Genomic DNA, 144,179 nt, shown 5'->3' on the forward strand with positions numbered 1-144,179 from the left:
CAAATTAACAGCTAGAATGCCAAAGGTCTGCAATGCTGTAATTGCTGCAAATGGAGGATTCTTTGACGAAAGAAAAGTTTGATGTAAAAAAAATCTTATTTCAAATACAAATCATTATTTCTAACCTTGTCAATGTCTTGACTCTATTTTCTATTCATTTCACAACATATGGTGGTGAATAAGTGTGACTTTTCATGGAAAACACAAAATTGTTTGGGTGATCCCAAACTTTTGAACGGTAGTGTATATATATATATATATATATATATATATATATATATATATATATATATATATATATATATAATGTAGGCATTGAAATAAGTATCTGGGGAACACGTCCATTTTAATGGATTGTACTCTACCTGTCACGGAGAGGGGTAGGCTGTTCCATCTCTGCAGATCAGTTTTCACCTTTGCTGTTAGAGCCGTAAGAGTTTCCTCACATAGAGAGTGGATGGAAGTTGTAATATTTATTCCTAAGTATTTAAGCCTGGTGCTAGATAATAGAAGGGTGTAGAGCCGAAGGAACGGAGAAGACCGTAGGTTAACACTTTAGCCATGTAGGCAACTTTCTTTAACCAACGGTAAATCAGAGAGACAACAAAACCACAGCTCGACTGAGCGGAGGCGGCAAGAATAACCAGAAAACTAGCTGAACAACCATAACTTAACCCTGCGTTAACCTGCCAGGGCAACCCTGACTTAACCCTTAGTTCCTGGGTGAATTCTATCCCCAATATGTGTCCACCACAAGGGAATATTAGACTGGGGTATTTTCTGGGCCAATTGATTAATAGGAAAGAATTCACTTTTCTGTATATTTAGTTTGTACCCAGGGAAGTTACTAAAGGATTGGAGAGTGGCTAAAATATGCGGAATGGAACTTATTGGATCGTAAACGTAAAGGAGAAGATCATCTGCGTACAATGATATTTTGTGCTCGACGCCACCTCTTTTGGTACCTGAAAACAACTTATTAGTTTTAAGAGGAATTGATAGAGGTTTAATAACGATGGTAAAAAGGAGGGGGGAAATCGGGCATCCTCAACGTGTCCCGCGTGAGAGGGGAAATAAGTTTGATCGCTGATTATTAGTGCATACGCAGACCTATGGGGAAGTATACAGAAAGCGTACCCAGGATGTAAATTTCTCTCCGAACCCAAATTGCTTTAATGTGAAGAACAGATGGCTCCACTCAACTCGATCAAAAGCTTTTTCTGCATTGAGATATATAACCACCTCAGGATTAGACAGAGGAGCTGGGGAGTGAATGATGTTGATTAGACTCTGTATGTTTGTGAAGGAATGACGGTTTTTAGTAAATCCTGTTTGGTCAATGGAATTCATCAGACCCTCTCCTCTGCTCACAACTTCCTGTCCCCTTGAATAGAGACGGAAATAGCGATATAAAAGACTAAGTCACCAGACTGTATTATTTAATAACAAAATAAAAGCATTAACTTGAGACTTAAGTTAATAGTAGTTAGTTTGTAAATTAATTTCTTTTTAACTTCACTTCTATTTTAACCCATATTTTCCAGCTCGGTTATAAAAACACTCAAAATAAATATATCTTGACTCATGTAATGTAGCCTGGCTTTATTGTCTTGTAGTTCCATATCGTCTGGATAAGGTGAACAATGAATTCAACAACAGCAACATAATACAACATAATCAGTTAATGACCATATCAAACCTCCACACGGGTATCAAAACCAAACATCACATTATGCTACGATGCGGCCAACTAAAGCAGGGCACGGTATACTCTGCATAGTTTCTCGGCACAAATAAGACACGGATAGGTCAAATAGCAAAATAGCCTGTAAACACACAAATGTGTGAGCATTAAATCAAAAACAGAGAATGTCAGCCTGCCTACAAGGGATTGAGTCCTCATCAACAACAGTTAAAGTTACTCATAACATACAGATGAGCGCAATAATTTCTCGGTACAATTAAGACATCAAATGCAAGGGTCGCGTATTAACAAACCAGCAACACACACATGCATGAGCATCGTAAATACCAACAGAAATAGGCCAGGCTGCCTACAAGGGATCCAGTCCTCGTCAACACCCATCACATACGATACCTAACAGTGACTAATACAGTTAATTGGGAATAGCCCTTACCTTAAAATAGAAGCGCCCACAGAGGCCTGGGATCAGCTGCCTTTACTGTTCGTCCAGAAGCCCATGATGTGAACGGGCGATGACCTGATTTAATCCAAGATACGACAAACGGTGTTGGGTCGAATCTCTTCAAAGGGGGTCCATTAAGATCCACAAAGGGGGCGATGAGAGGCTGTTTTCACGCAACCTATTGCCGGTCTTGCTATCAGTATATTAACTGCAGAAAAACCGCTCTCACACTCAGATGAGGTGGGAAGGTATGTCGGGCTTGCTGTACAAAGCTTTTCCAGCGTTTTGCCTGGTGCTTTATCCTGTAACTTCCAGTCGCGGAACTCATCAACCGCCTCTCTGGCTGGTTCGCCAAGTGTTTTTGCAATCCCAGTTGACAGCAATCCCAGCAGGTGCGCCATCAGCGCTGGTTGCAGAAGACGTCTCTTGCTCTGGCTGCGCTTCAACTGGCTTAGATTTTTTAGTAAATCCAGAATTTGCGGCTAAGCTCTCTTGTTTTCTTTTTGACATGGCTATCTGTATGCTGACTACAAAACAGAAATGAATAATGGCGATTCGGCGCGCAGACTGAGTGGGACTAAGAGAGGGTTTCTTTTTTTTTCCAGAAAGTTTTTTTTTCTGATTGCGCCGCCACGCTTCGATGGTAATGGCAAGAATTGCATGCATGCCGGTATCTTTCTTAAAAGTGAATCATGCATCAGTAACAGCCTAATTTTACGCATGATCCACGATGATGAAGACACAGAAAAATAGAAATGCATAGCATATTGTCAATATTTTAGAGACTCCCAAAATTTCACAAATAGTGTTTTCAGGGGAGCTCGTGTCTTTTAAGGGGAGCTTGTTCTCGTAGTTCGCACCCTGAAAGCAAGGTGTAGTTAGAAATGAACACACTCTCCACCAGAACTCTGCGACAGTGTGGAAGGTGAGAGGCACCTAAACTGGAAAATATAACAAAGTGTCTCTTTAAGAATTTGACGCTCTCATCTGGAAGTGAGCGAGGCGTTGACTTCTGCAGAGTTCTTGATATTCCTCTCAAAAAAGTACTGCTAAGCACACGGATGCATAATGGCAATGAACAACATGTTCTAACTTAATCAGTAGCACTAAATAAACCATTTGTGTCCAACCGAGTGCGCTACAAGGCAGGTGGGAAGGAAGACGGAGGAACGTAAGAACAAAAGGCGATACAAACTCCCTATGACAGAGACACAGAAACATTCATTAGCGACCTTTCCCTCAGTGACCTGCCTAACCTACATAGCCATATCCAGTTCTGTCATTAAAGTATGACCTTTTCCTCCAATTTAGTCTGTCAAGCTATTTATGCTGTGCTCGCAGTGCTGCCCCAGTTCATCTGTTTTTGGGCATCAGGAGCCGTCGCACCCTTCTGACAGGTGTCAAGGACGGGGGTGTAGTAGCACGTCAGATAGAAAGTCCACGGAAGCCATAGGACATGGTACCTGTCTGATTCTCCATTATACGTATATCCTTTTGGTCAATTTCAGTTTTAATATGAGGGGCGTTGATGCAACTCTCGTGGAAGAAGCACAGGCCAGCTGAGTTCACAGAGATTTCTTTATCATAATGAGTCAATCAAGCCCCCCCCCATCCCCCCCAAAAAAGTCTGGTTTAACTGCATCGATAGAGGCTCATGTCAAACCTGATAGGGGGAATTTAGAGCAACCAGAGATTATTTTCTGGTGCTTTACATGCTAGATGTACCCCCCCCCTCCGGAATTGCTCCTCAATTACCGCAACATGAAACGGACGTCGTTAAGACATCTCTCATTCAAACATTTGCTCCTTGTTATCCGTCAATGTTTTGAGTATGAGAATAAAAGAGGAGGATGGGTTTGCACTATGTAGTGTTAAACAAATGGCTAAGTGGATATAATCTTAGATATCTGAAATGAAAATAGTTTTATATTTCAGGAGCACTTCAATCTCGTTGTCACGAGACAATGTAAATGAAAGTTTTAAGCTGACTTCAGTTGCTAAATCTAAATACCAATGTAGTGAATTCAGGGGCAGCCTTGAAATTTTGGCTGCGACGGATTCCCGGCTGCCCCCTGGATTCGCTACATTGGTGTCAGAAGTGGGATGGTGAGACCGTGAGGCCATCGGAAGCGCGTGCGCCCAGAGGCGCGAGGGAGCTGATACGCTGAAGCGCGGGGACGCGCTTGGGGGGGGGGTAGTGTAACGACCACGGATGACTAGACTCGCTAGCCCTTGGCTAACGGGTCGGACCCTTTAGTGCAGTCGCCAGTGGTCCGGGCTATCCGGTCTCGGTTCCCGGCTGCCCCTGAATTCGCTACATTGTTAGCAGAAGTGGAACGATGTGACAGTGAGTCCATCCTGACTTCGCCACATTGTCCGACCCAGTCAGGACTAGCTTTCCATTTTTCTCAGTTTTTCCTTGAAGTATCTCTTTAGTGTTCTGTTGCAGTGATTTGATTTATACGTTTCAGGAGACGCACTGGTTCTTAACTGCTGCTGGGAAAGACAACGTGCAGAGCCCATGAATTGTGTTAAACCCATTTTGACAGTGTGATCTTTCAATACCTTGGCAGAATGACTTGGTGATATCTGGATCAGCCCTGTCATTTGCTCTGTGTCAACCATTTCCTCCGTCAGAGCCTGTTGGCTCTTTTTTTTCTACTTGGGATGCCTGTAAAAATTAAATTAATCTTTTACAGTAATGTCTTGGTCTGTGGAAAATGCCTTTATGGTGTACGTAGGGAAAGGGTTGGCAAGTGTTATCTCTACACTTCCTACCAGTAAAAATGCATCACTGTGTACCTCATACATGTAATCAAATGACATAAATATAATATTTATAAGCATTTTCGCTTCAGAGAAAGTTTGTCTGAAGTCAGGTTTAGGGCTGACAACGTAATTGGGCAAACTGCAAAATGCCATAAGGATTAAGGGGAAATGGGTTGAGGGCTATGTTTATGTATGAGGTGCTTGGATATGACCAGTCACGTTCTCCGTTGAAAAGCAGGACATTTGCTTGAATATGTTTATCTGCATACCTTTGAGAAAACCATTCAGAACTTCATTCCATCCATCTTGCATTCAGGTGATATTTCCCAACAAGTTTCTTTGAAAATGACATGTGATTTTTTAATTTATACTTTTCTTTGTATTGCAGCCTTCTTTTGAGGACTGCACTCTTTTTATAGAGATCCTTGTATCGAGACACAATGTGAAAAAAAGACAAGGGCCATTACAATAGGTAAGTGGGGAGGTTTAAAAAAAAACACTAAAAAAATTAAACATACAAAGAAGTAAAAACAAAACACAGCAACTAGATCAACCAGGAAAAGTTTTCGAACTCTCCCTCACTTTAAATTATGAAAAAGTAGTATGTCTGACTTAATTGGTTCTTATTTGTTTGCAAGGTTCATATTGTGTCTTTGATTCCAGATAGCGTGTCTTCAGAAATAATACAGATGATGTTTTTAACAGCTACTGACATCATTAGAAAAATAATTTTGGTGCTTTATGTGTGGGATTTTTTAGCTTGTTCTCCATTATTTAAAACCATGCAGTGATTAAGTGTCTTGCTTGCCAGCCCTCATCATTTGAAATGATTTTGTCATCCAACCCCCATTCAGCAAAACTGACACTCTCTCCAGTAATTTATCTTAAATCTTGAAAATGGGCATAGATTTGCTCATTACCTAGACAAAAACAATCAGGAAGGAATGGCAGATGCAAATGACATTGACATGGTCCAGCCACAGTTCACTCTCAGCCTATAATTTTTTTTCTGAAAATTAAAACCTATATGTTATATTTACCGAACATTGTGTCAGGATAGAAGGAGAGAATGTCTTGATGGGAGCCTTGTTATAAGAATCCTGTCAAATGCTGGCTACAAAGCTTCAAGCTAAGAGGATCTCGTCCTCGTCTCCATGTAAGTTTGTGTAAACATTGGGAAGATAATCGCCTCTTTAGGCCATAGACAGCATGGCTCAATGCACAAAGCCTTTTGTATTCAGCCAAACCAACGGCCATGCAGAGCACTATTTAATCTGCTGCTGAGGGTAAAAAGAGGTAAGGCCACAGGCAGGCAGTCACAGGTCAATCCCCATGACAAGGGGCTATAGATTGGGACGGTGCTTTGAGGTCTATTCCATTGCCTACCAACACGGGGATCGCCAGTTTGAATCCCCATGTCACCTCCGGCTTGGTCAGGCATCCCTACAGACACATTTGGCCGTGTCTGCAGGTGGGAAGCTGGATGTGGGCATGTGTCCTGGTCGCTGGACTAGCACCTCCTCTGGTTGGTCAGGGTGCCTGCTCTGGGGAAGGGGGAACTGGGGGGAATAGCGTGATCCTCCCACACGCTATGTCCCCTTTATGAAACTCCTCACTGTCAGGTAAAAAGAAGCGGCTGGCGACTCCACATGTATCGGAGGAGACATATGGTAGTCGGCAGCCCTCCCCGGATCGGCAGAGGGGGTGGAGCAGAGATCGGAATGGCTCGGAAGAGTGGGGTAATTGGCCAAGTACAACTGGGGAGAAAAAGGAGGGGGGGGGTGGAATAAAAAAAAGTTAACTTTGATAGTAAATGTAAGAAGGATGGACACCTTACTGACATAACAGGTAGCCAGAGGTCAGAGATTTAAGCAGCAAATTTTCCCTGAATATCATGGGTGACTTTTTTGAAACATAAATAATATATTGAGTGGTGTTCTGCAAATCCACAACCCATTCTGTCTTTTTTTATTTCTAATTTTCTCCTTTTTTATTTCTCTCTCTCAAAGCAAACAAAAGGAAAAGAGAAAAGCTTGGAAAGTTGTAAGGAGACATTGTGGCCAATAATAAATAATATCTACCTATCATACCATGTTGAATGTCAAGTTTGGCATGTGACCTTGATGAAATTAGAAGCGTATCCTTACATAAGGATATGGCTGATGGAAGACAACTTTTCATTGAGATTTATCAGTGGTCTGGACCAGGCCAAGCCTAGACTGACTGCCACAACTGGAACGTTAAGTTTTGATGGCAATAAATGTATTAAACTACAAGGATGGCGATCAGGGCAGTGCTTATGGCTGTGGTGGATTTAAAACTAATTTATTTGCAACGATTATTGCATTGTGGTAATTAATGTTCACAATTTGTGAACTTACATTCAGATCATCGATAGTTGAACAGACTGATCACATCCAATGGAAGGATGTTCTCTTTAGATTAATGCTCTAGCTTAATGCTAGTTTAAACGCTAGATTAATGATTAATTAAAGGAGTACTTAGTTCATAACAGGTAGGACAACTGTGTGACTCAAATGGGATTATTCATTGGTTCATCCATTCATTCACAGGCCTCAGTCGTAGCCAACAGGGAATGGATGGTATTAATATTTGCCTATATTTGGTATGTGCTGCATTCCCCTGCAGTGTTTGTGTCTGGTGGGTGACAGATGTCTCCCTGGTCCCAGATGTCAGCACTCCTGTTAGGACTCTGCTGCCAGCCAAGAGCAAGGTGAGCAAGCTGCTGCTCCAGCCCACAGCCACCAGCACACCACAGCAGCCGCCATGACCACCTTTCTTCTCTCTCTGTCACTCACTCACCCACAATCACCTACTCGCTCTACCTTAACTCACCTCATTTTCATCTCCCTCAGCCTCATCCCATCCCGGCAAGCTGCTCTAGTTTCTACAAATGAGTAGGAGCACCATTAATGGTGCAAGACGGTAGGGGAGGAAACAGAGAAGATTATACCAATGTCAGAGTTCACTGCAATCACTGTGAGTTCATCTAAGCTAACAGGAATGCCTATATCACAAGTCTGCTACACTCATGGTCAAAAATTTACTGAAATGTAATTTGAACAAAAAGAAAATAGAGAGAGAAATCATGCATAGAAAGGCGGAAATATGAAAAGGTGAACAGGACAGAAAAGGAAGACCCTCCTTGCTGTCAATTTCCCATCTTTCATTTACTCGCTGGAAAGGGAAATCTAATGCATCTTTAATAACCAGACTTCAGTGAGAGAGAAAAAAAGGGAGATAATTGCATAAGGTCAATTTTCATCTTTTCACCCCACCCTCCCAAATAAACTTGAAGAGTGAGAGGTTTATTTGCTTATGGGCTGCGTCTGAAATCACATACTAGCATACTACTTAGTACGCCAAAATAGTATGTGAGTACTTTTAGTATGTCCAAAACCATAGTATGCATCAAATAGTACAGAGTATGTGAACACTGGACACTATGCTGGCACAAATATTCCACAATACATTGCAATATAATGGTGAAGGGCGATGCAAGACCTAACTGGCAGAACAGTGGAACAGTCCAGATGTAAGTATTCACTTTGCTAAATAGAGTGGTTAAAAGCATTGTTTCTTTTTACACGTGGGTCATCACACCAGTAGAAGTTTGTGCGCAGTCTGTCATCAATTAACTTGCAAAAAGCTGAAAGGAAGTGGTGTGATTTCAAATCTTGGCAGACTTGGCATACAACACAGTATGCCAATATGTCTTAGACAGAGTTAATCTGCAAGCAGAGTTCAGGTTCTCCATCTGCAAAGTCAATCTTTAGTGATTGTGAGGAACCGCTTACAATAATTCCATCCTTTGGATGATCTGTGGGTTGACAAGAGCACAGGGTTTTGTTGTACATTTATAGCTGCCACCTGTACTCCTCTTCAGCATGTTTGATCAGCTAAACAACCAATGAGCACCTCTTCTGCAAAATGGGGACAATCAACACAAGTGAAACAAGGAAACTCAGAAATGAAAAATGACAATATCCATCTTATAAGACATAACAGATGCTGAGATGTGTTCAACAAAACATAATTAAATTGATCTTGTCGATATCAGTTTAAGATAGTAGTTATAGTCATAAAGGAGTAGATGGGAAAAAAGGGGGGAAAGCATTGGGCTATACAAATAAAATTTACTTGACTTGGCTCTATGATGAAGTTGTATGTCTGAACAGCAGTTGTACTTTTTACTCACATAGTAATAGTATTCTGGAAGATAGCACACATATGTATATCTAGTAAGTAGTATGTAATTTTGAATGTAACCAGGGTCTGTGGAGCAGAATCCACTTGGGAATATGACTGACTGGAACAGATACAGGCGTAATTTATGGGGGGGTCAGGGGGGACATGTCCCCCTCAATATTTAGAAGAGGTGAATTTGTCCCCCTCAAAAAATATACCTTGAATGATAATGTTAACTCCCTCGCCAAAAAAGGTAAAATAACAACACAGACAGTCGAACTACTTAAAATGTCATTCATACTTGTTTTCCAACAATTTCATACACCCCTATGCTTGGACCATACCATTTTAACCTTGCCACTGGGATTGCCGACCTCGTTGCTGTCTTGCAGTTGCTCCTGACAACCAGGAGACCGGAGCATGAATGATCCTGTAAGCAAGTGTAAGTAACGTAGCTAGCCAGCTTGCTTGTCTAGCCAAGTACACCACCCTTTCTTACCTTTGGGGTTTCTGAGTTAGATTTTCTTACGTATTTCCTTATCTAGTTTATAACTTGTGTTTGGGGTTATCAGTTCAGACCCCCTCACGAACTAGCTAGCTAGCTAGCGCTTGCTAACAGTAGCCCCTAGACGTTTATGTTAGCTTAAATGAACTTGAACTGATCATTTCAGGCACATGAGATAACATAATAGGTACATCTACAAACCAATTTGTGCCAAGGGTATTGTATTAGTTCAAATGCATCTACTACTTTCATTCACAGAGTCAACATGAACAAGAGGAAAGTAACAGAAGATATCCGGTGCTTTTTTGGTGCAAAAAGAGAGTAAGATGAGAGAATTGCCTAGAAATTTGTTTTTCTTTTACATAAATAAGACATTTCCACAATAAATTGATGTAGAAAAAGAGCAAATTGGTGCATACAAATTCACCAGAATGCAGGAAATTAAATGTGTGATGCTCAAAATTTCCAGGGGAAGGACCTCCTGACTCCCTGCTAAATGTGCCCCCCCCCCATGTTCAAGGGAAACTTAGGCCACTGGGAACAGAGGCAATTTAATTAACATTTCACTGTAGAGACCGACTCAGTTGAAAATTTCACAGGTGACTTAAATGTGGCCCTCTCTAGTCTCCTCGATTCAGTTGTACCTCTCATTACCAGCGCTATGCAACTAAAGAGGCCTACACCTTGGTTTAACGATGAGACACGTGCTCCTAAGTGAGCCTGCAGGAGACTGGAACATAAATGGTGAAAATCAAAATTGGAAGACTTTTTTTTTTACCTAACTTGGCATACATGTTTATTGAAATACGGGTGTGCTTTATCTGCTATGAAAGAAGTGTATCTCTCTTGCTTAATCAATATTAATAAAAATAACCCCAGATTTATCTTTGACACTGTATCTACATTTACTAAAAAGTAGCCATCTATTAGTTGCTCACCATTCATGAGTTTCTAGACCTTTTCTGCAACAAGGTTGATAAGATCATAAACAAAATTAGTTCTTCGACTCTGGTTGCTCCTGGAGATCCTGTCTTACCAAATTCATATCTATACAATGAGTCACTGATAGTCCCTGTTATTACAACTTTTGTTACTATCTCTCTTGATACGTTGACTAAGCTCATGTCAGCTTATAAACCAACTACTTGCCTACTTGACCCTTTACAAGCAACATTTTTTAAAGACCTCTGGCCTTTCCTGGGACCTACAATGCCAGACATTGTTTATTTATCACTTACTACTGGCACTGTTCCCAGCAGTTTTATGACAGTTGTGGTCAAACCTCTACTTAAGAAACCGCACCTCGATCCAGGGTCTCTTAATAAATATCAACCGGTCTCTAATCTTCCATTCTTTTCTAAAGTACTAGAGAGAGTTGCGTATCAACAACTTTCGACCCATATAGAACAAAACTATCTATATGAACCTTTTCAATTGGCTTTCAGGGCCTGTCACTCAACTGAAACTGCTCTGATCAGAGTGGTGAACGATCTACTAGCTATGGACTCTGATTCCGCTTCTGTGCTTCTACTGCTGGACCTCAATGCAGACTTTGACACCATTGATCACTATATACTGTTAGACAGTATATAAATTGTAATTTTGGTGTATGTGGCTTAGCTCTCTCAAGTCCTATTTATCTGGAAGAACACATTGTGTCTGCTGTAATAATTTTACATCGAAATTATCTGACATTAAATACAACATACCTCAGAGCTCGGTTCTTAATCCTCTAAATTTCTGTCTTTATATTTCACGTCTTGGCCAAATAATATGCAGTCATGGAATAAATTCCCATTGCTATGCTGATGATACTCAGCTGTATGTGCCTATAAGGGCTGATGATCGTATTCAAATTACTAATTTAGAGGCCTGCTTGGCTGCTGGGAAAAATTGGATGTCACTAAATTTCCTTCTTTTAAATTCAGATAAAAATGAGATGCTGGTCGTTGGCCTTGCTAGACACAGACACCAATTTGATCAAGTAACATTAACACTAACTCTGTGATTTCACAAAGTGTGGTAGCCAAAAACGTTGGTGTTACGTTTGATCCCAACCTTTCCTTTGAAAAGCAGATTAAAGAAATCACCAAGACTGCCTTTTTTTTTCTTCCACTTACAGAACATAGCCAAAATTCGGTTATTCCTGTCCATGGCTGACACAGAGACTCTAATACATGCATATGTTTCATCCAGACTTGATTACTGTAATGTTCTGTTTTCAGGTCTGCCACATTCTACTACTAAAAGTCTTCAGATGATTCAAAATGCTGCAGCTAGAATCCTAACTAAAACTAGGAAATTTTACCATATTACACCAACTCTTGCCTCCCTTCATTGGCTTCCTATCCATGTTAGATCAGAACACAAGGTGCTTCTGTTGACTTACAAAATCCTAAACGGGCTTGCCCCGTCTTACCTGTCTGGTCTCCTTAAAATATACATTCCATCTCGAGCTCTCCGCTCTCAAAATACAGGACTCCTGTGTGTACTCAAAGTTAAAAAGAAGTCAGCTGGTGGCAGGGCCTTTTCCTATCAGGCCCCATTCTTGTGGAATAACGTGCCTGCTGCTGTCAGAAAATGAGAGTCTGTCGAGCCCTTTAAATCCAAACTTAAAACTCATCTTTTTGCCTTAACCTACAATTAGTTGCCTTTAAAGTGCGTACTTCATGACCTGTACTGTATGGGGAGTTGGTTTCTGCCTCAATGAATTTACCAAGCACTAGTCTGCGGACGAGATTATAGTGTAGATTATTGACTATTGCAAACTGTTCTCTTCGCTCACGTCTTTTCTCTCTCTGAATAATGTCTTCTCCTTTCTCTTCTCCTGTGTATGTGAATAGTGTGATGTAAGTCTCCCCTGTGTTCACGTGTAGTCTGTCCTCCCAGGTCTCCATGGTGATGGTGGTTGCTACCCGGGCACTGCTTGGCATCCTCATCACATTTTTTTATTTCTTATAAAACCATATCCTGTTTCAATTTTATGTCCTTCTCTCACTCCGAAGTGTGACTTTTTTTTTGTTGTCTCTTCTCCCATGTATGTGTGGTGTGAGACTCCCCTGGGTGCATGTGTAGTCTGTCCTCCTGTCAGGTCCACATGGTGATCTTCAAAGAAGCTGTGGTCTTCAGTGCATCGTCGGTTTACACACACACACACACACGCACGCACAGAGGTAGCTTGGCATGCACAGACACGCACGGATATGCAGACAACTACACACACACGTCTGCACATTTATTGGGGCACATTTATTGGGGCACACACACACACACACACACACACACACACACACACACACACACACACACAGCACCTTACATACATCACACACTATTATTGTTGCTGTTTTTTTGTTTGTTCTGTTTTGTTGTTGTTCAGTTACTATTGTTGCGGCAGTGTCAAGGAGTCAAAACTCAAGAATTTTACTCTCATACTTTTATTATGAGACGTAACAAATAAAGAATCTTGAATCTTGATGGTGGTTGGGTGGCTCAGGTCCTGGGCTGTTCCTGTGGCATCCGGACACTGCTTGGCATCCTCCTCATCATATTCTTCAGAAATCTTATAATTCCAGTATAGTTCTGTTATCCTCTTTCAATGTTGTATTCTGTAAATTTTGTACACACAACATCCATTGCACGTCTGTCTTGGGAGAGATCCCTCCTCTCTTGCTCTCCCTGAGGTTTCTTCCTATTTTTTCTCCCTGTTAAAGGATTTTTTACGGGAGTTGTTCCTTATCCAATGCGGGGGTAAGGACAGGATGTTGTATTGCTGTAAAGCCCACCAATTGTAATTTGTGATAATGAGCTATACAAATAAACTTGAATTGACTTGACTTGAATGGTCAGACCCTGTGAGTGATGCTAAGCTCTAATTTATATACCTGTGAATAGATCCTGAATGCATACATTCACACAGGCATACTAGACTATGAATAGTAAAATAAATATGGCAGCCATGTACTTGTCGCTTTTTTCTTGAATTCCAGCCCAAACATGCATTTTTTGATTGCTGGTGAACCAAATCTTACTATATAATTTGTATTTTTGCTAGCCTGCCATTATGTAAGCCATTTCTACTTTGGAAAATCTCTATTTGAGCTGTCAGCAGACATTAAACAAGTTAAGAATTATGACCTTTATAACAATAGCTGCCAGTGTATAATGCCAGTGAGCTTGCTGCATCATGCAAGCATTCACATAATCCATCTATTAACTTTTTCTCGTCTCTTCAAATAATGAATGACCAGGTCCCACAGACTGTGGAGAGAAAGTAAATCAAACTCAAGACATGAAAGTCACAAGGGGGCCCTGATGATTCTCTAATAGGATACCCATTTAAAGTGCACTAAGACTCAAGGTTTTGCGATGTGCCCACAGTTTCTTTTACAGGTGCGCCTCATTAGCCACAATGGTTTTGGAAGAACTGGAAGAGATATTTTGTCAACTGTCAGAGTGTCTTAACTGCTTTACGAGTGAAAACGTCCAGCCTCAAAGAGAAACTTTTGTGTATAACGTATTTGCAGTTCTCAAAATTGCCATCGCATAAATGCATGATGATGTAATCGAGGATATCCACAGAAATAAACGTTTAACTCTGATTTAAACTCAACTTGGATTATTACACCAAACAACCAACCTCCCAGATACCCTGACCTTGACCCCACCAAACCCATAATGTAATACGTAAACATGCATCTATAACCTTTACCTAACCATACCAAAGTGGATGACAAGAGCAAATGTCTTTAACATTGTCATCCATTGATATGTTGAAATGCATCCCATGAATGTCAGAGAACGTGATTTTTCATGCTGCCACCTAGTGTCTAGAGCACGAGCTCGAGCCCGAGCCTGAGCCCGATCCCGGCCCTGGCACGTGGTTTTCAAGCCCTAGCCCGCCTGACAAATATATCACCCCCCCCCCTTTCTCCTAAATTGTACCCGCTCATTTACCCCACTCTTCCGAGCTGGCCCGGTCGTTGCTCCACCCCCTCTGCGATCCAGGGAGGGTTACAGACTACCACATGCCTCCCCCCGATACATGTGGAGTCGCCAGCCGCTTCTTTTCACCTGACAGGGAGGAGTTTCGCCAGGGGGACGTAGCGCGTGGGAGGACCACGCTATTCCCCCCAGTTATCCCTTCCCCCGACTGTGTTACTTTCTATGGGGTGGTTGGATTTTAGTTGTATTTAGTCAGAGATTTTTGTTTAGTTTAAGTACAAACTTGTGAAAGTTATTTCGTTTACATGTAGTTAAATTGTAACATTGTTTGAATTGTTAGTTACATAAGTGAATCTGAGTATTGATAATAATAATGAGATTTATTCCAGTTCCGATTGTATGTGATTTCTGTGTGCTTGATAAGGACTTTTATTGCGAAATTCTATTGGCGAGAAATGCGTGCATCCGGGGTCTCAGTTAGGGAGCTGCTGTGATTGGCTGATTTACGTTCTGGGGGTGACGTCAAGAAAGTTAATGCAGCTTCAGAGTGGGGACTCTTTAGTATGACTGGACGACGACGGACTGGTGAGTGATTGCAAGAGTGAGTGAGTTATATTGTGTGTTAGCTTTGAGTTGAGGGTACTTGAATTATGTATGTTTGTATTTTGTGTGTTTTCTTTTTCAAGGTTCGTAACCTGTTGGTTAAAAATAAAGAAATGTTCGACCACTGAGTGACGTCCTGTTCATCCTCGCCTCAGCTGCGGGGCTTGTTTGAGAGTTAGCAGCACACCGACCAGGCGCCCCGGCCGACCAGAGGAGGCGCTAGTACAGCAACCAGGACACATACGGCTTTCTACCTGCAGACCCGGCCAGTTGTGTCTGTAGGGACGCCCGACCAAGCCGGAGGTAATACAGGGATTCGAACTGGCGATCCCCGTGTTGGTAGGCAACAGAATAGACCGCTACGCTACCCGGACGCCCGACACTATATAACTTTAAGCTCTCTCTATCGCCCGCTCTCTCTGTGCAGCGTGGTCAACTGTCACTTGTAATGCAAGCGTACATGCGTATGTATATTGAAAATATAATCAATATAACAATATTTCATACAGTGGCCTATATGTGCTCTGCACATCTATGGGAAGTTAAATGAGACCGAGTCTGACCCGAGCCTGATCTATAAAAAAAAGGGGAAAAAAGGCCCGAACCCGGCCCAAATCGACTCAGCGTGTCAGGACCCGTTGGGCTTGCAGACCTCTAGTAGTGTCACAAAACCAGATGTATTTAAGTATGTACTTGTATTTCAAATAATTTGCATACACATGTGAGACTGAGTTGGAATGTCATGAGTACAGAGATGCCATGTTGCTCTTGTATATTGTTTTGATTGTTCATGTGATTTGTTTATTATTGTATATATTCATTTATTTTTGACATCAAAACTGTATATTTCTATTATTTTCCCCTCACACCCAAGGCACACTGTCACACATGAAGGATTTAGGTATCTGTTATTAGGCCGTCCTCCATCCAGCCAAGTTGAGCTTTAGCAAAAGTTCAGTCAGGAAGACTATCTTTTTTCTTTTTGCATAGCCTTGTGTAGTTATATTTCTTATTTTATACTGCCATTGTCATCTCTCACACACGCTCACTTGCTGTCATTGTCTGGGGCCGTTAATAGAGCTATCATCTTTTCATATCAGCTGTCCTCATCTATCCAATAGCACAGCGACACACCTGCATGGTTAGCCTATCATCTTGCCGCTGTCTTTTTTAACGCGTTTCCCTCTCCGCCTCTGGTGTGTTCGTGCTGCTGTTACGCGCGCCCCTCCAACTCCCCATCACTGCCTATCCTCGCAGATCATAAGTTTCATTTCTTCATCAGCCTAATCAATCTCAGCAATCATCAGTCACCATCACCAGTGTTTGGACTCTATGGGGAGATTTATTATGCTGCTGCTCAGGACTGCTGCCCCTCGATTAAAATCGCTCAGTTGATTCTAAGTGCCAAAGACTTCCTTGACATGTATTAATTTCCACTAAATCATCTGTTATAATAAATAATTAACTTTGCTTCATTCACTCTGTCTCTCCTGATTGAACTTGTATGATTATTCAACTTATTCTCCGAACCGCCATTATCCCTCCCTCCTGTTGGCCCAACTGAAGCACCTATTAGCCTATCGGGCAGCGTTCAAATGAACCCTGCGCTCATGCTGCACTCACACCAGCAGGGACAAAAGACAAAGCGGCCTTAAGCCATTCACTTCCAGTGGTCTCCGGGCTACACGAGCGACATAGTACAGGAAGTCGCCTGGCGACAGACAAACAAACAAACAAAAAGTTGAGCAAAATTCAACTTTATGCAAATGAGCAGTGACAGAGTCGAGCGACGGCCAATCAGGGGGCAGATGTGTTCGTCTTATATTCTTTCGCTTTGAAACGTTTTCTTAAACTTTAGCTCCTACTACCATTTTAGTTTCCATAGGAATTCAGGATGCTTGTTGCGGGTCTGCAGACAACTGGGCACCCACAAGGATCCCCGGCGGCGTTGTCTCCGCGCATCGATTGCGCCTACTTGCGGTCCATGGTGAAACGGTAGTGTTTGAAGCAAGATCAAACTATCCATCCTTCCATCCACTATCCGAGCCGCTTATCCTGCTCTCAGGGTCGAGGGGATGCTGGAGCCTATCCCAGTAGCCACTGGGCGGCAGGCGGGAAAACCCCCTGGACAGGCCGCCAGGCCATCACACAGGGCCGACACCCACACACACATTCATACCTAGGGGCAATTTAGTATGGCCGATCAAACTATTTATAGGAAAATAAATCCCCTTCAAAACATAGTATTTTTAAGCGGGAATGCACCTGGGTTCACGCATATACTGGGCAATATATTCATAGGCATGCCTTTAAGAAAATACAAACATACAACTACATGATGAATATAGCAAAGACGATGTAATTGATATGTAGCCCGTGGAATTAGATACCACACAGGACACAATTACTTCCGGGGTTCTTGTAGCTTTAATTTTATTGTTTGAACCTTCGAATGCAGATCGTTTTACTGAGCGCATACATTCCTGTGTCTTTCGAGCAAACAGCTCATAAATGTTCACAGATGTGGCAAGTTTAACAGAAAAGATTTTAAAAAGGGAAATAATAAATACAAAATACGGTGCAAAATACGGCAGTGGACTATGTACGTTAAACAGGGTTTAACAAAGACATGTGGAACTTCCTGAAGATCGCGCAACTTCTCACTCTGTCAGTTACCTTTAAACAGAATTAAAATGCATATAAAACCTTTACATCCCAAATACAATGGCATGGTGTGGCTTTATTCACGCCAACATTACCTTGTCATGCCTGCAATGGCGAACAGCGGTCGACGGCTCGCGCCCAAAATCACCGAACATCAACTCCAGTAGCGTCTAAATCAAACCATCTTGTCAAATTACCGACATACAATATTGTTTGGAATAATGTTACAGGTATATTTCACAAGATATTTACCCTTACTTACTACGGAGTCAGAGCACTGTCACACCGCAATCTTCAGGCGCTCCACACAAGAAAAAAAAGAAAGAATACCCAAGATGCACTTGGATAACTTGCACGGAGTTACAATAAAAGTCCGCCACTGCCACTTACTGGTCAAAACATGCAATGACAACCAAAACTATAAAAATACACTCACAATCTGCCTCACAATTTAAATACATCAAATGACATTTTACATGGCTTGACAGTGTAACAATTACATATATTAACAGTTAAACTATACTAAATTTAAGTGGAAAATCTTTTAACATATTTAACAGATTTACCACCCGGCTACAGATACATAATATGTACGTATAATATATATTCATAATGTATTTATAATGTGTATTATATTGTACAGCGAGACGGTCCTGGGTTCGGGCCCCAGGGTAGTCCAAGTCCACAGAATAGAATTCGTAGGATCTCTATTCTGTGGTCCAAGTCAAACCTTGGGGGTCGTCCCGGGTCGTCGTTTGCGTCCTGGGTGCGGCGGTTCCCGGCTGCCCCCCCGAATTCACTGCATTTGCAGTACTGTTGGCGTCGTGTATGGCTGCCGCTTCTCCTTCTCGTAGCCCCCCCCCCCCCCAATCCACCCCTGTATGTCTGTGTTATATTTATCTATTGTCTTGGTTCACTGCCGTTTATTGTAAAGCGACTTTGAGTGTTAGAAAAGCGCTAGATAAGTTTGATTTATTATTATTGTTATTATTATGTTGTTCTCCCCGTGTCCCCTCCGGGTGCTCCCGTTTCCTCCCACAGTCCAAAGACATGTCGGTCAGGTGACTCGGCCGTACTACATTGTCCCTAGGTGTGAATATGTGTGTGTGTGCGCGCGTGTGTCGGCCCTGTGATGGACTGGCGGCCTGTACAGGGTGTCTCCCCGCCTACCGCGCAATGACTGCTGGGATAGGCTCCAGGATCCCCGCGACCCTGACAGCAGGATAAGCGGCTTGAATAATGGATGGATATATTTATAGTATTTATTAGTGTGTACACATTTAAAAAAACTTTTTTTTACAAATCTGATGCACCTCCTGTCAATACATTTGTAGCCCACTTCCTAAAAAGCAACACCCACGAGTTGGCTGCAAGCGACAGCGCTGCGATTGTGTCGCTGTATATTGCGAAGTCGGGTTCAAGTCGCTGTCGCCTGGCTGTCGCTTGCAGCTAGCTTGTGGGTTGTTACTCACTGCAACACTCACCAACGCAGCAAAGGTACTGAAAGCATCCAGTCGTGTTGTGTCCTGCCTGGTTTATGTTTTTACCTGATCCCGTCCAAATGAACGACAGTGCCGATTGGAGTGAGGAATATAGTCACACACACACACACACACACACACACACACACACACACACACACACACACACACACAGTTATTAAGGCCACATCTAACGCCATCTCGGCAACTTAAGCTGCCCTGTGGATATCCATTATAATAATAGCTTTTAATTAATTTAATTTTAACATTTTTGATCATTTCAATTTAATAATTATTTGGCGAGAAGTCTGACCAGTCAGACATTTTTTTTCCCTCCCGGTGGAAACTGTCTACATAAAAAACGAAAAACAACCACACACGCATGCATCTGCATGCAATGTTGATTGGTAGCCTATTCTCTGCACTTTGGAATATATTTTACATCAACTCACACCCTGATACATGTATTTCCAATCAAAGTATTTTAGGCGATCCAACTTACGGTTGAAAAGGTTCACGTTCAACATATCGTGACAGGAAAGCCAGCAACAGCTGCCATCAGTTTCTCCTCCATGCTGGCTATGACAACTAAAACGTTAATGTAGGAAATAAAGTTTAAGGGAACGTGTCACAGCGAAAGAATATAAGAGGAACACATCTGCCCTCTGATTCGCTATCGCCCGACTCTGTCGCTGCTCATTTGCATAACACTGAACCTCGCTCAACTTTTTCTTGTCGCTAAGTGGTGGAGATTTTGTCGCCAGGCAACTCGCCGCGTCATGTAGCTCAGTGTTGACAAGAGACCGCTGAAAATGAATGACTTCCGGCCGCTTTGTCTCTTGTTGTCACTGCCGGTGTGAGCGCAGGCTGAGGATGCTTCCGTTTCTTTAAATATGCGCTTTCTACCCTTCCTAGTGTGATCTGTTGGTCGTCCATAAAAAAGCGAGAAAACACGAAAAAAAAGCACACACTTCCCTCAGAAACCACACATACACATTAACGTTCGCCTTCACGCATGCCTAAGAAAAGAGCGACGGTTCATGTCCCGACGTCTAGCTGCAGACAACTGCCTATTGTGCGGCTCCGCACAGCCTTTCTGGACTTGGTGGGAGGGGGGAGAACTTTCCCCATAGACAAAGCTTGGCTCACTCAGCGAGACGATGCCTTTCTCTTGTCCGGTCTCACAAGCCGCTGCTCTTTGGATTTGGTGATTCCTGAGGTTATTCCTGCCAGTTATTTAACAGGACGGAGAGAAACTGAGCCAGAGGATGCTCCCGCAAGTTATTAGGATTCTGTATATATTGTCATTGTTCTTTTTCCAAGGAGGCTTCATCAGGTAAGGCTTTAATTTATACATCAGCTGCACACTGTCACTATGTTTGATTGATAATTGACATCAACTTTTGGTCAGCAATCGTCGCAGTCGGGACCACTGACCTGTCTGTATATTTCAAACTTGTGAATGAGACAGTGATTTAAAAGAGTTTTTAGGCTGGATTACTTTGATATTAGGCACGGCTGTGAAGAAATCTCCCGTTGATTTTATCAAACATAAAAACGAGCTACGCCTCCAGGTCTGTTATGAATAAAGTCAGCGAGAGTAGGGGAAAACATGTACGTATCAAATGTTTTGTTGAAAAATCATCTATAAAGATTGTATGCAGACAAGCAAAGTCTTGTTTCGTTCCCATTCTACTTCTTACGGCGCTCGGCAGGCGCGTGCTACCAGATGTTTGCGTGTCTGCAACTGTAAACTTGTAAATCCAAGTGAATCGTGGAAATAATACCCCTATCAAATAATCTCGACATCAAACCAGGTTAAAAAACGCCCTTATCACAATCTACCTGTGGAATCTCATTTAAATTGCTATGGTGTAATTGCAACTCTCTAAGGGATTTAAGGTACTGCTCGCTGCACGTTAAACACCAGGCACGAATAATTAATCACAAGTTGTTGATTATTATTATTAACAAAAACAAACCTCTAGCAACATGAGAAAAGAATTAAAGCGCGTTGCTTATCGTTTTCTCTCATTGTGTTTTCCAACCTAGCAAAATGCATTGCCTGGTTATGGCTCACATTAATTACTGTAGGAAAACAGGGTGAAGCTCTAACCACTGTTTATTCACTGTGCCTGGGGACAGACGCAAACATAAATATGCCCCCCACCCAACACCACCCCATCACAGTCCTCTCCACCTCCCTGCTTCAAACCAGCTTTCATTTTATCACTCGTTCTCTCTCTCTCAGACGCTTTTCCCTCCCACACTACCTGCCCTCTTTCTTCATTTTCTTCAGTCTCTCTGACTCGCTCCTCTTCATTATTAGCCTATTCCCTTGTTATGTAGTTCTTTCTCCGTCTCTATCTGCCTCTCTCCCTCTCTCTCTCTCTCTGCTCTCTGTAGTGAAAACTTTGCCTATTTCATGCCCTGTCAACCTCAGGTGTGAGGGCGAGGGAATTAAGATCTGCATAATCCTTGTGTGGAGCAGAGCCTCCTTGACTCTGAACTTCATGGGCCGAGAGAGCAGCTCTTGGGTCGAGAGAGCAGCTCTTAGCCCGAGGAGCAATCAGCAGACAGCACTTCCTTTGAGAAATCAGATGTTCTCCACCAGCCACTGAGGAAGGGTGGGAGGAGGATGAGGAAGATGAGCAAGGGAGAAGGAGGGAAAACTGAGGGAGGAAGGGTGAACAGGATGATGGAGAGACAGGTGCATCTGAGCTACAACGGACTGGTGAAGGGGAGGAGATGGGGGTGGGGGGGGAGTTGAAGTAAACTAAGGAAAGAATGAGAGATGGCGCCAGAGGTGGAGAGTAATCCACCGGAGGAACTGAGGGGGTGATTCATTCAGCTGGAGTGGGCCGGGAGATTAGAAGACTGGAAGAGAGGGGCTGGAAGATGGGGAGAGGTGATGGAGTTGGTGCAGATAAATAAAGAAGGGGAGATTAAACGAAGAGTAGGGACATAGCAGAGGGTAAACCGCCCCTAAATTCGGTTTATCCACCACATTATTTGAGAAATAAAGTTTACTCAGTGTTTTATGGTGACATTAATCTTCATCAGTTGAATTCATTTCCATCACACTATTAACCTGATGGAAGTTATTAGGCTGGTGCTTAAAGTTAGAAGAATTGTGATGTCCTTTTTGATTCGCATTTGAAGCAATAGCTGATCCACAAATATCCAACATATAAGCACTTTTCTAGCTGCCCATTGTATTGGTTACTCTCACGAAGGACTTCCCTGGGGGGGGGGAGTGGCACGTGCATATCGTCTGACATCTTCACATAGCAGAGTGAAATCAGAGTGAAATGTGGGAGATGAAGGCAGGCAGCTGTGAGTTGAAAGAGGAAATGAAATCGTTGTGGCTAACGGCCGATATGGCAGACTTGTCATCAGTCATTACAGCTCAGGTCCACCTGTGTTTTTTGTTTGTTTGTTTTTTGTTCAGCCGTGGGGAAGGTATCAACACAACAACACTTGCAACTCATGAGTTTAATTTTGAATGTATTCCTGGGAACCGACCAAACACATGCTGTAGGAAATCTTTGTCACCATAGGTTTAAGTGTGTGAAACCGAAACAATGGTCTTGAGGATTTCATCTATACGTTCGGTCATTATAAATTAGCGCCTTTTTAATTTTTTTTATTTATTTAATTTTGTTTTGTTTTGTTTTGTTTTTGCCTCGTGAGGAACACCTACTGGCTAACCAAGATCATTTATTTTTTTATCGACCACTGCAACACCTGTTGGAGACGGTACGTTGTAGAGACGTTGAAAGGGGGGGGGGTTGTTGGGGATTTGAAGAGAAGATTTAGAGGTAAAGGTATTGTATACGTTGGATCAGTAGTAGGGGTCTGTCTAGTTTTCTACTGAGACAGAGGGATGACAAGAATTTAATGAGTAACTTGGTTGATATTGCCGTCTGAAAGAGTGATGGATGATACAAGCAGGAGATATACTGTGCTCTAAGAGTGCAGAGAGAGACAGAGATTTATATGTTGTATTGGAAGTAAGCAACACTAAAGGTGTGTTTGACTTGAGTTTGGACTCCAAAGGAATCAGAGGATCGATTTTCTTGCTGAAAGCTGGCTCACTAGTATACCTGCCTAACTGACTGGTGAGTTTTCTCAGCGGGGCTCTCCGTCTTTGAACTCCGCAATAGAAATGGTCCGCCAGTACATTGGCATTTTCTCTTACTGTAACGTCATTTCTTGGAGTATCTTCAAATGCTTCTTAACCCCAAAATATGTACAACTTAAGCTAAAAGGTAATGTAAGTCGATAAACCATAATAACTGATAAAAGTATTAAAATTTTGTCGTAGATAGGCAGGCGTCCAGGTGGCGTCTATTCTGCTGCCTACCAACACGGGGATCGCCAGTTCGAATCCCCGTGTTACCTCCAGCTTGGACTGATGTCCCTACAGACACAATTGGCCGTGTCTGCGGGTGGGAAGCCGGATATGGGTGTGTCCTGGTCACTGCACTAGCGCCTCCTCTGGTCGGTCGGGGCACCTGTTCGGGGGGTGGGGGTGGGCGGGGGGGGGGACAGCGTGATCCTCCCACGCGCTACGTCCCCCTGGAGAAACTCCGTACTGTCAGGTGAAAAGAAGCAGCTGGACATGCTTCCTCCGATACATGTTGAGCAGCGATCAGGACGGCTCGGAAGAGCGGGGTAATTGGCCAAATTCAACTGGGGAGAAAAAAAAGGGGCGGAGGGACATTAAAAAAAATGTCCTAAATAGAAAAAAAATACAAATATTGGACCTTTTTTCATGAAATTTCACTATATAAAACATCCAAAACAATCCTGATTAAAGAAAATTGAACAAAATATTTCTTAACACTTCATATGTTTATTTGAACTATGTAAATTTTTTAGCCTCTGAAATAAACTCATTTTTATGAGCAGAGTGCAAAGGCAGTTTGATAGTTTCATCTGTAATAGAAATATTTCATTGGAACTCCGACCAGCAGATTCATGGGCGGCCAGCAGGTGCAGACCTCCAGTGGGTGGCCCCCTGCTTGCCCCCTGCGGGAGGTCTGTTTTCAAAGGGGCTTTTGGGGCAGCCATGTTTATTCTAGATCCAGGTCTCCTATTTTTCTTTGTGAATTCAGTGCTATTAGGATTTTAGAATGACGTTAACCTCTATTCTCACGGCAGAACTATAAATTCAAGCTCCTTGAGAGGTTCTGACTCAATCTGTAAATAACAAGTTGATCCGCCTGCTGTGTGTAGATGCAGTGTTAAACCCAAAACTAAGACACACTCTGATCCCACCAGCAGGCGAGTGGAGGGGGATCACAGTGGAGTGGCCAGCGCAAATTCTGCAAATGTAAATCAACGAGTCTAATGTGTGTCTGTGGCAAAGTGAAAGTGAAGTACAGTAAATTGCATTGAGGTGAAGGGCAAAGAATTGCACCAAGAATCCCTGCTTTCCTCATCTCTGGTCAGAGAGGGATCCAGGGCTTAATCACAGCTGAACAGATCAGAAAACACCATTCATGATAAATGATAATTGGAAATCCTACTGGTAATCTGTGTTTGTCTTTTTGTGCTGCATGTATGAAAGAGAGAGAGAGAGAGAGAGAGAGAGAGAGAGAGAGAGAGAGAGAGAGAGACATATATTGTAGGGAAGCTGATATTTTCCGCTCTCAACTCTGCCCATCACATGCTTCAGTGAGTGAAATGAAGGGATGAGCATTGGCGAGATTAATTAAATATGTACTGTACACTCGAAAATGTGTATGATGACTCAACTTGATCGTCAACTTCAAGTCCAGCACAACTTCCAAAAGTGGGTCAGTGGCTGAATTATGGAAATAAACAAGAAATTTGGATGTAGTTTGTGGACGTGAGCAGGGGCGGAAAATTAATAAACACACGCTATGGCTGAGATGCCGAGTCTTCTTACTGAGAAACTTTCCATTACATTGTAATAGCACGCTCTATTTTTTTTCGGCTCTCCAAATATTATTTGTTCTTTAAATACATGTCATTGTTTTCATGTGGTGTTCAATGACATTTGACTTTTCATGTCAAAAGTCAGAACTGAATACAGTAATTAAAGGGTTGGTGCACTGTCAAATATGTGTAAAGGCCATTTTGTCAAATAGTGGCATCTACTTCCGTTGATTGACGCAAAAACTGTTCGATGACATGCACTACCGGCTCAGAAAAAGCAATTGCTCTGTCCCATTTTGATCATAAAACTGCTGTTTGAGCTTACAGTACCTAGAATTCCTTGTGAAGGCTTGGTTTCTGAAGCAGACTAAAACCTACCATGAGCGGGTGAGCCATCTGCTGCACCACCCTGCTGTACATTTCCACCACAAGACATTCCTCAGGTTCTGCTGTAAGGTATAGCAGGTTGAGTTTTTATTTACAAAGGATTTTAATAAGGAAATAATGATGCCAAATTCTTTTGTGATCCTTAATTACAAAGACATGTTTTACTTCTCTATCCAGCTGAGAATATTGTGGCACTTTAAACAGTTCTTTGTTTTTGAGTTATTCAGAAGATGAGAAAAGGCCACCCAGTAGCCAGAAATTACTTTTCCAAGAGATGCAATGATTGAAAACAGTACAATTAAGCTTCAAACACTTCAAACCTCGAATTTTCACAGATTCAAACATTTACAATGAATAAAATTAGGTCCAAACACCAGTATGATGTGAATATTGGTCTATGAATAATTGAACACCAAAGTAAACGAAGGTCTGAATCTCACAGTTCCTCCATGGCATCATTAACCTTGGTAAATCCTCTTTACATTCATCAAGATACCTTGACATAGCCTAAATGTCCCTGATCACACAGACAAGTAAATCTATATGGCTGCCTTTTGCAAAGTGTCTTGTAGTACCAATTTAAGTAAAAATTTGTAGCGTACCAAGCCAGGCAATGTTGTCTATCAAGTAGAAAGGAAAAACAAATTACAATGTACTTGCAAGGAGGCTGCGGAACACAAATTACAGTGAAATAACAGATTCCCTGGGACTGACAATAAGGTGGAAAGAAATACACTTTCAATGCCAATTTATTTTTAGGTTACATTACATTACTAGCCTAACTGGTTTGCTTACAGTGTTAAATTTGCAAGCAGCAATTTGGAATCCTGAATCAAGTCCCCCAAACCCCTCTATTCAAATGAGGCTCAAAATTTCGAAACAATGGTCAACACCCAGTTCAGGTTAAATGTTTAGAAAATATTTTCCATATCAGTGGCTGCAGTTTAGGGTAAAGGACAGATTCTCCGCATTGCTTGCAATATTAAAATGCAAACTTTCTATCACCTTTGATTCTGTCTGTGATCACACATTTCATTCATTCATCCATCCATCCATTATCCGCACCGCTTATCCTTACCTAGGGTCACAGGGATGTTGGGGCCTATCCCAGCAGTTATTGGGCGGCAGGCGGGGAGACACCCTGGACAGGTCGCCAGGCCATCGCAGGGCCGACATAATTAAGTTTTTGTTGTCAGACAACTGCTTGATTATAAAGTTATTTGATCAAGGGTCACAAAATGCTAATTGGCTAACCAAGGCTAATTTTAATTTCAGGACTGTAAGTATTTTGCAACCCTCGATCATATCACTTTTTTTATAGTCGTGCTCGTGCAGTTCTCTGACAACATAAACAAAGATATGTCAATGACAACACCTGTATTGTGTTATATGCTGTGTGTATAACACAATACAAGTGATCACAGACAGAATTGAAGGCAACAGAAAGTTGTAGTCATTGTGGACAAAAAGGAGTGACAATCTCTACCCTACTAAGAAGAAACTGGATTACATTGGCCATGTTTGTGAAAAGGTCTATTGGAAAAGCGGAATGGGATTGATTTGAGAGTACATTTTGGCTATGCACAAAACACCTTCCCTAAGTTTGTGGTATAGCCAGTACCATCTGGCATTACTGCTAACTACAAAAAAAAATGGAGAAAAGGTTGAAAATTAGCAAAGTATTCCTTTAATAATACGGTAATTAAATACTTGTTAGCTTGGCAGTGGTGTATCCAGTTGACATGTCAATTATTCACTTTATTAAACATATTTTTCATTTCTGATTTCAAGTATTGATGTATTTATTTATTTTGAATAAATGCAGAATCATGGGGCCGACTTAGGGCCCATGTAAATTCCCAATAATTCCTCTAGGTGAGTCCAGCAATGGCTTTGAGAATTTGCTCAAAATCCATTGCTTGGATTGGCTAAGTAGCTTTCTTATCATTGTACAAGGGTTAAACGTTTGTGCTGTGTGCTCTTGATTCACTTATAAATTCACTTTAAGATTACAAAGATATTGTGCACTCCCCTTATTTCCCTTTTATCTATTGTCTGTCATGTTGTTGATGTACAGATGGATGAAGTGCAATATATTTATGAGTTCATCCTCCCATCCATCCATTATCTATATACCTGTTTAATTATTCAGGGTCATGGGGGGGGGGGCTGGAGCCTTTCCTAACAGGCATTGGATAATGGGAGATACCCCTGGGCAGGTCCAGGGTAGTCCAGCGCAGCACCCACACACACACCATTCACATCTGGGTAATTTAGACACTCCAATTCACCTTACATGCACATGTTCGGGCTGTAGGAGGAAACCAGAGTGTCAGGAGAAAACCCTCACCAACCAGCTGAATTGATCCCGAGACCCTCTTGCTATGGCAAAAGACAACAGTGCTAACCACAAAGGCACTGTTCCACCATCCCTGTATCATAAAAGTTGAAATGTAAAATGAGTTAGGGTACCCATAAGGAAACATTGTTGAGAGGCACTGTTCTTAAAACAAACCAAACAACTAAAAACAAACTCCAAAGAGGCCAACATGCTTTAAAAAATGCTTAATTCTACACACATGTTAAATAGGTTAGACTTTTAATTAAAGTTTATGTAAAGAAACACCTGTTTTACTGCAGGAGAAAAAGTTTCCTTCAAAGGAAACACTGTGAAATTAAGTAAACACCAATTAGCTTGGACTTCAAAAGAAATTTACTACTTTAATAAGAGAGGACACAATCTCTCTGTGATAGCTTTTAATTAAATTCTGATGTTAGTTCTGGCTGCTATAGCAGTATCCAGAACAACAAACTAGAGTCTGCAGGCAAATAAACAGTGGCAGCAAGTTGGGACTGCAAGGAGCATACACCTTCACTTTGAGTGAATCACAGCCCAACTGGAGTAGAAAACATGGTGAGGGGCACGGATTACCACACCGATGGGAAAAAAGAAAGTAGCAATTGGGAGTAACGGATACTAAATTTTCTCTGGAATTAGTCCATCACAGCTGCTTCAGGAGCTCTCTAGTCCCTTCTGAAAATCTAGGAAATCCCCACACATTTTGCTGAATAGAGCAATGGGCGGGGGGTGCTGAGAAAAAAAGGAGGCCTGAAAGGAGGACAGATGGCATATTCACGTGAGTTAATGACTAAAAAATGAGGGCCAAGTTGGAGACAAGAGTTGAACAGAAGGTTTGCTTTCCACAGCCAGCGCTGCCTTGAAGATTGAGGATTGGCTCATGTGGGGAATATAAACACAACAGATACAAATGAGTTTTCACCAAAAGACTAAAAACTAGGATTTGTATTTTTGCACTGATGAACTTTAAGTCAATCTGATCAAGAACATGAAAACAGCTGCCATTTTAAAGTCAGACCGAAATTAAAACTAATATTTTCGACCATCACTTATGACTTTCATCATCAAACATTTTGTTCTGTCTCTTTCTACTTAAAAATGTGTTTTTCTATTTTTCTCTTTTTAAAAGAGCTCAATTCAGTTCAGTTTCTCTCAGCCGATCTATTTTTCTGATACATAATGTCATCAGATGCACTCATTTACACACACCCTCCCAGATTAACTCATCAAAATATGATACTCCACCCACCCTCCCAGCTGACCCTTCCGTGTACGTCACTCAAAGGTCAGCTCATGAATATTAATGAATACCAGACCACGCCCTCACATTTATTTTTTTCCCTTCCTCCCTTTTTTTCTCCTGAATTTAAATTTTGCCAATTACCCCACTCTTCCGAGCCATCCCGGTAATTCCACCCCCTCTGCCGATCTGGGAGGGCTGCAGACTATCATATGCCTCCTCTGATACATGTGGAGTCGCCAGCCGCTTCTTTTCACCTGACAGTGAGGAGTTTCCCCAGGTGGACGTAGCATGTGGGAGGATCACGCTATTCCCCCCAGTTCCCCCTCCCCCCTGAACAGGTGTCCTGACCGACCAGAGGGGGCGTTAGTGCAGCGACCAGGACACATACCCACATCCGGCTTCCCACCTGCAGACACGGCCAATTGTGTCTGTAGGGAGGCCCGACCAAGCCGGAGGTAACACGGAGATTCGAACTGGCGATCCCCGTGTTGGTAGGCAACGGAATAGACCGCTACACTACTCAGACGCCTGTCCTCACAGTTCTTGAGATACTACCACCACCTTCGGCTGCTCCCGTTAGAGGTCGCCACAGCAGATCATCCGTTTCCATCTCTTCCTGTCCTCTGCATCTTCCTCTGTCACACCAGCCACCTGCATGTCTTCCCTCACCACATCCATAAACCTCCTCTTTGGCCTTCCTCTTTTCCTCTTCCCTGGCAGCTCCATATTCAGCATCCTTCACCCTATATACCCAGCGTCTCTCCTCCACACATGTCCAAGTTCTCTCAATATTGCCTCTTTTGCTTTGTCTCCAAACCATCCAACCTGAGCTGTCCCTCTAATATACTCGTTCCTAATCCTGTCCTTCTTCGTCACTCCCAACGAAAATCTTAGCATCTTCAACTCTGCCACCTCCAGCTCCGCCTCCTGTCTTTTCGTCAGTGCCACTGTCTCGAAACTATACAACACAGCTGGTCTCCCAACCATCTTGTTAACCTTCCCTTTAACTCTTGCTGGTACCACACAGTTCTTGAGATAATTGAAGTAACAAAAAAAAAATCACAATATTAATCACTTACAATTTTTTTTTAAATGTTGCTGAATATTTTATTATGCTGTCTTCAGGGTTTTTAAATATGCAAAGTTAAATATTATTGCTGATTTTGGCCTGATTTTAATTTGGTTGAAAAGATGTCTCTTGAATGAATTCACCATTTGAAAACTCTCCTATTTATTCTCCTCACTCTCACTGCACAGCACTGAGAATCTGGATCTATTTGCATCAGTTTATCTCTGCATACGCTAAAGCCAGACAATCATCACTGCAAAACACTAATTTTATACAAAACAAATCAACCTTCTCCCCCTTTGACCAACGTTCAATTAACTAACAAGACTGAAGACACAGTCTTGTTAGCCTGAGCAAAAAAAAAAAAAACGGTCTAGAAAGGAGAACCTTACATATATTCACCCAGTGCCTCTGTGGGCATTAGATTTATATTTGGATATACGGCGGGGGTGAAAGCCAATTGACAGTCTCTCTAGCAGCAAGCCAACGTACTCACAACTGGGCTGACACCTCGAGCTGTGGGGAGATGTAACTGGCGATTCCCTGCCCATTTCATCCAACAACACGTATGACCTTCCCTTGTCTCCTTGAGATGAAATCAGTGCTTAATTTGTAAATCATAGGGTCCTGGAACACAAAGACGAAGGTGATCTAGTGGGTCCAATGTAAAGGGAGTTCCTGGAATATATTATTAAATTGGTGCCACAATGACATAAATAACATAACCTTTATTGTAAACCTATACTTTGGCCTTCAAACACCACCAACGTATTCAATTTGTGCAACACAAATGCCCAGATGCTGCAACAGCAATCACCCATTTACCAGAGTGAACTACTCAACCATTTATGAGCAAATTTATAGATATTCAGACACAAATGAGAACGAAAAGGATCAATAGCCTTTTGGCCACCACAATACCTATTTCCTAATAACATTCACTTTGACAGATGTAGTTCAGAGGTGCGTGTGTTAACGTGACTATGCCATGAGTACCCCACTGACTATCTCGCGAGAGGCTGTTTAGACCTGGTATCAACATGCGTCTCGGGTGATCCAATCACAGGTGGACAGCTCTAAGTACATCAGTTCACACGCGGCATTAGAATGCGTCTCTGCATGTGTCCCGAGTGACCACTTGTTATCGGACCTCACTTCCCCGCTCTATATGCAAATAAACACGTACATCACTGAGGTAGGGGGGTGTGGTTTAGTCTCGGCTGCAAGTGGAGAGGGGGAGCTTGGCTTGCGGGAGAGCAGTGCATCAGCACGTGCGAGTGAACGAAAGAAAGACATTATTGAATAAAGCCTGTGTTAATCACCTAAAACCTGTCCGCCTTCTTCTCAAACCCTCCCCTTGGCACGTGGCACAATCATGTAAATAAACACAAACACGTTACAGAAACGGGGGAGAGAGCAATGGAAGTAACAGGCATTTGACAAAATGAGACATCCCTGCACATTCACGCCTCATTTTAATGTGCCGTCAATTATATTTTGTGACATATTTATCATCTGTAAATTATTAGTCACATTATGCTGTCATACAAAATTTGAACTGCTTTCAGAATTCAATAAATCACCCCACATCCCAATTACTCTTCTTTTATAAATGTTATTATTCTGATGATGATGATTTAGATCTGCATGAAAGCCTTCAGATCCCTTACCTGCTATATTGTAGTTAAGAAATAGTTTATTGTGGGTAAATAGTTTCACATGAGTCAAATGGCATGGACTCAGCAAATGCATATCATGGCAGATAGAGACAATCTGATGAGGAATATTAACTGAGGGAATTCGGAGCATCAGGCTCAGATTGTTTTTCTTCTTTCATTTTGTTCTCAAAACACAGCAAAAGTTAAAACTCATTCTTAAAACTCGTTATGTGGGGAAATGTATAAATGTCTGAACACTAGTTTGTAATTCTCAACCCGAACCCTGTCAGGCTCGACCCGATCACGCCGGTTCAGGCTCAGATTATTTAATTATTCCAGCGGGTTTGAGAGGGTCGGGCTCTGCGCTGCGGTGGGTAAATGAACTTGAACCTGCGGTTGAACTTGAATGTGCAGGTCTGATGTGTGTCAGAAATGACAGATGAGGTTAAAAAAAAACAAAATTAAATTAAACCCAGAAGAGGCTTTGGTCTTTAGTCCGGCTAGTCAGCTGACATCCCCTGTAGTTGACTTGGCGGTCCTTCAATGTGCCCTGGTCGCTGCACCAGTGCCTCATCTGGTCGGTCGGGGTGCCTGTTCGAGGGGGGAGGGGAAACTGGGGGGAATAGCGTGATCCTCCCATGCGCTACGTCCCCCCAGGCGAAACTCCTCATTGTCAGGTGAAAAGAAGCGGCTGGGGACTCAACATGTATCGGAGGAGGCATGTGGTAGTCTGCAGCCCTCCCCGGATTGGCAGAGGGGGTGGAGCAGCGATCGGAATGGCTCGGAAGAGTGGGGTAATTGGCCAAAATTCGATTGGGGAGAAAAAGGGGCAAAAAATCCACAAAAAACAACAACAAACAAACAAACAAACTAAACTAAACTCAGAGTAGGATTTAGTCTTTGTCTGTATAGTCAACTGACATCCCCTGCAGTTGATTAGGTGGTCCTTCAATGTGGCCTGGCCAGGACACATACACTTCAAATGCCATGTGGACAAATGCATCCCAGGCCACCCCCAAATGTGGCGTGAGTGATCGGATCTCAACAAGCATTGAGAACACATTGGGTGCATTCTCACCAGTACTAAGAGCTGTCCACTTGTGATCGGATCACCCAAGACGCATGTTAATGCCAGGTATAAACAGCCTCCAAAAAAAATCATCACCTGTCCTCATAGAAAGACAAGTAAATTGTGTTTTTAGGCGAGGGAAATAGAAAAAAAAACCCTCATATATTGGCTTTTAACTGTGACTCAGCTTACAAAATTGAACTTCGCTTACCACAAGAGATGTGAAATCCTTGCAAATGGGTATAGGAACACAGATGGTCCAAACCTGTGAGGTGATGGATCCTGCCAGAACATCTCAACAGCAGCAATGGATGGAAAGTGAATAACAACTCTATTTAATATCCAGATGGTGGTTTTCACTGATATTCTGAAACTTGTATTTGAGTATATTATTTAACAAATATAATACTGCTTCCCTTACAGAATCTTTAAAAAAAACCTCAGTGAATGCCTTTTAAAGCTCTACTTATTGATGTCTTATATAAATATATTTCCCCCATCCAAAAATTGGTCTGTCCCGCTGCCTTTTCTTTGCTTACACTATATCTTGCGTGTATGGTAGGGTGATATGTCTGCTGCTGCCTGCCAAATTAAAACTCATGCCAACTGGTTAATAAGAGCATTATGGAGTGCAAATGTTGATTTATGCTTGGGGTGCTACACTTCAGATATCCATTGCTAAAAAGAAATGGAAGGGATAAGCGACATCTAGTATTTATGCTTTGGCAGAGGGCCCCGTCCTCTCAAAGCAACAAGAAACTATCTGACATAGTAACCACTTTGCCATTCCAAATTGGCTACTCAAATAAATGGCGTGTCAACCTCTGATTATACATGTAATGTAAGAATTAACAGGTGGTGTGCAGCATTGAAGATATCGAGCAATCCCTTTTTTGTGTCATGTCAGTTGGCTGACAAGTGACAATATTCAAAAGTGTTGAGTCGCCAACTGTAAATCAACCCTAACACCATTCACACCTATGGGCAATCTAGAGGCTCCAATTTCCCTTACATGCTTGTGATCGGACTAGGAAGAAACCACAGCTCCGTGTCTGACAATATTCAAAAGTGTTGAGTCCCCAATCGTAAATCAAGCCTAACTGATGCAGATAGAACTAAACCCCCTCCCCCCGTTGTCTCCCCTTCGAACCCAGCCAATTACCCCACTCTTCAAAGCCATCCCAGTCGCTGCTCCACCCCCTCTGCTGATCCGGGAAGGGCTGCAGACTACCACCTACCTCCTCCGATACACGTGGAGTCGCCAGCCGCTTCTTTTCACCTGACAGTGAGGAGTTTCGCCAGGAGGGCATAGCGCATGGGAGGATCACGCTGTTCCCCCCAGTCCCCCCCCCCAAACAGGTGCCTCGACCGTCCAGAGAAGGCGCTAGTGCAGCTACCAGGACACGTACTTACATACGGCTTCCCACCCGCAGACACGGCCAATTGTGTCTGTAGGGACGCCCAACCAAGCCGGAGGTAACACAGGGATTTGAACCGGCGATCCCTGTGTTGGTAGGCAACAGAATAGACTGCTACGCCACCCGAACACCCAGGCTCAAACAAACATTAAAGTTCAAGGTAAACTTTAAATCTCTGCAGATACTCCCAGTTAAGCTAACAACAACCCTATGCACTGATTATGAAAGTAACTGCCGCAGTTTTGCAAGCAGCAAAACAAGCATTGACATAGTGCCACAAGTCATGTCTGTTTTAGGGGACTGCCGACGAATCATTCACTTCATGCACACCAAGTTTTAACAGAGGGGTTACCAGAGGTATAAGAAAGCATTTAGGACATTTTATCACCACATGCACGCAAATGCTGCCCCATGTCTGTGAGCTACTATGCAAATCGACTTAATCCAAGATTAACAGAGTGGGTGAGGTAGGGAGGGAGAGAGAAAGAGAGAGAGGGTGATGTACTTCTTCACTAATTCAGAGTCTCGCTTAATTACACACAGAGTAAGGTAAGTCAAATCCATTTTATTTGTATAGCCCAATATCACAAGAAATGTAATATTAAAAGGAGACTTTCAGATCTTTGCTAAGTCTGACCGCTTTATATAATATCCACTAGGAAGCTGTTAAGTCACGCTATTTTTGGTTTCAAAATTATTCATGCCATGAAAAAAGGACAAATGCACTCTCACACAGGAGAGTTACCAGTCCAATATCAAGTATACAAAATGCATGCAAAGTGGCAAGGTAATGCTAATAAGGTAATGATAATAAAGTGGATCTCTTGTTCTCTGTTTCGCTGGCAGTTTAAAATGCAAGCAGTTAATGACCATTGACTTAAACAGCACTTTGGCATTGAGATTCATTGCTGAAGGTTGCTGTGTTGGTTGCAATTGAAGTGAGAACAATTATAAATCCCCACAGTTGATGCTGATTAAACGTCTCTACAGGAGGAAAGGAAAAGCCTAGCTTCCTGAAAGATGAGCCTCACAATGCACAAGTGAACAAAGCAAACTGTTGACGATGGAGTCAAACTGAAGCTAATGTCCGCATTGATGAAACATACTGCCAACGTATTAATGATTTACGTGAATATTCCCTTACAAGTCAAATCTATCTCACTGATCTGAATTTCATTCACTTTAATAGCTGGTTTGTAACAAGTACATTAAGATGTAAAAAATCAATTTATTGATATCGCTCTAAATCACAATTACAGTTTCAGAGGGTTTTGAATTCCTACAGTGAGAAACATATATACAGTAAACAACTGTAGATGACACCTTCTATCATTATTACTGATTTGACATTTGCAACAGCATGGTTAATAAAACTGTTGAATTGTTTGAAGTATGCATTTGATGACAGCCACTTTAATACAAGTTGGCAGGGGCTGAGCAATTCCAAATCTGACCAGGGTTCAGAAGTTATTGGCAAAGATAAACGACTGGGGGAAAGGGCAATGTTCTGTCTGAAGTCTGGTGTAACCAGCCTGAAGAGTATATAATGCATATTTATTATCCAGTCTGACTATACTATATCATGTAGGGGACTTAGAAAGAGAACAGACAAATGGAAGATATAACTGTGTGTCAGCCTACAGACATCTTAAAGTACTGAATAGTGATAACATCGTGCACAATGGGTAAATCACCAATAGCTTGTTTGCAGTCACGTGACTCTGATGACGCGCGAGATTCAGATGGAGGGCAGGAAGTGAAAAGCAGAATGGATGAGATGGAAGAAAGCCTGAACTGTGCTAGTTTAGACGATATTATGAGAGAAAGGTATAAACAGAAAGTCAGATATGTTGGACATGATCCTTATGTTATGAAGAGTGATTTTTTTTAACTGAATTGAAAGACTTGCCTGCTATCGAGGAAGTAGGTATAAGCAAATACCATGTCCTTCAGATGTCCTTCTACTCAAGACAACAAATGAAAGCATACAAAAAGCATGGAGGCATACAACTTTTGTTAGCAGTTGGGCCCACAACCTCGATACCAAGGGGCTGCACAATGACTGTTGTTTGGTTTTTGCCAGGGTGAGCAGCTTTTCTTTCATTGTCCTGTGGATTAACCTAACAACAAACATTCAATTCAAACTTAGAAACGTCTCAACGTTACTAGGTTAACCACTCTTAAAGGTCTGGTGAAATGCCACTAAAGATGTGGATTATCGTGAAACAAGATGGAGAAGTCATTGCAGCTCATTGCAATTGCATGGCAGGTTAAATTACTTGAGTTTGCCTGTCTTTTCTGTAATTTTTAACCCCGATTTAAGTGGTAGTGGTGTTACTTGTAGCTATTTTAAATCTATCACCAGTGCACACTCCCAGATGAACTGCAAAATACAAGTTTACATTTGTGGTTAATAAAGAAATATCTAGTCCATTCAGATTGTCTGAATCGTCTTTTCTGCCAACGGGAAAGTGCAAGTGGTTGATGCCATCACAAGTAAAAAAAAAAAGTGTTTTATATGTACATATTATTGCTGTTTTTATTACTTGTTCAAATTTAGAAAGCACAATTAGCCACAAGTGATAAGACTCACACAGTTGAAAAACCTGCATTAAAAATAAAAAGTTGGGAGCCCAGTGTAAAACTTTGTCTTCATTCTTCTGGCTTAACTGTGTGTCCAATGCTTTAGTCCTAAAATCACTCAGCTGTGTTGTGGTTTGCTTTAGAACATCCTCCATCTTCTCAATGTCAATCTTACATCTGTGCACATGGCAGTAGGGAGAGGGATTAGTTGTTCAAATGACTCTCCAAATTATTAATCTACTACTACTACTACTTTCGCCTGCTCCCGTTAGGGGTCGCCACAGCTTCTCCCTGTCTTCTGCATCTTCCTCTGTCACACCAGCCACCTGCACGCCCTCCCTCACCACATCCATAAACCTCTTCGGCCTTCCTCTTTTCCTCTTCCCTGACAGCTCCATATTCAGCATCCTTCTCCCAATATACCCAGCATCTCTCCTCCACACATGTCCAAGCCATCTCAATCTTGCCTCTCTTGCTTTGTCTCCAAACCGTCCAACCTGAGCGATCCCTCTAATTGTTCCTAATCCTGTCCTTCTTCGTCACTCCCAGTGAAAATCTTAGCATCTTCAACTCTGCCACCTCCAGCTCTGCCTCCTGTCTTTTCGTCAGTGCCACTGTCTCCAAACCATATAACATGGTTGGTCTCACAACCATCTTGTAAACCTTCCCCTTAACTCTTGCTGGTCCCCTTCTGTCGCAAATCACTCCTGACACTCTTCTCCACCCATTCCACCCAGCCTGCACTCTCTTCTTCACTCCCTGTTACTTTGGACAGCTGACCCCAAGTATTTAAACTCATTTCCAAATTATTAAAGATGATGATAATGTGACATTTGTATAGTGCAACAATGAAGTAAATTTTTGTTGTCTAGTTACCTTCGATGTTAACATTCTTACAAAGGTTCAAGCTATCTGCTCCATTATAGTTGCCGACTCATTTCTTTATACCCTTATAAACTACTAATAAGACACGTTAGCCCCTAGCTAACGGGTCTGACCCTTTAGCCGAGCGGTTAGTGATGTCGCCTTGTGGTGCAATACACCCCGTATCGAATCCCGCGCCGGGCAAGAAAATAACCGGTTACACTCTTATTTAACCAAGTGAGTTAATTGAGAACGAAGTTATCTACATTGTGTAAGCCTAATTCAAAGTTTACATTAACTATCACGCCCGCTTTTTCAAACTATAAGATACTGGCTACACGTCTTAATACAGTTCACTTACCGTGTCGATCATGTAACATCTCTGTCGTGTCCTCTGGCTCCGGGTTCCACGCTGACTCACGGAGCGCCAGCAAGGCCCTCTGCACCTTTTGGACGTCTTTGCTGGTCGTCTCTGGGCTTCATCCGCTCCTCTCGTAGGTGAGACGCCTCTGACATGGGGCTTACCTTTATGATAACCGAGGTTAACTGTAGCCTCAACGTCGGCATTGGGGCAGCCTAAAGACAACAAAAAAAGTAATTAAACGCTTGTAGAAATAAGGTTGCACCCTGCAAAACACTTAAGCTAGCGTTAGTTATCGTCGCGACATATTGTTCAGTTACAGGGGTACAAACTCCAACAAAGCAAAGAACAACAACTATACCGTTATAAAGTAAGTGTAGCCCGTGGAATTAGATACCACACAGGACACAATTACTTCCGGGGTTCTTGTAGCTTTAATTTTATTGTTTGAACCTTCGAATGCAGATCGTTTTACTGAGTGCATACATTCCTGTGTCTTTCGAGCAAACAGCTCATAAATGTTCACAGATGTGGCAAGTTTAACAGAAAAGATTTTAAAAAGGGAAATAATAAATACAAAATACGGTGCAAAATACGGCAGTGGACTATGTACGTTAAACAGGGTTTAACAAAGACATGTGGAACTTCCTGAAGATCGCGCAACTTCTCACTCTGTCAGTTACCTTTAAACAGAATTAAAATGCATATAAAACCTTTACATCCCAAATACAATGGCATGGTGTGGCTTTATTCACGCCAACATTACCTTGTCATGCCTGCAATGGCGAACAGCGGTCGACGGCTCGCGCCCAAAATCACCGAACATCAACTCCAGTAGCGTCTAAATCAAACCATCTTGTCAAATTACCGACATACAATATTGTTTGGAATAATGTTACAGGTATATTTCACAAGATATTTACCCTTACTTACTACGGAGTCAGAGCACCGTCACACCGCAATCTTCAGGCGCTCCACACAAGAAAAAAAGAAAGAATACCCAAGATGCACTTGGATAACTTGCACGGAGTTACAATAAAAGTCCGCCACTGCCACTTACTGGTCAAAACATGCAATGACAACCAAAACTATAAAAATACACTCACAATCTGCCTCACAATTTAAATACATCAAATGACATTTTACATGGCTTGACAGTGTAACAATTACATATATTAACAGTTAAACTATACTAAATTTAAGTGGAAAATCATTTAACATATTTAACAGATTTACCACCCGGCTACATAAGGAAACAGTTAAGCTACATAAACACAGCCACATACAACTGCCTTAGTTTGACGAAGTGGTCACTGAACACACGCGCACTATCCGACTCCGCTCCTCCCGGCCGCAGACGACGGTTCGCAAGACATTTTTTTCCGGCGTTTTCGGTCCATTTCTTGTATTTCCACCCTTACGAACAACAGCTTTTGGTGCTCGATAAACACTCCTCGCAGTTACTCGGTTTAATCGATGTGAGCCAGCGCCCTAGAAAGAGAGAGTTACGTCAACTCCGTAGACGTCAATGGGCCACAGCAGTGGCGGATCATGGGAGCCCCGGATAGTTCCAAACAGTGCGCATAGAATATGTGCCACGTTGGAATATATCTATATCTATATATAAATGTAAAAATCTGAAAATATTGGTTAGTAGCTACCAGAAATCGCGGCTAAGCAGTTCATTTAAATGACCCGCCAAGCTTCGTTTGGACCTATTCGGCGGCTACATGAACCACGTGACCCTCTCGCGTTCTGACCCCTCATTGACGCAACTCTCTCTTTCTAGGGCTCTGATGTGAGCAACGGGCATGTTGAGTTTGTGATGGTGCTTCCTATGTAAAAAATCACTTCCTGCCCTCCACCTACAGTTCGCGCGTCATATGCAAACAAGCTATAGCAATGCAAGTAAGCAGGAATTCACAGTAAAGGGCCAATGCCACAAATCCACGTACGGATTTTAATAAAGGTAAAAATAAACCTAAAAATGTGCTTCGTCGGGGTAGCGTAGTGGTCTATTCCGTTGCCTACCAACACGGGGATCGCCGGTTCGAATCCCCGTGTTACCTCCGGCTTGGTCAGGCGTCCCTACAGACACAATTGGCCATGTCTACGGTGGGAAGCCGGATGTGGGTATGCGTCCTGGTCGCTGCACTAGCGCCTCCTCTGGTCGGTCGGGGCACCTGTTCGGGGAGGAGGAGGGGGAATAGCATGATCCTCCCACGTGCTACGTCCCCCAGGTGAAACTCCTCACTGTCAGGTGAAAAAAAGCGGTTGGCGTCTCCACATGTATTGGAAGAGGCATGTGGTCGTCTGCAGCCCTCCCTGGATCAGCAGAGGGTGGGGCAGTGACTGAGACGGCTTGGAAGAGTGGGGTAATTGGCCAGATACATTTGGGGAGAAAAAGCGGGAAAAAATAAATTAAAAAAAGTTCTTCCTATAAATATTAAAACCAGAAAACTTTCAGTTTGGAAACATACTTTCGTTGGACAAGTCATTCTTGATCCTAGGAAGTTAAATCACCTTTGACCTTTACGCTCGACTGTGGAATGACCAAGACAGGCTCTAACACAATTGGAGTAAAAGGGAGTAAAGGCTCATAGAAATTAGAGATCAGTGACAAAGAAATCAGATCACAATGGGTTTTATAGGAATTAGTTAATCATCACTAATGAGATAATTATAAACCTATCTTTTAGCTCAAACAGATGCAGATAACCCACATGTCACAGGCCTGTCTTGGTTGCAAGAAAAAAGAAGGCGAGAAATAAGAAGTGATTTGCTCACAACAGCAGTGATCTCACCTCAGTTATGCGAGATGGTAGAACAATGTATTTGACTTTATATGGAAATTGTCTTAGCATTAAGCGACATTGTGCCATTGCGCCATTGCGTTGCTCACATGTAATTGATGCTATCAGAGATGGCACACAGTGCGATGCAAAGTTCCCTCACATTATCAACAGTTCGACCTAGTTGGAGTGTAGGTAAGATCTGAAAACAACAAACAACCCCCCCCCCCACTTCTTTTTCTTTTCTGTTTCTTTTCTCGTTTTCCACAGTGTGTTACACAACACCAGCGAAGCGGGATTTCTTTAGAAGGGGGGCAAGGGGGGATCATTGAAGGAGGATTACAACTGTGCTTGTCAGATAACACAATGGCAGTGCGCAGGCCGCTCCCCTTCAGCAGCATGAAATGAGAGTGAGCCATGCTGGGATGCGATGCAGGCGTCTGTGTAATTCCTTCATGCACTGAATAAATTAGTGTCTGGTGTGAGGGCACCCCCTTGACATCCGCCTGCCTTTGGAGAAGGCAAATTAAATCCAAGACCGCTAATCACAGTTTCACCACCACCAAGTTAAAATTTTCAAAAAAAAAGGCCCGCCTCATGCACAGACCTCCAATGGTCACCCGCTGAAATCAGAGGAGTGACTATGCTATTACATGTTTACCTTATTGACATTCTGGTCCCTCCTCACTAACAGCAAGAGAACCAATGGGGTCCGCAATGATCTGTTTCCACAGCAATAGAGCTTTATTGATTGCCTGGGTGTTGGTCTCCATTATCTAAGACTTTTTGTGATAGCAATGGTGTGTTCGCCATTAGTGGCCCACAGGTGATTATCTTTTATATGGGAGCAGATGCTTTTTCAAGGGTAAAAGACCAGAGATCAAATGTTCCCACAAACCTCTGGCTTTGGTTTCATTGGCTGACACTGCACTATACACATTAGTGAGATGACTAGTTGTCCTTGAGGGGAGAAGTGCGGTATTTGACTGTTATTATGATTTGATTGTTCTTAGAAAAGTGCCTGCACAGGCCATGGAATTAAACTTTTTGTAGTTTGAAGGGGAATACTGTTTTTATTTCTCTTAAACCAAAAGACGGTTTCGTATAGTGTACACTGTACACTCCACGACTGCTGTTGCAGTCCCAGGATAAATAGTTGGCATAGTATCAGACCTCAAAACTAATTTATTGTTAAAAACCCATGGACTTTTGCATTAGGTTAAAGAGACACTCCTCACTGAAAGAAGCATTGCAGATATGCAGTCCCTCCAGGTTTGTAGGCTTGTGAGTCCAATGTCTTTAAATAAATTCCAACCATTTCAGCAGTATAGTGGGATTTTTTGGTAGATAGTGGAAGGATGCTTCAGGGTCCGGTTTACATCCAAAAACTGCAAACTCTACCATGTTTGCTGTTAAAACTTTCACTATGCTAATGCAAACTTGGTCTCTGCACTGACAAGTTTCAGGTTTCTTTTCCTGTCCTCATTTGCATATTAGACAGCGATTGGCTTTCGAATTTGTGATGTTTGAAACCTAGCTTGCCCGAAAAATGTTTGAACCTCAGATTTTAGGGAAGTGCACAGACCGCTCTTCCTCCAGTACAGGAATGCGAAAACACCGCTCTAGTGACAAACTTTGCAAAGATACAAGTCAGTATAGTCAAGGCTAGACATTTTAGGGGACACAAACATAAGAAAAACCCATTTTTGAGTGGAGGGGTACTTTAAGGATCAAACAGGATGCTGTTACGGTACCCTGTATATTTCCATGGAATCAGCATTTATTTATTTTTTAGTCAGAACTGGTAGCAGTTATGACACCCATCCATCCATTATCCAAGCCGCTTGTCCTACTTAGGATTGCGGGACGCTGGAGCCTATCCCAGCAGTCATTGGGCGTCAGGTCGGGAGACACCCTGGACAGGCTGCCAGTTCATCACAGGGCCCCCCACACACACACACACACCTAAGGACAATTTAGTTTGGCCGATTCACCTGACCTACATGTCTTTGGACCACCCTGAGGAAACCCACGCAGACATGGGGAGAACATGCAAACTCCACACAGAGGATGACCTGGGATGACACCCCCCAGGTTGGACAACCCCGAGGTTCGAACCCAGGACCCTCTTGCTGTGAGGCAACCGTGCTAACCACTGCACCGCCATGCTGCCAGTTATGACATGTAGAAACATAAAACATAAAACATTTTTGGATGTAATATTTTAGGTATTTATTCTAGTTGTCCATAAAGTTTCATTCTTTTCTTGTCAATTTAACAGTTTTCAGCAGTACAGTGGGACTTTATAGATAAGAGTTTTGCGTCTCTTATCTCTGGCTGTGGAAAATATCCATGTTCCAAGTATCAGCTTTCAGAGATTATGGCAGTATACAGTATATATCAAACGTATGCTGTAATTTAAAACCGAGATTCAACAGAGTATGTAGAACAAAGCACAAACCCAACCCAAACAAGATGCTGTAGATGCAGAATAAGCTGCAGAGCATGGTTTGCTGGAGTGTCCAAGTGACAATCTGGGATAATGAGCATACTGTGTATTCAGAATGTTGTAGGTTCAAATCCAGTTTATAGCCTTTCATAAGCAGCATCTCTTCTGTTTTGTTTTTGTTTATATTTCTTTGTCACTCGCCTTTGTTTAGTTGTGTCTAAGACTACCTGCGCTGCAATCCTGAAGACTGGCTCTGAGGTTTTCAAGGTTGTTGTCTGTTTTATACATCTGGCAATTATTTTCCTCATATTTAGCAGCATCACTGGTGTCAACAAGCAAATTTGGGTCAGTCAGTTGCAAGACACGCATAGATTCTCTTCACATGTGCATCATTAAACTCTATTGTAGTTTAACACATTTTTCAACAAATCAAGTCTATTCAGTGAGTAATATCTGATTATTGAAAGGAAATAAAGGTTCTACAGCGATGTATGTGAAACAAAGGGATAAAGCTTCTTTATGGTGGTGAGACAGCTCATACTCATGTTAAAATAAAGCAGTTCAGGCATCTAGGTAGTGTAGCGGTCTATTCTGTTGCCTACCAACGCAGGGATCGCCAGTTCGAATCCATGTGTTACCTCCGGCTTGGTCGGGCGTCCCTACAGACACAGGGTGGGAAGCCAGATGTGGGTATGTGTCCTGGTCGCTACACTAGTGCCTCCTCTGGTCGGTTGGGGTGCCTGTTCGGGGGGACTGGGGGGAATAGCGTGATCCCCCATGTGCTACGTCCCCCTGGCGAAACTCCTCACTCTCAGGTGAAAAGGAGCGGCTGGCAACTCCACATGTATCGGAGGAGGCATGTGGTAGTCTGCAGCCCTCCCCGGATCAGCAGAGGGGGTGGAGCAGAGTTGGGTAATTGGCCGGACACAATTGGGGAGAAAAAAAGGGGGGGGGGAATAAAGCACTTCACTGTATCGTAATATTTCTTCTACAGTATGTACATATGCAATTTGTTATCAGTTATGTTTGCAAATGGTTTAGATATTAGAATTAACTAACAAATTAAGATGCTTAACATTGCTGCATTCTCCACACAAGCGATTAAGGCAACTGAGTCAACCTGCAAGCCAGATAACCTTGATTACATTGAAATAAACTGCTCATTAAATAATATCATGAGCAGTGTTCACATGTGTGAATGTTAACGCATGACGGGAAAATGTGGCTATTAAAAGTAGTGAGAGGGGACACAATCTTACAGTTTGTCAGCTGAAAAGAGAGGTAAGCTTGAGTCGGCGCTCTCCCTATCCTGGCAGGTTAAACACACAAACACACCAGAGAGTTCCACTACATAAGCAAGTCACGCCACTTGGTGTTTCCATCTCCAGTGTTCATTTTAAGCTGTTAAATCTGGCATGTGTGTGGCCTTTTGCCATGCTGGGTTAAACTGAAAGGGGGAAAAACATCCCAACGTCTTAGAGAATTAAATATTGCTGTTACAAATGTAAGAGTTTCTCCTCGTTTATTCAAAACTGCATTTCTTTCAAAATTTTTAGCATTTGCACTCCCCAGTCATGTGGAACCTTGATACACCTGCTCCCTGGCTGTTTGCAATGAGAGAAATTCAGTCTGCATGCCATCATCACAAGTGCACTGTGGTGGTGGCAAGAGACCGTACAGAACCTGTGCTTTTTACATAAGAAACTAAAGACAGTTTGCAGCAGCAAGTCACCACATTTTTCTACCCAGCTCCCCCGGTGTCTCAGTTGCCATTACTTGTAATGCAAAGAAAAAGCAACTTAATAACTTCCCAGCACAAAATGGACCTTATTTGTACACAGAAACATGCACAGTGTTCAAATAACAGCAACAAACATGAAATAATTTAGGCTTCTTGGAATACATAAAACAGTGAGCCCAAGAGGTAGTAGTGAAGTGGCACTCTGAGATGTGAAAAAGTGTATTCAATTACAAATTACTTTGCAGGCACAACAAATTAGCTTGTTTGGGACTACTGTCTATGTGCAAATCAAATTGTATTCTTGATGTCCTTTAACATATATCATCTGCTGTTATATAAAACTACTTTGATGAAATGAAAGTGGACAACCTGGTTTTGAACATCTCCTTTTAGCATGAAATGAAAAAGAATATTGTATCAAACAAGTCCATACTATCCACATGTTGTAAACAATATGGGGTAAGTTCCACTTTTGAAATGCGATTTAAGTCATACTGAGCAAGTCAGCCCATTGGATCCTGTTTGAACATGTAGATGGTATCAACTATGTTGCCATCTACAAGGGAGCCAGAGTCCTCGAGGCATTAGGCATGCTTGAACATACTGTGCCCTTGTTTACCTAAGCCCACACACTAGGCCCAGAGTGTCCTGTCTGTCTACACCATAGCTGGGGACACATCTATTTATCGGAATGAACAGATACCATTTGGGCTCCTAATGTCTTTTCTTGCCTTTTTTTCTCTCACCTTTCTGCCAGACCACTGAGGCTCCCTCCATTTCTTTTCCAACTGCATTGTTTCCTGGAATCAGGTTTCTGAATCCCATGGCTCTGGTTGGATGAGAAATGTGTCTCTCAGTACACGGGCAGCACACTCAATAAACATATCACAGAAGGATCCTGTCTATGGTACTGGGCTACGCCATTACAATTTCTTAAACGAGAATACCCCCCCCTTTTCTCCCAATTGTACCTAGCCAATTACCTCACTCTTCCGAACTGTCCCAGTCACTGCTCCACCCCCTCTGCCGATCCGGGGAGGGCTGCAGACTACCACACGCCTCCTCCGATACATATGGAGTCGCCAGCTGCTTCTTTTCACCTGACAGGAGTTTCGCCAAGGGAATGTAGCACATGGGAGGATCACGCTATTCCTCCCACTCCCCCCCCCCCAAACAGGCGCCCCGACTGACTAGAGGAGGCGCTAGTGCAGCGACCAGGACACATACCCACACCTGGCTTCCCACCTGCAGACCGGCCAATTGTGTCTGTAGGGATGCCCGACCAAGCCGTAGGTAACACAGGGATTCAAACCAGTGATTCCCATGTTGGTAGACAACAGATTAGACAGCCATGCCACCCGGACACCCCAACTAGAAATTCTTGATGCAGATACTTTATCTGCACAATCAGGGTACTCGTGCTGTGTCTGTAATGTAAGATTTTTACAGTTACATCATTATACTTGTGGCAATTCTGCACCCCAGCCGGGGCTCCCTGGCTCAGAGACACGGGCACAGATGGTCAATGAGGGCACAATGACCAATTCATTAAAACCAAGAATTTAAAAACACCAGAGATAAAACCATTTAAAAAGACTAAAACAAAAATTCATGAAAAGTCCTTCAGAGGGGTGAGAGAACTCTTTGGGTCCATCCCCACAGCCTTCAGCTCTCCCTGAATCTGGTGTGTCTTTGTTTGGGGTGTGGAACCAATTTATCTGTTCTGAGTTAATCAGACTAACTCAGGACCCCACTCTGCCACAATATTGTATACATTTGCCAGTATTCTGCAGGTAAGTGCAGCAAGATAAAGGTTGTAAGTTTGTCCATGTAATTTCCTGGTCCATCTAGAAAAATCTAGAGAAGTCTGACTCCCTGCACTCCCTCACCAACTACTGTTTGAAGTGTCCCTGACTTAAGCATTGACCCCTCTGCTGCGACTCCACATATGCTCAGTGTTCAGCATTTCAAGACTGTAATGGTGCTGGGCTGCTCCCATGTGTGAATGCTTGAAGTTTATGTGCCCTCAAATTGCAATTATTCTAGTGCACAGGTAGATTTAAAAGCAAAAAAAAAAATTGCTTCATTCGATAAAGGTAAAAAAAAAAGGGTAAAATCAGGAAAGTGGTGTCTTATTTATGCAGATGACTAACAAGGTTACAAAACAACCAAATTGGAGGTCACGGATAATGCACAGCCTCGTGCATAAATGAGGATTTGTTCTTAGTTTGCCTCAACTTGTTCTTGTTTGGGAGGCTGGAGCAGCACTGCAGCCGTACGCCTTTGTTCGCTGTACAAACTTGCACGAAACACTGCCATGATGTGTGTCCAGCACATTGAGGGGCTCATTTGTGAACATCACTCCAGTAAAAAAATAATTGTGCTTGCCCTCCAGACACGAAACAAATGTGGAGATCTCGGAGTTGTCTCCCTCACTTGAGACTTGAGCCTCTGAAGATATGTTGAGTAGCCAATGTTTTTCTTGGCTGTGGGTTTCCCACATCCACTGAAAAGTAAACATGAAGACACTTTATTAGACAAGATTTGCATCATCTTCTGTTATAATCTCAGCTTTGCGCTATCATAGATCTGTCCCCTGAAACGTTATCATCAAGAGGAGAAAAACAAACCCTCTAAAACCAGAAGACAAAACAATTTTCCATTTAGACTGGTGTTAACACCTCTCTAGAGTTTTGTTGCAGGAGTTGCATTGGCGGTTATCCCAATTAGAGGGCTGAGTTTGCGAGAAGTGTCTGTGGGTGGTGGGCAATGCTGAGATCCTTGTGTCTACAACTGTCAAGTGGTGAGGGAGATATGCTATCTTCAGAGGCACAGGAAAGGGCTCTCAGAATGGGAGAGACACGGCAGTATTTATCAGGAAAAAAACAGAAAGCATTCATTAAGCCTAAAGCCAAATGTATCATTCTGACTATCCTGTTGCTTGGAATGTATTAATTTCATTCCAAAAACGTTTATATTTTTTGTTCAATATTAGGACAAAAATGTAACTGCTTCATGAATTAAATGCTTAATAACTTAGTAACTTAATTCAATAGTTTGAATTTCATTCCATCATTCACTTTATCAAATTGGGGGCACCATTTTTCAAATGTTACATCATTTAGAAAAATATATGCTCATTTCCAGCTAAAAATTAGTTTTTCTCTTGATTGACAATATCCCGTAGTCAGCATATGTCGATGTATCATTTGCAGTGATTCATCTAATTGGATCCTTGATGAAAGATTTAGAAATTAAAAACTACTATGAATTATCAACTAATGCAACTCAAGCTATTGGTTTCTCCACTTGATTAGGACAACAAAATATTTAATAGTTTAATCAAGCACTTTGTCTCTTATTAAAGCAAGAGCTTAAATAATTAACAGCTTGCATTACTGATGCAAGACAATATTCAGAAAAGCAGCATGGTGCTTTTGCATTGAAAAATAAGTAGCATCCCCTACAGTGAGGAATAACAAACATCTCCTTCCCTGTTGAGTTTTTTTCTTTATGATGACTAAAAATTAGGTGTGTGCATTCATCTTGTATTGCAAAGATTAGAAAATACTCTACTTTTTGAAAGATTACAAACGCAGTACAGTAAAAATCTAAATATTCATTTTGGAAATCAGACATATTTATTCAGTCATATCAATGATGCACCAGGATGACGATGAATGAACACCAAGTCAAGTCAAGTCAATTTTATTTGTATAGCCCAATATCACAAATTGCAAATTTGCCTCAGTGGGCTTAACAGCAACACAACATCCTGTGCTTAGAGCCTCTCATCGGATAAGGAACAACTCCCTTAAAAAAAACACTTTAACAGGGACAAAAAATAATAACCAAGAATACCCCCCCCACACACACACACACACAATTTTCTGAACCTATTCAAACCTTTATTAAAGCCATGAAAAGTTCTTAACAATAATAATGCAAATGATCTTCACCCTGACTTAACCATCCCAACTATGCCAACATAGGTTTTATAATGGGGAAATAAGACCGGCGCCATTCTGTAGCCATAAAGAGATTCTGCATTAGCTGCATGGGGAGAAATGAGAAACAGGCAGTTCACAAGGCTTGGCTTGGCTTGCCTGTTACCTTCAGGACTATGATCCGTGAAATCCTCGTTAGACCCAGCACCATACTGGCCTTTTCATGACTCCATTGGTCCCTGCCAGTGCTGTGATTGAGCAAAACAAACCAGAGGCCATGCCTGCAACTCCTTTTCCTCCTCACTGTCATTTCCAAGTCGTAGGTCATGCTGAGTGCAGCTACTCTGTGCTTGTGTTTTTTTGGGGCACAACTTTCTGAGTGACTGTCTTGCCTTTCATGGGCTGAAAACCCTTTTCTCTAATGATGACCGAAAAGCCTCTCTGATTCTTTAGCCACTGGTTTCAGGCAGAGGTAGATAACAATTGGAGCCAAGCTGAGTAGCTATGGGTCCATCCCATTTCCAAATTGTTAAATCACTCAAACCAGCTGATGGAAATGCACCCGATTTACATTATTTTACTATTTCTTTCAGCAAATACTAGATTTGCTGAAACGGATGATTCAGAATTGTTGAATTCTGTTCTTATTTCTACTCCCCACTAATGTTGTTGTCAGATTTCATCTACTCTGTACTGCATACTGAACATAGAACACTTGCTAGGCAGCTACGTGGCAAAGCAAATCAACAAAGACAATTGGATATATATTTTTTCTTTTTTGGATTTTTCCTCCTTTTTCTCCCCAATTGCACCCGGCCAATTACCCCACTCTTCCGAGCCATCCCAGTCTCTGCTCCACTCCCTCTGCCGATGTGGGGAGGGCTGCAGACTACCACATGTCTCCTCCGATACATGTGGAGTCGCCAGCCGCTTCTTTTCACCTGACAGTGAGGAGTTTCGTCTGGGGGACGTAGCGCGTGGGAGGATCACGCTATTCCCCCCAGTTCCCCCTCCCCCTCCAAACAGGTGCCTTGACTGACCAGAGGAGGCGCTAGAGCAGCGACCAGGACACATACCCACACCCGGCTTCCCACTCGCAAACACAGCCAATTGTGTCTGTAGGGACGTCCGACCAAGCCGGAGGTAACATGGGGATTCGAACCGGCGATCCCATTCAGTTATAAAAAAAAAAAACACTCCCAAGGTTCACCCGTACCCTCCACAATGCCACGGCAGTCTATCATGGTGAATTCGAGTAGTTATTCAAAATTCTAAAGGCTGTTTTATTGCTGAATCTGTTTGCTTGGCTTATGTTCCTCTGTGTGCAGTAGACTGATACTTGCTGGTATTCACTGGTAGCACAAGTTGTAGGATATACAAACATGTAAACAGCAGTTCTAAGTTAACACAACAGCAATTGAAAATGGTGTAAGCATGTCTCTTTCCAGGATGTCTTGAATAAAAAGCTGTCATGGTCATATAATTTTTGCTGATTTCCATTGAGAGATGTAGAGAGGACATAGCTTTGGCATCCACGGAAAGGAAAACAAATGCTGTTTTTTAAAGCATCTATGCTTCATCGCGGCTTGAAGCAGTTGGCAAACAGGCTAAGAGACGCTAACAAAAGGCCACGGTCAGCTTGTGAGTATCAAAATCAGGGCAGTGAGAAAATAAGCACATGCTATCAGAGAGTGATTTATACTTAGACTGATGGTAGATGACGCCTCTATCCATACTCATACTGGCACAGGTAGCAAATGGAGGACATTGATCATCACACTCAAGCAGGCTACGGCTTCTAATGGCACGCTTACAGTAGATACAGTGTAGTTCTACTTCTGTGGGAATCCAGCTGGAGCGAATTCCCAGTAGGCTGTACAGCAAGGAGGAGGGTGGGAGTAAGAGGTTGGAGCCCAAGATGTGGAGGCAAACACAGCTGACAAAACCTTCTTATTACACACTGAAACACACACACACATACACATGCATGATTGCACTCATTTGCATGCACATGCTGACACAAACAAACAAACACACACATACACATGCACACAAGCGCTTCATTAGTATGTGATACAATTACCATCTCAGCTCAGTTGCGTCGAAAATCCAATCTTACTCCTCTGATCACTGCATTTCATTACCTTGACTAGATCAAGAAGATGAGAGAGGCAAATGCCCTGCTTTGATCATGAAGCTTATATCCCCCTACATACCAACGCAACCATTTAGCTCACAAGATAAACCGTCAGATACTTGTTTACAGTGGCACCCCTAATCGTAATGCAGAGTAGGCAAACTGTGAGCCCGGTAGCCCAAGGGAAATTTGATTTTTGCAGCAAACATTTTGAAAATATGCAACACTTACAAATACAGCCAACTTTGCTTGCTTTCAATAAAGACACTGGCATTGGTAATCTGATCTTGGTATGATCAAATCCAATATATTAACTTTTCTATATCCCAAAACACTGGACTACGTAACCGCCAATTTACTTGACACTAGCAGGGATAATACAATGGTGAGGTCTGCTCGCAACATCTATGGCGCTGTTTCATGCAACTGATGTGAATGTTACCACAGTATGATACTGCGCCATTTTCATTTTGGTCTGTACATAATATCAGGATAATTCTCAACATAAACTGTGACTAATATAGCCCATACAGGTATCCCCCCCCTTTTTTTCTCCTCAATTGTATCCAGCCAATTAAACCACTCCTCCGAGCCGTCCCGGTCGCTGCTCCACCCCCTCTGCCGATCGGGGAGGGCTGCAGACTACCACATGCCTCTTCCAATACATTTGGAGTCGCCAACCACTTCTTTTCACCTGACAATGAGGAGTTTCACCCGGGGGACGTAGCACATGGGAGGATCATGCTATTCCCCCCAGTCCCCCTCCTCCCCGAACAGGCGCCCCGACTGACCAGAGGAAGCGCTAGTGCAGCGACAAGGACACATACCCACATACGGCTTCCCACCCGCAGACATGGCCAATTGTGTCTGTAGGGATGCCTGAACAAGCCGGAAGTAACACGGGGATTTGAACCGGCGATCCCCGTGTTGGTAAGCAATGGAATACGCCCCGAGCCCATACAGGCATTTGAGACAGGTAGTAATTGATGTCAGCTATTAGGTAGTTACTAATGTCATGGTAGGCCTATGTACTATTAATTAAAGAACACAGGCTTACTCTAATGACGGCAATAATTTTATTTTGCAGCAAATTGTGTATAATTTCAACATGAATTCGTTTCTGCAGCCAGTTAAGGTCTTGATTAAACAGTAAAATTTGAAGCTTCAGCGTCGTAAGTAGCTCTGCCACTCAGCCTCCCAGCAGAAATGGATTGTAGCTGAAGCTGTTCAGATCAAGTATTGTGTCTTCAAAGATCATTAATTATATACAGTAAATACAGTGTATAATAAGTTTGCTTCTGGGCTTGGTTAAAGTTACAAGCAAATTCATGGTGGGTGATTTGACGTCACGTAACCTCTCTTATCTGTGTACCTTCAAAGAGAAGGCTGGAGGCGCTTCTGCTCATATATATGCATTATGATAGCCTCACCAAAGAAGTGGTGAATACGTGCAAGACTAGTTGAAATGCAGGTAGAGTTGTTTTTTATTTATGATATGTCCAGTTGAGCTTCACCGTGACCAGACAGCATGCAAGCACAGCTTTTTCAGGGTGTATAGTGCAAACTAGCTATGCAACACTGTGCTGAGGCTTGTGGTGATCTATCCAAGATGATGATAATGCTGCAGTCAATTTCAACCCCTTAAACAGACACATCAAAGCAATCTTGTACAGTCAGTACAGTCCCTCTCCCTATCAGAAATTCCACTAGTGGCGTTTCATGGAGGCTGAAATAAGGCAATCCAAGCTCATATCAGATCTGAGATGTGGAGAAAGCGACCTGAATACAGAGAGGCCAACAGACAGGAGACTTCTGGAGAAATAGGTATGCCAGACTGTGTCCCAAGCTAAATTCATCTATCTTCAGGAGAAAAGGTCAAATCCGGTAGTTTATTATTGACATTTCCCTTTTTTTAAATTCAAGCATAAATGGATAATTATAATCAGGAATGTATTTAAGACTACTTCTCATGAATCCCAAGCAAAACAAGTACACACACATACATACATGCACGCACGCTCACACACACACACGCACACACACACACACCAAAAAGATGTCCTTCTTCATATGTTTCTGGTGCAGTTTCACCAATTCTTATCATTTATTCAGAGCAAGTGAAAATGACCTGTGATGTCTCTTAACTCAAGAAAATCGTTACAACAACAGAATTTGGGTTTTGAAACAAGTTCAGTTAACTTATCCCATTTGGTTACATTCAACTGTTACTGGTAGATAGCAGTGTCTTGATGCACGCTCAATAATCCTGGTAAGAAAATCAAAGAAAGTTGAATCAGACGAACTGATTCAACTTTCTTTGATAGATAGATAGCACTGTAACACTCAACACCAGACTGACTTTTGCAGAATGTTTTGCAGCATGGTCAAACCTAAGTCAAGGCAAAGTCCCCGGTGCTTGTGGAAATTTACAAAATATTTTCTATGGTTAAATCATGTGAGGTACGATCGCCTCACAGTAAGAAGTTCCTGAGTTCGAGCCCCAGAGTAGTCCAACCTTGGGGGTCATCCCAGGTCATCCTCTGTGTGGAGTTTGCATGTTCTCCCTGTGTCTGCGTGAGTTTCCTCCGGGTGTTCCAGTTTCCTCCCACAGTCCAAAGACATGTAGGTCAGGTGAATCGGCCATACTAAATTGTCCCTAGATGTGAATGTGTGTGTGTGTGTCTGTGGGCCTGTAAGATGGCCTGGCAGCCAGTCCAGGGTGTCTTCTCACCTGCCACCCAATGACTGCTGGGATAGGCTCCAGCATCCCTGTGACCCTAAGTTGGATAAGCAGTTTGGATAATGAATGGATGGATGATTACATTATATCATTCTATCTTTATTATTTATCAAAACAATGCAGTCACTGGGTGAAAAACATGTCTAAGCTACTTTAAAGCAAATTTGTCAGTTTTGTGCAATGACTAAATAAATAAGCAGAGCATGCAGTTCACAAACCAATATATCTAACCAGACAGAGTAGACAGACAGAAAGAGCAGACAGGTGGACTGACACCCAACTATGGACAAGACCAAGTCAGAGCTAAGCCTAAATAGGTTGGAGACAGAGGCTGTCTGTAAAAACTGCAGCTCTTTTTCCACCATTGATTGACAATTCCCCATTCCTTCAATATAATTTAAAGGGAGGATATATATACTAATTGTAATGACTCTCCTATTGATAACAGTTTGATAATAAGCATGAACATAATGGCTACATGACATTGAGGCATACATATATTACATTGGAACTAGTTTTTCCTAATTAGCTGTCAGATTCCAGTTTCATATGCAAGTAAAAACAACTGGTAGCAGAAGATTTTTTTTAAGTAGTTGCCAAATAAAGTTTGTGGGCTGAGAGTTCAGCCTCTCGTGAAATTTTGACAGCAGATACAGCAATTAGTAGTTGGAGACACCAAAGTAGTCGAAGAGCTCCCTTCAAATCTAATAACGCACCTTTCAGAAACCCAAGAGCTAACAGAATTAAATCGCAGAGAGGAATATCTTACATGAAATATGGCTGTGAAGTCACCAGGCTGTAAGTGCAGCAGAGTGCTGAAGATCAGCGAAAGCTGGGCTGGAAATGCCTCGGGTGGTTGTGGGAGTTCTGTCTACTAGAAAACGGGGCCATCATGAACATAAATCTGCCATCAAAGTGCAGCCCATTGTGCCCCTGTCAGCACTGTGGCACAAGCTCTGATTAATATTTCCTACCGGGTCCTCTAGAGATGTCAAGCCTCACTCCCGCAAGATTAAAGATTGCATTACAAATTAGGACGCATGAGCGACGGCACAGAGTTGGAAGTTGTGTGTTGGCATGGATTAGTCTCATTAAACCTCAGGGTTCACAATGAGACAGCTACACTTTTCTTTTTTTTATAAAGCTAATTCTGCCATTAGCATTGGCTCATGGCTAAATTAATTATTCTTTACCAAAACACAAAAGATTACGGGGATTGTAAATAGTTTCGAATGAAAGAGGAGAGAAATTGAAAGCAAACCCAGTTAACGCCATGGACATTTCTAATGAGAAAGGGTAGAGTTTTACTCAGCCACTGTGACATCCATTTAATCCTCGAAGTATCTTTTTTTTTTCCTTCAGCTTGTTCTCAACTGGAAAATATGTTTCCTGTGCCTCTTCTATCCAAAATCGGAGTAATGCTAAAGCAAAATATTGTGTTCTTTGCAACTCCCTCGCTGAGCCAAAAATAATCCCCGAGCTTCCCATGTTAACTAGACCTGTAAATAGGAAATGATGACATGTTAAAAAATGTCAAGTTTTGAAGTTCAAATCTCTGCTGCATAATGCACCACAGGTGAAGGTCACGTGATAACGGGCATTCGTCTCCGCTAGAGGTACTTTCATATTGACCCATTTTATGTCTCAGCCCCATAGAATATGTATGTACACCCTGAAGCGTCTTCCCCTGGCATTAAAAACTCATTTCATTTCTTGAAATGCTAATGCTGAAAAAAATCTTTCTTAATTAACCTTGGGTCTAGCTAATCATTGCCTCACTGTTAGTTACATACATGGTTTTTCACTAGGCAGAATATACTAGGTTAGCGTATAAGGTGTTGTGTTTTTGTACCAGCGACACCAATACAAATTCATTTTAATATTTGGCAAATTATATGATTCCTTTTTTTTTTTTCCTTTGGATTTTCCCCCGTTTTGCTCCACTCTTCCGAGCTGTCCCGGTCACTGCTCCACCCCCTCTGCCGATCTGGGGAGGGCTGCAGACTACCACATGCCTCCTCCCATACATGTGGAGTCGTCAGCCACTTCTTTTCACCTGGCAGTGAGGCGTTTTGCCAGGGGGACATAGCGTGTGGGAGGATCACACTATTCCCCCCAGTTCCCCCTCCCCCCTGAACAGGCGCCCTGACCGACCAGAGGAGGCGTTAGTGCAGCGACCAGGACACAGACCCACATCTGGCTTCCCACCCGCAGACACAGCCAATTGTGTCTGTAGGGACATCCGATCAAGCCGAAGGTAACACAGGGATTCAAACCGGCGATCCCCGTGTTGGCAGGCAACAGAATAGACCACCACGTCGCCTGGATGCCTCGTGATTCCAAATTTCTAGTGTATCTTTTTTGTCTTTTCCTGTTTTCCTTTTTGTACATTGGGTTTTCCCATCCCAAACAATAGAATAGATTGGTGGCTCATGTCATCATTTCTCACCACACATCCTAGCTATTGTTTACATAGTCCCTCTCTGGTAAGGCTAGACAGACCTGCTGGGTTAGGTCCCTACCTGTAACAGCACTCAATCTCTGTCTATGTCTCCGTAGCCAGAGGTATCAATGTATCAGAGACGCAGTGGTCACATCACCGAAGACAAATGTGTGAGGGTAAAGAGCAATGTGCTCCAAATTCCACTTCCCAATGAGGCTATTGATCATCGCACAGGACAGTGTTAGCCAGAGGCCATCATATAGCATGGCATGATGACAAGGTCTTTACAGATCATTAAAGGCAAAAATGTCATGTCACTGTATTACCACAATACTCAGTGTGTCTATGTACATACAGCATGTTGGCAAAGTCTATCAGTGGCATGTGTCAGTTTAGGTGGTCTGGTAGCCCAGTTACGTATAGAACATTTTGTTGGTTGTCAAAAAGATCAGCATCCACCAGCAACAGCAGGACCGCTCCTGAGAGCAAAATTAAATGTTTAAGTGGATATCGAGGGCAATTTCACAGGTGGGAAATTAGAGCAGAATATTTCAAATGGCAGACAGACCTTTTTTAGTCAGTCTGCCATTATCATAACAGCACAAAAAAACCTGGGATATTCATGCATGGATGTCTGATTGCACCCATTTGCCTTCAGTGCAACCATGTATGCTTATGATGAACAACCACATTCCCAAGGGATACGCTTTTCTGATTGCCAGTTTCATAATGACAAGCAATTAACGGCATGTGTTTGCACCTCATAGGCAAGAGTATATATGCACCATTCTAAGTGGGTGTAATTTAGAAAAGCAAGTTTTGTGTTGACGCCAGAACCATATTGAGCAATATAAAATGTTGAAAGACTTTAAGACAGAACGATTCCCCTGGTGTTCTGTGAGTATTATTCTGCTCGTTTTCTGCCTTGAGACTTGCATGAAGGTAGCTCTGCAGACAAATTTCTAACATTTAGGTCTGTCCACATTGGTTGCATCTTCTGTTGGTTGAATGAGAGAGGAAAAAAAGAGGAAGAAGTGAATTGCGTAGACTCGGTGGAATTGCTGGTGCCTTGCTGACATTGCCTCTCTTCCCCTACTCCACGTGTCACCATATATTTCAGCCAAATGTAAAGCGTATGCAGGAAGACAGATTCTTTGGTCTATTGCTGATATATGTTATGTAGCCAAGCTGTGCACTTCACTGGAAATGGGTACAGTTGCTCTAGGTTTTCTGCCACCCATTCTTCACCTGAGCCCTCTGGTCACTGGAATCTGACATCAAATGTTATTAAAGGGAAAACCTTGTGTGACATTTCACTTTCATAAGGTAGTTTACCAGCACCTGAACTTTGTTGTACTGGCATGGCATGGTCAGCAACATTTTACACCATCATTTTGAAAACCAAGGCTCAATCCCAAACAAACTCTTGAGAGATGTCTTGACGCATGCTCAATTATCCAGGTAAGAAAATCAAAGAAGGTTAAATCAGTTCATCCAGATACGTTTATTGACAAATACGTTTCATCACTCAACTAACTGACATCTTCAGTCTAAACTGACTGCAGGTATCCTCACCCCTTATAAACAATACAGTTGCTTTACGACCCGAAACCAATGACCAGTTTCATATGCAAGGATGAGGATGTGCACATCCTTGATAGGGATTAGGGAGGAATGCCGGTTTGAATGGGGAGTCAAAGAGTCCATCTATGTTAAGAGGGAAAGACCATCCCTGAACCGGGGGGGGGGGGGGCGGGGCACTAAGAGTACCTCTTTCACCATCTTACAATGCTGTGATTGGAAACATTCCCAAATCCTCTGTGAATAGTACACATGGCCATTGAAACTCTAGTTAATGGTGACACCCATATTTGCATATGAAACTCGTTGTTGGTTTCGGTCGTTATGCAACTGTATTGTACTATATTGTTTATAAGGGTGGGGATACCTGCAGTCAGTTTAGACTGAAGATGTCACTTAGATGAGTAATGAAATGTATCTGTCAATAAACATTGTATTCAGATGAACTGATTCAGCCTTCTTTGAAAACTCTAAAGAGACGTGGCAGTTCAATTTACACATTCTTGTTGGGGGGGTGTCTCAAACTGTAGTTTTGAGACTGACTAGTCCACTACACTCTATCCATGCTTCATGCCAAGTGAAGATCCGATGGATTCATTGTAGCTCAGCAACACTTTTCAGAGGGCAAGCTCAAATGGTGTTATTCACAAATGTCAAAATTTTTAAGATGTTGCCAAATCATATCTAGAATGTGGACAGCCTTCAAATCTCAATTTAACCAAAAACACAAAGGGAATTGGTAAGGTTGAACAACTGTTGAATGGTGGAAATTTGGTTTGAGGGGCATATCAGCACAGAGACACTGACAATGATGGTGCTGAAGATGACTCAACAGCCTGTTAATTAAAAAAAACAAACATTACAATCATTAAAACGTGACGTCTGCAGCGTCTTTGGGTGGGAGAGATTGGCCACCGGGTGTATGTCCACAGCTCTCACTCTCTCCCTGCCCCTGATTAATTAAGATGTACTTTTATGCCTCTTTGTGGAGTTGCAGCTGTGATTTTAACCTCTCACAAGCCAATTAGGCTGATTCAAGATAGGTTTGACAGCACATGACTCCGCTACAGATCCTTGTCTAAAAGTTCTACTTCATCACACTTACTTGTACAAACAAAAGTAACTCCAGGCCTAGCTATTTACAACTCTAATCCTTAAGATTATCAAGTATGCTTTTTATGCTTTTTCATACTTTCTACCACTGGCATATTTAAAACCAGTTAATCCACAAATTGGCATCACGGTGGCGAAGTAGTTAGTGTGGTCGCCTCACAGCAAGAAGGTCCTGGGTTTGAACTCCGGGGTAGTCCAACCTTGGGGGTCATCCCAGGTCATCCTCTGTGTGGAGTTTGCATGTTCACTCCATGTCTGCATGGGTTTCCTCCCACAGTCCAAAGACATACAGGTCAGGTAAATCGGCCATACTAAATTGTCCCTAGGTGTATGTGTGTGTGTGTGTGTGTGTCCTGTCCAGGGTGTCTCTTCGCCTGTCGCCCAATGACTGCTGGGATAGGCTCCAGCGACCCTGAGAGCAGGCTAAGCAGTTTGGAAAATGGATGGATCAATGGATTAGCACCTCAGTTTTACCACTTCCACTGTTTTGACCACACCACCTCCTTCTGAAGATTTGCATGTACCTCAAGAGATTCAAAACACACCACTGCACAAAAATACCACTAGCTCTGGTAAAACAGAATATTTCCAATTTTTGATTAACTTAATTGAAAAGAAAGAAGTTTCATAACTAAACAAAATATCTCAAAGTTATGCTGCTGGATCGTCTTCACTGATAATCCAGGTCTGGGCTACAGTAAAACTGCCACAGACCAGGTTTGGCTCAAAGCATAAACTAAACTACTATGATAACATAGCTGCCATTTATCCAGGCTTGCTTTATGTAATGGATTTAGCCCTGAAGTTAACCAGTTTTACTGATATAAGCCTGGTGTTAGGGCTACACTCGGTCTTTAAAATATCCCACTTGTATCAATCTAATTCATTTGGGTTCATATCAAATGTTGCAGTTATAGCATTGGAAGTGCGCGAGGACATGGGTTGGTTGTTGGAGGAGGAATCCCAGCAGTTTGATTTTGAAGACATTTTGCCCTCAGAGATGATAAACCTCTCATTCAATATACATAGTTCTGCTACTGAAAACATTGGTTTTCTTTGACTTTCTGACCAGCCAATTGTGTTTGTACATTATTGAATTTGACTGGGGGGTCTTAAACATGCAACACATCAATTACTTCTTGGTTTTAATTGGCTTTTACCAGGGGCACCGCTGATGATAACGCCACATTAGAGTGTCCCCGCGGCAGTAACCATCGCTGAGCTATATTTACACATGTGCTCAGATTACCACAGCATTGATTTTGCATGGTGCAATGCTGTTACTGCCAAGTTTTCTGAATGTTGGTCATTTTATGTTAATTCATTTTATGTATTCACCATAGCAGCCTAACACAGAACAATAAGGGAGGCAGTGGCAAATTTGAAGAGGAGGCCAAGTAGTTGTGGTGGGTCTACCGTATCAGCACATATGGTAGACCAAGTTCATTCAAAACCTTTACCACAGATGTTACAACAGCAATAGGTAAAACTCAGGTTCAACAATGTTTTTTTCTGTTGGGCAGTGAAGAGGATGCTCATATAACAGCACCCCCCAAATAGACCTCTGGGATTTGGGACAGTCAAACAACAGTACAATTACCAGTATCATCATGTGTCAGTAACTTAAAAAAAAAAAAGACACTCTTCAGGATATAAGCTTTAAGTCCATCCTCCAGACAAAATGTATCTAGGTGTAGTTACCTTTGCCCAAAATTCTCACACAAATACATACACGATATGTTAACCATTAGCATAGATCAAATTTGTAGGAGAGTTGATGTCTTATCGATTCGCATTTTCATGCTTTTGGCTAAAGAGGGGCAAACATGGGCAGCATAGTGGCCCAGTGGTTAGCACTTTCGCCTCACAGCAAGAAGGTCCTGGGTTCGAACCCCAGGGTAGTCCAACCTTGGGGGTCATCCTCTGTGTGGAGTTTGCATGTTCTCCCCATGTCTGCGTGGGTTTCCTCCGGGTGCTTTGGTTTCTTCCCACTATCAAAAAGACATGCATGTTGGGGTTAATACTCCTGTCTGTGCCCCTGACCAAGGCAATGGAAAGAAGAACAGGAGCTGGTCTCCAGGTGCTCCATCTGCCCACTGCTCCGAGCTACAAAGCTACGATGGGTTAAATGCAGAGCTTATTTCCCCACAGGGATCAATAAAGTATCTCAAAAATCAAACATGTATTGTCAACTGAATAGACAGGCCATTGAATCAGCAAACACACACAATGCATTCTGACTATCAGCAACCACTATTTGACATTATCTGGATGCTAACTGATTTGAATGTACTAATTTCAAGCTTTAGAATGTATGCCATGGACAAGACATAAGGCAGCACTGACAAATGACTACATATTACTGTGCAAAGCTGTTCATAAATTAATCTGCAACCATCCTTTCTGAATAATAAATGAAGAACATAGTCTATTGTGGTAAACACTTTTTTTTTTTAAAATGAATGAAAATCTCACAACTGGTTCCTTGAGCCTATGGCAATATGCAAATGGCAAAAGTGAACATGCAAGGGCATCTGGATGGCATAGCGGTCTATTCCATTGTCTACTAACATGAGGATCACAGTTCGAAACCCCGTGTTACCTCCGGCTTGGTCAGGCGTCCCTACAGACAGAATTGGCCGTGTCTGCGGGTGGGAAGCTGGATGTGGGTATGTGTCTTGGTTGCTACACTAGCGCCTCCTCTGGTCAGTCAGGGTGCCTGTTCAGGAGGGAGAGGGAACTGGGGGGAATATCCTCCCACATGCTACGTCCCCCTGGTGAAACTCCTCACTGTCAGGTGAAAAGAAGCAGCTGGCAAATCAACATGTACCGGGGGAAGCATGTAGTAGTCTGCAGCCCTCTCCGGATCGGCAGAGGGGGTGGAGCAGTGACCGGGACGGCTCAGAAGAGTGGGTAATTGGCCAAGTACAATTGGGGTGAAAAAAAGGGGGGAGGGGAAGGAAAAAAAGGGAATATGCATTGCATCATAGGACTCTCTTAGATTGGCCAGAAATGTTTTGTTGCGGGCAAAGTAAATCAAAAAGACAACGGATGGTGAGACAAGGTCAAATGCTGACTAGTTTTTCAGATGGGGTGTATGCTGAGCTCTCACAGTGATGTTGTCAGATACTTTATCTGATGAACGATCACTCCTCAGAGGTGAAACATAAGTTAATGCACTGTTTTCCTCCCATACCTGAGACTGTCAGAAGACTGTGCTGGCTTGGCTTAATATGAACACAAGATGAGCAAGTCAAGTCAAGTCAAGTCAAGTCAATTTAATTTATATAGCCCAATATCACAACTTACAAATTTGCCTCAGTTGGCTTAATAGCAACACAACATCCTGTCCTTAGAGCCTCTCATCAGATAAGGAACAACTCCCTAAAAAAAAATCTTTAACAGGGAGAAAAAATAGGAAGAAACCTCAGGGAGACCAACAGAGGAGGGATCTCTCTCCCAAGACGGACTACGTGCAAGGAATGTTGTGTTTACACAATTTACAGAATACAACATTGAAAAAGGGTAACGGAATTATAATGGAATTATAAAATGTATGAAGAATATGATGCGCTGGATGCCAAGCAGTGTCCAGATGCCACCGGAACAGTCCAGGACCCAAGCCACACAACCAGCATCATCATGTAAAAAAAAAAAAAAAACTGCCTTACAAACCCAGTCCAATCATTGGATATTGATTTATTAGTCCTGTCTAAAATAAGTTCTCTCAGACATGAACTGTAGCCCCTTTCAGTCTTTTCACTTTAGGGCCTCCGTCTTTGCAAGGAATTTCAGAATATTTTACAGGGAATTGAAAACATGTTTCCATACTTGCATGACCAGTTGCTATTTCATATAACACAGAAGGATGGGAGTTTATAACATTACATAAAATGTTGTAAATGTATAGTTAGTTAAAACAAGGAAGTAAAGGCTGGCTAGCATATTGAGTGTAAAGAACCAAATTCAACAAAAATGAATATGCAACAGCTACGGAGTTATGATGCAATTTTTCTTCTTTCATTCTTTGCACTCTGTTTGTTTATTGGGGTTTTGCTGTTGCCCCTTTGTGACATTTACATCTGAATTGGAAATAAATGTCTTCTTTTTTCAAAGTAGAGCAGTTACAAGATTCACCACATGACTGTCTTTGTTCATCACTTCAAGAATATGGTAGCGATTTAGACCCCATTTCAAAATATACACTCTGCTGAAGATGTGTTTTCCTTCAGGCCAAATAGAACTACTGTGTAGTTTGGGTGGTCAGGCTCCACCCAAATGTGCTCTATGATAAAAGAAGGAAAAGAAAAAAAGTTGTTTGATACTATGCAAGTGAAGATGCTGCAATAAAAGGTACAACCAAAAAAAGTTTAGGCTAATTAAAACTTAATGAGCCTAAACTTTATTATGGCTCTCACTGTATTAGCATATTTAACATATTTCATTATTGAAATTAATTGATATTAAAAACGTATCTAGTAAATACATTTAATCCTCATCTAACCCAATAATAGAGACAAAGAAACAAGACTTGGATAGTCAATTACAAATGCAGTTTCAATAGCTATCATTTCACCAGAAAAACTCTGAGACCGTGAGTCATCATGGGTTCAATTTGGGAAGGACCCCAGATTTCTTTTCGCTGAGAGCAAGATAAGCGGTTGGGATAATGGTTGGATGGATGGATGGATGGATGGATGGCTCCTTACTATATCTACAGTAGAAACTACCATCAAGAGTAAAAGCCACAGACACAAAACCTCAAAATCTTCAGAGAGATGTACGGGTGTCAAAAAACGGCAATGTTTCTTTTACATGCTTTTAAGTAAACCTGCTGATTTTGCTTGGGCTGAGTCTCCTTGTTTCATTTTCTTCTTGTTACTATAAGTATTTATGACATAAAATGGCCAACACAAACACAAATGATGCTGGCCAACATATTGACGAGTTGTTGTGCCTCAGCAGGGAATTGGGGTTGGATTCAAAATAGAAAATGACACCAAGCCGCAGACTTGTAAGGAGTAACAAAATGGGTTCTTTTTTGGGGGAAAGAGGATGGGAGTGAGAAAATTGAAATTATTCACCGATAAGGGGTATCTTCTTATTAGGAGTGGACATGAGCCACCTGTAGGTAAGCAGAGAGAGAAGTCAGCCTCGGTGAGTTGACAAATGTTCCTCAGCGTTGCCAAATTTGGCCAGGTCCCGTGACAATAAGAGGGAGGGCACATAACTCGTCACAGCTTAAAATGCCTTGGCTACTTGTTGTCGTGTCCATGTTCGGCTGCAGGTCAAAACACAGAATGTTTGGAGGCTCACAATGTAGTTTCATCCATACTAAAAAACTAAGAAGCATGTGTCCAGTATGAGTTAAAAGGCCTTACTCATTTCCCGAGGCCTTAAAATATCATACATCCCTACTACCTTCATTCCGTCCAGCACTTGACAGTTTCCATCTGTGGTGTTGTCCTTGGTGCTGATTCCCAGCCGCCAAACTGGTTGGGGGAGCTGGCCATGGTGCTGGACTTTCTCACTAGCCTTATGCTCTGCCTACCCCCTCTGGAGAGGGCATATGGTCTCATTAGAAATGTACGAAGGCTGATGGAGAGGTGATGTAGGCCTTTAGGCAGGAAGAACAGACCCTACAGCGCCTACTACAGTTCATCATACATTGTGAAGGGCTTTCAAACTGCAAGGAATCAAACCATTTAATGCTATAGAGAGTACAAATGCATAATTACCACAATAAGTCTCATTTTTAACAAGGAATGTCCAGCTTTACAAGTACACCAGTTAAGTTCTCAAACAGTAGAAACTGCTTAAAGTGATGATGTACAGAATGATCTACCACTCATACTGATCAAAAGTTGCCAAAGAAATCATTCCTATACTTACACCGTTTCAATAATCCCGTTATTGTGATCAGGCAGTCTGCTTAAAGTGATCATATTGGGTCTTTCCGGCATGGGAATTTTTTTTTTAAAACAGAACTATTTTAAAAGCAAGATAATTCAGGAAATCTACTGTCAAAATGTTTTGTTTTGGGGTTTTTTTTGCATACCTGCATGATGTTGAACTGCTGCTCTGAAAATTTGCCTCCAAAATCACCAGAGAGCCTAAAGTGACTTAGACTTACTTTCATTTCTGGGCCTGTTATAAAAATCTACTTTAGGTAATGCTAAGCAATATTAACGCAACCTATAGTCTATTTTTACAATAGCCAACAGTAGGCCAGTTTTTTCAGTCAGTTAAATCCAGTAAAACAGAAGTTGTCAGCTTCATTACATTATATTTATTTACTAAGTATACTCACATCAGTTAGATGATCAAAAAAAAAATCAGCTTCAAAATGATCAACTGCTTATGATGATCATATGGGCCTGAAAACATGCAATCCCTGTGAGTGATTTCCACTGTAGCAGAAGGCTGACATGATGCCACTGCTAAATTGTTGCCAAAAAAATGTAGTTCCTCAACAAAACCCAATAAAGAACCTCCTAATTAACTCTTTACATGATGTTTATTAGCAATAGCAAGCAGAAATTATACCCAGTCAGCTCCACATACCCAGCCTGCTTGCTCTAAAATGTGTGTCTTCTTGACTAATAGCTTTGGCTTCAGAACATTGACTTGTTGATGTATGGGGGAGCGAGCCTCAGCTTAGGGGCTTTGCGTCCTCTGCCTTGGCATGCCTAGAAAGATTAGCCTTTGGACTGTAGTGAACCCTTTCACAGTCCTGACAGGAACGTGAGAAATGGACACCTTCATGAGATTTTGTGTTGTGCTTTCTCACGTAATCATCAGTCATCTGCAAGCCTCATGGTCAGTCAAAAAGCCTCTGACTCAAAAAATCTGACTCAATAGGATATCAGTGAAATATGGGATATTTTGAACGTGTGCTTTGGTCCATTTCAAAATGGTCACAAGCCAGGAATTACAAGAAAAACCAATTTTGGGCTATCCAGTAGTTATGGTATGTATGGGTTTATTTCTCTATATGTGCTTGTGTGAGAGTGGAAGACAGAGAGACAGGGGGGGAGAGAAGGACAGGTATCACGGCAGTACCCCCCCCCCAAGGCTGTTTTCCATAATAAACTTCTCAAACCCAATGACAATACCGCCAATTCTTTCACAGTTAACAAGTGCAACTCTTTCCTTTCATTTTTCCAAACCAAAATTGACACTATCTACAGCAACCTGACCACCTCCTCCACCCTCTCCACCTCCCCACCCATCTCCCTCCCCCCTTACCAATCAGCCCCTGTCAAAGTGGAGCTGTCCAACCTTATGGTAGGAATGAGAAGCTCCACTTGTCTTCTGGATCCCATCCTAACCAATCTTGTTAAGGACTGTCTCCAGCTATCATCATTAACTCCTCCATCAGCTCTGGTTCAGTACCCAATACACTTAAACTGGCTGCTGTTGCCCCATCCTCAAAAAACCTGGACTCAACCCTGATAACACTAGCAACTTCTGGCCCATTTCCAATCTACCCTTTCGGTCAAAAATACTAGAATGTGTTGTCACCTCCCAGCTCACCTCATCTTCAACGACCTGTTCAAACTATTTCAATTGATTTCTGCTCACAGCCCAGCACAAAAACAGCCCTCCTTAAAGTCATGAATGACCCCCCCCCTTTCCTCAGACTATGGCCACCCCAGCATTCTCATCCTCCTCGACCTCACTGCAGCTTTTGACACCATCAACCACACCATTCTTCTCTCCCACATTGAATCCTCCCATCAACATCACTGGTACTACCCTCTCCTGGCTAAAGTCATATTTCACAAACAGACAACAGTTCATCAGCATCAACAACTGCACGTCCTTCACTGCTCCTCTGTCCCAAAGCATCTTCCAGGGTTTGGTGACTGGTCCTCTCCTGTTCATGCTTTACATGCTCCCCCTTGGTAACATCATACATCATCATGGTCTCCACTTCCACTGCTACGCTGATGACATCTTGCTCTACATCTCCACTAAATCCATCACCAGTAAAACCTATTCCATTCGGACCAACTGCCTCACTGAAATTAAATCATGGATGCAAGCCAACTTCCTCAAAGTAAATTGTGATAAATCTGACATGATCATCATTGGTCCCAAATCCCTTACCAAAACCACTCACAACTTCTGCCTCACCATCGATAACTCCACTCTGTCACCCTCCCCACACATATGCAACCTCGGAATCATTCTCGACAGCAACCTCTCCTTTGAACACCACTTCAATCAAATCACCAGAAACACCAAAATAAAATAGCTTGTCTTCACCTATCACTCTCCTTCTCTGCTGCTGAAACTTTGATCCATGCCTTCCTCACATCCAGAATTGACTACTGCAACAGAATTTTATACAGCTCATCATCCAAAGTCCTAAACAAAACAGTACATCCAAAACTCTGCTGCTCACCGACTCTCCCGCTCCCGTGACCACATCAACCCTTTCCTCCAGAACCTTCACTGGTTCCCTGTCCCACAATGGATCCAAATCAAAGTCCTTCCCCTCATTCATAAAGCCCTCCATAACCAGGGCCCCTCCTACCTCACTGACCTGCTCCACTACCGTACTCCTTCCCACAGCCTTAACTCCTCCAATGTCAACCTCCTGTCTCCACCCCACAGGACCAAGCACCAGACCTGGGATGACAGAGCCTTCTGCATAGCTGCCCCCTCCCTCTGGAACTCTCTCCCCAAATGCATCAGAGACTGTACCAATCTGTCCACGTTCAAATCGTTACTCAAAGCTCACCTCTTCAGAATTGTTTTTAATGTATGATTGTTACATGTTTTTAGTGCATTTCTTTTGTTTTTTATTTTATGTAAAGCATATTTGTGTACCTTTAAAAGCACTATAAAAATAAAATGTATTATTTATAATTATTATTATTTTATTATTATCAAAACCATGAAGCAGAGCAGAGGCAGTAGTGATGGAAGTGGAATGGAGTGTGAGCACTGGAGAGAATTGGGTTTTACGATGTAAGAAAGACATGGGCAAAACTCAGCAGGGAAAAATCATCAAAGGCACACTTGCAGGGTTCGGGTGTGAATCTTAAGTTATGTTTGTGTTTTAGCATACATGCATGTGTGTGCAAAAGAGAGAAAGAGGGTGAGAGCTTGTTTGTGAGGGCCCATGTTGGTTGTGTATATGTTTATGTGTATGTCCTATGTGCATGTGTGTCTAAATTTGTGAGTTTCTTTTACTTAGACCTAACCAGAAATGTAAGACTCAATATCTTACATTAATGGCTTAATGTATTTGTTTTCCTTTAATTTGTTATTGCCAAGTGCACTTTGTGCTGTCATCAAGCAAAGCTTGGCAAGCTTTGGAGTGATATAGTCCAGGGGTTCCCAAAACTTTTTCCTGCTGCGACCCACCTTTGGAGATACGTTTTGGCCTTAAAAAAATATTTTGTGCAAAAAAAAAAAAAGATATTTTGTGCAGTAAAACATGCAATAAAATCTCAAGGCAAAATAATTAACAATCATCTCTTTATTTTTCAAAAATGTAATATTCCACTTTTCAGGCTTCAATCATGGCCTACTAATGATCAAACTAAACAGACAAGGTGTGATCAAAGAAAGTTGAATCAGTTCATCTGGACACAACGTTTATTGACAGAAACATTTCTGTCAATAAACGTTGAAGTCTTGAAGGCAGATGGATGCTTTCCATCTGCCTTCAAGACTGCTAAAGTCACCCCCCTTCTTGAGAAACCATCACTTAACCCCTCTGACGTCAAAAACTACAGACCAGTTTCCCTTCTACCCTTTCTATCCAAAACTTTTGAACGTGCTGTCTTTGAACAACTTTCTTTGTACCTCCACCAGAACAACCTCCTGGACCCCAATCAGTCTGGGTTCAGGGTGGGTCACTCGACAGAGACGGCCGTCCTTGCAGTGACAGAATCGCTGCACTCTGCGAGAGCAAACTCTCTCTCCTCTGTCCTGATACTCCTGGACCTGTCAGCTGCGTTTGACACAGTGAACCACCTGATCCTCCTCTCTACCCTCGAGGGGCTGGGTGTCACAGGCTCTGCACTCTCAATGTTTGCAACCTACCTGATGGGTCGCTCCTACCAGGTGACATGGAGGGGATCTGTGTCGGAGCCACGCAGACTGACTACAGGCATTCCACAGGGTTCAGTTCTGGGTTCTCTCCTTTTCTCCCTGTACACGATATCCCTGGCTTCTGTTATTCGCTCGCATGACTTCTCTTACCATTGTTATGCCGATGACACCCAACTGATCTTGTCCTACAAGTAGAGACACGCATTGCTGCGTGCTTGGCTGACATCTCGGAGTGGATGGCGACACACCACCTGAAGCTCAATCTGGACAAGACAGAGCTGATGTTCCTCCCGGGGAAAGGATGCCCACACCGAGACCTGGCCGTCAACATTGACAACACCGTGGTGATGCCAGCTCGGACTGTGAGGAATCTGGGTGTGAGCCTGGATGACCAACTGTCATTTGCTGAAAACGTTGCATTGGTTGCTCGCTCCTGCAGATTTCTCCTCTATGACATCAGGAGGATTCACCCATTCCTCACCGACGAGATGGCACAGGTGCTCATCCAGGCTCTGGTCATCTCCCAGCTGGACTACGGCAACTCCCTCCTTGCTGGCGCCCCGGCGTCGGCCATCAGACCTCTGGAGCTTGTTCAGAAAGCTGCAACTCGTCTGGTGTTCAACCGCCCTAAATTCTCCCACACAACTCCCCTTCTCATGTCCCTACACTGGCTCCTAGTAGCTGCTCGCATCCAGTTTAAGACTCTGGTGCTAGCCTACAGGGCAGTGAAAGGAACAGCTCCTTCCTATCTCCAGGCCATGGTCAAGCCCTACACCCCGCCCGACCACTTCGCTCTGCTGTCTCAGGACGCCTGGTTGCCCCATCGCTCAGAGGCCCTTGCTGCCGATCAACCCGGTCACGGCTCTTTTCTGTCCTGGCCCCACAGTGGTGGAATGAACTCCCCACTGATGTCAGGACAGCGGAGTCGCTGCCCATCTTTTGGCGAAGGTTGAAAACTCACCTCTTCAAGAACTACTACCCTGTTAGTTGTTCTTAGCACTTATTGTATTCACTCTTTAAAAGAAAAAAATGTCATTCTTGCACTTTTACTTTAGCACTGGTTTTGCTCTTAGATGCTTGTTTAGATGCATTTATGACCTCTGATGACTAGTACTTCTCCTGATTTCCTACGTTAAATTCACTTATTGTCAGTCGCTTTGGATAAACGCGTCGGCTAAATGACTGTAATGTAATGTAATGTAATGTTGTGTCCAGGTGAACTGATTCAACTTTCTTTGATGTTCTTACCTGGATTGAGCATGCATAATGACAGACAATGTATGTCAACTTTAAATAAAATTTTAGTGATTAACTTGGTCACGACTCATAGTTTTAAAACTACAAATATAGTCAAAGGATGGAAGTTAAGGGGTGGAACAATGCTTGAATGGTATGATGCAAAAGTGACAGCATTTGGTGCAGTATAAACACAAAATATAGTAGTGTGACAAGATAATTAGTTAACTTTAGCTGCAAACAAATGTGACCCGAAGAACCATCACAAAAGCCCTCATATCTATGCTTTATAAAGAGCAGATATCACAGATGAGCACAACTCCACACTAGAAGACTATAAAAACCTCAGCCATGTCTTGCCAGTGTCTGATGTACTTAGGGCCACAAGGAGCTTCTCCGTGTGACTCTAAACGCAGCCAAGAGGTCCTCAGATCTTTGGATCTGTGACTTCACACTTACAGGAACATAGGGCATCAGTAATTCTGTGCCCTGGGGAAGGGATTGGGCCAACCATCTGTACTTCACAGAGGCCTGGATCATGACAGATCGTGAGCTGTTAACAATTGCATCAAAAGCATGGGGCGCAATCAGCTGTGCTACAGCAGGGGCCTGTCAGAGAAGGGATCCATCATCAAGCAGGGTCCCTAGGCTCCAAGAGACCTTTCTTTTTTCTGCCTTTTCGCTTTCTCTCTCTCTCTCTCTCTCTCTCTCTCTCTCTCTCTCTCTCTCTCTCTCTCTCTCTCTCTCTCTCTCTCTCTCTCTCTCTCTCTCTCTCTCTCTCTCTCTCTCTCTCTCTCTCTCTCTCTCTCTCTCTCTCTCTCTCTCTCTCTCTCTCTCTCTCTCTCTCTCTCTCTCTCTCTCTCTCTCTCTCTCTCTCTCTCTCTCTCTCTCTCTCTCTCTCTCTCTCTGACTCGCTCGCTCCTTCTCCATGGCCTGTTGGTCATGCCTGTCAATGGCTGCTTGAAGTTGGTTTCCACATCTTCCTCTCCCTGGTGTGACATTCATAGCATTTCAATTGAGCCATCAATCTGTCAAGCATTGCTCTTACTAACCCACAAGCTGTGGGAGGGGGACAATTTTGTCTTTTTCTTTCAATTTCATCTTCTCCATGGTGTTGAGGTCTAACAAGCACATTAAGTCTTAGACATGATGTGAAATAGATGAGCTTTTAGTTGCCAGCTGAGATAAGCCATCAAATACTCTTTTTTCTTTACCCTCATTTCCTCATCTACCCCTGGGTATTTTTACTGATGACTGACTGAAGTTTGTCTGTCTTCCTCCCCCCGGCTCACATACACAAACAGCAAACACGCCTCTGCTCTGTTTTATTAAAATCATTCTTCCCTTTGTTTCCTCTTTATATTGGCTCTTTCTCTCCTTTCCCTTTGGTGTGGTGGTGTCAGACTGAGCTCCTGCAAGGAGGAGATAAAGCCCCCCGGCAGGGCAGGACCACAGCTATCACCTTCTGACTTTTTGGACAAGCTCATGGGGAGAACATCTGGATATGATGCCCGCATCAGACCCAACTTCAAAGGTACAATACATGCTGAGAATGGTCATTGTGGTAGCCAGTTGGAAATTTGCAAAGAATGGTCACAGCATAAACACACAAAAAGCAAACATTGCTTTAAAAAAAAAAAAGGGAGCAGTGAGTCTGTCTGGTGAAGGCTTAATAGCTAACAAAGCTTTGTGTATTCATATTTCCACTGTCAAGCTAGTTTAGTGTAGAGCTTTCCAGCTTTCTAATCTATCTCTGCACTTATTTGCCTTTGCTTTTTAATCCTTCGCAACCGCCCTTGGTTTCAATCTTGGACTAGGATTTAAATCTCAAAAGAAAACTTCAAGGAAGCGTCTACAGTGAGGGCCAACCATTGTTGCTGTTCTCATCTTGTGTTACAAGGCAGTGATTTAAGAAGAGGTTCAGGGATACAGTATTTTAACATGCTGCACAAGCGCCAAATTTTCTCAGACAATGTGCAAGGATTGCACAGACACTCATCTTCATTGGGGTATTTCTGTGACCTAGCTAGTGTCAGCCATATTTCATACCTGTTCAGCATCTAGAAATTTAGCAACACTTAACAAGAGTCTTACCTAGCTCCTGTTGTTCCAAACTTTCCCAATGTCATCCAATATTCTTCTGAGATCATTCATACTTAGTATTCAGTCAGGCTATTTAGTCACAGGTTTAGATTTACAAGTTGATTATTGCATGGGTTTCTGTCAGCTCCAACAACAGATATGTGGTGGTCAGGATGACATCACTATGTTGTTTAGATGCAATGTAGCCACAATGTGCATACCGACGATATAAAGAGGTAGAGCGAGCTAGCGGGAAAGCTTGATAAGAACAAGTTTTGAATTGGAAAAATAAATAAATAAAAACAGCCAAACAAGACTTAAAATCTCATTTTTGGTCAAGTGCAAACATCCAGGGATTGCAATCTCATTGAATGAGAGAGTATAAGGTCAAAATAGCAAATGTTACCTTAGCCAGAGTCTTAATTCATTTTTTCTTCTTTCTTTTTTTTTGGCTTTACCCCAGGCCCGCCTGTGAATGTCACCTGTAATATTTTCATCAACAGCTTCGGTTCCATCACAGAAACTACCATGGTAAGAACGCCCTGAAAATGTGAAAACGAGATGGGTTTAAAGAATGTCTATAATTAAAACCCCTTTCAAAAATATACATCTACCATTATGATAACTTTACAAAGAAATGTATTGATGAGGACAAGTTTTTTTTAAGATGTTTTTCATTCTTTTTCATTTTGATTTTTTACTTGAATGGTTCCCCATGAATCAAAAATGGACTCTCTAAACACTCCTATCATCTTCTTCCCCACCCAATTCAAGACTCGGTATCACGGCTATCCCTTTTGTTTCTATGTTTCCTGGAGCATATCAGTGCAACCTTCAGAGACCCATGGGTTACTGGCGGGCAGATAATGAGCTGTCCACTCTGCAATTAAAATGAAAAATTGAGAAATTGAATGAAAAAGGGGAGCTGGGAGGGGGGGGCATGAAGGAGCGAAGGGGAAAGGAAAAAATGGCTGCTCTGAAGTTTGCTTTCACAGGGTTATACAGCTGCTGGGTCAGCATTATGTAGCAGTGAACTGTTAAAGACTGTTAAGGGGAGACCCCTGAGGAGCCAACCTTCAGCCAGGTCAGCCTGGAAAGAGACGATACTCATGGTCACCAATTATGAACCTTAGTCACACGTACTGTTGTGGAGATAAATGCTGTAAAATAGCCGTACATTTGCGATGCCACATGGGACACAGGACGGATATTTGACAACAATACACAACCAAAACAAAGACAAATTTAGCATTAATTGGACGCAGTTTTAGATGGGTTGTTGTCTGTAGCTGCAAACCTCCATCCATCAGCAGTATGTGGTCATGTAACTGAACAAACACTAATCCATCACTAGAAGACATCCAATTGAAATGGCAAAAGCAAGAGTATTTTAAAGAATGTTTAGACTGATGTGCCATCATTTTTATAAAAGTTAACATGACGGGCGTCTGGGTAGCATAGCGGTCTATTCCATTGCTTCCTAACATTGGGATCGTCGGTTTGAATCCCCGTGTTACCTCCAGCTTGGTCGGGCAACCCTACAGACACAATTGGCCATGTCTGTGAGTGAGAACCCGGATGTGGGTATGTGTCTTGGTCGCTGCACTAGCGCCTCCTCTGGTCGGTCGAGGCGCCTGTTTGTGGGGGAGGGGGAACTGGGGGGGGGGTAATATGATCCTCCCATGTGCTACGCCCCCCTGGCAAAACTCCTCACTGTCAGGTGAAAAGAAGTGGCTGGCGACTCCACATGTATTGGAGGAGACATGTGGTAGTCTGCAGCCCTCCCCGGATCGGCAGAGGGGGTGGAGCAGAGACCAGGACGGCTTGGAGAGTGGGGTTATTGGCCAAGTACAATTGGGGAGAAAAAAAAGGGGGGGGCACACAAAAAAAGTTAACACAACATAAAATACTTAACGTATTAAAATACACAACACAAAATACTTTTGTAGTAAACAAAAGTGACTAAGCTGCTATTAAATGTGATTACAATTGAATAAAGTTATCTGTCAGCTATCAGCAAGGAAAGTTTTTGTGGGATCAAAAAAGGCCCCTGTGACTCAGGGAGTGACCATGATGTGGTATAATATACAGACTACAGCTGTCTAATTGGGGCATTTAGGGCATGTTCACAAATCCGTTTAATTACATTTGCAATACACAGAGTGTCGTGGTCACTGTTTACCCGCCTCTCCTCAGGGGTAAATTGGTCTCCTAAACTACCAACACACCACTGATGTCATACTTTCCACTAACTGGCATGAGTCATTCTACAGGACTACAGGCTCAACGTTTTTCTACGGCAAAAATGGAATGACCCACGTCTGGCATACAGCGAATATCCGGATGACTCCCTCGACCTGGACCCCTCCATGTTGGACTCGATCTGGAAGCCGGACCTGTTCTTTGCCAATGAGAAAGGAGCCAACTTCCACGAGGTCACCACAGACAACAAGCTGCTGCGGATCTTCCAAGATGGCAGTGTGCTGTACAGCATCAGGTGAGGTACTGGTATTTCTCCCAGAGGCTGAGGAGGGAAGCCATTAAATGTTTTTGTTATGGCCAGTTGGACAATTGCATTAGGGATTAAAAAGGCTTTCTTCTGTAAAGCGCAATAACAAGTGCAAACTTGTGCACAAAATCTCTGGCCCGTAAATTACGCTTAATTTGTGAAATTACTTTGGAAGTGATTGCTGTCAAGAATCAAATTACTGTTGCCTTTCCGAGTGTTGGTGCAGCGACAATTATTTTGTTTGTGTTTCTGTGTTCCTACAGAAAGTATAACATATGAACCAAACTGATGCCATAGGACATGTTGTAAAACATTTTATAAAACATGTTTCGCAATTAAACACTATTAGCTTTATTATAGTGATTTGTTTTGTTGTGCACCCTGTTTCTGTTGTATGTTGCTACTGCAACAATTTTATGTGTGTACATATGTATGTATCTGTCTAACTATATTTCACTGTTTAATCTCTTGGAGATAACATGAATCTAGAAAGTAGAGTTTAGTTTTTCAACAAAATACTTTGGTTAGGGGCGTCCGGGTAGCGTAGCGGTCTATTCCGTTGCCTACCAACACAAGGCTCACCGGTTCAAATCCCCATGTTACCTCCGGCTTAGTCGGGTGTCCTGACAGACAAAATTGGCCGTGTCTGCGGATGGGAAGCCGGATGTGGGTATGTGTCCTGGTCACTGCACTAGCGCCTCCTCTGGTCAGTCAGGGCACCTGTTTGTGGGGGAGGGGGAACTGGGGGGGAATAGTGTGATCCTCCCACACGCTACGTCCCCCTGGGGAAACTTCTCACTCTCAGGTGAAAGAAGCGGCTGGCGTCTCCACATGTATCGGAGGAGACATGTGGTAGTCTGCAGCCCTCCCCGGATGGGCATAAGGGGTGGAGCAGCAACTGGGAGGGCTCGGAAGAATAGGGTAATTGGCCGGGCACATTTGGGGAGACAAAGGGGGGGGAAATCCCCCCCCAAAAAAGACTTTGGTTAGATATTATTCCACTTGAAGTCCACCACCATAGATTTCTAGTGTCTACAACGGTCTGACCAATGTCTGGAGAAACCACCCAATGATTCAACAAAAAGTTGAATCAGTTCATCTGGACACAACATTTATTGAGAGAAATGTTTCTTCACTCATCTAAGTGACCTTTTCGGTTTCAACTGACTGCAGGTATCCCCACCATTATAAACAATACAGTAGCAAAACGACCTCTCAATAAACGTGTCCAGATGAACTGATTCAACTTTCTGTGATTTCCTTACCTGGATTACTGAGCATGCATAAAGACCCCCTATGACCTTCATGTCCCCTCACTCAGCTGGGCTGCTCTTTAGTATCTTTAAATGCAAAATAAAGCTGTTCATATTAAGAAGGTTGTAATGCATTTTTTTCTTTGAGCATGTTCAAATGAACAGAGAATGGGGGCATCCGGGTAGCAGAGAGGTCTATTCCGTTGCCTACCAACACGGGGATCGACAGTTCGAATCCCCGTCCTACGTCCAGCTTGGTCGCGTGTCCCTACAGACACAATTGGCCATGTCTGCGGGTGAGAAGCCGGATGTGGGTATGTGTCCTGGTCACTCACTGCACTAGCGCCTCCTCTGGTCAGTCGAGGCACCTGTTCAGGGGGAGGGGGAACTGGGGGGAATAGCGTGATCCTCCCATGCACTATGTCCCCCTGGCGAAACTCCTCACTGTCAGGTGAAAAGAAGCGGCTTGTGACTCCACATGTATCAAAGGAGGCATGTGGTAGTCTGCAGCCCTCCCCAGATCAGCATGGGGGGTGGAGCAGTGACCAGAATGGCTCAGAAGAGTGGGGTAATTAGCCAAGTACAATTGGGGAGGGGGAAAAAAGGGGGGATCAATCAATCAATCAATCAATAACAGAATTTCATAGAATGGGCAGACAAGTGACATGTTATTGGTAGCACATGTAGCTAATGCTGCTGCTCTTTGGAATGAATCACTACTGTTAGGTTACAAAACCTCAAAGGTTCTTCTTTCCATCTCTTAGGCCAAAGATACTGTAGATGACAAGAATGATGCAACTGTCAGGGAATCATTCATCAGGGTATTTTGTAGTGGTTTGCTTTTTTGTTTGCTGAAAAAAACAAAAACACTTGTGCCATCATAACACTGCAGAGAATGGCTGCAGTGAATATATAGGGCTGGCGGTTCTTGTCTCGCCCCTCAGCGATGCATTACAGCAGGTAATTACAAAGCTTTCTTCTACCCAAACTCCCTAATAGCTCCCACTGTTCCCCGAGGCTCCTTGAAGGCTTAATGCATTGGCACAGCAATAAATAAAAGGATGGGATGTCTTCACCAATTAGTTTGCTGTTACTGTGGACCAGTGGAACCAAATGCTACACTAACTCACTGTACACTTTCCTGTCTACCCTTTCTGATAAAAGGGGAAAAAAACCCTCAATTTGTGCATTTTTCCCAACTGTATGGCGCACACTAGCAAAATAAGAGCCCCAGTGGCAAATCAGGCAAGCTGAACATGGCAAATGTAATACGCAGCTCTATTAATTTCTTTTGCTTTACTGGTCATCTGACCTGTTTTCCTCTGCTATGATTTCTCCCTGTGTTTTAATTATTTTCCTCAAGCCTGCGTGTGCCTTTTGCTTTCACCTATGTCTGCCCCTCTCTTTCACTCTCTCTCTTGATCTCAGGCTGACTCTTACCCTGTCCTGCCCTATGGACTTGAAGAATTTCCCAATGGACATTCAGACCTGTACCATGCAGCTTGAAAGCTGTGAGTCTTTTGTTCTTCTCTTTCCTTTTGTCTCTTCATCTCCCTCTCTTCCCTGTGTTTTCCTCCCCATCGCATGATTTAGAAAGTGTCTCTGCATGTGATATTCCGAGAGACACACACACTATAATCACCGTGAAGTTATGATGTGATTAAAGTTATATATTCACAGTCGGTGCAGCAATAAGGATCCCTGATGGTTGATGCCATTTCTCCACCTAAAACCTCATTGTTGATGGCCATGAATTGAAATTGGAATGGTATCTCTGGCGTCAAGTCGCACAGTAAATCACATATTCTAGAGACCCAGGAAAATGCAAATCACACAATTGCTTTTATTCCGATATACCATTTCACTGTTATGAAATTCCTCAGCCATGTATCATTGAATGAATCAGTTCTCTGTGGCTCTAAAATTATGGCTCTAAAGGTTTCTGTAACACGTGCTTACTTATAACAGATAAACCATGAGGGAGAAACACATTCTTTAAAAAAAGTGCTTTGTCTCCCTTTGCCTCAAGCACAGATAGCATCTGCCCTCCTGAAACCAATTTCCAGGATATAAATAATAAAACTTTCATTTTGTCTCCCTTTTATTATGTGACCAACCTCCAGTGTCTAGAGGTGACTTAATTTCACCTCACGGAAACCAAAGAATTTAAGTCTAGCAAAAGGGAAACAGCTGGACAGCTCAGACTCTGGAGTCAATACGCCTTAAAGTCGGCATTTCTGACAACTGAATCAGTCAAAGCTGCATGCTGTTATCTCCATTTACTTCCTTATCTGTGGCCTTAAGTGGAAGAGGTATTGTTTGTTTAGAACTAAGGGCTCTGTCTTTGTACAGTAGGCAAGGTGTTTTATTCCTGAAAAATTGAATCTAAAGATGAGATAGTAAAATACTAGAGCTGGATAGCTCAGTAGGCAAGAACACCGGCTTTTCCACCAGAGATCTGGGGCTCAAATCCCAGGTGGGATGAGTCTCCAGTAAGAATGTATGGCTTAAACTCCTAATGCTATACAAGCTAACTACCTCTCAGATGTATGTCGCTTTGGATAAAAGCATCTGCTAAATAAAATTGTAGAGCATTTATTTGCACCATGATAACAAAACACAGTGCATTGCACCGTGGCGACACAGTGGCGCAGTGGTTAGCACTGCTGCCTCACAGTAAGAAGGTCCTATGTTTGAACCCTAGGGTTGTCCAACCTTGGGGGTCATCACAGGTGATCCTCTGTGTGGCGTTTGCATCTTCTCCCCATGTCTGCAGTGGGGTTTCTCCAGGTGCTCCGGTTTCACCCACCATCAAAAAGACATACATGTAGTCCGCGGTGGTGTAGCGGTCTAAGCATCGGCTTTGTGTCAATGCAGTTGCCCACTGGGGACCGGGGTTCGCGCCTCGGTCTCGTCAGATCCGACTATGGCCGGACTTGATGAAGCAGCAATAATTGGCAATGCTGTCGGGAGGGGGGCAGAATCGGCTTGTGTTCGTCACATGAATGCATCTCTGGGTGGGTCGGAAAAAGTAGTGGTTCGGCCTGGATTCGCCTTGTCACGAAAGTGGCGAGACGTCTCCTTCGAGACTGCCGGCCGGAGATGCAGTTGGCAAACGCATGCAGTACGAGGATGGGTGTTTGAATTAAAATAGGGATCGATTGGCCACTAAATTGGGAGAAAAAGGGAAAAATCAGAAATAAATTTAGAAAAAAAAAAGACATACATGTTAGGGTTAATACCCCTGTCTGTGCCCTTGACCGAGGATGACAAGACGAACTGGAGTTGGTCTCCAGGTGCTGCACAAAGGCTGCCCACTGCTCCTAGCTACACAGCAAGGATGGGTTAAATGCAGAGCGTAATTTTCCCGCAGGGATCAATAAAGTATCTCAAAATGTAAAAAAAAAAAGGTTTTTATGCTCTTAGTGAAAGGACACATTTTGGCATAGACATGTGCTTACGGCAGTGGAAAGGCGGTAGGTTTTCCACCTGACACTGCCATTACAGGAGACCTAATAATATCTGATTAATGGCCTAGTGGGCCTACCTGGCTGTGTTTTGACAAGTGTAAGTATAACACTCAAGGGTGTGATCACCTTGGCCATGACTGGATGTTAAAAGGGAAATTATAGGTTTTACTGCCATTAGCTCTGTGCCAACACTATCCACTAAACATGAGGAAGATGGAGTGGGGCAAGTGGTGAATAAATAAAGAAATCTTTGGGATTTCAGAGGGCCAAGCCAATGTTCTTTACTAGTTTTTATAAGCCAGAACAGCCTTAGATAGATTTAAAGTGTATATATAGAGAGCTTTAAAGAGAGTTAACATGAGATTCTGTCTCATTGTGGTACAGCAAAAGCTGCATGTGTATGCAGTTCATCCAGCTTCACACTGATTCTGAGACATCAGTATTCACTTGCCCTGCATCCTCTTTGTAGCATGGGCATAAATAAAGATCAAAACGAAGACAGCAAATCTGAGACATAACAACGGCTGCATTCAGACAGTAACCCTCATCATGTGAACCGCTTTTGAAAACATAAAACGACTTACCAAACCGCTTAAAGCCATTAGCATATCTTGCTGAGATATTCCAGACATTCTGCCTCATGAAGTTCATTTTTATTATGTACCTTGGATACGATGTCAGTTGTGTTTTGACTGCTCTAAACTTTAGTTGGCAGACAGAAAGAAGACCATTTCATTATCTCGGGAAAACATTGATATTCCCCTTGCTCATTAGGGCAGGATGTGTGAATGACAGCGAACTTTCCTCGGGAGCGAGATAAATGTGTTTTAGCGGTGTTTTTGAGGCGGGTGGTTGGGGATAGGGGATAATATCTTGAATAATTGATGTCTTTGTAACTCGGGCCCCAAGAGGGTCCCAGTAGACATCAGTATTATTCAGATGTGGCAAGAATTCTGCATTGTTATTGTATGCTCCATGCATTTTTAATGTACCTGTAATCAGGGGACTGGGAGAAAGATGAGGACCAACAAAAGTAAAGGCAAATCAGCAAGGGAACTGTGTGTGTGTGTGTCGGGAGTGAATGTAGATTTTTTTCGTTTCTTTCCTTTTTCTTTTTTTCCATAGTGAGTGAGCATGACAATTTCTGCCTCTAAGTGCTCATATCTGTCTGCTTGGCCAAGCTGCATGTGTATTCTTGCCTATGAAACCTTGTTAAACTGGCACAGTTTGCACATCTTTAGTGGTGCAAACACATGTATGGTAAAACGCAAGGGTGAGCTTGCCTCCAATAAGCCATCAGCTCAATGTGTGTGCACACATCTCCCGCTGTCATGGGCAGACATGCTACTCACGTGTGCCCTTATCCTGCAACCTTCAAACAACTGAGAAGCGGCTTCTGAAGCTGTGGCGTGTGACCTTTGCTGTGACAAACGGGATGGTAGATGATAGCTGGACAGATGGACATTACATCACCACTCTCTTCCGTGTTTTCATTCCCACATTCGCGAGACTTCATTTTCTAAAGGTTTCTTGCAAACTAGTTCTAAGTGGGCCTAAAACGTGAGGTAGTAAGGTTCCAAGTAAAGTTGACATTTGGGAAAAACTGATGTTGATGCCAAAATCAACAGATTACTTATTTTTCCTCTATTTCTTAGATATATCTAAAGTTTCTTCAAATACCTCTTATATGTGAGAGCAGGTGGTAGGATTTCCATTGGTTTATCACATTCTTTTGAACTTTATAAATGAGATCCCCAATCTCCTCCTGCCACACACACCACTTTATTGCATTGCCTTTACATCTATTATTTTCCTTTAATCTATCCAATTGTGCAGTCTCTTTCGTCTCTTTTTTAAATATCCTCTCTTCTCTCCCCTCCATACCTCCCTACTCCCTCCGTTGTTCTCTCATCACAGTTGGATACACCATGAATGATTTGATCTTTGAGTGGTTGTCCGACAACCCAGTGCAGGTGGCTGATGACCTCACCCTCCCCCAGTTTGTGCTGAAAGAAGAGAAGGATCTGGGCTACTGCACTAAATACTACAACACGGGTATATACTGCACCCCAAGTTTGTGTTTGAATTCCAGCTGAAGTGTAATGAGAGGTGGCTTCGTGTTGAAATCCAAAATCCTATCATTCCCAGGGAAGTTTTGCTTCCCTCAAGAGGAGGCACAATAAAAAAAAAATTCCCTTGCAGGAAAATTCACCTGCATCGAGGTGAAATTCCACCTGGAGCGCCAGATGGGTTACTACTTGATACAGATGTACATCCCTTCCCTCCTCATCGTCATCCTGTCTTGGGTCTCCTTCTGGATCAACATGGATGCTGCCCCTGCCAGAGTGGGCCTTGGAATCACCACAGTGCTTACCATGACTACGCAGAGTTCAGGCTCCAGAGCCTCACTGCCAAAGGTGGGTGTGAAGACTGAAAAACTAAGGTGTTTTTATTTATTTTACTTGCTGTAGTAGAGTATCACTCTGCTAGATCCATGCTGGCACAGTATACCATGTTTTTCCATTATCTGTTTGGTACAAGTTATATGATAAAAGTGCACTGTTTATTGAGCAAAACATATTTGGTATTGACCCACATTCAAAGTTGCAGACAGAGATCTTCTCAGGAAAAACATTGAAAAGGACCTCAGTCAGGGCATCTGGGTGATGTGTTGGTCTATTTCATTGCCTACCAACATGGGGATCACCAATTCGAATCCCCGTGTTACCTCCAGCTTGGTCGGGCGTCCCTACAGACACAATTGGCCGTGTCTTCGGGTTGGAAGCCAGATGTGGGTATGTTTCCTGGTCACTCACTGCACTAGCGCCTCCTCTGGTCGGTCGAGGCACCTGTTCAGGGGGAGGGGGAACTGGGGGGAATAGCGTGATCCTCCCACATGCTACGTCCCCCTGGCAAAACTCCGCACTGTCAGGTGAAAAGAAGCGGCTGGCGATTCCACATGTATAGGAGGAGGCATGTGGTAGTCTGCAGCCCTCCCCGGATGAGCAGAGGGGGTGGAGCAATGACCTGGACAGCTCGGAAGAGTGGGGTCGTTGGCCATGTACGATTGGGCGGGGGGGAAAGGGGGGGGCACAGCTGACCATTTGCAAAAGAATGACTGACAAAGCAATCTACCCATCAGTGCCCAGTAATCAGCTCTCTACTTCCTCCAACACTGAGCTCCACAAATAACAGTGGAGAGGGGCATGGATGCAACTGACAACAGATAATCCTAGATTAGTAAATGACAAAAGGGAACAGGCACTATTCAGAAAACAAAGAGAAAAGGGGAGATTCACAGTACCACAAGTTCCTGGGAGAAAAAGGTATTCTTTATTCATTTCCCAAACCCAAATCCAACCTCCAAAAGTGCCATATATAAATTAAAACTTTGTTTATATGTGTGATACGTGTGCACAGACCAGCCCTTTCCATGTTGAAGTGTGTTCACAACAGGGACAGCTGAATTGAAAAATTACATAGCTAACATCATGACAGGCTAAGAAAATGCCAAATAGATGTTAACGTTGACGTTAATGATGATGATGTGGAAATGCGCAGTTCAGACAGACATCCAAGCGTTTGTACCATCACTGGTGTGTTATTTCCTGGGGTTTATTTTCTCCACTTCCCTGTGTGTAACTGCACCAGTCAGCAAAGTGCAGCTGGGTTGAGTTAAGTTTCCACACAATGCTCAATCAGCAGGCGTTCCTGATGTGTTTTGACATGTCTTTTCTTGAGAACAACCCCAGACGGTGCTCCCCTTGGGCGTTTGCTGTGACCTCTCCTGTGGGTCTGTGTCAACTGCAGACATCCTACTGAATCATTAGGATTCAAGGCAACCCCAACATGTGGGTTGTTAGATGAAGGGGCTTAAAAATAGGCATGTGAACATGCCTATAAGTGTGAACACCCCTCTCATTATTCCCAGCGGCCTCCATGATTGGTTATTGATGACTCGGTGACCTTGTCCTTCCCCAGGTGTCCTATGTAAAGGCCATCGACATATGGATGGCCGTTTGCTTACTGTTTGTGTTTGCTGCCCTGTTGGAGTATGCAGCAGTTAACTTCGTCTCAAGGCAACACAAAGAGTTTATCAGGCTGAGGAAGAAGCAGCGGCGGCAGAGAATAGTAAGTGTGTATCACACCATGCACGCACACACGTGCGCCCACGTGCACACACACACACACATGCACCAGATTCAAACCATGCATATGTGCTCGCAAATGCACGACTATACACACTGACACGTTGTGGCACACAGTGAAGCAGACAATCCAAGATGTGAGCACTAGGAACACACGTACACAACCACACACACAGACACACAAAAACACATGCACACACAAGTCCTTGTCACTCCCTATAACATTGACTTATGCCTCTTGTTATTGTGGGCTGCTGTATATTCAGGAACCAACAACAGCAACACGCTACAGCTGGCTGTCATATTACATGAGGGAGATCAGCTCATTTCAGTTCAGCTTGTTTCCATGGCGAGCTATGACCTGTGCAGAGCCTCCGAGATCCGTTCTCTCTGTCACTCCGTTCTGCACAGAGCTTCAACCTTTCCACCCACCGCACAACAACAGAATAATACAGCGATGGGGAAATGAACACTGAGAACCTCGTTCCAGTTAACTGGAGGGACTCTGGTTAGGGCCCAATCATTTGTGTGTGAAAACTAGACTGGGTCAAGAACTGAAGGGTTACAGCTCCTTTCCAGGAATTCTTTAGAGGAATTCTTCAGAACAAACTTTGAACATCAAAAATCCTTTTTTTTTTGCTTTGTTTTATTTAAAAAAAATACGGCATGCCTCATGAATTGGACCTTTTTCATATTTGTGTCATTCTGAAGTAGCATTTTCCACCTAAACGTGGCCATACAGAACATACAGACGCGTTTATGGAGAGATGTAAGATCTCCTGTGAGAAATTTATCTCAGGAAAGTGACAAAAAGAGACTTGGACATCCAGTAAACAGTTCTCAGACAGACAGCGCAGCTCCCCTAGACTTATGGCAAAGCTCCCACCGTTCAGGCAGACAAATCCAGTAGATTTACTTGACTGCTGTGCCTGAATCAATGAGGGGAGTGAAAATGATAGTCTGTAGGGGAAAGGACTGCCTCTGTCCACATCATTTGCACATTTACTCCCACTGAAGAGTTTGGGTTGCAAACTATCAATCTGGGAGGTATTGACACACAACCTGATGTGTTTGTTGTACTAGAGAGAGATGTTGGGAATCTGATGGAGCGTATACACATGCCAGACTGGCCAGGTTTAATCGATACACTTCCCCAGCCCCTTTGCCTTTGCTTTGAAAGTACTAGAGAAAGATGAGTGTTTACTTCAAACTGCAACAGTATGTATGCAAGCAAAGCTTCCAGAATTAAGGAACCAAGATCCATTGCTCCCATTTTATGGTGTTTGTAGAAATGCCTTTAACTGGCTCCTCGAGGGATATTTTCCTCTTGATTCCAAAGCTTATTCCCTGAGCTATTGCAATGGATGATGCATTATCACACTCACAACTCTTTCCTTGAGCGCCTCTCTAACTTGAAAGCTAAATCGTGCAGCTTGTCTCCATGAGGTTCTTCACCAACATGTTTTATGAATTTCTGGTCCGCATCTTTAATCACTTTATTTTTGGCCTGGCACAGGTAGTATGCTCAGTTCGAATGTAGAGAAGGGAATTCTTGCTCCATGCAAAAAGTGCAAGTCCAAAACCAATTAAATTCAACACCAACAGTAATTTCTCAAAGGGCCTTCATATCAATGCTTCACTTACGCCAGATAACAAAAATAAGATTGCCATTGCCTTTCAACACGGGATCGCCTGTTCAAATCCCCGTGTTACCTCCGGCTTGGTCGGGTGTCCCTACAGACACAATTGGCCGTGTCTGCGGGTGGGAAGCTGGATGTGGGTATGTGTCCTGGTCACTGCACTAGCACCTCCTCTGGTCAGTCAGGGCACCTGTTCAGGGGGGAGGGAGAACTGGGGGGAATAGTGTGATCCTCCCACATGCTACGTCCCGCTGGTGAAACTCCTCACTGTCAGGTGAAAAGAAACGGCTGGTGACACCACGTGTATCAGAGGAGGCATGTGGTAGTCTACAGCCCTCCCCGGATGGGCAGAGGGGGTGGAGTAGTGGCCAGGAAGGCTCGGAAGAGTAGGGTAATTGGCCAAGTACAATTGGGGAGAACAAGGGGGGGGAAAAAAAAAAATATATATATAGCTCTCTGTTCACTGACTAATACGAGGATGACAGTTAATTAATAGGATGCCAAAATCAGCCCAAGCTTGACCAAACAAACAGATTGTCACTGACTTCCTAGAAGCAAACCCATTTTCAGAGCAAGGTTATACACAGCAGTAAACCCCACAGTGTGAAGATCAGAGACGCAGCAACTTAACTCAAATCCCAAAGCACAACATGCACAACTACAGTTAAACCTCACATAGGCTTTGAGCGTGGAGCAGGGATGATGAGTACCTATTATCTTTAGAGGAACACACCATTATACTTTAGCACATGATGTAGTGTTTCGTTTAAGCAGGAATAGAGACGATAATTAAGATGAGCTAGAAGCACTAAATCTCCTTATCCCCTCTCGTTGTATGGTGCAATTTGTCATCGGGGCAACAGATTACATGGCTAGTCCCTGCAAAGTTCATCCAGCCTCCAGAAGAACAAGAAAGACATGGAAGTCATCTAATTATTTAGGATGTACACGTTAATGATGGAGGAGTGCATGAGCACTGTACAAGGGTCCGGGACATTGTAGTAATGAACATCAGGTTGTGGAGACAGTTGTGCAGCACAGAATTAACATACTTTCCCAATTCTTTGCCTGTGTGCCTCTCAAACGTAAAAGCTAGGGAGTGTACCATGCTTCGGTCAAGTGTCACAGTGACATATTTTATGAATTTGCAGTCCAGATAGTGTGAGACAGGTGTATAACAGCAAAGGGCCTTGGACAGAAAATGGTAGTGTTTCATTACCAGGTCAGCCCAGCACTGAGATGGGAAGTGCCAGGGTCAATGAGTGACAGGGAGGGGGAGAGAGAGCAAGAGAGAGAGAGAGAAGGGGGATACAGGGTCAGTGCACTTAGGGCACCTCACATTGACTACTAATCACCCAATTTAGATCCCATGTTTCCTCTTTCCCCTGCCAAAGCGAATCTCTCAAAGTGTCAGAGGACTGTCAGAGTTAAGCTGCATGTCTATTAATATTCTCTTCAGAGGGAGGGAATATGGGCTTTTATTCACAGTGAAAAAGTACCCAGCCATCCATCAAAGCAGGCCTATATGAAGTTTTTACTTAAGACCGTGACTTCTCATTTAATGGGCACTTTGAAAGGTCTATTATTCTATGACCTGAAAAAAGTGTATATGTGTGTGTTCTTAAACTGCAAAAGAGAGGTGGAGGTTATCATTTTTAGGGGGGGGGGGTTTGCCCAGTTTCAACATTCAAATGTTGCTTTCTGCTCTAACGAGTATGTTGGCCATGCTGTTGGGTTTGTGTCAAAGAAACCTCAATGGGGTAAATTGAATGAGTAAAACTTGATGTGAAACTACTTGCTAGGTGAAATGTTCATTTTAGAAATAACTACAACCCCAAAGTTAGGGTTTTGTTTCGGTAGGGGAGGGGTGAGGGGATGTGTTTATTTCTTTTTTGTGTGTGTGCATGTGCATGTGGATGTGGAGCCTTGTTCTCCCACTGTTGCCCTTGTGTATTACTAAACCCCAGACGTATTTGGAAACCATCCACTGAGAGGGAATGTGAAAAGTTGTGCACTAATGCCAGCTGACAGTGAGGGGTCAATCTATTTCTCTTGTGCTTCACTCCACAGGAAGAGGAACTGGTGAGGGAGAGCCGTGGGTTTTACTTCCGGGGCTACGGACTGGGTCACTGCCTCCAGACCAAGGATGGTACAGCTGTGGAAGGGGCCACCGTCTTCAACCCCCCGCCTCCGGTAACCCTGTACGACGGGGAGGTACTCCGCAAGCGTTTTGTGGACCGGGCAAAGCGCATTGACACCATTTCCAGAGCCGTGTTTCCTCTGAGCTTCCTCATATTCAACATCTTCTACTGGGTCACGTACAAAGTGCTGCGACACGAGGACATCCACGCAAACTTGTAATACACTCTCCATCTGTCCCCGCCCTCCGTACTGTCTACTGCTACATTTTAGTTTTTTTATCATTTCTTTTACTTTTTTCTCAGAACCAAAACTGCCTGTCAGATCTACATTACAAGTGAGGGGAAAGCTTGCATCCGGGGCATACCTGCTTCGTAAAGTGATGCGGTAAAACTTTGTGCTCAGGTGCGTCTTCAGGATCTCAGACAAAAACAGCGAGTAAGATGAGAAATGTGGATTCACACCAGCGTAGCTGGGGTTTTGTGATTGCACTCTCATGTCCATCTTGGGTCAACTTGTCTACTGGATTTACAACGGAGACGAAAACACTGGCGGTCTTTGTGGGTGCTGTGACCTTTGTTTGAGACAATGGCTAAGAAAAATAATAATATTAATGAAAAAAAAGCAGAGATCAGAGAAGCTGGTGTTGGCTATGGCTGAATGAGAAATACAATACAGACTTGACTTTTGACACTACGCATCTTTTTGTTTTTGGACCCCCCCCCTTTTTCTCCCCAATTGTACCCGGCCAACTACCCCACTCTTCCGAGCCGTCCCGGTCGCTGTTCCACCCCCTCTGCTGATCCCGGGAGGGCTGCAGACTACCACATGCCTCCCCCGATACATGTGGAGTCGCCAGCCACTTCTTTTCACCTGACAGTGAGGAGTTTCACCAGGGGGACGTAGCACGTGGGAGGATCACGCTATTCCCCCCAGTCCCCCCCCCCCAACACACACACACACACACACACACAGGCACCCCAACCGACCAGAGGAGGTGCTAGGGCAGCAACCAGGACATATACCCACATCCGGCTTCCTACCCGCAGACACGGCCAACTGTGTCTGTAGGGATGCCTGACCAAGCCGGGGGTAACATGGAGATTCGAACCGGCAATCCCCATGTTGGTAGGCAACGGAATAGACTGCTACGTCACCCGGACGCCCTGACACTCCGCATCTTTGAATGAATGTTTTAAAAAAAATCATATAGATGGCTTTTTTACAACTTTAGATTGCCAAACAATGGGACATGGGGGGAGGGCAGGGTCTTTGATATTTGAGTATTTATTGGTTGGTGATACTTAATTTTAACTACTTATAACAGAAAATTATATACAACAGTGTATAAATTGTACATAAAAATGCTGTTCATTGATTGCACAGAGCACAGATGTGTATTTCCTTTTGTCTAAATTTAAATAAATTAATATTCTGCCAGGAAATGTCAGTTTCTTTTTTTTGCTTTAAAAAAAACTTATGGCGAATTTTTTTTTTCCCATTTAAGATAAAGATACAGCGGTCACATCAAAGGGCTGCCTTTGAAATTGCAGTGGAAACTCCCCAACAGATTAGCTGCATCAGACACAATAGCTTTTCTATGGCACTCCTCTATTAGTCCACATCAGCTCCAGCTCCCTTCAGGGAGGTGGGGGAAACGCTAAGCTAAAACTGCATATCAAATTGTATAACGTTGAATCCCGGCCAAAAAAAAAAAAGAAGAAGCGATGAGCTTGCATCAGCTTTGTGGGTCCACGGCTTCCTCTCGAAAACTGCAAATGATCATCGTGGAACCCTATATTGACACAATCCCTTCTTGAGGAATCGTGGGCAAAATACTTGAAAAAAATCACACAAAAGCTGATATTTGTTTTCTCATCCCGAGAGGGGCTGTGAAGGTGTGGAGAACCTGAGAGAGAGAGGGAGACGGAAGGGGTTGGGGGGGGGGGCGTCGCCAGTGAGGGAGGACGAATGGGTTTTTTAATAGGAATTCAGAGGGTTGTTTTATCAACTAATGAGTTTGAAAAGGGCTTGGTGTTCCACTGCTAATGACAATGAATTCAGAGCAGCAGCCCTGGCTTACTGTCCTTTGTCAGAGACTATGTGCATTCCTGATCAGCTGCTCTGTGTTGTACGGTCCCCTAGAGATTCAAGTGTGTGTGTGTGTGTGTGTGTGTGTGTGTGTGTGAGTGTGAGTGTGTGTGTGTGTGTGTGTGTGTCTGCACACGTGTTCGTGCTCATGTGTTTACTGCTGATGTGGGTCTATGTGTGAATGGATGTCTACACGTGTGCGTACATGTGCCAGCAGCTGGTTAAGGGGGTGCGCGTCTCTTTACATCCATGGATGCCCATGTGAATGTGAGCAAGCGTGCGTAGATACATGCATGTGGGCCCTCGTCCCGTTTCCACTTTATCCATCAATCTCCCTGTTGTTACAATGTCGTAGATTTATTACAAATGGAAAAGATTGCGCATGCTTGAAATATAAGGCATCTGTTGTTGTAAAACACCATAAAGTTTGATGACACTGGCATCTTCAGGGCATGAATGCATGCAAACGAGGAAATGGCGTAGTGCTTCCAATAGCTGATGGTTTCCTCAACATGAGTAGGAATGGAGTGGGTTGACATATTCACTGAAGTCCTTCATACGTCCCACTGACAACTTAAGTAGATTTCTGAAAAAGAATCTGAGGGCAATAGGCAAATGTCTGAAAGATTGGCTATTGTGTGTCACAGAGCTGCTCTCCCCAGACATGCCTCTTAGTTAAAAGTCTAATTCCATAATGCAAACATAAACAAATAGAGAGCCTCGCTTTAGAAATAAAAAAATATCAAAATGAAAAGTTTTGATGCTTTATGAGTTGTATGGCTTCGTTAGAGGTTCCTTGATAACAAGACTAGGTCAAAACCTAGTATATGGCTGGACCGTTCATGGTCAGTGTTCGAAATTGTGGCCAATTTGTTACAGGTATAGTCAGTGGTAGTGTCTATAATGTGAATTCCTGGCTATTAAATGTTCATCTGCAATTTTCTGTAGTGGTCCCAGTAATATTTGTTGCATAAGTGTACTGAAGTAGCATATCACATGACATGGTTAAGCTATGTTCAAGTATGCAAGTACTTTCCCCCTCTCAGGGCGAGCCCCTCTCGGGACGAGAAAACAAATGTACTTTCCACTCATATCTTGGGATGTTTGATTTCAGTGACAACTTAATTGTTAGTATACATATCCTAATTATCTGTTAACCTCCCCTCCTCTTTCATCCGTTTCTGTCTGCGGATATCTCTCATTTTTCTATGACTCACTCAGTACTGACAGGCAAATTCACAAAGAATGGGTTGCAGCCGCTGATACAATCATGAACTGTGCATCACTTGCGACCACTATCTGGCCTGTCTCAAGGTCCGATCCACAAATGATATTGCGTGAATATTACAGCGCAAACATGCCCATAAAGTCTTAGAGCCCAGTACAATTTGCCCTTGTTTTGCATCTGATTGTAATTATCCATATGGCAAAGTATAAATGGCAGGGGTGGTAAAAGTATTCAGAAGTTATACTTTAGTAAAAATATGGATACCCAATTAAAAAATGACTCCAGTAAAAGTAGAAAGTCCCCCACTCTAACACCACTTGAGTAAAAGTACAAGTGTCCGATTTAAAACATATTTAAGTACCCAAAATTAAAAATTAAATATTGAAATTAATTGTAAATAGCCATAATTAAGCAGAGCAATTCTTTAGTTGAATATGAATGACAACAAACAGACAGATCTATAGTCCAGCCTCCATCTCTCTGATTTAATTAAAATCCTACATCAGCACAATCCTGCAGATCAAAAACACTGAATAAGTGATAAAATTAGAACACTGCAAATAAGATTTAATTTAAGATAATTAGACTTGCAATCATAAGGTACAATGAAGCACCTTAATGCAGTATAAGATATGAACTCATAGTAGCCACGTTCCATAACATTACCTGCATGAAAGCAGAAGATGTACAAGATACAAGGTAAGACAATCCAAAGGAGTTGAATCAAGTGCAACTGGACTTGGTATATATCCATGAAGATGTTTCGCCTCTCATCCAAGAGGCTTCCTCAGTTCGTGCCTTTCTGACTAGACCAAGCTAGTCTGACTGGCTGGTGATGAGACTCAGAATTTATCCTCTTGGAGTCGTTGTCAGAGCTATAGATGTCCATGGCTCTTTGTGTCCTGATGTTTACCAACGCCCGTCGCTAACAGAGCGACGGGCGTTGGTAAACATCGGTAATGCATTGGTCAAGCAATGAACTGATCATATGGTAAAGAATGATTACAAATAAATCATTGTATCTGTGAACCCCCCTTTAATATGAGGTTTAATGCATGAACTGCTATCACTGCATAATAGATATCCCTATACAGGTCTTTGAAAATAAATACAAAATATATGTTCAAAAGAAAGCTTTGCCTTACCCTTTTTGAGGATGGTATCATCTTTGGTCCACAACGTCCTGAATTTTGGCAGCAAGATGGAGGAATGATTTAGCCTGGAGAGAGCAGAATTGTCGTTAATTGCCCTCTTCGCACCAGTGGTTGAAACCAAACTCAGTGTGTGAGTGGAACACCTGACGTGAGGTGGTAGAATGATAGCCCACTGACACTTCTCCGTCTGGATCTATTATTACAAATGAAAGATCCTTTCCCTGCTCATCTGTCTCATCCTGTTTCTTTGAAACGACTGTGATACTGAACTCTCGAAATATCCTGTTTCTTTGAAACGACTGTGATACTGAACTCTCGAAATACTTTTGAGAAGAGTTTGATGCATTGTCAGTTACAGTAGCCACAATAGTATCAGTTGTGAGTCCATGTTCTGAATGGATTTCCTCCAGTAGTTCTGCAATGTGATTGTAGGTATGTGGACTGGGAAAATGTCTGCAAGCAAGAGTAGCTGATCCACATTCTAGCATGTCTGTTTGTATCCAATGTACAGTGACTCCCATATAACTTGTTTTTTTAGTTGACCAGATATCGGCAATGGTGCAAACATGTTGTAGGCACTTAAGTCTCTCCTTCAAATTTGCTGTTTTATTATTAGTCTTCATCGATTATTCTCCCAAGTGTCCTCCTGGACATAACTTTAGCACCTTGGCAAAGTCCCTGTACCAAGTCTATAAATCCTTTATGCTCAACGGTGGCTAACTGGTAAATGCTAACTGGTACATCCCTCGTCACATCGTTTGCCTTTAGAGACAAACGATGTGCCGAGAGAGTCCATTTCATTTTGTGTCACTGGACCATGTTCAGAGTTTATTTGTATGAGGTCCTGTTTTTGTTTTTTTTTTGCTTTTCCCACTGGCAAATTCCTTTATTTTGTCAGGATGCCTTCGTTTCAAGTGGGTTTTAAAATTTGATGTCACTGCAAGATAGCCACATATCTTGCAGCATATCTTTACCACATATCTTTACCTTTTTGATAGTACACAGCTGACACTCCGCCTCTATCTTTCCGTTTGGGATCTGTTTCACTATTTGGAAGTATTTCCCGTACAGCATTGCACATTTGAGCATTGGTGTGGCTTCTTCTTCTGCAGATGTGGCAGACGATGGGCCAGCCTGGCCAGGCTCTGATGGTTCACTGCCACTCATCCCGAGATGACTGACTTCTACCTAAAGACAAATATATAAAGATACCATTAAATTGATTAGGCTTACCAGTTGCAACTTAAAACAGCATTCAAAAAACACTAACAACTCACATAACAGACACTAAAACACAGTCATTTATGTGTTACTTAAGCATTATCCAGGAATGGAGTCAATTCACTTTGTATTAACTCTATAATCCTTATTGTAAAATGTTTTGTAGCAGAAGATGAACAACATTTACATTTAACATTTTTAATTGATACATGACTTGCTTTCTTAAAATCTATTAGTTTTTTTTCTTTTCTTGTTTTTTCCTGAATATTAACCTGACCATCCCCTGGCATAGCAAATACTGTAAAATGTTGTCCTCAAGAGGACTGCACAAGCTATTTCCCTGACAACTATTAAGAATGGCCACTACAAAACGCCTAAATGTACGTAGCTATGCTAGAAATTTTGTCCTGAATTACATAAGTTGCTAACAATTCATCTCACTAATGAAGCTTCCCATATGATGACTAACCACAAGATGCCACTGTTTCAGGCTGCCTGAGCATATCTCATGTTAGCTGGTATGTTAACGTTACTAGCTAGTAAGTATGTTTGCCAGTTCTAGAGCACATGTGTTTGCTAATTGCTCTTTTCTTCTGTTGTATTTTAGAGTCACTCACAAAGCTTGTCTTAGCATGCAATATCTGATCATATTTTGATTACATACCCTTTATCTTAGGGGAAATTTGCACCCAACACCAAAGCAGCTTCTTTCTTCAAGCTACTGGTCTCAAGGAACACAAATGAAATACGGTAGTTCACAGTGAGGGGTATGCTGGGCCCGACAGGACATGTCACGTGATTCACTTGCATTTAGCCAAAGACTGTGATTAGGCTAATTGCTGTAGTTTTTTTCCCCTGACAGTTTAAACCTGGGGATAAATATGTGTCTTATTTGAGAATAAAATGACATTAAATAATGTATTTCAAGTATTTCAAATACACAAATACAAAATCTTAAAGTATTTTGTTACAAATTACATCTTATTTTTTTCTGTCTACTAAAATACAAATTACAAAATACTCAAAAGTAATTAAATGTGTGTTTTAAATATTCAATTGAAATATTGCTCATCTTATACACATTATAATTTATAAACAAATGTGAATATTATAAATTGTCCCTTAACATTAACTGCAGTAATTACAAAAATAATTGCTTTAAAAAAACGGCCCGGACTGCTATCATTTAAGAGTAAAGATTTAGATAGTAATAACAGTATACATCTATTACAGGCGATATTATGCTCCCAGGTGAACATCTAGTTGTCCAGTTCCAGATATTTCCTAATCTAGACCCTGTTAATCTCAAACTGGAAAGTATTTTTCACCTGTGTAAACTAGTGCACTGGGGTTGATTCCTCCTTGAACTCCAGCTTGCTAGTTCTTTAAACTGTATTTGTAAAAATATGCAATGACTATCTCGCATACTGCATGAAGTACTAAATTATGAACACTGCAGCCTAGAAATCATATTACACCAGTACATTTGGAATATAAACATTGCCTGTGTATAAAGATTAGCTCTTGAGGGGCATCTGGGTGCTGTTTAAGGGCCTCTGGGTGCTCTCAAGGGGCATCTGGGTGCTCTCAAGGGGCATCTGGGTGCTCTTTAGGGTCCATTGGATGCTGATGGTATGTTAAGTGCTTCAGAATCTGTGCTTTGATGATTATTGTTGCTGTGCAACAGCAACAATGACAGTGTGTCACATTCCTATAACTCAAGTCACACTTTATGATTCTGAAATCTAAAAGAGAGGAATAACATTAAAGTAACAAGTTATTAACTTCAATTAAATACATTGTGCTGTCACTGTGAAAAATAGGGCAAATCAAAACTATGAACGCCAAATATATTCAACAAACATAAATAAACGAAATAGTGCCTCTGTGCCTCACTGAAGCATGACCTTTGATGTGGTTGTTGACCATATATAGCAGCCCCATATTGTGCAGCCTTATATGTGCAGAAGGTGCAGTGATGAAGTTGACTGCTGCTGCATTTTTCTATATTGGTACTCTCGCCCTCCGATAACACACATATGCATCTCTATGCACCAAAGAAAATAAGCAGACATAAAAGGCATGATAATTACAAATGCATAAAATAAGCAATAGACATGTAGTTTCATTATTGTATATATACACTATGTGTAAGCTATGTCTAGACTCGCTATGTGTAACTTGGGCAATGGCCATCGGCATCAATGATACACATTCAGAGCCAGCCAAACACAAGGCATACAATGAAGAAACACAAAATATCAATGATCAAATCGATTGCATAACTGTATATGTAGACCGAGGCTTACTGCTCAAGTAGGCAAATTTGTCCAAAGAAGATTCCCTCATTTTAAGCAATTAACTAGCTCATGTGCCAAAGAGTGCTAATTAATTAACATTGGTGCAGTAGTTGGTTATATAAGAATATAACACTGCACTGGTCTAACATGAATATTACAAAGTACATTATGCATAATGACAGTCTCACTTACTTCCATAGTTTATATTTTCATCCATGTAGGTTAGGTTCGGTCAAGATGCACTTTCGTCTGATACTTTCGATGTGAACCTCAGTTGAACTTGAAGGAGACGGGAACAGACGGGAGGTCGTTAATGGTTCTAAATATGGGTGGAGTCAAAACTTTTGACTCTGCCCACACTGAGCACCGCCCTGAACTGCACAAAATCAGCAGTCAGAGGCTTCTCAATGATTTCAGTCTCAGTTAAATCCACCCGTCCATTATCCAAACCGCTTATCCTGCTCTCAGGGTCACGGGGATGCTGGAGCCTATCCCAGCAGTCATTGGCGGCAGGCTGGGAGACACCCTGGACAGGCTGCCAGGCCTGCGAAATATCCTCTCACGAGTATGCCTGGCATGACGATGCTTCTGCGTGGCTATAATCACTGCTGCCACGATTACTAAAGTCTGGCATCAGTTACTAATTTTCACTGTATCTGCATGTGGCTATTAGCACTGGTGTTTTGCAGTGAGGCTTATTTGCATAGAAAGGGGTCGATTTTTTGCCAAATGTATGCATGCAAATGGCACTGAGGTACCGAGAAGCGATTTGCTTGGCAGCGCAGATAGGGGTGCATTTCACCCTTTGGTTGTGCTTTGAGAATTACACGGTTTCTTCTTGTCTTATTTGTACAGGTTTAGTGGCCGCAAAAGTCGTACAATCCTTTTGTGTCTGTGAATGTTCTCATTCATCCAGGTCAGGGTTATCCGAAGGAGTTGAATCAAGTGCAACTGGACTTGGTATATACGTGTATGTATATATATATATATATATATATATATATATATATACGTATATATACGTGTGTATATATATATATATATATATATATACATACATACATACATACATACATACATACATACATACATACATACACACACACACACACACACACACACACACACACACACACACACACACCAAGTCCAGTTGCACTTGAGTCAACTCCTTTGGGAATCCTTTTGTGATTTCACCAGTGAGAGTTTTGTCAGAGTGATTGTTATTTGGGGTGTTCTAACTGTGCGCTCTCCTTCATGCCGCTCAGCCGACCAATCGTGTAACTTCAGTCACCTGATCCAGAGCCCCAAGCATGTCAAACATGATCACTCACTCAAGTCAACCAGCGACATTTGCGTTTGTAGGGCTGGCCAAAAAAGGACCAACTGTGTAATCTGAAATGCCAAGAGATATGGTTTATACCTTTGAAATCCTATAAACAGAAGACAAAAAAATCTATGTATTGTGAGGTTAATAATGATGGTAGAACTTTCAAAAGCATATTATCCAGGGACACCTGTCTCAGAATCTATGGCTGTAAATTTGTAATGACAATGTAGCTACACTATATTTCTGGATTTGGTGACTGACAGCATTGCTTTCATAACTATTACTCTTGAATGCGACTGCAATAGCAAAAGAAAAAAGAAAAAGAATAAGCATATTTCTCCTGAAAGAATACTCAATTTATTTCAATATTGTGTTATTTAAAACATAAAATGGTATTGTTTCATTTTTGTGAGGCACAAAGTGAACTCTTGTGTCAATCTAAGAAGCTTTTCTAAATCTGCAATCCATGGACGACATGCAAAAAATAGGCCTGTACTTTCTGGCTTATCAATCGCTGCTAGAGAGGAGCCCTGCTTCTCGAAACGCATCACAGTGTGAGAATGTGGGACGACTGGTGGATTAAAATAACATGATCTTACAGATGCCCTGTCATAGGACACATTTGTGTGACCCACCCCTTACTTGACAAGCCATCAGGATTCGCGAGCTATCTTTCATCATGCAGCCCTTTTAGACATAAACACCCCCAGAACATCCACACACACCTTTTCTAACACATCCCCTAGTAGGTGGCACCAAATTGGTCCATCTCAGGAAAAAGACAACTATTGCCATCAAAATGTCGTACCTGCAAAGTAATCCTCTGGAGGGATGGTAAACCCAAATGAGAACATTAAAGGTTCATTATCCAGCAGCCTTTAAGCACCTCTGATGCAATGTTATTTGCAGCGGCCCTTTTCAACACCTTTATCCGATCTACATGCTCAAGCAACATCTGATACCAGCTGATGATGACACGTTTGTTTAAGTCTTTTAATTGTCTCTAAATGAACACTCTGAGGAGATGTTTGATGTATCCTCAGGCCATCATGTCGCAGACATGCCCTTGCTGTCTCCGCTGGGGGATAATCAACACCCTTTACCCCATTCTCATTGCAGTTGAATGCCAATGGTGCCAAAGTTAAAACTGATGTGTGAGCTTGGAGAAAGAGCGGCTGACGACCTGCAGTCAATACTGATGTCCCTATAAGCCCAGCCTCTTACCATTTCACACACATAAAAACAGAAAAAAGGAACACATGCGCAGGCTTGCATGCAGAGGATTTCCTGCTAAATGTCTTAACAGTTGATTGAATGTCATAACAACCATGAGCGCTATGTTCGATAGGCCGTCTCCCTCTCTGTGGCTTTTGAAGAACTTCGCAGATGTCTAATGGATAAGGAAACATAAGTGATGCTGTGGAAAATCCGAACCCAAAACTTTGCATTAAAGAAAAGTAAGAAGCTCATTATGCAGGCTTCTGATCACCACTGGAGGCAGATGTGATTTTGTTGGAATACATTTTCACCACTGATTATGTTTTGAATTTAGGCTTGATGTTTACAGTCGTATCTACAGTGACTTACAATGACCACCAAGTGTGGTCAAGGAATTAGACTGTAATTAACACAACTGTGTGGAACCACTTTGACATAAAATGTTAAATAAATACAACATTTCATCTTTTTGAGTGCACTACAAACAACCAGATATTCAAGTACTGTTGGAGCCAGGCCTTTTATGCCCAGAAGTTACTGATGTAGAAAATGTTCCAGCATCCCTTGATAATTCTGGGGCACAGCAATGTACAGAATCCCAGGCCAATATACAGTGGTATATTAATGAGAAGATGCTTCCTATGTCACCTTTAAATATATGAGTGCAAACACAAGGCACTGCTGGCTCCACACTACCTAACTAATGTAAACTATGAAAATGTCATCCAGGGCTTTTTCTTACCTTTTTTTATGTGTCCAGCTTTTTAAAGGGGCAAGCCACACAAATTAGTTATCCATCCGTCCATCCATTATCCAAACCGCTTATGCTGCTCAGGGTCACGGGGATGCTGGAGCCTATCCCAGCAGTCATTACAAAGAGGGAAAAAAAAGAAAAATGAGTTATTACAAGTGAAAATAAATGTTTATGACCTCACTCTTCTAATTCAACGTTTCTACCTGAAAGACTTTTTTTGTCATTGCAGGGCCAAAGACTGGGATTTTTGAACTGGCAACTGTAGTTAGTTACATGAGATCAAATACCAAAATGAGCTGATACAAACAACTCATTCAAAACAAAACTTTAAGCTTTCTCAGATATTTTTTGGGGATGAGTTTCCAGTCATGTAAATTTGAACATTTTATCAACAAAATGAAAATCAAGTGTACTCCTTCAAACCTATACATTGATAAACATTTCTGTATTGATCTCATTGTCATTTTGTTTGATTGGTCTAAAACTTTCTGGTTCTACACCTGATAAATGAGTAAGATTTTTTTTTAAGTCTTTAACATGCAATTTATTTTCTCATTAAGCAGGCACTTGTATACAAAGTCACTTAGAAAGAGAGTTCCCTGTGACGGTCAGCTGAGCCGGAGCCAACGCTGGGGTTTAAACCTTCAACCTCAGCATTAGGACGCTGGCATATTAGTCTACTACACCACCAGTGCACATTTTCTAATACTGTCTGATCAGGACAGTAGGGCAGCCTGGATATAGAAGTTAACTGTCCTATAACAAGAAGCTCACTTTGCAAAGGCGCATGAGGTAAATGACGGAAAAGTATGATTTCATTTCTTTTCTTCTACTATGCTCACAGCTTAGCATGAGGTTGTGTCTGTTTTCAGATAGTAGAGAAACTCTGCATGTATTTCTGAGTTTCTCTGCATCGCCGAGAAATTAATGCACGCCTCCTCACTATTCTCTGTATGTATTTCTCATAAAAGCAGATCCGCATCACAGATGTCACTGGATGTTTTAGTACAAAATAAGGATGCTTTATTGAGAAAGAATGTGGGAAATCAGTCATGTCAATTGAGAAAAACTCAAGAAGCCACATCACGTGAACCATTACAGAGACACAATGATATTTTAGAAAGCACTCTAGATATACACCACAGGTTCTTCCCCAGAATATTTTAAATCAGCGGGGGAGCCATTTCTGAGGTGTCATCCGGCTCATCTGTCAAAATCAACCCTACGGTTAGTGTCGTATAATTGATGGTGTCTCGAGGTAATGAAGAGACAATGTTTACAACCAGACTCCTGAAGCTCTCTGCAACTGGTTGAGAACGACATTAGAAAGCATGACAGTTGATGTTATGGTGATGGTGATTAATACAAGCCAGCCACCAGCAATCCCTTCATCTATACCTCTTTCACCTACAGCAGAGGTTTCATTTATTCCACGTGATTTACTCTCTGGATTGAAGCTCTGTTGACAGCACACCACACCATGCATAAAGCACACCGCTTACAAACAGACAGCATTTTAATGACAAACAGGTTGCTGGGGCAAAGACAAATGTAAAAAAACAGGAGATTCTGAGAAGAGTCGACAAGATGCTTTCTGTGCACACATAATCTTTGCATGAGTCAAATGCTGGGAGGGTTGATGCAGGGACATGCCAGCAGTTATTGTAGATTGCGCCTTGCAGAGGCTGGAGGGGCTAAATTAGGCTGTTAAAAATCTGTGAATCCACCCCCCCCCCCCGGGATTTGAATTTTAAACAATTATCAAAGTGTTCTGATCTTCCAGTAGCATGCTTTAGGACACACAAGGGAAAACGTGTTCCCTTGTGAATAATTGCGAATAATCTCTGTACACTGAAAATCTCATCATGTTCCACTAATCTCTTACTGGGCTCCTATTTCACTGTAATTCCATCATCTGAAAGAAGCATACTGAAGCGGAAAGAATACAGCCAGGTGGTTGCAAGGATGATGGCAGCAAGTATGTGAACACACTGCAATATCTTTGTGTGTGAACAGAAGAAACAAGGCATTGATACATTTCCCAATCCTCCTGCGTACTGAATGGGCACTTACAAAATGCTGTCAAACCTCTTTTTCACAATCCCCTCACACTTTATGATATTGTCAGTACCAAAGGGAGTAGTGATGTGCGAGTCATGAACGAATCATTATAAACAAATGACTCTTTTAATTGAGTCAGGAGTGACAATTCCTCATCTCCATTAAGTCATTCATTGACTCACCCCTCCTGCTAGCTAGTGCGAACTGCAAAGATAAGGCAAGACAACGTATCGCTAGTGTGCAACTCTTATTCTAACTGTATTTGTGGAAATGTATCGAGTTAATTACATTACATTTCATTACATTACAGTCATTTAGCTGACGCTTTTATCCAAAGCGACTTACAATAAGTGCATTTAACATAGGAAATCAGGAGAACTACTCGTCATCAGAGGTCATAAGTGCATCTAAACAAGCATCCAAGAGCAAAACCAGTGCTAAAGTAACAATGCAAGAATGAGATTTTCCTTTTTTTTTTAAAGAGTGAAAACAATAAGTGCTAAGAACAAGTAACGGGGTAGTAGTTCTTGAAGAGGTGAGTTTTCAACCTTCGCCAAAAGATGGGCAGCGACTCCGCTGTCCTGACATCAGTGGGGAGTTCATTCCACCACTGTGGGGCCAGGACAGAAAAGAGCCGTGACCGGGTTGATCGGCAGCAAGGGCCTCTGAGCGATGGGGCAACCAGGCGTCCTGAGACAGCAGAGCGAAGTGGTCGGGCGGGGTGTAGGGCTTGACCATGGCCTGGAGATAGGAAGGAGCTGTTCCTTTCACTGCCCTGTAGGCTAGCACCACAGTCTTAAACTGGATGCGAGCAGCTACTGGGAGCCTGTGTAGGGACATGAGAAGGGGAGTTGTGTGGGAGAACTTAGGGCGGTTGAACACCAGATGAGCTACAGCTTTCTGAACAAGCTCCAGAGGTCTGATGGCCCACGCCGGGGCGCCAGCAAGGAGGGAGTTGCCGTAGTCCAGCCGGGAGATGACCAGAGCCTGGATGAGCACCTGTGCCATCTCGTCGGTGAGGAATGGGTGAATCCTCCTGATGTTATAGAGGAGAAATCTGCAGGAGCGAGCAACCGATGCAACGTTTTCAGCAAATGACAGTTGGTCGTCCAGGATCACACCCAGATTCCTCACAGTCCGAGCTGGCGTCACCACGGTGTTGTCAATGGTGATGGCCAGGTCTCGGTGTGGGCATCCTTCCCCGGGAGGAACATCAGCTCTGTCTTGTCCAGATTGAGCTTCAGGTGGTGTGTCGCCATCCACTCCAAGATGTCAGTCAAGCACGCAACAATGCGTGTCTCTACTTGTGTGTCAGAGGGAGGAAAGGACAAGATCAGCTGGGTGTCATCGGCATAACAATGGTAAGAGAAGTCATACGAGCGAATAACAGAACCCAGGCATGTCATGTACAGGGAGAAAAGGAGAGGACCCAGAACCAAACCCTGTGGAATGCCTGTAGTCAGTCTGCGAGGCTCCAACACAAATCCCCTCCATGTCACCTGGTAGGAGCGACCCGTCAGGTAGGTTGCAAACATTGAGAGTGCAGAGCCTGTGACACCCAGCTCCTCGAGGGTAGAGAGGAGGATCTGGTGGTTCACTGTGTCGAACACAGCTGACAGGTCCAGGAGTATCAGAACAGAGGAGAGAGAGTTTGCTCTCGCAGAGTGCAGCGATTCTGTCACTGCAAGGAGGGCCGTCTCTATCGAGTGACCGACCCTGAACCCAGACTGGTTGGGGTCCAGGAGGTTGTTCTGGTGGAGGTACAAAGAAAGTTGGTTAAAGACAGCACGTTTGAAAGTTTCGGATAGAAAGGGTAGAAGGGAAACTGGTCTGTAGTTTTTGACGTCAGAGGGGTTAAGTGATGGTTTCTTGAGAAGGGGGGTGACTCTAGCAGTCTTGAAGGCAGATGGAAAACATCCTGCATTAACCTAGCCATGTGAGAAAAGCAACCACTTGGGCAGTTGTTTCAGCTCAGTACTTGCTCTCCCAGCCCAGAGCTGAAGGTCTCAGCCTACACAAATCACTCACTCACTCAGAAGGTCCACGTCATAGTCAATAACCGGATCAGTAAACATTCAGGCAGTTCGTGAACATACATGGACCGTAACTGTCCATGAATTTTAATTTGTCCCTCTTTAGCAGTTTACTTGATTCTGATTGTTCAATCATGAAATTCAACACTGTAATTCCTGATTAGAGGATTATGTTGCCATGGATGCCGTTCTGAGATGGGGCTGACTGCTGTTCACATCTTTTAAACAGAATGACGAGCATCTTTTTAAACAGAAACCAAAATCATTTTAAATCAATACAATTGTTTCAGTTATTTTTATTACCAATATTTTGTTTAAGGGTTATTTTCTTTACCTCAGAGTTGGGTTAAATTGTTTAATGCTGCAGTGTGTGCGGGTCAGCTGGTGTTATCGGCATGTTAATACTGAGTCTTTAGTGACACCTATTGGTGAAGTGTGTTAACCAGGTTGCCATGACGATATTCAGTATGTGGGGAGTTCTGGGATAAAAAAATTAATTAAAAAAACTACGAGGTGAAACATGGCGTCAGAAGCAGTTTAGCTACCAAATAAGCTAATAAATCCACACCATGGTGAGTAATAGCATTCCGGCGCTCGAGGGCGTGCAGATGTCTGGGGATTTAGCAAAGCATTGGGAAGTTTTTCCAGCAAAGTTCGAGGACTTTTTGCTAGCAACGGGTCTACATGAGAAGCCGAATGAAGTGAAGACAGCCTCGCTGAGACGGCTAATGGGTAACGAGTGCTGTCACATTTATACGCACAACCTCACGTTGACCGAGGATCAAAAGAAAGACCCAAATGCTATTTTAAATGCTTTGGAGGATTACTTTAAGCTGGCGAAAAATATAATCTATGAAAGGTACATGTTCGGGTGTTGCAAACAAGAAACGGATGAACCAATAGACAGTTTTCTCATGAGGCTAAAGTAAAGAGCAGCATCATGCGAGTTCAGGGGGCTAAAGGGCGAGCTGATTCGAGACAGGCTAGTGCTGGGTGTTGCAAGTGAGGACACCAGAAGGTGCTTGCTACGCGAACGAGACCTGATGCTAACAGCAGCAGTTGAAATCTGTCGACTTGCGGAACTGACCAAGAAACGCATGAAAATTATGGAGGGCCCGAAGGGCACACAGACAGTGTGAAGGCCGTGGACAAATAAAACGAGGGACGTAAAACTCAAGGGGAAAAATGGTGGGGAGAGACCCACACTGGACATGTAAATATTGTGGAAACAGTCACAAGCGGGGCAGAGAGCAATGTCTGACGACCTTCTGGACACCGTAGGGCCAAATGAGATGGCTCAAAGTCCTGTTCGGTGTCTCAGTAGTACCAGAGATCTATCAACACAAGCAGCACGAACTGCTATCAGGCCTGGCTGATATTGAACCAATAGCTGATGACATCCTGGTGGTCAGGTGTGGTGACACGGACACAGAAGCGGAACTGGACTATGACAACAACTTGTGTGCTCTCATGCATGGCGATGCAGGGCTGTGAAGCTCAGACTGAGTGAGCACAAGCTGCAGTTCAAACTCCAAGCTGTCCACTTTCACGGCCACATACTGTCCTCGGAAGGACTGAAAATTGACCCAGAGAAAACACGGGCTGTGTTGGAGATGCCGACGTCCAATGATGTGAAGGCTGTGCAACGCTTCATTGGATTTGTAATGTACCTTGCCAAATTCCTACCAAAGCTCTGAGGTCTGTGAGCCATTCCGCAGGCTCCTGGATAAGGACACTGAATGGCATTAGTTGCCCAAGCATGAGGATGCAGTGCGTGAAATAAAGCAGACGGTCTTTAGCACTACTGTTCTCAAGTACTATGATGTCACAAAGCCTGTTACGATCCAGAGCGACGCTAGCATGACTGGACTGGGGTGCTGCTTGTTGAAAGGAGGGCAACCTGTGGCCTTTGCCTCGAGAGCGCTGGTACAGACAGAGCAAAACTACAGAGAGAAAGAGTGCTTGAGCATAGTTTTCGCCTGCCAGAGATTCCACCAATACTTATATGGCAGGGAAACAGACACTGCAGAAACAGAACACAAACCATTGATCACCATCTTCAATCACCTAGTAAGCACCCCGAAATATCTCCAGGGCATGTTGATGCAGCTGCAATGTTACAACCTCGATGTTGTGTACAAGCCTGGGCCTGAAATGTATGCCAGCGATGCTTTCAGCAGGGCTACACAGCCGTGCTGTGAATCGGACACCCCATAGTGCAATGTGCAGTGTGTACCATGGACAGCACCCAAATAAAAGTACTCACAGCTAGACCAAGCACAGCACCTGGATGTTACTGCCTTCGGATTCCACCAAATAGCACAGCACACAGAAACTGATGATGTACTTCAAGAGCTGAAATCGGTGATCCTTGGTGGGTGGCCTGACTTCAAGGAGGACACCCCATTGGCAGTACGGGAATACTTGCCCATTAGGGATGAGTCAACTGTTGAGTTGATGTTAGGGATGTTGTTAGGGATGAGTTGGCAATACTGTATCTTGCTATGGTCATGCCAATAAAGCAATTTGAATATGAATGTGCAAAACGGGGTGCTGTACAGAGGGCAGTGCATCATTATTCCAAAGGCCTTGAGAGCCAAACTGCTCAAACACATACACACTACCCACATTGGTGGCAAGGCCTGTTATAGACAGGCCAGGGATACACTCTTCTGGCCAAACATGAAAGCTGAAATAAAGGACTTTGTGACGAACTGCTCAATATGCAATGAATATGCACGGACCCAGCAGGAGGAATCTATGATGTCACATGAGATACCAGCCTGTCCACTGCACATGGTGAGCATGGATATCTACTCATATGCTGGAAAAGACTTTCTCATCCTTGAGGACCATTACTCGGATTACTGGGAAATCGACCCGCTGCCAGATCTCTCAGCCGACATGCTCATCACGCGCTGCAAAGCCCAGTTTGCACGTTATGGACAGCCAGACAGAGTGATAACTGATAACGGCCTGCAGTTTGCTTGTGAGCAATTCATGAGGTTTGCAGTGAGCTCGCGTTTTACCCATGTCACATCCTCACCCCAACACCCAAAATCAAATGGTAAGGCTAAGTCAGCCATGAAAATAGTAAAGTCTCTCTGCAAGCAAGCAAAACTGGATGCTACAGATGCATGGATGGACATCCTCCACTGGCGCAGCACACCCACATGCAGAGGGGTAGACAGCAGACCAGCCCAACACTTAATGCCATGTAGACTCAAAACTTCCCTGCCAGTCACGGACAGCTTGCTACCAGAGTGACAGAGAAGTTGCAGTGGAAACGGCGGATGGTAAAAATTAACCTACGACAGATCTGCCAGGGACCTCCCAGCACTGAATGTGGGAGATTATATGAGAATGAGGCCTCTACCTGGTGATCGCATGGGATATTGGCCTCTGGGACAGTGCCTCCAGAAAGTCCCTCCTCGTTCATTTTTGGTGGATGTTGACGACACACTCTACAGACACAACCGTGTAGAGCTGCATGTAGCAGACCACTCAGCACTTGGGAATGCCTGAGCAGAGCAGTCCTGAAAAGGGACATGTCTCTGGAAAGACCACCTCAGCTGAGACAAGGAATGTCTCAGGTCAGGGCAAATCAAGTGAGGTGGAACCGCCTCACACGCCAAGTGTACCAGCGCAAGGACGGTCCTCAACACCAGGAAAACCCAGTGGCACAAAAGGCCATGCCGTCTACTCATGTAGTGGCTGCCTGTCACGGCCACCACAAAGACTGAACTTGTGACTTTGAGGTGGCATTGAGAGAACATAGGCACTAGGGTGTAGGCGGATTGCTGCCCTTACAGAAGCCCACTCACACACATACACATTTACAGCACATACCCAAAGAAACTGTAAAGAAAAGACTATTGGATACAGTTTTTAAAAAAAAATCCAAAAAATCCAAATAAAAAACAATGTGATAGGACGGAGACGATGCATTATGTAATGCTATGCCATTTCCAAATGGGTAAGTTCAAGTTCAAAGTTTATTCAAAGAATTGCCTTGCCTTGCCTATTCTTACAGTGTGAAATGTAATGCAACTGGTGGGGTTATAGTTTCTGAATGGTGGGGTGTTTGCATGCACCTCTAGCATGTGGATACATTTTTTTCGAGCATGACAACCTCATCGAAATGACTCGTTTCACTATCAGAATTTGATCTATTTGGTCCAATAACATTTGGAAGGACTAGAAGAGCCGCACGATTAAATTATTTTATCACCTTCAAGTTAGCAGCCGAAAGTAGTAAATCCCAGTCAAGTTAGTGGAAGAGGGCCAAACCGAAGTTAGCCAGCTCAACTAGCACCAACGGAAGTCTCTGGTGCGCATGCTCTGGCGCTGGGGCAGCTTTGGGTGACTGACTCGGTGACTCGAGTGACTCGAAAACCCAACTCTCTTTAGCGAGTGACTCATACAAACTCGAGTCAATAAAAGGGTCGAACCTCCCATCACTAAAGGGGAGAGCTTAGATGAAGATTAAATTAAATATGACAGGATTTTCCCAACAACATAATACCGGAGGATTCGCAATGGTTCATTTCCTGTGAAACACGTTGTTTATTGAATTGCTACAAGTCAAAAGATATTCATTTTCATTCACAGGGGAAGACACATTTTAATGAAACACCTTCTCGAACCTTTTAGTCTGTCTAAGGGGATAAAGTTGTTAGATACAGCATGAAAAAGCCCCTCATCAACGTCTTCCTCGCACCTTAAACTGAGCTGCGTTCAGCTCCCAGCTCCCCTCCCAAACCTTCCCGCTGTCTCAGAAAAGCAAGAGCTGAATGCAGCAATACAATTTTAAAAGAGAGACGGAGTGATTCTATTGCAGAAATAACAAGAGACTGGGGGGTCTGCCCATCCCACACTGACACCAGTCTATTTTTCTCATCCTCTATCCCACCTTCTCTACACCCTATACCTCATTCCCTTTTAATCCCTCCTCAGTCTATCTGTCCTGGGTAAATAGCTATAGACCTGGGGACTGACAGCTTGAGGATGAGTGTGGGAATGGTTCTGTGTGTGTGTGTGTGTGTGTGTGTGTGTGTGTGTATACATGTTTATCGGTTACTGCGTTGCTGACTTCTTCAACAGTGTGTCGTTCTTTCTCCCACTTCGGTCGCAGGCCTGTGCTCCTCTCTCCTTAAGTGAACCAAGGAATTTTCTCATACCTCAATTTATTCTCCCCCTGTCCATCAGAAGTCACTCGCACTACTGTTGATGCCTAGGAGAGCAGGGTAGGCAGACAGCCCAGTGCCGTTTTCCACTGCTACTCTGACACTGATTCAGTGCTGTAGGCTGGCTGGGAGAAGCAAGTCAAGAGAGAAATAATTATTTCCCTGGGAGCTGGTTTGAGCATGTGTCTGTGTCTCTGTCTGTGTTATTGTGTGTTCCTGTATACATTTGTGTATAACTGTCTGTGCGTGTGTGTGTGCATGTGCGCGCGTGTCCCCAGCGCTTAAAGCATAGGGTTAAGACGATCTTAACGCAGCCTGCAGGAGAGAAATGAAGTGGGGGTGGGAGGGTGTCATTGTCCATAACAAATATTTTCATGCTAGAGTAATGGCCATTTCAATAGCCCTTTCCCTGTCTGGGCTTTGATTCTGATTCTACCAATGTTTCTTTTTTGCCCCCAATAGAAGGACATCTAAATTAGACAAACAGTGCACACAGTTGCCGCTGGATAGTCTTGATGTCTGCGTTTTACCACTCAGTCTCTGGAATAACACTGTCCATTTTCTTTGACTGAGAGAAACTGCTTTTGAAAAATTTCTCACGATTTGACAGGATGTACGAAGAAGGGAAAACAGAGGGCTACGAGGTCTAGTGTGGAGTAACATAGAGCTGTGTATCGGCCTGGTTGCTGCAACTCCCAAGTTATTTCTCCCACACAAACGCTCTGAACTCAGCCTGAGTGGACTGACATTATTTAGTTCAGCAGTGCCTCAGTTATCAGAAATCTGCAAAGAAAAGCTGAAGTTCTCACTTAGTATACTTTCAACATGACTTTTTAAAATTTGGTTTTACAGATTACAGATCAGACTGATTAATACATACATGTATTTTATTAAAAAGAACATGGGCCTTTTTTTCCGAATTTGGTTGGATTTTTTAAATTTGTGTCTACACAACATTGGAAACTTTTTTGTTGGTTTTTTATACTATTTTTTAAAAGTCATGTAATGACTTCAGCAACCCATCTTCTCTGTGAAGACAGGTTATTCAGTAACCCCATTAAGTTCTGGAGGAAAAAAAACATTTTGTACGTGAGTGCTGTGTTGTTTTTAAGTATTTACTTGGCTGTGATTCATTTTTGAGGAATTGTCTTTTCCTATTTTATAAACACCTGCATCAAGCCATGATTCGATTTAGATCTGGGGTCAGCAACATATGACACATGTGCCCATGGTATGCGAGGCCATTAACACGGGCACACAGAGCAATTCAATAAAAAAAAAAAAAATTAATTAATATACTTTTTTGATAAATATAAGCAACTGAGATGCGATGTTTGGGACAGTTGCTTTCAAACCCAAAACACGCTGCACCAGAAATTGGTCCACCCCAAGGATCGGGTCCCACGGCACAAACAGAGCAATATAGTGTACACTGTTAAGAGTCAGGAGGATTGCCGTAACTTATACATCAGGGACACTAAACAGACGCTGGCCAAAAGGATGGCACAACACAGAAGAGCTAACACGTCAGGCCAGGACTCCACAGTCTACACCCATCTACTGGCCAGTGACCAGTCTTTCAAGGATGAGGATGTGCACATCCTTGACAATAGGGAGGAACGCTGGTTTGAACGGGGAGCCAAAGAGGCCATCTATGTTAAGAGGGAAGACCATGCCTGAACCGATGGGGGGGGGGGCTTAGAGTACATCTGTTGCCATCTTACAATGCTGTGATTGCAACCATTCCCAAATCCTCTGTGAATAGTAAACATGCCCATTGTAACTCTAGTTAATGATCACAGCAATTTGTATATGAAACTGGTTGTTGTTTTCAGTCGTGATGCCACTGTATTGTTTATAAGGGTAGGGATACCTGCAGTCAGTTTAGTCTGAAGAGGTCACTTAGATGAGTGAAGAAACATTTCTCTCAATAAATGTTGTGTCCAGATGAACTGATTCAACTTTCTGTGATTTTCTTACCTGGATTATTCAGTGTGCATAAAGACATGATAAAGTATATCCAACAATTGGAATGAGACGCACTAAAAAGGACAGCTGTGGAAGAGTGGGCTGTTAAATATGTTGCAGAAGATGGAAGACTAGGATTTTCAGAGAGCCATCTATGGGGATGTCAAATGACCATTTCTTTGCATAGGAAGCCCAAGCAGTATCTGTTGTAATGAGGATGTTTTACATTTTTAATATCATTTTCTTCCCCACCCTCATATTGAGAAATATGTCCATCAAGGCTGAACATTGTGGTAGTTCTATGACAGAGTAAATCTAGATTTGATCCCTTGACATAGTTGGATAGGTTGAAAGAATAGGTTCTGGGGAAGGGAGTATTTCTGACCAGTTGAGTGAAGGAGATGAGGTGGTTGTTATGAAGGACTTGTCCTAGTTAAACCATGCCCCTTGAATGCCAGGCAGGGAAAATGTGTGTGTTTTTCTTTTTTAATTGATGGTGAGATCAGGGTTGTGCCAGCCTAAGGTTAGCTTACAAAAATTAGATTTTTTTTCTGGAGGGTTTAATGGGCTTTTAGCCAGGCTTTGACTGTAGATGATATGCATAGATTATTAAAACAGTAATTTTTTTTTAGCAGATAGGCCTAGGAGGGAGATATTTTAGTTGGATTGTTTTGCATAATTATTCTAAAACAGATTTGGCATGAACAAGAAGTGCTTTGAGATCTCATTAGTGCTGAAGTGGACCAGAAAGAACTGAGTCCTCTTTCAAATCCACTTACATTATGAACAAAAAGAGGTCTGGGTTCTTTTCCTGCTAGTTCACTTATTGGTTCATTTAAGAGAACAGAGTTGGGTTCTTTTTAAAAGAACTATGTGATAACACCCTAAACTGCTGTCCAGATCTGTCACAGATCTTAGAAATCAAAAATGCAAATGCAGATCTGTAGCATAGGCAGAAATCAGTGTGGGTGGTAACAAAGAAAATCAGGTTGGCCTAGTCCGTCCAAGACCAATTATACTTAATAGGTTCTGAAATGCATTTGTTAACCAAAATAGGCCATTACAACTATACTTGTCTGAATGCACCACAGTTTAATCATACAAGCCTTATACGCCATCAGCGGTAATTGTCACAGGCTTCAAGACGAACATTAACAGCACTGCATAGTCTGGCATGAGAGCCACATATTCACACACACAGCTTGACAGATTCAAAAGCATCATTAATCAAGCATTTGGCTAGAGTGACACAGGGCTGCTGACACTGGGGGAACACCGGGTCAGTTGTCCTGGGCTCTGGGTCAAGGGAGGGTCCAATACCAATGGCTGCCGCCGCCACCACCGTTCTGTCAGCCCTTGGAGCGCACAACAACTGACGCCATAGCTCCGCTGGAGCAGGGGGACCTGCGCGAGCCCGGTCGAGACTGAGGTCCAGACTTGAAAAGAGGTTTACACACTGCCTACGTTTGGGCTGTTTAAGGTCCCAGTATGTATTTTTTCCATGTATAGTATGTTCAGATCATTAAATAACAAGTTTGTTACTAATCTTCCGTGGATAACTTCAAAGCATTAAAGTTGGGATTTGGGAACGACAGCATGTCTCTAGTAATATGACAGAATTTTAGTGGTGGGGCTACCCTTTTAATTAGCCTATATGTGGATTAAATAGTGTGTGGGAGATGAGAGCTCTTTTGCCGTGTGCAAATGGAACAAGTGTTGTTTGTGTGTGTGTGTGTGTGTGTGTGTGTGTGTGTGTGTGTGTGTGTGTGTGTGTGTGTGTGTGTGTGTGTGTGTGTGTGTGTGTGTGTGTTTTGTTATAACCAGTCAGAAACCTGTGTACAGATGGGACCGAGGGATGGCTTTAGAGATCATCTTGTCCTGGGCACAAGCAAGACACACTTGAACACAGCCTGCCATGGCAGCCCCCCCCCCACACACACACACACACATGCACTGTTGTGTATGAACATGCTCATGTTTTTGGTGAATGGTGAACCTATCCATTTGCAACTAACGAATGTGAACTTCAGCGTCCTTCACTCACGTACTGTGTTTTATAGCACCCGGCATGCCGGCATGGCTAGTGCAACTAGCAGCCACCAGTACTGCTGAAGCCAGTTCATATGAATATTTGAAGGAGTTTCATGAACAAATCAGTACAGGTTCCAATGGGGGGGAATCATAAGTTTATGCAAATTGTGCCCACTGAGTCTGAAAAAACAAATCCTAACATCAGCCACATCGGCAACAAATTCGAAACACAGCGAATTGAAGCATCCAACTATAGGAGTAGCTCATTTAAAAAAAAACTGAACAAATGAACGAGAACTAGTTCATTTTGTGGGACTATGAATTTAGTTCAAAATCCAAAATTGTAAGCTATGACGGTGAACTAGTTAATTTTAATCTGTGTGAATAAAATTTTGAGCTAGCGCTTGTGAAGTGTAAACTTGCCCAGCACTGCGTGCGCGCACACACACACATACACACACACACACACACACACACACACACACACACACACACACACACACACACACACACACACACAAACGGCAGAAACGGCAACATCAGCATGAAATCCAATTGTACGCCCTACAAAAACTATACTATTGAAACAGGCAATATGCTACTACAGTCCAAAATTGTAAATTAGCTTACTTTTGACGATTAGAGCAGGAAATGACAGGGCTTGGTGTGGGTGGTGAGTTGAGAATGATGCCTGAACTTGAGCTGAATAATCATCCTCCTGCCCCTCATATCTTTTTGTGAAAAACTTAAGCAAACTGCTTTGTTTCGCCATGATTTTTGTCTTAACCTACATTACAAGCGTCTAGCTAGAGGAAATTAGGCTTCTGTTCCTCTGTGCAATGTGCAGATGTACACTGAGTGAAAGAGAAGGGGCTGCTCACAATCTGGCATTTGCGAAATGTACGGACACTCAAAAATTCTTACCTATTATCATCATGTTACAATGTTACAATTTCATTTAGCAGACACTTTTAGCCAAAGTGACGTACATCTGAGAGATAATACAACACAAGCAAGGATCTAGTCAGGAGACAACAACACAAGGAAGTGCCAAAAAACTAGGTTCAAGTCTGATAGGACATAGGTGTCAACAGGCAGTGCGCAGGGGGCAATGCATAGGGTGCATAGCAGTGATTTTTTTTTTAATACCATCAGGTGTGGAGGTGTTCATGAAAGAGCTGGGTCTTTAGCTTCTTCTTAAAGATGGAGAGGGACTCAGTGGATCGAATGGAGTTTGGTAACTTATTCCAAATTTCGGCGGAAGGAGACCCTTTGTGGAGGACCTTGGAGATGTTCCAGTAAGGAGGCCATAAATTGAATAAAGTGGTCTGATAGATGTAGGGGTGTGACAGTCAGATTTGCTGTGGAGCAGTTCTGAGTTAAAATCAAATCAAGAGCACTGCCCGGTTTTTGTGTGGGAAGGGTGGGGACCTGTCTGGGGTCAAAGAAGGACAGAAGAGACAGGAAGTCAGTTGCTTCGGTTTTGTCAGTAAGGATATTCATGTCTCCTATGACAATCAGTGGTGTGTCATCATCAGGAATGGCTGAAAGTAACATGTCTAGTTCAACTACAAAGTTCCCCAGTTGACACCCTGGTGGGTGGTATATGACAACCACAAATAGCTTAATAGGAGCAGACTGGAAGGTATTCAAAGGAGGAGGTGTTGCTTAGCAGAGAAAGCTTAGTGAATTTCCAGTCTTTGGAAATGAGGACACCCGCGCCGCCTCCACGCTCAACAGAACGAGGTGTGTGTGAGAAAGCAGAGTCAACACAGTGTGACCGGTGTGGCAGTGTTTTCTGGACGTATCCAGGTTTCAGTCAGGGCTAGTACCCGAATGTCTGACAGATTAGCAAGTGAATGGATAAATTCTGTTTTATTTACAGCCGATTGGAAATTCCATAAGCCAAAAGTAGAGGAGGAGTGAGTAGAGAAGGCTTTCCTGAGTGAATAGAGGTTCTCGGGGTTGCATTGTCTGTGACAGATGCAATTCTTTTGATAACTGTGAATAATAATAATCATTACATTTATATAGCGATTTATATAGAATGACAGGGATGTCTGTAGCGCATGGTGGGTGAGGCAGGCAAAGAGAGAAAATAAAAGAAAAAGAAATTACCAGTCAAGGTACTTGCGCGGTGGACTCGCACAGGTAGTAGACTCGGTCTTTACCCAATTCAGTCTTAACACAATGGCGGCTGACACACAAGGGCTGACGCTTCAGCATATGGTAAACAAAAAGCAAGAAACTTTTTTGTTTTAATTGGTCACGTAGTCATATAATTGAAACAGTATTCATTGACTGCTATTCACTGGATGATCCAGCAAAAATTGAAGCCTTCTGATTGGGTGGGCCTGAGGGCCAAGTGGGCGGGCCCAGGCCCACCTAGGTACCCCCAGTTACACAGCAGACACAGATTTGCATTAGTACAGCTGCAAGTAGCACAGAACAGCCATTTCCAGGTTATATGTGCACATAGCTTTGTTAAATATCAATTAGCCTTTTACAGTAATAAGTTATTTTGACTGAGAAAAGGATAGGTTAATGTGTGTGAATTTAAGAGAGATGTCAATTGAAAGGGTACGAAGAGATAAGAATAGGGGGCTCAGGTTGGTCAGAATTCAAATTCTCAATAACAGACAATGGTGGGCTGTCAGGGCAATCTCTGCTGGCCCTGTCATAATCAAAATCATATTTTTTTTCATAGCTAAATTGAAGTGTGCCTAAAATGTGTCTGAATTCAGCTACTTCTTTTCTCCTGGGGCTGAGCAGGGATTTCCTATGTCATCTAAATGCATCACAGCTCCTTAGACCAGTGTCATTTCCCAATCCGTACCGCAAACCCAATTTGTTCAATATCAGGGAGAAGAAGCTTTTCAACAACGTCATAAAACAATAGTGGTGACTTGAAGTAGACGCATTTTCGCACATGCGTTGAAAAAAATCCGGTTTCCAGTATGGATCAGGCAATGACACTCCCAAGCACCTTAGATAAAAGAATGAAAGTGGCATGACTGGCATTTTCCATGCGTTTTTAGATGCAACATGTGAACGGCCCCTTACACTGCATTCTGGGAGCAGTTCCTGGAACAGTGTGAAGGTGAAGATGAACATGTTCTGAGACTGAGGCCAGGCTTTTCTCAGTCTAAATGGAAAACACTTGGAAGGATCTGGATAAAATATTTAATCAATCATAGTGTATTTCCAGTGATGCGCTCAAGTGCTTTCACGTTTGCCTGCATCTATGGCACTGACTCAGAAGATGACGATGTGTTTATGTCATTGTTCCTCAGCTATGTGGCTTCTGCTGAGCAATCAGTCCTCACTAGGGCTCTCCAGGCCAAGTGATGAGGGGACTTGATTGAAATTTTCACTAGAATGGGTTCCCATGGACTCCCTCGAAAAGACGGCATGAAAACTGTCATCTAAGCAATGGCTCATAAAGCCATTCTTCAAGAGCCAAAACATACAATAGATTGTTTGTCAAAAAACCTTGTTAAATTCTCAGCTGAAACTATGTGACAAAGAAGGTACTGTGTCTCTCTATGAGTACAAAAAAAAGCAACTGACAAGAAAGTCTCACAATTACTCAAGACAACACAGGAGAGCCTCACTCAAAGACAGCAGACCACATTCAGTCACTTAAAAATGTATGTGAACAATTATAACCAAATCAAAGCTGAAAAATCCCTGCAGTTTTGCACTGGCTCTTCTGTAATATGTGTTGACAAAATCCAAGTAACCTTCAATGGCAAATCTGGCCTCGGCAGAAGGCCTGTTGATCATACATGTGGTGCAGTCTAGTGACTATTTTGAGATGGACACCCTGCGAACATGCTAAGTTAATTGTTAATGTTATTAATGTTAATGTTAAATTGTCAATTTTTTAATCCATAGTCACTTTGACCAGCGTTACTTCATGGGTTACACAGTGAAAAACTTCTGTTAACAGAAGTATTTGTTCAGTGTACAGGATTTTTTTTACAACAATGAATGTTATTTTTTGTTGTGCTTTACACTTGGGAGTCCTCCATTGAGGGGTCTCTTATTCTATTTAAAATACATCTCCAGGGGTGTCTAGGTGGCATGGCGGTCTATTCCGTTGCCTACCAACATGGGGATCGAATCCTCGTGTTACCTCCGGCTTGGTCGGGCGTCCCTACAGACACAATTGGCCATGTCTGTGGGTGGGAAGCCGGATGTAGGTATGTGCCCTGGTCATCGCACTAGCGCCTCCTCTGGTCGGTCGGGGCGACTTTTCAGGGGTGAGGGGGAACTGGGGGAATAGCATGATCCTCCCATGGTATGTCCCCCTGGCAAAACTCCTCACTGTCAGGTGAAAAGAAGCGGCTGGCGACGCCACATGTATCGGAGGAAGCATGTGGTAGTCTGCAGCCCTCCCCGGATCAGAGGGGTGGAGCAGAGATTGGGACAGCTCAGAAGAGTGGGGTAATTGGCCAAGTACAATGGAGGAGAAAGGGGGGGGGGAGTACACCTCCAGACACGTTTAAATTTTAAAAATACTCTTTGAGATGATTAATATATTGTTTAACATGGTTTTCCTCACATAAGTAAAAAATATACTCCGAAAAGGGGCTGGAAGCATATCTACTCTTTCTCCCCCATTGATTAATTCAGGATCTATGAATACGCAAATATCACAGGTCTCCCGCCAAACCCACCACCGCTGCTTGCTCTAGGTCGGGGGATGGCAACCTGCGGCTCGCGAGCCGCATGTGGCTCTTACACGCCTCCCTTGTGGCTTGCTAACGTTGTCAAAAAATATAGGCTTTTTTTTTCTTTCTATCAATGTTGTTGACTTTAAGGTAATTAAAGTTATCCCAACACCAGCCATTAGTAAAAAAAAAAATGCAGATCGAATGAAGGAAATGTTTATATGGGCTATTTGTTACATCTACATCCTGGCGCATTTTAGCTGAAATTTGTATACATCCTGGCGCCTTTTAGCCAAAGTGAACAGAGGTGGCTTGAGTAGCCTATGTATTCACCTAGCTATGGATTCAAACTCCAAAAAAATAAAGATATCAGAAGAAAACCGAGGATTTAATAGTGCGTGGACAGATACGTTTGCCTTCACCGCCTCTACTGCTGGTTTGCTGGAATGCTTGATCTGTGGCGAAAAGTTAGCAAACAACAAAAAATGTAACGTTGAAAGACATTTCCAGAAGCACACTGCATTTGCTGAAAAATATCCAGCTGGGGAACACAGAAAGAAAGCAGTTCCGGAACTGCTGCGGAAAGCAGAGCATAGCAAAAGTATTTTCAAGAAATGGACAACATCGCCAAAGTCCACTACTATGCTAGCTGCGTCGCAGCTCAGGAAATCGTAAAACATGGAAAGCCGTTCACAGATGGTGAATACAAGAAAACATCCTTTATAAAAATATCAGAGCAGCTCTTTTCAGACTTCAAAAAACAAATCAAAGATTGTTCAGAAACTTAAGAGATATGCCCCTCTTATTCTTATGGTTCTGTCTTTGACAGAGCAATAAGAATGGCAGCAGACATCACCTTTCAGCAAATTAATGAAATTAACTCAGCTCCTGCTTATTCTATTGCCTGTGATGAGACATGCAACATGAATGACATTGAGCAGACTGCATTGCTATGTAGGTATGTGAACTCTGATGGACCGCAGTAAGAAAATCATTGATCTGATACCGATGAAAGGCCAAACATGGGGGGAAGACATTTGTGAGGCTGTCTTGAACTTTTTAAAAGATAAAAAAATAAACACAAGTCATATGGTGTCTGTGGCTACAGATGAGGCACCTAGTATGAGAGGAAAGCAGAAGGGGTTTGTGACTTTACTACAAAAGTCGTTAGATCGAAAGTTTCAAACGTTTCACTGCATCTTGCACCAAGAAGCTCTGTGCACTCAAACATTCCCCCGAGTGTACAAAAGTGATGAACCTAGCCGTCCAGATCATGAACAAAATTATTGCAAAAGGCTTAAACCACCATCAATTTCGTGAAATGCTTGATGAGGTCGACATCGCATATTCGGATCTTCTGCTCCACAACAAAGTCCGGTGGCTGTGCAGAGGGGAGGTCCTGAAACAGTTTGCCGCTTGTGTAGAGCACGTGAAAACCTTCCTGCAAAGCAAAGGCCAGGTCTGTCCACAACTGGAAGATCCAGATTGGCTGGATAAGTTACACTTCATGGTGGACATGACAGGTCACCTGAACAATCTGAACAAAAGTCTTCAGGGGAAGGGGAGCACGGCACAGCAATTGCTAGAGGAGATTTGAGCGTTTGAGCGCAAGTTGACAGTGTTTGTGAAAGATATACAGAGAGGCACGCTGTGCCACTTCCCTTCATTTAAAGAGTTCAGAGAACATAATCATATGATCAGCGGTGATTATTTATGGAATGCAATCAGCATTTGGGGAAGATTCGGAGAGTTCCGAAATGAAAAAAAAAAAAAAACGAAAAAAAAACCACACTAGCCTTCTCTGTCACACCCCTGGAGATTGAGCCATCCCTGTTAAACACGTCCGCAAGGAGTAAGCCCATCTGATCTTGAAATTGAACTGGCCGACAAAGATATATGGGTATCTAAGTTCAAAAGCCTGAAAGTTGTGCTCAAAGACGTCGCCCGTCAGAAAGCCACTCCCTCTCTAATCCACAATTGGAGTGATATTGAAAAACTCCCCAGACCCGACAAACTTGTGTTTGAAACATGGAATACAATTATGCCAACATGACAATTAGGCCAACATGAAGAAGTATGCATTGGGAGTCCTGTCCATCTTCGGATCAACATATTTGTGTGAGCAATTTTTCTCAAGCTTAAACTACATAAAGTCCATACATCGCTCCCGACTTACAGACGAGAACCTGCAGTCTTGCGTGAAGATGAAAGTTACATCTTACAGCCTGATATCGAGAAGATCTGCAGTGATATCCAGAAACAGAAGTCCCATTAACTGGTGAGAACGATATGCTTCAGTGGTATGAATAACTCCACAACAGATAGCCTTACACTGAATTATTGCATATCTTTGTTCAAAATGCTGTTTGAAACTGGTCTATTTTTTCTACTTTTACGATTTAAAGCTAGCTATATTTTGTTTATGCCTTAAATTTAATTACATTTGGGCTTTTCATCTCATTTGATCTTTCACAAAGCTAGTTAGTAAGCCCACATATGCAAGTGGATCGTTTTCTCCACTATTGTACCATTGTTCTCTTGTGTTTTGTTGGAAAAGGCATCCATTGCATAGCTGGGTATATCATTTAATGAATGCACAAAAAATTGGATTAATAACAATGTTAGGTTAAACTTAAAAAGTAACAAAATAATAGGCCTAATAAACAGACTATCCAGCCATCTTGTGGTAGGCTAGAGCATTAACCTAATGCTCATCAAAACATTAGTAGCCTACTGTTGGTGCTGTGGGACCCAAATATTTTTGCAGCTCCAGACAGAATCCCCCCCCCTCCCTCCAGCCAAAAAATGGCTCTTTACATGGTAAAGGTTGCCGACCCCTGCTCTAGGTTGACTGGTAAAAGGGCGGTCCGCATCAAGATGGCTAGCGTTAGAGTAAACATCAGAGATTCAGTCATACATGTTTAAGGCTCAGTCAGACCCAGACTCAGACTCTGTTGTGTACCAAAATCAGTGACTACCAGACTTTTCAGAATGGTAAGTGTAGTAAGCATCTTTTATTTGTTTATGTTGTTTGTTAGCCTGTAACAGGCAGTGGCTGACACAGCAGTTGTTGTGAAACATACAATAATTTCTGCTATGATGTTACAGTGTGTTCACATTGTTATTATGTAATTATATACCAGAGGTCTAATCAAAGTTTGCAGAAGGCTATATTCCATCTGGCTGAGATTTTTATATTACTTGTAATATCTTTTTATCTTGATAGCCACCCAAGTTTGCCTGGGAGCTGGCTCATTGGAAGTAGTCTACGTTCAAAGCCGCCGAGACGTCAGGACAAGGGGACCCACACCGTAGGAGGGAATCCCCCGCCGCCGACAGCTCCCGATGCCCCTGCCACCACTTCAACGGCCCTCGGAGCACACGACGACGGCCGGAGCTGGGAGGACCCATGTGAGCCAAGGTCAGGATAGAAGTCCAGACTAGAAAAGAGGTTTACAATGCACACCGCGCCATTTTTTGGGAGAAAGATGACGCACCTTGGGCCGCCATCTTCGTTTCATATGGCTGAACTTTGAAACGTTAGCTAAATATACATAGTTTACAGTTTTACTATTACCAAACAACTAGTAGCAGCTAGCAAAAAGCTAACGTGGTTAATGCTATTTATAAGTCACAGCTCCTCCTCCATCAGAGGAATGTGAAATTACTACTCTAATGAAAAACTTTGCACAGATACAAGTCAGTATATTCAAGGCTAGACATTTTAGGGGACACGAGCACAAGAAAGAGTGGAGGGGTACTTTAAATGTTTTTAAATTTTATGTACCAGCAGGGTCCACGGTGGTGTAGCGGTCTAAGCATCGGCTTTGTGTCGATGCAGTTGCCCACTGGGGACCGGGGTTCGCGCTCCGGTCTCGTCAGATCAGACTATGGCCGGAGTCGACGAAGCAGCAATAATTGGCAACATTGTCTTTGGGAGGGGGGCGGAGTCGGCTTGTGTTCGTCACATGAATGCGTCTGTGTGTGTGTGTGTCAGAAAAAGCAGTGGTTCGGCCTGGATTCGCCAAAAGTGGGGAGGCGTCTCCTTCGAGACTGCCGGCTGGAGAGATGCAGTTAGCGAACGCATGCAGTACGAGGGTGGGTGTTTGAACTAAAATAGGGATCGATTGGTCACTAAATTGGGAGACAAAAGGGAAAAATCAAAAATGAAATAAAAATGTATGTACTGTGGCGGACACTGCCACAGTACCAGCAAAAGAATGTTTAGTTTTTTGTTTACACCAATTTGCACAAACTTGAACATGGAATGTTTGTGTACAGCTCAAAATGTTGTTTTTATAGCTTGATTGTTTTACCTATTGTAAACATTTTCAAGTTAATTGTTTACAAATAGTTTAAATTTTATTCTTTACTAACATTGTTTTTGAGAAGACAATATTTTGGAAAATGTTGTATGTGGATTCATGGAAGATTTTGCCCTCCCATGCATTATTTTCCTTTATGTTGTGGAGGAGATAAATGGTTCCTGGCAGTTGGGAAGCAGCCAGATTCCTTCTCATGGCTCACAATAAAAGAACATAAAATACAGGATAAAAGTGTATATAAGAAGATAAAATAAAGGCTAAACATTGTATGTAAGAAGATAGAATATGGATAGAATTGCACAAAAGACCCTCAGACAGAGAAGGGCAATAAAACAGATGTGTTTTAAGGCACAAAGTAAAATATGTAATCAAGTCTGCAAGTTTGATCTCCTCCTTCCACATGGCGGAAGTGATCTTTAAATGGGAGCAACGATAACATTTCTTAAGCACATGCTACAATTTCACGGCTTGATATGGGTCTCTGGGAAGATTCAGCTGACTTTCAGCCATAATGATATTACATAAATCAAATACATCTTGGTCTCATGGAACAGTTAGATGAAAAGTACATTGTTTCTTGCACAACTGAAGAACTTTGTATTCAGTGGGACTGAGGAAGTCTTGGGTTCTGTAGAGTTCAGGGAGTGCATATATAAATAACATTGGGCAGGACACTGGGGACACTGACATTTTTAAATGGCCATATGGTGCACAGAACAGAGATCCTACGATCTCTATTCCGTGATATGGTGTGTGTGTTCCAAACAAATGCAGTGTCGTCCAGTTCATCCTGTGAAAACATGTTACAAGTTAATTGAGGCAAAATTATAAACTATTATAGCTAAACCTAAATAGGTTCATTTGTGTGGAGTTAAGAATAGATGGCTGGATAGAATATTGATATCATAATATCATAAATGTCTAGTATCATAATATCATACTAGATATTGTCAAATATATGGTTTGCCAAACAGTTTACCAAAATTCCAGAAAAACTAGTATCATATTATGATACTGTCATTACTGTCATTATCATTATATTACATCATAGCAAATTGACATGCACGTTATCACCTCAAATTGACTTACTTAGTGAGTCCAATAAGTAGAACTGAAGCAGGCTTCTGTCTAAAAACCCTCCATCATAGAACCCATTGTCTTTCAGATCTGCAAACAATGAATCCAGAATTCCATGCATTCCTTGTGCAGAAACCCCCACCAGTATTCGGTCCTCTGATTGCCATTGCTGGCCCCTTCTAAGTAGTTGTCAAGGGTTTCATCCAAGTGATTGGTGTGGAAGAAACCCTCAAAGTCTCTGACCTTTCCATTTTCAGTTCCAAGATCCCCCCTAACAACTCTAGGGCAGCCTCCCAAACGCTTCATTGTGTCAATGTAATAACTTCCAATCAACTTTGGGTCACTGCAGTTGTGTAGGCATTAAACCAGATGATTTTCCACTAATACCCGTCAACTGAACCATTAATACAAATCCCACATGGTTATCATAGTTTGGCCCTTTCTAGCAGTAGTTGTGCCATAAGAGACACCTTGCTCTCCTGATCAACACACCTGTAGGATCCAACTCCCGCAGAGTCAAGTGCACATCCTCCACAGACCATTTGCTCTACATTTGGCATAGATCCACCAATAGCCATGATGTTGTCCAGAGTACTGCAGTTGGTCGCGAATAAAATCAGCTAGACCCATCAAGCTTGTGCATGATCTCCATCGGGAACATCCTTCTTGTGCGAATAATTCTCTTCAGTTGTTTTTCACTTAAGTGATAAACCTGCTTATACCCGAGCAATATTTTGATCTCTATATATTTGAGTCCAAGTTGAAAATAAAACTCAATGAAAGGCTCCATAGTGGATGTTTTGACTCGGCAGACACTGGCAACTGTATGAAAAAGTATTGAGAGAGAGCACTAAAGTATTGAGAGAGAATGCAAAACTGCTCCCATTTTTTTTTCTCACGCCCCCTAATTTTTTTCTCATCGTGTCTTTAATATTGCTCTGCACATCTTGGGTCTGTCAATGATGAATTCAAGAGATTATACCAGTCTTTATACACTTCTGAACATGAGGCAGATGTATCAGAATTGAATTATTTTTTTCCACTCTATTGATGTGCCCTTGGTCAGCCAGAATTTGGTAAAAAAAATTTCGAACAACCGATCACTGTCAAAGAATTGTCTAACGCTGTCAGGTCCCTTCAATCTGGGAGAAGTCCTGGACCTGACAGCTACTCTCCAGTTCAATTATTTTATAAATAGCGATGAAGTTGAAAACCCAATAAACAAAGTTTAAAAAAAAAAAGAAATTTTCTCTGAAACAAAATCAAAGATCACTGAGGAATCAGTGTATCATTCGTTCTTTTCAAATTCAATTGAGAATCCAAAATCGGAAAACGAAAAAACGATTCATTATTCGGTCATGAATCTGATACCAAAAAACAAATAAGTTTTTTTTTGTACTTTAAATAAATAAACTAATAAAACTATTTCGCACTTTAAATAAATAATCTAATAAAACTATGCATATCAAAGAGAGTGCTTTAACTGTAAACTTTAAACATTCAAGGTGTGATAAACAAAAAGAACTATGCAATTTTGCATACTTAGCAATACAATATTACTCCAAGAGTATGTTTCCAAGTGCAAACAATCTAAAAGAAATATAAAACATAAGATAGTGTACATCTGAGCTTTTACTTCAGCTTTCACAGCATTGAAACATGAATCAAAAAACTTATAAAACTATGCACATCAGAGAGTATGCATTAACAGCAAACTTGAAGTGTTATTCAAGGAAAAACAAAACTATTAAGAATAGCAAAACTATGCAAGTGCACATCTTGATGCATGCTCAATCCATGTAAGAAAATCAAAAAAGGTTGAATCGGTTCAACTGGATACGTTTCACTCAACTAAGTAACATCTTCAGTCTAAACTGACTGCGAGTCAAGCAGTCAGTTAGTCGACAAGCAAGTTTGAGGTAAAGGTAGGACTGCATCAAGGATCGGCGTTGAGTCCTTTCCTGTTTGTGATACTGATGGACATTCTCACAGAAGATCTTAAGAAAGAGCCACCATGGAGCATGATGTTTGCTGACGACATCGTGCTAGCAAATGAGGGCAAGGAAAGGTTGGAGAGAGATACTGAAGATTGGAGAGAATCACTAGAGATCAGAGGACTAACGATCAGCAGAATAAAGACAGAGTACCTGTGTATAAATAAGCAAGTAGAAAGTCCAGTATTGACCTAACGAGGAGAAGATCTCCCAGATGGTAACGAATTCAAGTACTTGGGATCGACAATACAGACAGAAGGCGGTGGTGAGAAGGAGGTCAAGAAAGGGACACAATCCGGGTGGAATTCATGGAGAAAGGTAGCTGGAGTACTTTGTGAAACAAGAATGCCATTGAGGGTAAAGGGCAAGGTATAAAAATCAATGGTTAGGTCTGTCATGCTCTCATGCTCTATGGTATAGAAGCAGTGACAATAATAGAGGCTAGAATCTACATTACAGGTAGCAGAGATGAACATGCTGTGTTGGTCCTTGGGAGTGACCAGAAAAGACCGCAAGAGAAATGAAGAAGTGAGAGCTACGTTCAAGATCAGAGGAAGTTGAGAGAGACAAGATTGAGATGGTTTGGACACATGGTTTGGACATGTACAGAGAGGAGGTATAGACTATATAGGAAAGAAGGTATTGGACCTGGAAATACCTGGCAAAAAAGAAAATGAGGAAGACCAAGGAAAAGATGGAGAGACCAGATAGAGGAGGACACGAGGAGGGTTGAACTGTGGGAGAAGGATGCATCAGACAGAAAGCTATGGAGGGCAAAAATCCTCCGTGACGACCCCTGAGAAACAGGGAAAAAAGCCAAAAGAAGAAGAAGATGCCTTCAGCTGGTACTTGCACTATCGATTGCTATCTATTTGCTTCATTATCTGCTGCTAAAATAATACTAATGGTTTACCTGATATTCTCAGCCAATCCAAAATTCACTTGTATGCATGATACAAAAGATATTTCTGAAGTAAAAAAAAAAAGTAATATGGATGACCCTGAAATTCATCTACAACGACAAAGGCTACTGACAATTGAAAAAGGTCATTTCCTCTGTGCTAATTAAAAGAAGGGCAAAAAAGTGTCTTTGTTAAATATCATGTATCCCCTGTGAATGCCAAAGTCAGCATGATGATGAATGCTTGTGATGTCTCCTAAGGTTAGGCCATCCATTCATATATTTCATTGCTTGTTTTCACTTGTGGATTAAAGTCAGAACTAAGCTGGCTGGATCCTGTCAGTCTTCGGTTTGTTTGTTTGTTTGTTTGTTTGTTTGTTTGTTTTTTCTGGTTATTATCAAATTGCAAGAAAGAGACACCTCGTAAAAGTTTTCCACATATAGCCTACATCCAAAACCAAAAACTAAAAGTCAGGTAATTAGCCTTGTGAGTAAAACATACAAATGTTATCTTGGTAAAATAACCAATAAATTGTCTGACCCTATTTACAGACATATTTCATCATACAATCTCTCTAATAGTTTCATCACATCTATCATATATTCAGAGATTTAATTCAATTGATAATATATCCATTATGAAAACTAGCTGCTACATCAGTTGAAATTCACAAGTATAATTATGTCAGCAGTATACACATTTCCTCAAAAAAGTTACTATTTTGTAATCAGAGATTGGTGGCAGGATAAGCTTATATGATGTACAGTACCTTTATGCAAGGGATCACTTTTTTAAATGATTTTTTTTCCTGGAAAGTAATTTGTTATAGATTAGATAGATCGATAGACAGATAGATAATCATATATAAATACTTTGGGGAAAAAAACACACTTTTGAAAAGTACACAAATATTGACTAGTTAGTGTAGTAGCATCACCCTGGCCTCTCTAGTTGTTAGGCTGAACCAGAGCATCCTTAAGTGCAAAGAATCTGCATATGTGCACAGTGTGGTGCATTTAAAAGTCCTACATTTCAAACCTGATGGTCTGGAAACTATTTTCAGAGAACATAGTTTTAAGGGAAAGTTTTGTAGGCATTTTGTTTGACTTAGAAGACAGCAATGTCTTATCGTACTGAGCTGAATTGATCATTTATCAACCCTTTCTCTTAGTGAGCCAATCACCCTCCAAATCCTCTCTCTCCTCCTTTTTTCTCTCCTCTCCTCTCCTATTCTCTCACTTTCTTTGCACTGTTTGGTGGGCACATCTCCTACAAACCTGGAACAAAGTGCCGCGAGGTCATTTGCTGAAGGAGACTTAATGTTTTGATTTTTTTTTTTATCTTTTACATACCCAAGATTCTGATTTTTTTTCACTCTGTGTAAGGGAGTTTGAACCACTCGACAGCCACAGACAGTCAGCTTTTTTTTTTTTTTTTTTTTGGTACTCTCATTGTACAACATACCTAAGAATCAACGATAAATAAAAGACACTGCTTGTAACAGGTGGGTGCTCCACATTGGTGGTGGTTGAAGTGAGTTACCCCCTTCAATGTGAAGTGCTTTGGGAGTCTAGTAGAGCGCCATATAAATGTAATGATTGTTATTATTATTATTATTATAACTGGCAAACGATTCTGCGAGCATGGAAAGTTAATTTGGCATGTTAGAAATTCAAAACGTATTCCCTTTCAGCTATATCACTTTATTGACAATCTGCTCAATCAAGCTGTGTAACTAATTATAATGATGATTTTCTCATCTACAAAATCTACTACATCCAGCTACTCGTTATCTTGGTAACAAGGGCACTGCCAAGTGGCTAATAATTCTGTGTGTGTTGGGGATCAAATGTGAGAATAAGTAACCAAGCCTATGACTCAAGTGTGAAAGTGTGGGTTTTGTGTGTGTGTGTGTGTGTGTGTGTGTGTGTGCGCGCGCGCGCGCGCGCACGTGAGCAATTGTTTGTGTATGTATATATGGTTGTGTGACCATAATACAGTGCACATACGTATGTATTTGAGGTTAGGGCATAGAGTTTGGGGAAGATGCACCAGGAGTAATGGCACACACTGTTTTCAAATCATATCAAATCAATTCAAACTTTATTTGTATAGCATCTTGTATACAGGTTAGAGCAGTTGAAAGTGCTTCACAGATGACTGACAAGATGATAAGACAGAACAATATTAGACAATTTGAGAATAATGAAAATAAATAGTTAAATAAAAGCTAGACAAAAAAAACTTAATAAAATAAATTAAAAAGATAAAACAAAACAAAGACAAACAAAATCAATAAGAGCGATAGAAATCCATCCATCATCCAAACCGCTTATCCTGCTCTCAGGGTCGTGGGGATGCTGGGGCCTATCCCAGCAGTCATTGGGCAGCAGGCGGGGAGACACCCTGGACAGGCCGCCAGACCATCACAGGGCAGCAACAGACATGTATGAGCATATTGATAAAATAATAGTGTCTTGTCCAGCAGGCACGTAACCTTGTGCAATCTGACCAGCAGCTAAACACCTTCCCCCATCAATCACTGGAGACTGGGATCATCTCGTGTCAGTTTATTGACAGAGAAAGGGTGAAACTGAGAAATAAAATACAATTACTGTAAGGGCAATTCATATATGTATGGTGCTTACTATTAATCTTTGACCACAGATCAGCTATACTATGGTTACATTGGTTGAACGGATATCTGGGGGCTCATATGCAGTAGGACAAGGAGGGGGTTTTAAAGGTGCCTCTTCTTATGCCAAATGGTATGGGCCTGATAACAGAGGGAGGTGTGAAAGCCATTTGGGTGTCACAGCAAGTTATCCTGGAGGGTCCTGGCAGAAGATGAGGACAAAGGGAGATGACCTCTTGAAACAATAAAGAAGTTCTGTCACCCAGCAGGACAGTCGTGAGATTATGGGGAAAAGAATTGTGTGATACGGCTTTTTATTTAAATGAGGATACAGTATTGAAGACCACATGAAGACGTCTGAAGGTAATGACATTCACTTAGGAGTGACGACCTATTGGCAAATAAAATAATGAATACTGTCAATTAAATGGTCATGATAGGAAATTTCCGGGTAAGAGTGACTGCAGATTAGAAGAATGGGGAAGAAACAAAGCAAACTTTTAACTGACAAGTCTTGTCTGACAGGATGTGTAATAAATTATGTGTGAAAGACATGGTGATGACTCTGTAATCAACTTTTAATGCGGAAAAATAAATTTGGGGTTTCCTGAAATTGGTAGTTTTACTGTAGAACAGCTGAAAAGAAGAAAAAAAAAAGATGAAAGAAAAAAACAGCTGCAAAAAATAATAAATTGCAGGATAAGATGGGAAAATATGAAAGTAAAATAAAAAGGACAGCGAAAATGGATTGGAGAGTGTTAAGGATGTGGAAAGAGGAGGCTGAGAAAAGAAACAGGCAAATAAATAGTGAGAAGAGATATAAGGGTGGGGGGGGGCAATTAATCACTGTCCTCAGCTTTCACAGAGGACCTGGATCTTTTCCCCATCTCAGCCGCTCATCAGAGACCCGTAGATCAGCAGCAACCCGCAGCAGACCGACGGCAGTTTTACTATTACCAAACAACTAGTAGCAGCTAGCAAAAAGCTAACGTGGTTAATGCTATTTATGTCACAGCTCCTCCTCCATTAGAGGAATGTGAAATTACCACTCTAATGAAAAACTTTGCACAGATATAAGTCAGTATATTCAAGGCCAGACATTTTAGGGGACACAAGCATAAGAAAGAGTGGAGGGGTACTTTAAATGTTTTTAAATTTTATGTACCAGCAGGGTCCACGGTGGTATAGTGGTCTAAGCACCGGCTTTGTGTCAATGCAGTTGCCCGCTGGGGACTGCCGGGGTGTGTGTGTGTAGGCTCCACTATTGACTGCCATGCATGACCATGGACTAAAACCAACTGACAATGTGAAATAGACACAGGCTGCTGACACAGCTTTCATTCGACTGAAACAGACTTTGACCACCACGCCCACGTTGGGACTGCCCGACCCTGACAGACCATTCACACAGACTGTGGATGAAAAGGCGGGCTTTATGACTTCTGTTCTGTTACAAGAACATGAAGGAAAGCAGCGACCAGTGGCGTATTTTTCCTCAAAACTAGATAGTGTAGCATTGGACCTGCCTCTCTCTGTCTAAGAGCAATAACAGCAGCAGAAAAGGTCATAGTTGCATCACGGGATATAGTCAGGTATCAGAAAGTCACACTATTAGTAGCTCATTCAATGGCCTCTATTCTGCAAGAGCAGAAAATGGCTCACTTGTCCCCAGTCCACTGGCTCAGATATAACATTCTCTTATCTCTGCCTAATGTTGAGGTCAAACGTTGCACAACTCCAAATCCTGCTATCCTGCTGCCTACTGCTGAAGATGGGGAACTTCATGATTGTTTGGCCACAGTAGAGCAAGTATGCAGCCCAAGAGTGGATTTAAGGAAACATCTCTCATTAACTCTGACTATGTCTGGTATGTTGATGGATCTGCTAGGAAAAATCCAATCACAGGGCAAAATGAAGTTGGATACGCAGTAGTGGATGATCGTGACATCATTGAAAGTGCATGCCTCCCAGGTTATTTGGCTGCACAGACAGCTGAACTGCTTGCATTAACCTGGCTTGCAAACTAGCAGAAGAAAAGTCACTAACTGTGTACACTGATAGCAGATGTGCATTTGGAGTTGTCCATGATTTTGGCACACTGTGGGAACTGCAGGGGTTCTTAACATCTACAGGCAAGCCCATGTCACATGGGCTTTTAATTGATGAATTAACTGTCATTACACTCCCCACAGCTGTTTCTGTCTGCAAATGTGTGGCTCACACTACTGACAATGACTCAGTATCACAAGGTAATGCTCGAGGAGACACAGCCACAAACTCAGCAGGACCAGCGGGATCAGCAGTGATAGCGGAACTCACTTTGTAAATAGCGCTATTAAACAACTTTCACATTTTTGGGTATCAATTTGAGACAGCATTGTGCCTATCATCCACAGACTTGTGGCGCAGTGGAGAGAGAAAATGGGATGATTAAAAATAAACTGCGGGTTTGGCGAATGGCGGAATAGGCAGCAAGTCGGAAAAGCTCTGTCACCATTCGACATTTATTTGATATCTGCTGTATTATTTACCCAAATAAACATTGGAGAACCTGCTTCTAAGAATGGCTTTTGACTTGACGTCCTTTATATCAAGTTCAACATGGGCAAAACAACCACAGCCATAGACAAAAAAGCAGAACGTGAGGGGAATGGTAGTCAACATGGCGGGTTAGCTTCTAACGACGAATCCAGGTATGACGACGGCAGCAACACAGCAGTAACTTTGGCTGATATACAGTAACTATTATCCGGCATGGAGGAGCGAATTATCACAAACATGGCAGCACAAATTTCATCCATCCATGCTACTACTGCCAGACACGATCAGACAATTCAGACCATTGAAACATCAATGAATGATTTCCAGTAGAGAATAATTGCGCTAGAATCTACAACTGGTCATCTTGTGAAGGAGGATGAACAACTGAAACTGAAAATTGACGACCACGAGAACAGGTCCAGGAGGTGTAATATTCGTATAACAGGTATACCAGAGAGAGCTGAAAGCACCCAACCAACTTGTTTAATTGTCTCAGAGAAATAATTGGTGCCGATGCTTTCTCCCGCCCTATAACTGTACACAGAGAGTATACGCCCATTTCACGCCGTGGCCATCTTGGATTTTTTTAAAAACCAAGTGGTGGGAACTTAGCCACGCCCCCTTCTTACTTCATTGAAAACACTGCTGGAAGCAATATGTCGTACTGCTGTGTACCATCCTGCAACTCCTATCAAAGAAGGGAAAGAGATAAATCATTGACGTTTCACCGCTTCCCCAAACGCCTGCACACCCGTAAGGCATGGGTGGTGAAAATTAAGAGGGATACAGGGCCACATTTTCAGGTAACTACCAATACCTTCACCTTTACCTAGCTAGCTGGCTGGATAGCTAGCTAGCTCCCTAGCAACGTTGTTAGCTAGCTTTCTGGTCTAACTACAACCATAACAGTTAACATGTTGCTGACAGTAACGTCAGCTATCATTTGTCATTATAGATCACAGACAACACCAGGGTGTGCTCAAAGCACTTCACCAAGGACTGTTTTCGCAAGACGTTTCTTGGGCTGACAAAACTGAAACCCGGAACTCTACCGACCATTTTCCCATGGTCAAATCAACCTACGCCGACGAGGTAGCTAAGTTTACTAACTTTACTAGTAGACAGACATCACGGTAGGTCATGCAGAGCTATAATAACGTTAGCTGGATGTTGTCATGAAAATGATTTTAGGATGTTGATGAAATGAAACATAATACCTGCCATTAATAGCTTGTATTTTTAGGGTTCCTGTTCGTGGTGGTCAACCTGCTGGGGAGGTGACACCCGAGTCAGCAGATGAGTGAGTAACGTTTACAGTTGTGCACTCATGTTTACAACTAAATTCCATATTAAGATGCCATATGGCTAAATGTTTACTCCTCCTGCTATTATTGCAACAGACATTATGTACATGTAGGCCTACTGTATGCATTGAGCTGCAGAGGTTGCACCATGTACAGCCAGTTAAATAATATTGGGGTGTCCAGTTTCACTGTGACTAAAACATTAGAAGGGAGACAGAAGTTTGACGTTGAAAAATGTTTGCTCCTGTTTGTAGTCGCATTGGTGACTTAATAGCGGAAGAAGATAAAGAGGAACATGAGGGAGATAGGCGAGTTGTTACTGTCGGTACAATACAATTTTTCAAACATGTAGATTTCTGCATTGTATAATATGTATATACATATATATATATTCCCTAATCTTTCAATAGTGGATAGCTCTGTTCTGACACATCATCTTGATAACAGGAAAATGTGTGGATTTATATTGCTTCCCACATGTATGACATATCCTCATGTGTCCAGTGAGGTTTGGGCGACTCTACCTGATCATGACTACGACGTGAAGCCCCTTTCTGTGGAAGACCAGCTTGACGCAGTCAAGAAACGCATCGCTTTCCTGGAGGATGAAAATAAAAAGCTGAAAAGTGAGCGTTTTGGTCTAGAACGCTTCCAGTGTGCACCCAATCTGATCAGGTTTTACACTGGTTTTAAGGATTACCACACCCTCAAAGCACTCTTCCTAGCTTTACAGCCTACTGCTGAGTCCATGGTGCGATGGACTCAAATGCAAAGGAACAGCCATAACCTAGAACACATTTCTGTGTCTGGCTTCCATGCAGAGCATTTATCGCTGATTGATCAGTTTTTCCTGTTCTTGTGCCGTATGAGGCAGGGCTTTTTAGCTCTGGATTTATCTGTACAATTCAATGTGTCGCCGGCCACAGTCGGCAGGAACTGTACGATGTGGGCCAACTATTTGCTCTTTATGTTAGGGACCCTCCCAATATGGCCTAGTAGAGCAGCAGTAGACGAGCTAATGCCACCAGTATTCAGGGAATTCTACCCAAACACAAGAGTGATACTAGACTGCACAGACATCCGCATCGAGACAGCTAGTTCAAAGGTTTTGAACACCATGACATACTCCCATTATAAAAGTAACACTACACTGAAATCCCTAATTGGGATCACTCCCTCAGGGTCAGTTAGCCCGGTAAGTAATCTATACACAGGATGTATTTCTGATAAGGAGATAACTAAGAGGTCAGGTGTTCTGGACCTCTTAGGGTCAGGTGATGAGGTCATGGCCGATAAGGGCTTCCTTATCAAAGACCTGCTCGATGAAATAGATGTAAAACTTGTCATCCCTGCATCTTTAGGCCCAAGTGGACAGTTTAGCTGTGATGAGCTCACAGACACACAGAGTATTGCTGGCTTGAGAATACACGTCGAACGGTCAATAAGACGCATAAAGGAGTACCACATTTTTGATGGAGTCATACCCCTTTCACTAAGTGGAACAGTCAACCAACGGTGGACTGTGTGTGCTCTCCTAACAAATTTTCAGGGACCACTGTTTTAAACCTTTGTTAAATTCAGCTGACAAGAAAATAGTGCACACAAACCTTAGATAGATTGTAAGGACCTCCTCAGATAGTGAATTAAAAAAAAATTTAAAAAGAAGGTTGGGATTGGGTGAAGGGTGCATTTGGAGGACTTCAGAGCTGTTACCACTTTCCTGAGCATTTCAGCGTCAACCATGGTAAAACTGTCCAGCCAGGCTTCACACGGTATGCTGGATGTTTCTTCAGCTGTTATGACATTGTGTAGTTGACAGACACTAGATCTGATGTTTTCTGTCTTCTCTTTGAAATGGTCCGCAAATTCATCACATTTAGAAGTGATAAGGTGTTTGCTGTGGTCTATAACAGGGTTAATGAGGTGATCAACTGTGTTAAAAAGCACTCTAGGGTTGCTTGGATTAGAATTTATCTAGTTAGCCCTGAGGAAAAATCTGCATCTGTCTCCATTGCCAGTCGTCTCGCTAGTCTTGCCACTGGTAGTAGGTCGTCTCAGACGAGAGAGTGGTGTTGATGATGTGCAACTCTTCCTCACTTCAATCATTGTGCAAGTCATCAGTCATCCATCACAGGATGACTAGATGGTCCTCGTCGCTACGACGGACGAATAACAACCTAGTTAGAAAAATAAAATTGAGTAGTAGCCTGAATTTTTTCATTATACATTTTTTTATTTTTCTGATAAAATCTCTTTATGCTCGTGTAACTTAGTTTTGAGCCATCTGACTCTGCAATCTGACACTACTACTTTCAGCTGCTCCCGTTAGGGGTCGCCATAATAGATCATCCGTTTCCATTTCTTCCTGTCTTCCTCTGTCACACCAGCCACCTGCATGTCCTCCCTCACCACATCCATAAACCTCCACTTTGGCATTCCTCTTTTGCTCTTTCCTGGCAGCTCCATATTCAGCATCCCTCTCCCAATATACCCAGCATCTCTCCTCCACACATGTCCAAGCCATCTCAATCTTGCCTCTCTTGCGTAGTCTCCAAACCGTCCAACTTGAACGGTCCCTCTAATATAATCATTCCTAATCCTGTCCTTCTTCGTCACTCCCAGTGAAAATCTTAGCATCTTCAACTCTGCCACCTCCAGCTCCACCTTCTGTCTTTTCACCAGTGCCACTGTCGCCAAACCATATAACATAGCTGGTCTCACAACCATCCTGTAAACCTTCCCTTTAACTCTTGCTGGTATCCTTCTGTCGCAAATCACTCCTGACACTCTTCTCCCCCACTCCACCTTGCATGCACTCTCTTCTTCACCACTCTACTGCACTCCCTGTTACTTTTGACAGTTGACCCCAAGTATTTAAACTCATATGCCTTCGTCACCTCCACTCCTTGCATCCTGACCATTCCACTGTCCTCCCTCTCATTCACGCATAGGTATTACGTCTTGCTCCTACTGACTTTCATTCCTCTTCTCTCCAGTGCATACCTCCACCTCTCCAGGCTCTCCTCAACCTGCACCCTACTCTTGCTACAGATCACAATGTCATCCGCGAACATCCATCATCCATGGAGACTCCTGCCTGATCTTGTCCATCAACCTGTCCATCACCATTGCAAACAAGAAAGGGCTCAGAGCCGATCCTTGATGTAATCCCACCTCCACCTTGAACCCATCTGTCATTCCAACTGCACACCTCACCATTGTCACACTTCCCTCATACATATCCTGCACCACTGCTACATACTTCTCTGCAACTCCCGACTTCCTCATACAATACCACACCTCCTCTCTCTGCACCATGTCGTATGCTTTCTCTAAATCTACAAAGACACAATGCAACTCTTTCTGGCTTTCTCTATACTTCTCAATCAACATTGTCAAAGCAAACATCACATCTGTGGTGCTCTTTCGTGGCATGAAACCATACTGCTGCTCGCTAATCGTCACCTCTCCTCTTAACCGAGCATCTATTACTCTTTCCCAAATCTTCACGCTGTGGCTGATCAACTTTATACCTCTGTAGTTGCTACAGTTCTGCACATCGCCCTTTTTCTCGAAAATCAGTACCAGTATGCTTCTTCTCCACTCCTCAGGCATCCTCTCACTTTCCAAGATTGTGTTAAACAATCTAGTTAAAAACCCCAGTGCCATCTCTCCTAAACATCTCCATGCCTTCACAGGTATGTCATCAGGATCAACTGCCTTTCCACTCTTCATCCTCTTCATAGCTGCCCTCACTTCCTCCTTGCTAATCCACTGAACTTCCTGATTCACTAACCCTACATCATCCAACTTTCTCTCTCTCTCATTTTCTTCATTCATCAGCCCCTCAAAGTACTCCTTCCACTTTCTCAGCACACTCTCCACGCTTGTCAGCACATTTCCATCTCTATCCTTGATCGCCCTAACTTGCTGCACATCCTTCGCAGCTCGGTCCCTCTGTCTAGCCAATTGGTACAAGTCCTTTTCTCCTTCCTTAGTGTCTAACCTGTCATACAACTCACCATATGCCTTTTCCTTTGCCTTTGCCACCTCTCTCTTTGCTTTACGCTGCATCTCCTTGTACTCCTGTCTACTTTCTTCATCTCTCTGACTATCCCACTTCTTCTTTGCCAACCTCTTCCTCTGTATACTTTGCTGTAATTCCTCATTCCACCACGAGGTCTCCTTGTCTTCCTTCCTCTGTCCTGATGACACAACAAGTACCTTCCTAGTTGTCTCCCTCACTATTTCTGCAGTGGTTGCCCAGCCATCTGGCAACTCTTCATTACACCCAGTGCCTGTCTCAACTCCTCCCTGACCTCCACACAATAGTCTTCCTTCTTCAACTTCCACCATTTGATCTTCTGCTGTGTCTTCACTCGCTTCCTCTTCTTGGTCTCCTAAGTCATCCTACAGACCACCATCCGATGCTGCCTAGCTACATTCTCCCGTCCCCACCTTGCAGTCTCCAATACCTTTTAGATCGCGCCTTCTACATAAGATATAGTCCACCTGTGTGCACTTTCCTCCACTCTTGTACGTCACCCTGTGTTCCTCCCTCTTCTTGAAATATGTATTCACCACAGCCATTTCCATTCTTTTCGCAAAATCGACCACCATCTGTTCTTCCACATTTCTCTCCTTGACTCCATACCTTCCCATCATCCCTGTTCCCTTCACCAACATGTCCATTGAAGTCTGCTCCAATCACCACTCTCTCCTCCTTGGGTACCCTCTCCACCACGTCGTCCAACTCACCCCAGAATTCTTCTTTCTTGTTCATCTCACACCCAACTTGCGGGGCATATGCGCTGATAACATTCAGCAATACACCTTCAATTTCCAGCTTCATACTCATCACTCTGTCTGACACTCTCTTCACCTCCAGCACGCTCTTGACATACTCTTCCTTCAGAATTACCCCTACCCGATTTCTCCTCCCATTCGCACCATGGTAGAAGAGTTTGAACCCACCTCCGATACTCCTGGCCTTACTCCCCTTCCACCTGGTCTCTTGCACACACAGTATGCCTACCATTCTTCTTTCCATCATATCAGCCAGCTCTCTCCCTTTACCAGTCATAGTGCCAACATTCAAAGTTCCGACTCTCATCTCCACACGCCTACCCTTCCTCCTCTCTAGCTGCCTGTGGACATGCCTTGCCCCTCTCCTTCTCCTTCGCCCAACAGTAGCATAGTTTCCACCGGCACCCTGCTGGTTAACAGTACCGGTGGTGGTCGTTGGTAACCCGGGCCTCGACCGATCTGGTATGGAAATCTTATGTATTATCCACATATTTGATGTGGCAAAAGATTTTACACTGGATGCCCTTCCTGACGCAACCCTCCCCATTTGTCCGGGCTTGGGACCGGCACTAAGAATACACTGGCTTGTGCATCCTCAGTGGCTGCAATCTGACAATCCCTCTTTAATTTAATAGTTTCATAATTCATCCATGGGATGCTCCTCTTTTTAATTGTTTTTTTCTAATTTTAAGTGCTCCAACAGCATCAAGGGCTGTAGCCAACTTATTGTTAAATGCATTAAGGAGACTGTCGGTTGAGAGGGAGTCGATGTAATCTGGTTTCTGGCAATATGTACTACGAAGTTTGAGGTCACTTCAGGAGTAAGACAGTATTTTTTAACTGCTTGTTCTATAGATGTTGGAAGTGTAGAGTAAAAATAAACATTAAAAAGACAGTGATGGTCTGAGAGAGCCAAGTCAATAACAGAAGAAACATTTATATTCAGCCCATATGATATTACCAGGTCCAAAGTGTGACCTAGGTTATGAGTTGGCTCATTATCCTGCTGTTTAAAATCCATATGCTCGAATAAATCTGAAAAGTCCTTCACTTTGTTAACTGTCTTATTATCAACATGTATATTAAAATCACCAATTAAAATTGAAGTGTTATATTTGGCGTGAATGCATGTAAGAAATTCAGAGAACTCAACCAAAAAAGTAGAGATGCAGAGTTTTGGTGGTATGTAGATTGTTTCTGTCAACAATGGTGGCTGGCAGTTCAACGTTACTGCATTATACTCAAGAGGTCAATGTGTCTACCCTTTAGAGTTTCAGTGAGTATTGCAGCTGTTCCCATACATTTCCTTCTTTCTCTACGGAAATGGGAGAACACATAATTTGTGGGACATGTTTCCTTAAGTGTTGCTGGTGCATCCACACCCAACCAAGCTTCAGTGAGAAATAGACAATATAGCTCATTGTCAGCAATAACGTCATTTATACAAAATGATTTGCTGGATAATGCCCTTACATTAAAAAAAGAAATATTTAATTTAATGACATATGGGCTATGTTTTTTATCAGCAATCTCAAGGCCCACCGCCTGCAGAGCACTGTTCCATCTAGTCACCCCCCACTGCACACACCTCATCCAGCAATGTGTCATTTTAACTACATGGGCAGAAAAAGCGCTGCAACCAACTCGAAATTTTCAGAGACCCCCCCAGCTCATGATATATGAATAAATGTGTTGTAGAGACAGCAAAATGTGTACTCTCAGTGCCATTTGTCAAGCATTCAACCCTGCTGTGAGTGCTGAAATATATAAGGGTTTGTTTGTTACTCCATTGACACATACCTATGTTGTAGAAGTGAAGCCGTTGTAGAAGTGATGCCGGAAAAAAAGCACACACATTTTTGAGTCAAACTCACAATTTACCAAAATTGTGAGTGTGACTCAAAAAGGTTAAAGTAGGTGATGCCCGGCACATTTCAGTTGACCAGTCATCTATATTTCAACAAATAAATAAAATAATTTATCTATATTTCAACACCCTGACTTTTTTTTGTGATTTGGTTAATTCATCCTATAACCCAAGGTGTCAGCCTCTCAGTAATTGCTCTTTACCTTATTTGCTTATTTACCTTATTTATAAATTAAACCTTATTTGCCCTGCTCATTTTACATAAATATTTCAAAATAATTACGTTTTTTTCAATGAAAGTCTACATTGTGGAAAGTGGTGGGGCCAGTGCCGTGTATAGAGAGAGTCTGGCCATCCTTTGATCTTTGCAACACGTGTTGTGATTGGCTGAGAGCCTGTCACGTGCTTGACGGGTGCCATGTTGCCTACCAACGTCTGGCTCTGTCATCATGACGTTTCAACGATTTTTCCTGCGTTTTCGGCCCATTTCTCGCCGATTTGTAGCAGTTGAAGGAGAAATTGTGTGTTGTGCGGCTTGGGGCTGTTCCGTTCAGCCGGGACAAGGCCGTATGATGCATCGATTTCCACAGGATGCACAAAGGAGGGCAGTTTGAACTGTAAAGATTCGCAAGCTGGGCTGGTCCCCCTCAGCTTATTCCTACTTGTGCTTGGTGAGTTCATTTCAGTATTTATGATTTTTCGATACTTCCCTAGAGCAATCCGAGACTCTGTAAGGTATTGATGTGTGGAAATCAGTTGTACAGCACATCCAAGACATGTATAACCATTGACAGAAATTAGGCAAATGTAAACAGTGTCAGATTGTCATATGGGATGGATTGAGTGACAGGCCTGAGCCTGAGCCGAGGCAGTGTGTGGGTCGTGCTTAGATAAACTAGACAACAGCCCCGATACAGAACTGACGCTGCACTGGCTAAACCTCGAAACAGGTAGGCCTAATATTTCTCAAGTGTCTCTGATATTATTGCTCATTATCATTCACTAGTAGCCTACTGAACGTTGATAAATATGTAATACTGGTACTAATCACCAATTTACCCACCACACCAGTAGTGTAGTGGATAAAAACTAGTCTCTAGAATAAATCCTTTGGGTTAAAATCTACATGTATGCAGCAGAGGCCCCTGTTCAGTGCCTGCGACTGTGTTATGACCGCTGGTGGGTTTCTTCCTGATCTCATCACCTTCATCATGGACTGAAAAAGTGAAACACATTATTACCATAGCCTCTGCTCCTGATCTGGTGTTAAACCACCTACTCTGATTACTGGTACACAATGATAAAAAAAAAATTTCTGGTTCTCTGAAACTGGGATTGAAATGATGGAAAATCCATAATTCTGGAACCCTAAATGCTGGTACTGACTGATGTAAAACACATAAAGTGCCTCTCAAAATAATTTATGCAGTGGTGTGGCCTTAAAAGGCCAAACCTCTCTCTCAACAGCTTCAATATGTTGTCTAATCTAATAAATTGTTTCCTCTAAATTGCCATGGTTGCTGGCCTGCTGATGACATACGTATACCGACGTACATCCTGATCAGAACCAATCAGAAACCTCCAGGCCAATGTGTTCTCCATTGTTATGTCGTTTGGGGAAAAAATTTACGGCCCGGGTGGGCCCCCTGGATCTACGCATGTTATAGGTATATCTAGTATATCACTAGTACCGTCCAGTTCACTCACACTGACTTCAACTTCACTCACAACACTCGAAATGTACCCGCTTGACATGTCCTTTCCATCATGCCCGCCACTGCATTTGTCAAGCCTACCGCACCACAGCCACGCCCACTGAGCCTGAGAACCTTACCCGGCATGGTGCCGGGTAAGGTGGGGCTGTGCCCTAGCGTCCCCTATTGGCCAGCCACAACTGAATCTATCCCTAACCCAACCTCGGAGGCAACACGTACTAGCCAATCAGAGGCAGAGTTCCCAGAATGTGGGTGGGGAAAAAAAGGTTGTACATCATCGCATCAAACCCACCCTATTTTAGATAAACGGTTGTGATTGGCCCGACCGGAGCCAGCATAAAATCTGTCTGAACAGGGGGTACATATAAGCCAGAACAAATGTATAACGTCAGCTCACAGATTCATCTGGTTCCCAGGCTAAAATGCTCTCTTGCTAAGTGTAACAAGGTTAATGAATTGAGGCCTCCATTTTGGTGGGGTTGATATTTCAAAGATCTGCAAACAATAACAGGAGTCTTTTTCTGTGAAAATTAAATCTATAGGCATTTAGACATGAATGAATTGGCAACCATTGGATCTCGCCACACGCGGACAATCCATCGAGAGCACAGACATTTCCCGGTGGCCTGAGGGTCGTTTTGGCCTGCCATAAAACAGCCAGTTTGACCAGCGATAATATAGCAAGCAGGAATGAGTTGACGGACCTCTCAAAATCTGAGTAATGGGTGTGGTCAGACAAACACGTTGCTGGAGATCCCAGCACTTATTCCTAACCTTAACCAACCGCCTACTTGTGTCAACACCTCCATTTGTCTTGGAAATTAGTTTTTGACTGACAGAGGATTAAGCCTCTGATTGGCCAAATTACAAAATGATTGACAGTTACCACGCCCATTCAAATTAGTTTCCCTGCCCTCTCAAAGTCTCCAATCTGCAGAAACACAAACTTCCAGAATCCATGTCAGTACCTGATCCGTGCTGGCGGCCCGTTCTACACATGCGCAAAAGTCAGCGCAAGCACAGAATTTAAGCTCTTTCCCTAACCTTAACCCAACTGTACATGTGCAGATGTGCAGCGCATGTGCAGAACGGATTGGGCAGCTGGCACGCATCAGGTGCAACTTTCACTTTGCCGCAGTATGGCACGAGGGTGTGTGCATCAAAAATTCCATTATTATTTAATTTCATTATTATTTCTTCCACTCATGGGAATGCACAGCTCCAGACAGAAACAAGCAATTCATATTCAAACACCAATCAATTTACTCATTCCATGATTGAAAAGGAGTAGGGAGAAGAAAATCTTATTTTACCTGTCCCTTACTCAAACCTAAATAAACAACAGAATAGGTGGTCTGTCAGTCAGTTACTCAACATCTAATACTTACAGCAACATGAGAAATGAAAAAGAATCAAAAAGCCATACACAATAATTCACCATCAACTGAAAACCCATTACCTGACATCTCCATGTTGTCTAATTATTCTTTCCTTATACATTTTCTTGAACTGAAAGATATTTATACAACCCTTTAGATAATTCTCTACAGAATTCCACATTTTGACGCCACATACCGAAGTACACATCTGCTTTAAAGTAGTACAAGCATACTGATGTTTAAAATTAAATTTCCTTCTATGGTCTTTGTCCTCTGAACTAAAAACAAATAATTTTTGTAAATCTTCTGTTAATACTCTGCTTTTTGCCCTGTACATAACTAACAATGTCTGTAACTCAACTAAATCTTTAAGTTTCATTAATCCTGACTTAATAAACAGTCCGTTGGTGTGTTCTCTTGGATCCACTTTATCAATAATTCTTACTGCTCTTTTCTGTAATATAAAAAATGGCTTTATGTTGCTCATATAAGTGTTGCCCCACACTACCACACAGTAACTGAAATATGGCAAAATAAGTGAACAGTACAGAATTCGCATTATCTTGTAATTTAACACGTACTTTGCTTTGTTCAAAAGAGAAATATTACTGGGGACCGGGATTCGCGCCTCGGTCTTGTCAGATCCGACTATGGCCGGACTCGATGAAGCAGCAATAATTGGCAGCATTGTCTTCGGGAGGGGGGCGGAGTCAGCTTGTGTTCGTCACATGAATGCGTCTGTGTGTGTGTCGGAAAAAGCAGTGGTTCGGCCTGGATTCCCCTTGTCACAAAAGTGGGGAGACTGCCGGCCGGAGAGATGCAGCTGGCGAACGCATGTAGTATGAGGGTGGGTATTTGAACTAAAATAGGGATCGATTGGCCACTAAATTGGGAGAAATCAGAATTTTTTTGTTTTTTAAAATAAAAGAAATATTCTTACTCCTTTGTTTTTACATATGCTATAAGAGATTTCCATGTCAGTTTGTCATCCATTATTACACCCAAAAATCTAAACTCAGATACTCTTTCAATATCAACTCCATCTATAGATAGTAAAACATTTTCATCTTTTTTCTGTTTAGCAAAAACCATAAACTTAGTTTTGTTCAAATTTAATGATAACTTATTTTCATCAAACCATCTCTTCAGTTTGACCATTTCATTTACAATGCTTTCTGCTAAACTTTTTAAGTCATCTCCTGAACTAAAAAAATTAGTCATCCACAAACAAAACAAACTGCAGTATCTTTGACACTTCACATATGTCATTGATATATAAAATGAAAAGTTTCAGTCCCAACACCGAGCCTTGTGGGACTCCACATTCAATCTTCATACACTCACGATGTATTGCCAGCAAACTGTACAAATTGTTTTCTGTTATCTAAATAACTGCTTAACCAATTTAAAACTAAAACTAAAACTCTTGGCAACACATATAGCAACCATCTACCTGCTTCTCTACCCATAACATTTCAGACAAGTCACCTGGCGAAATGGACAGCCAGAAGTAAAGGAAAGGTGGAGCAGAGGGAGAGAATAAAAAAGAAAAAGGTCCTTGCCACAGACACAGCTAAATGCCGCAAAATAAGCGACATGTTCGCTAGTAACGAACCAATATAAAGATAATCATTTGAACATTTAGCGCCAGCTCTGTAACTTATTCTCTTCTTAAAAAGTGTAGGCTAATTGTTTGTGTCTAAGTCTTGTACATTTGTATGTGCTATGATTGGCGTATTCCTAATGAGTGATTGAGGATGAACCCATAGCTAAAGCATACCTTGAAAAGTATTCAAAAAGGCTACTTGTTGGTCAGTCAGAATTTTGTCAGAATTTCCCCTACCCCATTTCTCCTCCCATTTGCACCATGGTAGAAGAGCTTGAACCCACTTCCAATGTTCCTGGCCTTACTCCCCTTCCACCGGGCAGTCTCTTGCACACTTTCTTCTCTACCTTTCTTCTCTCCATCATATCAGCCAGCTCTCTCCCTTTACCAGTCATAGTACCAACATTCAAAGTTCCGACTCACCTCCACACTCCTACCCTTCCTCCTCTCCCGCTGCCTTTGGACATGCCTTCCCCCTCTCATTCTCCTTCGCTCAACAGTAACATAGTTTCCAACAGCACCCTGCTGGACAGCAGTAACAGTGGCGGTCATTGGTAACCCAGGCCTTGACCGATCCAGTATGGAAATATGATTCATAATCCACATTTGGCAAAGGTTTTATGCCGGATGCCCTTCCTGCCACAGCCATGCCCATTTATCCATACTTGGGACTGGCACTACGAATGAACTAACTGGCTGTGCATCCCCAGCGGCTGGATTCTTATTACTATGGCGGCCTGTCCAGGGTGTCTCCCTGCCTACCGCCCAATGACTGCTGGGATAGGCTCCAGCATCCCTGCGACCCTGAGAGCAAGATAAGCGGTTTGGTTAATGGATGGAATGGATGGATGGATGCTATTCATAAAGGACTCTACCTTCCCTCTTGTGTGCATCTTGTCTAATTGAAAATTCTGATAATTCAAAATTCTTCACAAGTCTGGTATTATATATATTGGTGCAGGAGAGTTTTAGAAGGCACTACTCATTTCATAAGTAAAATTCATCTTATTGTTGGGACTTAAACCCCACCTTTTTCAATGGCTATG

The 144,179-nt window shown here is 42.6% G+C and overlaps 1 protein-coding gene across 1 annotated transcript; it reads left to right on the forward strand.

Annotated features, from left to right (window-relative positions):
* Positions 1 to 20,431: 20,431 nt before the first annotated feature.
* glra4a (glycine receptor, alpha 4a) lies at positions 20,432 to 87,953 on the forward strand. Its single transcript, XM_056284909.1, has 9 exons — positions 20,432 to 20,658; positions 71,894 to 72,024; positions 73,036 to 73,103; positions 74,846 to 75,069; positions 77,763 to 77,845; positions 81,722 to 81,859; positions 82,007 to 82,221; positions 83,786 to 83,935; positions 87,663 to 87,953. Exons 1-9 carry the CDS (start codon positions 20,591 to 20,593, stop codon positions 87,951 to 87,953), a joined length of 1,368 nt encoding a protein of 455 aa, XP_056140884.1. The 5' UTR covers positions 20,432 to 20,590.
* Positions 87,954 to 144,179: the final 56,226 nt, after the last annotated feature.

The sequence above is a fragment of the Lampris incognitus genome, chromosome 1 (assembly GCF_029633865.1).
Source record: "Lampris incognitus isolate fLamInc1 chromosome 1, fLamInc1.hap2, whole genome shotgun sequence".
Lineage (NCBI taxonomy): Eukaryota > Metazoa > Chordata > Actinopteri > Lampriformes > Lampridae > Lampris > Lampris incognitus.

What these genes read in the sequence shown, in the direction of transcription:
- glra4a (XM_056284909.1), top strand. Translation starts at nt 20,591, where the DNA reads ATGCTCCCGCAAGTTATTAGGATTCTGTATATATTGTCATTGTTCTTT. An exon ending in CACTAAATACTACAACACGG is followed by an intron (nt 81,860 to 82,006) that starts GTATATACTGCA and finishes ATTCCCTTGCAG; the next exon opens with GAAAATTCACCTGCATCGAG. An exon ending in AGCAGCGGCGGCAGAGAATA is followed by an intron (nt 83,936 to 87,662) that starts GTAAGTGTGTAT and finishes TTCACTCCACAG; the next exon opens with GAAGAGGAACTGGTGAGGGA.